The sequence below is a fragment of the Ricinus communis genome, chromosome 4 (assembly GCF_019578655.1).
Source record: "Ricinus communis isolate WT05 ecotype wild-type chromosome 4, ASM1957865v1, whole genome shotgun sequence".
NCBI lineage: Eukaryota > Viridiplantae > Streptophyta > Magnoliopsida > Malpighiales > Euphorbiaceae > Ricinus > Ricinus communis.
In genome coordinates, this window is record NC_063259.1 from 15,297,330 (window position 1) to 15,408,216 (window position 110,887).

The 110,887-nt window shown below is 32.7% G+C and overlaps 5 protein-coding genes and 1 long non-coding RNA gene across 12 annotated transcripts; 3 read left to right on the top strand and 3 right to left on the bottom strand.

Moving 5' to 3' along the window:
* Positions 1-24,073: 24,073 nt before the first annotated feature.
* LOC8289498 (potassium transporter 10) lies at positions 24,074-32,779 on the top strand. Of its 2 annotated transcripts, XM_002523605.4 has the most exons (9): positions 24,074-24,228; positions 24,494-24,698; positions 25,026-25,251; positions 25,888-26,133; positions 29,127-29,177; positions 29,278-29,538; positions 29,692-29,859; positions 31,293-31,547; positions 31,659-32,779. In XM_002523605.4, the coding sequence occupies exons 2-9, from the start codon at positions 24,576-24,578 to the stop codon at positions 32,690-32,692; spliced, it is 2,364 nt and encodes a 787-aa protein (XP_002523651.2). In that variant the 5' UTR covers positions 24,074-24,228; positions 24,494-24,575; the 3' UTR covers positions 32,693-32,779. The 2 variants fall into 2 exon arrangements, with proteins under 2 accessions (XP_002523651.2, XP_025013932.1); XM_025158164.2 differs by lacking the exons at positions 24,074-24,228; positions 24,494-24,698; positions 25,026-25,251 and adding an exon at positions 28,913-28,965 and having other exon boundaries at positions 26,102-26,133.
* A 573-nt stretch (positions 32,780-33,352) lies between these two features.
* On the bottom strand, positions 33,353-38,735 carry LOC8289497. Its single transcript, XM_015722049.3, has 13 exons — positions 38,338-38,735; positions 38,073-38,259; positions 37,886-37,958; positions 37,557-37,704; positions 37,317-37,426; positions 36,871-37,011; positions 36,637-36,778; positions 36,414-36,557; positions 35,678-35,838; positions 35,512-35,586; positions 35,189-35,327; positions 34,400-34,669; positions 33,353-33,787 (listed from the first exon to the last, which is right to left on the bottom strand). The coding sequence occupies exons 1-13, from the start codon at positions 38,614-38,616 to the stop codon at positions 33,635-33,637; spliced, it is 2,022 nt and encodes a 673-aa protein (XP_015577535.2). The 5' UTR covers positions 38,617-38,735; the 3' UTR covers positions 33,353-33,634.
* A 13,053-nt stretch (positions 38,736-51,788) lies between these two features.
* LOC8269587 lies at positions 51,789-56,133 on the top strand. Its single transcript, XM_048373449.1, has 8 exons — positions 51,789-51,962; positions 52,734-53,302; positions 53,427-53,906; positions 54,046-54,195; positions 54,365-54,439; positions 54,608-54,655; positions 54,739-55,181; positions 55,279-56,133. Exons 2-8 carry the CDS (start codon positions 52,753-52,755, stop codon positions 55,882-55,884), a joined length of 2,352 nt encoding a protein of 783 aa, XP_048229406.1. The 5' UTR covers positions 51,789-51,962; positions 52,734-52,752; the 3' UTR covers positions 55,885-56,133.
* Positions 56,134-56,475: 342 nt separating this feature from the next.
* On the bottom strand, positions 56,476-57,941 carry LOC8289495 (membrane steroid-binding protein 2). Its single transcript, XM_002523602.4, has 2 exons — positions 57,447-57,941; positions 56,476-57,104 (listed from the first exon to the last, which is right to left on the bottom strand). Exons 1-2 carry the CDS (start codon positions 57,761-57,763, stop codon positions 56,828-56,830), a joined length of 594 nt encoding a protein of 197 aa, XP_002523648.1. The 5' UTR covers positions 57,764-57,941; the 3' UTR covers positions 56,476-56,827.
* Positions 57,942-74,285: 16,344 nt separating this feature from the next.
* LOC112535550 lies at positions 74,286-77,437 on the top strand. Its single transcript, XR_003079654.2, has 2 exons — positions 74,286-76,145; positions 76,960-77,437. It is a non-coding gene; the product is annotated as an uncharacterized LOC112535550 (long non-coding RNA).
* Positions 77,438-83,856: 6,419 nt separating this feature from the next.
* LOC8289494 (anaphase-promoting complex subunit 6) lies at positions 83,857-106,024 on the bottom strand. Of its 6 annotated transcripts, XM_048372929.1 has the most exons (19): positions 105,268-106,017; positions 104,496-104,846; positions 103,224-103,559; positions 102,951-103,085; positions 102,685-102,758; positions 101,616-101,655; positions 101,291-101,336; positions 100,974-101,053; positions 100,630-100,811; positions 100,415-100,540; positions 98,806-98,880; positions 97,339-97,464; positions 95,928-95,997; positions 89,325-89,407; positions 88,945-89,055; positions 87,805-87,904; positions 84,907-84,942; positions 84,544-84,674; positions 83,857-84,440 (listed from the first exon to the last, which is right to left on the bottom strand). In XM_048372929.1, exons 3-18 carry the CDS (start codon positions 103,467-103,469, stop codon positions 84,570-84,572), a joined length of 1,635 nt encoding a protein of 544 aa, XP_048228886.1. In that variant the 5' UTR covers positions 103,470-103,559; positions 104,496-104,846; positions 105,268-106,017; the 3' UTR covers positions 83,857-84,440; positions 84,544-84,569. The 6 variants fall into 6 exon arrangements, with proteins under 6 accessions (XP_048228886.1, XP_015577547.2, XP_048228884.1 ...); XM_015722061.3 differs by having other exon boundaries at positions 83,857-84,674; XM_048372927.1 differs by having other exon boundaries at positions 83,857-84,674; positions 104,496-104,849.
* Between the last annotated feature and the right edge of the window lie 4,863 nt (positions 106,025-110,887).

The following is a 110,887-nucleotide window of genomic DNA, read 5'->3' on the forward strand; positions in this document are numbered from 1 at the left end:
AATCTCTCACCAACAAAAGTTGTTCTTAACAAAACTCCCTACGAGGCCTGGTCAGGTAAAAAGCCTTCAGTTGAGCATCTTAACATTTTTAGGTGTATTGTTTATGTATTGATTAATGCACATGAAAGACATAAGCTAGAGGAAAAATCAATTAAGTGCATTTTCATTAGTTATTGCTCACAAACTAAGGCTTATAGGGTCTACAATCCAGCAACTGGGAAAGTGATTGTAAGCAGGAACACAGTGTTCAATGAGGAAGACAGTTGGCAATGAGAAGACAAAGGAAAAGCTCCTACATTTCAGATCGAAGATGGTGAAGAAGTATATAGCAAGGAAACGAGAAGCATGACCACGTCAGAATCAAATTCTGCCGTGAGTCCAGATGGTTCGAACTCAGTGGGCAGATCAATTTACACTACCTCAACACACCAGGGCAGCAGCTCGAATTCATTTAATAGTGGTGCATGTTCTTCAGATGGAGATACAGACAATGACGGTGATAGTAAGATACCACCTAGGAAGTTCAGGTCACTTAGAGAGATCTATGAGTCTTGCACACTTACTCTCTACGAATCTGAACCCTCCTCATATGAAGAAGCATCACAGAGGTCTGAGTGGAGACTAGCAATGGAGCAGGAAATGTTAGCAATTGAGAAGAATGAAACCTGGAGTTTGATTGATCTACCAAAGGATAAGAAAGCCATAGGTTTGAAATGGGTATTCAAAACCCAATATAATCCAGATGGAACTCTACTTAAGCATAAGGCAAGGCTAGTGGTGAAAGGCTACTCACAACGGAAAGGGATAGATTTTGAAGAAAGTTTTTCTCATGTGGCAAGGTTTGAAACAATTCGAGTGGTACTATCAATAGTTGCATTTCTGAAGCTTTGTGTTTATCAATTTGATGTCAAGTCTGCTTTTTCTTAACGGAGAACTAAATGAAGAAGTTTATATAGCTCAGCCTGATGGGTTTGTTAATCAAGAGAGTCCAGATAAGGTCTACAAACTTAAGAAAGCCTTATATGGGCTTAAGCAAGCTCCCAGGGCATGGTACATGAAAATAGATACATATCTTCTGCAATTTGGCTTTAAAAGAAGTGAAAATGAGCCAACAATGTACATTAAGAGCTGTGGGGAGTATGATTTTTTATTAGTATGTCTGTATGTTGATGATATGATATATGTGGGGTCTAACAGCTCTTTAATTGCAGAATTTAAAAGCCAAATTATGCAGAAATTTAACATGACAGATCTGGGCCAGCTTCACTACTTCTTGGGAATGGAAGTAAGGCAATGTAAGGAGGGGGTCTTCATAGCTCAAAAGAAGTATGCAATGGATCTTCTGAAGAAATTCAGCCTAAACGGGTGCAAGGCAGTAGAAACACCCATGAATGTGAATGAGAAACTTCAGGAGGTTGATGGGTCCGGAGCTGTTGGTGCGCAAAAATTCAGAAGTTTAGTTGGAGGTTTAATTTATCTCACGCATACAAGGCCAGATATCATGTTTGCAGTGAGTTTGATATCAAGGTTCATGCACAAACCAGCAAAACACCATTATAGAGCAGCTAAAAGAATGTTAAAGTATGTCGCAGGAACTCTAGCAATGGGGATTTGGTTGTTAAACTAAATCTCTGAAACTAGAGGGTTATTGTGACAGTGATTGGGAAGGTTCATCAGTAAATAGGTGTTTAAGCTTTAATGAAACCTTTAGCCCTATGGTTAAGGCCTCTACTGTGAGAGTGATTCTTTCTCTTATTGTGCATTTTGGTTGGCCCATCAAACAAATGGATGTCAATAATACCCTTTTGAATGGAGCCATGCATGAAACTATCTATATGTCTCATCCAGAAGGGTTAGTAGATTCTCGACATCCTTCTTATGTTTTTAAGCTAAGAAAGGCACTTTATGGTCTTAAACAGGCCCCAATAGCCTGGTTGATAGTTTGAAAGCTGCATTGTTAAATTGGGGGTTTCATAATACTAAATCAGACATACTTATTTGTCTACACTTCAGGCTCTCATTTGTTATACCTTTTAGTGTATGTGGATGATATTTTGGTAACTGGAAACAATTCTAAGTTGTTATAGAAATTGGCAACGGATTTGAATGTTGTGTTTTCTTTGAAAGAACTAATTCTTTACGCTATATTTTAGGCATGAAGCCTTTCAAGACTCTTCTGGTTTGTAGCTTTCATAAGCTAAATACATAATTGATTTACTTAAAAAGCTACATTTGGAAGGTGCTAAAGCTTGTTCAACTCCAGTTGCCCCAGGTCAGACCTTGTCATAGTCAAAGGGGGAAATATTGGAAGATTCTTCTATTTACAAAAGTACAATTAGAGCATTGAAATACTTGACTTTAACAAGGCTTGATATTGCCTATATTATTGCAAACTTAGTCAACTTCTTAAAGCTCCTATAAATGTGCATTGGCAGGCTTGCAAAAGAGTTCTTAGGTATCTAAAAGGTATAGTTACTCATGGAATTTGTTTCAAGTTAAGAAAGAGTTTATCTTTCATAGCATTTGCTGATGCAGACTAGTCAAGTTACCCTAATGACAAAAGGTCAACAAGAGCTTATTGTGTTTTTCTAGGCTCTAATCTAGTTTCCTAGAGTTCCAAAAAACAAATAGTAATCTCCAAGTCTAGTACTGAGCCACAATATAGAGCCTTAGCTCATGTTGCAACAGAACTATGTTGGTTGAGGTCTTTAATGGATGAACTTGGAGTAAAGTCGGACTTTGTGCTAGTAATCTATTGTGATAATGTTGGGGCAGGCATCAGTTGCTGCAAATCTTGTTTATTATACCAGGACTAAACACATAGAGATAGAAGTTCACTTCATCAAGGACATGTTGTTAAGAAAACAAGTTGAGATTAGATATATTCCTACTAGTGACCGAGTTGTAGACGTTCTTACTGAAGGAGTTTCAATTGCAAGATTCCTGAGAACGAAGAACAAGCTCAAGGTAGAAGCATCACACTTTCGCTTAAGGGGGAATGTTGAGGAAAGTGGCTCATCTGCTGGTGATAATGAGATTAGGAGTTCAACTAGTACTTAAGTTAAGAAAAGCATAGTTGCAGCAGATCAAGATTATGAGGCCAATTCTGCAGTTAGGTGGTTAGTGTGTAACAGAAAAGTCAACAAGGAGGTTGCTAGTGAAACAAACTCCCACTAAAAATGTATTTAGGAATTATGTTGTAACAGTTTAACAATGTGGATATTGTGCTTAATATAAGCTCTACATATAGAGCAAGTGAAATTATTAAAGATCAATCAACAAATTCATTTACTAAAACTTTCATTCTCTCTCTCTCTCTTTTATTCTCCCTCTTACATAATTTTTTCTTTAATACACACACACCTATATATATATATATATATATATATATATATATATTAGATCATAATAAAAGAATTTTAAAAGAAAAAATAAAGAGCATTTATTTTGTAGCATTGCGCACGGATTATTTATCTAATATAAAATATAAAACTATATATTTAAGCTCTTTATGTTTTATAATTATCTCATAAATTAAATTTTAATTTAATTTGACATATCAATTTCACAGAATTTTAACACAATTAGGCATGTAAACTTCATGGATTGTAATATTTAAAAAAAATAAAAAATAAAAATTTTAATTATGTTCTTTAATAATTAAATAATAAAAAAGCCACCATGAACATCTTTTCTGTGTCCATTTCCAATTCCGATCAACACCACAATACTCAAGTAATGATGACAACACAGTAACCAAAGAGGCCCACCATGAAAGACCAAGTAAAGAAGGAAAGAACAAAAGTAAAAATGCAGCAACAGTACAAGAATTAGCAAAAAAAATGGCACTCCATGAATTAATCAAAATCAACAATTTGCCATTTTTCCAACATATTAACAGATTCGATAATCCTTCAAAACCAACATAATAACCCACAAACACACACTCTTCGTCTCTCCGTAACATACCCATAGTACCAACTCCATCGGTGATAAAAATAGGAGAATCGTTTGGTAGATGCATGTCCTAAAAGCTAATTGGATTAGACATTTATTTTTTGGTTCATACATTATGATATTATTATGTAATGAATATTTTTTATTTTAATGGTAGTTGTCCATCATTCATTTTTATAGTAATATAATTATTGAATGAATCCAATAATATTTATTAAAGATTCCACTCTCAAGAATTGAGAATATGAGCGACAAATAATCTTTAGAATAAATATTATAAAATAGTTCTTGGTCATAGAATTAAATATTAGACATCTTTAATCTGGAAGACCAACATAATGCGTTTAACCCTATGATTAGTATGAGATACTAATATATATAGCATGGTGAGTCTCATGCCATTTAGTATGAGTTATTAAGTTAATCATTATGGGTCACTTGTGAGACGAATGGATTGAACATGACTTGAAGAAATAATGAATCACATGGATGATTTACTTAAGTCACTAATTTATTATTAAGTTATAATGGTGTAACTAATCCTCAGACTTGAGGTGACAGACTCGTCTCATGAATATGTAATTGGAATTTGCTTATACTTTAGGTATCCGTTCATACATAGAATGGGTACTTGCAGATAGTAGCTCTAGTTGCATATGCATGGAGGCAGGTGTTCATCAACAAGGAATCCATTGCTTTGAGTAAACAAGGAGAATATTTTATGCGATTCGATAACATTTTGACTAAGAAATCCATGGCCGAGGTGATTATGATTAATAGAAAAGGAGTTTTCGCATTAATCATATTTAGTCGAGATGTATTCTATGACTCATAGAATCAAGTTAATGGATTTGACTATTCACGATCCTCACTTGGTCGGGATATTATTCAATGGAAGGATTTAGTTACACGGTAATTATAAATAAAGGCTTCATGGATGATTAATATCTTTATTATTAATTGGGTAATTATAATATGTTGCTAGACATTACTTATAATTTATGGGAACAATTGAGGGATAATTATTTAATTGTTCTCTTAGTTGATTAAAGTGTTTTAATTAATATTAAAGAGTTCAATATTAAATTTCTATTGCCAATTAATAATAAACCCATAAAGTCACACACTTTAAGATTAACTAAAGCACGACGATGGACTTGACTTGTACCTCGAGTAGGAAGACTAGTATCTTCCGAAGTTAAAGTCCATAAATGTCTAACTAATGATAATATATAATATATAAGTGTTATATATTGAAGGAGCTTGACACATGTCATCACAAAAGAGTTTGTAATGACATGTATTTGTACAGCAGCTTGACACGTATCATCACAAAAGGGTTTTATAAGGACACATGTCATGAAAGTAGCTTGACACATGTCATCACAAAAGGGTTTATGATGACATGTGTAAAGAAAGAAAGCATCTAGATACATGTCATCACAAAATGATTTTATGATGACATGTTAAGAAAGCAGCTTGACACGTGGTGTCAATATAGCTTGACATGTGTCATCACAAAAGAGTTTTATGATGACATGTGTCAATACTGCTTGACACATATCATCATAAAAGAGTTTATAATGACATGTGTTTGCACAACTGTATCATCATAAGAGAGTTTCTTACTTCTATTATCATAAGAATAATAGAGATAATCGACATACTTACTATCATAACATGGTTATCACAGTAGGAAACTTGAGAATGGAGAAGGAGTTCTTCATCTTCAAGGATTGAATAGCTTTACTTGAGGTTAGTTGTGTGAGATAATCTAGAGGATTTGCAATTGCGAATCTCTATAATTCTCTAACAAAAATATCATCAACAATCAAGAATTGAATTCTGCTCTTCAAAGGTTGTAGTCTTTTTCTTTGTGTTCTTCACGTTCATAAAAGAAAAGTTATTTCATTTTCTCAACTTAAATCCTTGATGACAACTTGTAACCTTAATTTCCATAAGATGTGAAATGTTTAGAGCTTTCGCTGCACCACGACATGTATTTTTTTCAACAGCGGTATTATAGCCAACCTGTTGATAATTGAGGATTTTTAATAATTTAATGAGAATTTGATAGAAAAGTTAATTTGATTGCATGTAGGATTATTTTGGGCTTAAAAATCCATTTGATGTGTTTCTTTGGTATATTTATTTGGTTTGTAAATTTAATTATTTATATTAGGGTTGTAATTAATTATTTTGATACCCTTTGATTTTGCAATCTTATTTCACCTTGGTATGCCAAGGTTTATAAATTGTGAAGTGTTACAAGTGGAGAAATTTGAAGATTCAAGAATCAGAAGGAAACCAGATCATCTAAAATGCAAGAAAATCGGATCGTCATGATTTAATTTAGGCTTTTGGTTTTCTTATAATTTATTATAACCCTAGGTGCCCAAATTTAATTTGTGGCTCTAGAATTAAATTAGAATAGATAGCCCTTAATCATCTGATTTTATTTATCCATTTTAATATGCATGGGATGTATGTTTAAAATGGATGTATGTTGGTGAGACCTAATAAAGACTAAAATCTTCCAATTAATATTAAGTTGATAAATGGTATGATTTGAAAAATCAATATCATGGCTCTGCACTATGTAAAATTCAACGATTTTTATGGTCTTAGTAATTGATCATGGACAAACTGTGAGGGTTATGAAAGATCATGTGACAAATCTGTTGAATTTTATTAAGCATTTGATGTTATAAGTATAATTGCTATTAGTGGCTAATATGTCGACTCACGATGAGGTTTTAATATTGCAATTATATTTATTGGATAATGGGCTTGACTTAACTATGTATAATGGACCAATAATTGACTAAACGTGAGGTTCAAAGTATTAGGAGCCAAAGTTTAAATGATTAGATCATGCATGAGATGCATAATAATATGAGATATTTACATATAAAATTTTAGTAACCCAATAATCGATGAAATATGAGGGATACTAAAATTTGGTAAGAAACCAATCACCTGCTACAAATCCACCAACGAGGATTTCCATTTCTCACTAGGAAGTGTGAGATTCGCCAAGTTAATGGGAGTGATCATTTTGATTTAAAGACCAAAATTAAAATTACATAACAAGTCACTAAAAATCTATTATTCTTTGCAAAGTTAAAAGCCCTCCTCCTCAATCCACTTGCAAGCATACTTGATTCTAACTGGTTGACTAGACCCAATTTTATTAACTGGCTTAGGAATTTAAGAATAGTTCTCAATTCTGAACGCATTGCCTATGTCCTTGATACTAGGGTTCTAGTCCCCTTCCTGCAGGGGCATCGGAAGAGGAACATGCTACACTTGAGAAATGGCGCTTTGATGACATGCAAGCTAGGTGTTATATCCTGGCTTCCATGACTAATGAGCTATAAAGACAGCATGACAAGATAATTAATGTTGCTAGCATCATTCTTTACCTTCAAGAGTTGTATGGTGAATAGAGTAAAACTGCTAGATATCATATATCAAAGCAGTTGTTCGGGTCTAAGATGGCTGAGGGTGCTAATGTGTTAGTACATGTACTTAAGATGATCAATTTGATTGAGCATCTTAAGGTTTTAATTTCTCTATAGATGCAAATCTATAGACTGATTTGATACTACAATCATTGCCTGATTCCTTTTCCATGTCCATTATGAAATTTCATATGAAAAAAATTAAGTAACTGAGCTCCTCAATCGAATAGTGACAGCTCAGGGAACTATGCAGGGTAAAGGTAAGAAAACTGCTCTTATCTTTGCTTTAACTAGTGGGACTAAGTCGAAGAAAAAGGCAAAAGAAAAATCTACGATTAAACCCATTAGTAAGGTCTTCAAGGTTAGAGGCAAAGGAAAAGACAAGGAAGTGTCTAATGACAAAGGCAAGTGTTTCTTTTGTCAAAAGGAAGGACATTGGAAACACAATGCTGATAATCTGAAATCCTTGAAAGTCAAGAAAGGTGAAGGTACTATTCTCTTTTATGTTTCTGAGTCTTGTTTTTCATTTGGTTTATCATCATTTAATTCTTGGGTGTTAGATTCTGGTGCTAGTACTCATGTTTGTAGTTCTATGCAGGATCTGGCAGCAAATAGGATCCTTAAGAAGGATCAGATAGTTCTAAAGATTGGGAATGGAGAAAATGTTATTGCAGTCTCCATAGAAACATCATTTCACTTTCTGCTTTAGTAATTAAGAATTATGAATTCAAGTTTGCAAATGATGTTCGCTAAGTTCATTTTGGAAATGAATGTATTATCTATGGTACTTTAATTAATGGTCTCTATTATTTAAATTTATATGTAAATAAAGTTGAAACACATAATGTAAATATAAATGCCAAAGCAACCAAAGATCTAAATCTGAGATATCTGTGGCATCTTAGATTAGGTCATATTGCAGAAGAAAGAATCACTAAATTGGTTAAAATGGGATTAGTGAATTCCATTGGTTTTGAACCATATCCGATGTGTGAATCTTATCTTTAAGGAAAAATGACGCAATCATCCTTTACGGGACAAGGGGAACGAGCCTCGAATGTTTTAAGACTGATACATAGTGATGTATGTGGACCTTTTAACATTATGGCACGTGGTGGTTACACTTACTTCATTACCTTTACTGATGATTTATCACGGTATGAGTATTTTTATCTTATGAGATACAAGTCTAAATTCTTTGAAAAGTTCAAAGAATTTAAATCTGAAGTAGAGAATCAGACTGGCCTAAGTATTAAAGCCCTTCGATCTGATTGAGGTGGTGAATATTTGAGCAGTGAGTTTGATCAGTTCGTAAAGGAACATGGCATTGTTTCACAACTTACTCCCCCTAGAACACCATAATTGAATGGTGTATCTGAAAGGAAGAACCGCACCTTATTAGACATGGTACGATCGATAATGAGCTTTACTAATTTACCCACTTTCTTATGGGGATATACCTTTCTTACAGCATTATTCCTTTTGAACAGAGTGTCTTCCAAGTCTATTCCTAAAACTTCATATGAGATATGGAATGGCAGGGAACTTAGTCTTAAACACGTTAAGATTTAAGGTTGTCCAGCTTTTGTGAAAAAGCTAAAAGTTGACAAATTGGAAGCCCAATTTGTTAAAGGGAGATTTGTTAGATATCCTAAAGAAACAAAAGGATATTATTTCTATCTTCCTGTTGATATGACCATTGTTATTAGCAGAGATGCTCTCTTTCTTGAAAAATAGTTTATTCAAGATAGTAGGATCAAAAGGAAGATAGAACTTGATGAAGTGTCATTTGAACAATGAATCGGTCAAGAACCAATCAATGAACCAGTGCCTATCAACCATGTCATTACATTACCTCGAAGATCTAGTAGAATTTCTCATCAACCTAAGAGATATGGCATGCTTCATGGGAATGTAAAAGAGTTATTCATTTATAGAGATGCATATCATATAGATGATCCTACTAGTTATTAAGAAGCAATATCATATATTGATTCTAGTAAATGGCATATGAGGCAATAAGATTAAAAATGGATTCCATGTATAAGAATGAAGTCTGGGATCTTGTAGACCCTCTTGAAGGTATTATACCTATAGGGAATAAATGGGTTTATAAGAGAAAGATTGGTTCTGATAGAAAGGTTGAAAACCTTCAAAGCTAGGCTAATGGCGAAAGGGTATCGCCAAAGGCAAGAAATTGACTATGAGGAAACTTTCTCGCCTGTAGCTATGTTTAAATCCATTAGGATTTTATTAGCCATTGTTGCATACTATGATTATGAGATTTCATAGATGGATGTCAAAACAGCCTTCCTTAATGGATACATTGAGAAGGACATCTACATAAGCCAACCTAAGGGTTTTGAATTCAAGGGTACTCATAATCAAGTAGGGCTGAGCACGGATCGGTCCAATTCGGTTATCTATAAATCACCAGTACCATACCAAACTTTGGTTATTTTAAAATTGAAGGTACCAGTACCGTACCAATATAAAAGGATCCAATACCGTATTGTACCAATTTTACGGTTAAATACAGTTCGGTTCGGTGTTATTTTCGGTTTTAAAAAATTTAAAAAACACAACTTTAATCTCATCTTTAATCAAATACATTTAGAGAAAATATGATTACCAATCTAAAAAAAGTAGCATGAAAATCTGAATTAGAATTGCAATCACATTCTTGAACAACCTGTTTTGCAATTCAGTCACCTGCAAATAATAATAATTCATTCAATATTCAAATACAAACCATTAAAATATATATTACTGCTAGCATAAAAATATTTTGCAGATGGCAATCATTAAAATAAATAAATTTACAAACTTTATGTAGCACTAAAATACATGTCCAAAATTAGCAAAAGAATGTTATTACCTCCCCTCAAAATTAGCACTCCATATTTAATCTTGGCATAAGGGACTCACCAATCTCACCAATCTCAGGATCTTGAATAATTTTTACAATAAAAGTAAAAAATTACGTCAATAAAACTTAACAGCATCAACAATAAACAAACATATGTAAGAAGTAAAGAAATACTACATGACTCTATGCTTTCAATATCCTCTATTGATTCTTCTAGTTGGATAGGTTTATTTAAACTTCTAAGCCAATCTTGACAACAAATGAGGACTTCCGCTGTTGTAGGAAGTAAAAAACTTCTATATTGATCTAGAGTTCGTCCTCCAGTACTAAATGCAGATTCAGAGGCTACTATTGAAGCTTGGATAGCCAATACATCGCGTGCAACCTTAGACAAGATATAAAACCTTACTGAATTCACCTTCCACCATGCTAAGATATCGAAATCAATGGTGAATTTTTCTGCAAATTCTTCAAAGTACCTATCTAACTCAGATATCTTAGACAAGTTCTGTTGCCTTCTTCCTCTAAAAAGAACTCATCAATCTCTTCTTCTGTTTACGTATTACTTGGCCCACTATCATATGCAGATTTCTCTGAGCTCCCTACAACCTCACCCATATATTATTGATCCTCAATTATCTTGTATTCATCCACCATCAACTCTAAAGTTGTTTTCACCATTTTTTCTAAATTTTTTGCCTCATCTTCACCATAATAAATGCTATACTTAGCTTTCAAGTACTTTAATTTGCACCTAGCTTTCAAGTACTTTAAATATAGTATTATAGTATGTATACTAGATTACTAGTAGCAGTATACTATGTGACATATTAATATATATAACTTATATTTTTTATAGAGTATAAAGTATATTATAATATTATAGTTATTTTTAATATGTATTATTTTTTTATTTCGATAACAATTGCTTGAATTATATAAATGATAAATATAAAATAATTTTTTTATAGAGTATAAAGTATTTTATAATATTATAGTTGTTTTTAATATGTATTATTTATATAATATAAATAATTATTAATAAATAAATGTAAAAAATTTGGTTCTATGGTTTGGTCCGGATCAGTACAAGATGGATCGGTTATGGTACGGTTTTTACTAAAGAACTAGTACCATACTGTAATAGTAAAAGAATTCGGATCGGTTCAATTCGGTTATAAAAACTTTCGGTTATTTCAGTTCTGGTATTTTTTAGTACGGTTATTCGGGCCGGAATCACAGAGATCCATGCTCAGCCCTATAATCAAGTATGCAAGCTTAAGAGATCCATTTATGGTCTTAAGCAAGCTTTGAGGAGTTGGAGCATCCATTTTGATGATGCAATCAAATTGTTTGGTTTCATAAATAATATGGATGAACCATGTGTGTACTAAAAGGTTAGTAGGAGTGCTATCACTTTTCTTGTACTTTATGTATATGACATATTGTTGTTCGGAAATGATATAGACATGTTGACTTCCATAAAAGTATGGTTGTCAACGATTTTCTCCATGACAGACTTAGGTGAAGCAATCTATATTTTGAGAATTCATATCTATAGAGATAGATCGAAAATGACTATAGGCCTTTCCCAAGGTCTTTACTTAGACAAGGTGTTGAAGAAATTCAACATGCTTGATTCTAAGAGAGGATTGTTACTTTTTAGGTATGGCATTTATCTTTTAAAGGACATGTCTCCAAAGACATCTGGTAAAAGAGAACAGATGGCCAGGATTCCATATGCTTCAGCAATTGGGAATTTAATGTATGTTATGTTGTGTACTAGGCCAGACATTGCCTATGTTGTTAGTGTGACTAGCAGGTTTCAGTCTAACCTAGGCGAGGAGCACTAGGCAGCGGTTAAGAATATCTTTAAGTACTTGCGAAGGACTAAAAATGTATTCTTGACATATGGTGGAGGAGAATTGAATTTATATGGTTATACGGATTCTGATTTTCAATCAGAAATGGATAATAGAAAATCTATCTCGAGGTTTATATTTATATGTAATTGAGGAGCAGTAAGCTAGAAAAGTAGCTTGACACGTGTCATGAAAGTAGCTTGACACATGTCATCATAAAAGGGTTTATGATGACATGTGTAGAGAAAGCATCTGGATACGTGTCATCACAAAATGGCTTTATGATGACATATGTTAAGAAAGAAGCTCGACACGTGTCATCACCAAAAGGGTTTTATGATGACATGTGTTAAGAAAGCAGCTTGACACGTGTCATCACAAAAGAGTTTTACGAGGACATGTGTAAATACTGCTTGACACATGTCATCACAAAAGAGTTTTGTAATGACATATGTTTGTACAATTGTGTTAAGGATCGTGAATCCTTAATACTATATATGAGAGTTTCTTACTCTTATTATCATAAGAAGAATAGAGATAATTGACATACTTACTATCATAACAAGATTATCATAGTAGGAAATTTAAGAGTGGAGAATGAATTCTTCATCTTCAAGGATTGAATAACTTTCCTTGAGATTGGTTGTGTGAGATAATCTTAGAGTATTTGCAATTACGAATTTCTATTTGATTTTCTAACAGAAATATTATCAACAATCAAGAATCGAATTTTGATCTTCAAAAGTTACAGTCTTTTTCTTTGTGTTCTTCACATTCATAAAATAAAAATTATTTCCTTTTCTCAACTTAAATCTTTAATTACAATTTGTAATCTTAATTTTCATGAGATTTGAAATGTTTAGAGCTTTTGATGCGCCGCTGGATGTGTTTTCTCAACATTATTGAGATTTCAAGACCTCTAAATATCAATAATCTTCAAAATGCATTAATTGAAGAGGGAGCACACCAAATTAAGAATAGAGCATAAGGACCGATAAATTGTGTTTTTTTAACATCAGTTCTTAATGTAAAGAGAAGCAAGAATTGAGCGTCTGAGAAGCCATCTAATGTCATCAGCTTCCTCTTGCTATTTACAGTGGCGGTGGTTACAGAGGATAGTAGGTTATAGTGGTGGTGACGTGGGTTACGGTGGAGGTAGTGGTGATAGATTGATGGTACTTTTGATTTATTGATTTTAATTTTTCGATGAAGTTGGTGTGGGTTATAACTGAATTAGCAGCGGTGTAATTTGATAAAGTAGCACTGCTCGCCCGCACCTTGAGCAAATAAGCAAAGATTCCTTTCTTTTTCTTTAAAGCAAGATGAACAAAACGGTGAGTTTTGAGCCAAAAATCTTTTTTTTTTTTAATTAAACATGTTTAAGTTGTTAAATTTTAAATATATTATTATTTTATTTTGTTTGCACTCAGACGATTTGAGCAACAAGTGAGTCACACGCATAAAACATCTGTTAATTAAAGGCTTGAATATACCAAAATAAAAAGATAGAAAATCCAACTAAACTAAAATAAAATTTAGAGATGGGCTTAGTTTAGAGAGCCAAATATTTACTTAGCCTATAAAATAAAGATAATAAAAATGTAGAAAACAATATTAACTTTATATTAAATCTTAATATTTTTCACTTTTTGTGACCTACTGAATATTTTTAGTATCAAAAGTATAAAAGATAGTATTTAATTTAAAATTAGCATTATATTTTGAATCTTGCTATTATTATATTTGGATTAAATATTACTTATCCCATGTAGTTTGGTTTAATATACGACTCAGTTATGTATCTTTTATTATATTAAAATCTCTTTGAATTTTAATAAAACTAACTACTACCTCATTTCGTATTGGTTGAAGAATTAAACTGATAATATAATATTACAATTTGATTTTTGAACTTATTATCAAGTATAGAATTCGTCCAAAATTAATTTTAATATTAGATTAGAGTAAAATTTTATTTTTAGCACAAGTTAATTTTAATGTCTAATTAAAAAAATAAATAATATTTTTTTTGCTTTAATTTTTTTAATATTATTTAATTCAAAAAAATTTAAGTATTTTAAAACTACTTATAATTACAACAATATTAGTAAATTACTATGTAATTTAATTTTAATTATTAATATAAAATAAACATTTCTAGTTAAAAATTTCATTCTATTGTTATTTTTAATATATAGTATAGTTAAGCTATATAAAAAATAAAAATTAAATTAAAAAATCATGTCTTGGTCTAGTGAAATAATCTAGACACTAAGTTAACCAGTCCACTATCAATGAAGGTGATAATTTTATACGTTAAAAATGAACTTTTTATCAATCATTCAAATGAGATTAACATGAATCAAATTTTCATTTTTAATATAATCTAATTTTAGTGTCTAATAAAAATAATAAATTTTAACTATTTATTTTATAAAATTTTAAAAATAAACTACATAGTAATTTAATAATGTTAAATAAAAAATAAGTATTCTTAATACGGTTAAATTTTTTAGGACTAAGTTACGCTAAAAAAAAATAAAAATATAAACAAGAAAAAATATTCAATTTATTATTTTATTTAGACACTAAAACTAATTTGATAATACAAATAATTTTGATCGAGTTTGATACTTGATAATAAGTTTGTGGATCAAATTGTAGTCTAAAATTACCAATTTAATCATTCGACTAACATGGAAGAGGGTAGTTGTTAGTTTTATTAAAACTTAAGAGGGTTTTAATATAATAAAAAAATACAATGATCGACTCATATATCATACCAAACTTCGTAGAGTTAATAGTATTTAACCCTTTATATTTTATTAGCCAAATACATATTAATGCCCCTAAAATTTAGTCATTTAGTTAGTGTAATTCTAGAGGCAACTAAAAGGGGGTGAATTGGTTGAAATCAAAAACCAAAACCAAGCAAGAAGAAGACCAAGCACAAGCTCACAACACAAGGATTTTATAGTAGTGCAACCAACACTTGCCTACATCCACTCCTCAAGAATCCTCTTGAGATTTCCATTATCAAATAGAATTACGACCTAACTCTATTTAAGTTCTTTTCACAATGCTAGGAACAAACCCAAGTATTTTTTCAAGGTTCACTCTCTAACCTAAATAATTTTTAAAGGCTCACACTCTAACCCAATCTAAGATTTTTAATCTTAGTTATAAGAGTAATTAATCTCTTGCCCAAGTGCTCAACCTAACCCTTTTGAGCTTTAAATACACAAATCAATCACTCAACTACCAAAGGTTCAAGTCCTCTCTTGAATCTTCAATACAAGATGAATTAATAATGAAATAGAGGTTGTTGAGATATATTGCAATTGGAGGCTAAAGTAAATACACTTACTAACCCTATAACTATTAAAAATAAAGTTTTTATAGTTCTAGAGGAAATAGAGACGTTACATCCTCATTAAATGCAGATATAGTCATTTCAACAACCTTAAAAAATACAGCTTCACGGGTGGAAATCATCATTCACAATCGTCGCTTCAGTGCCAAATCCACATTCAAAAGATTGAAACTCATCATGGCCGTGAAGAAAAATTCATGGCTGAAAAAGCAGCTTTCATAACTAGAAACTTTTATTCACGGCTGGAAATTTTGATCGTAAATTCTACTAGACTTATGAGGAAGAAATTCTTCACGAATATAAATACTTGTTCATGGCTAGAAAGCTTTCTTTCACGGCTAGGAAGATTTATTCATGGTCGTGAATGGACACCTTCATGGCTAGGAAGGTTGGCCATGAATGCTTTTGACTTTTCTGTCTTGAGCTTTAAACTTTTCATGGCTGGGAAGATTTGTTCATAGCTAGGAAAGTGAGATTCAAGGTCGTGAATAAGAGTTCACGAGTGTGAATCTATCCTGCTCTAAGAAAGTAAAAGATTTTGATTCTTCTTCCTTGCGCATAATCAAGCAATTGTTTATGACTATCAAAATAGGTTTTAATTACTCATAAGGCTCAACATTCTCTCCCTTTTTATGGTGATAAATAACCAATTTAAAAGATAAAAAGAATGGATATTCTCTCCCTTTATAAGATAGATTATGCTAATAATTCATAAAAGTTTAGCAACAATAATAGTCATGAGGCATCTCTTGAAACCACAAACTATATATTGAATTCATATAATAAAAGATCATTAGATACCAACCATAACAATTAAATTGCCTAAACCTCTTCCCCTTTTGGCACCAACAAAAAGAACCACAAGCCAAAGAAAGAGATAAGAAAAACATAAAGACGATAAACAATAACATTGAAATTGTTTCCAATATACATGAAAAGATACATAAATACTCAAGGTTCACAATATTTGAAGCAATTAATCAAGGAAGGTATGAAAAAAGTCACAACAAACTTCTGTCAAGCATTTCAATCCTTTTGTAATGAAAAGAGTTGTGTCAGCTTTTTCTTTTGAAAAACTATTTGATAAAAAAAATGAGCTTAATCTCTCATACAATCTATAGGAGCTCATTTCAAACCATATAAATATTTTTGTAACTTGAAAGTATGTGTAATACTTGTAAATTTCAAATTTTAATTTCATTAATTCTCGAGAGGGGGAGGGTAAACGTTTGTATTTTAAGAGAGGTTCTGACGAGTTTTCGATAGAATTTTTGAGTCAAAATTCTTAGACAGTCAATTCTAGGAGTCTACGCTTAGGGTTATTTATTAAATATTTTAATTTTATTGATTGAATTATTTCCATGAATAGATAATTCATCAATTCAGCCGACTCCACCCGATGCATAGGAGTAGAGTATGGGAATCATCAGAACTGTGAGTCAAAGTCATATAATTACTACAAATGTGTCATTCCTAGTTTTAATGCAACGTTTTGATTGAAAACCATTATAGATTATTTTCATTATTATTATTATTAAATTATTTTCATTATTATCAATATTTTTTTATTACTCATATTTTGTTATTTATTTATTTATTTTTACCATCATGGTTATTATTATTATTTATATTATATTTAAATTTATGTCTGGTATACTCATTGATACTTAATTTTTCATTGAATAGTATTAAGATTAATTTCGACTTATGCTATTAAGATTATTTTAAATATTACTAATATATGATGGTAATGTGACCCGGGATGAGACGGCAGTAAAACATGCCACTTGATAGGTTGCCTCAAGACCGTGTGCGCACCGGTGAAAATAAGAGTTAGATAATGGAAAATATTCGGTAATGTGTCTGGTCGAGCAAAGCTCTCTAGACTTATTAGAGTTTCGATTTGCTAGAGAAAAGGTCACATAGTCGAGTATTGCTCTCTAGGCACCGACTGTATTGGTATTTAGGTGACTAGATTGGACTTAAGGACCTTAGTCGAGCTTTGCTCTCTGGGCATCATTCTTATTGAAACAAGAGAGTCGAAAGACTACTAGATTTGGGGTTAGAGTTCTGCTGAAGTTCTTATCACGTATGTGTTAAAAATTGTATATTTCTAAATTATAATATGACATGTATTTATTATTCTGTGATGTTCTATACTATTTAAATAATAATAATAATAATTATATATATATATATATATATATATATATATATATATTTATCAAATATATGATTTTAACTCACTTCTGAGATTGACGGTCTCAACTTAATTTTTCAAGTGCCAGCTAGGTCTTCCGCAGTTCTTCTCCTTTGGCCCGATTTTCTTATTCTTCGAATTTTAATATAGTAAATTTTATTTGCATGACTAACTATTAAAAGTCTAGATTCTCTGCAGTTGTAAGTCTGAAGCTTATTATTTATTTTGGTATGTTAAATCAACCTATGAGGTAATATCTGATGGTGCAGACGAACCTATTATATGTGTAGTATTTGTGTGGTTGGATGTTAGTAATGAAATATTGACATAATGGATAAAGATTATATTTAATTGATTTGGTGATCTGTCAGGCTGCTACAAGTTTGGTGGCCTTAAGCCTACCTATTCCCTAGTGCTGATCACGGCCCCATAGATCAAGTCGTGACAATATGATTTGGAAATTCATGATTTTCAAATTCAGGAGGTAGCTCAACAAATACTTTCCACTTAATATATCCATTTAGAAAAGTACTTTTAATATCAATTTGAAATAATTTAAACTTCATATGTGATGCATATGCAAGTAAAAAATATAATGGTTTTCAACCTTGTAACAAGGGCAAATGTTATCTTACCTCCACTTTTCATCTTAAGGTGTGAGAAAAGATATGGATTGCATGTCATATGTCTTGAGCAACCACTATTAAAGTACCACTTATTACTCTTTAAACACACTTATAAATTAAAGAACTCGCTTTTTCTTAGGTACCCTAATTGGACACTTATAGTTTGTACATCCATCCATACAATAATAAAAGCAAGTGATATCTTTAAGATAATGATGATGTTGATGCATATGCACATTGTTTGAAGGTCTGGAGTATGAGTGCTTATGATCATGCTTCTTTGGTTATCGTAAGGCTTTAGAGTTTTGAACTCTTTGCCTTTGCATTCTTTGACCACTATTCCTTTTAGGTTGGGTTTTAGGAGGTGGAGCTTGAGCTCCTTTAGGTCTAGAGCTAGTAGCTCCTTCGCTAGATTTGGAGGAAGATGTAAACAAATATGATGGTTTTACAAAAATTATTTTGTTTTTACTAAAAGAACCATGTTCAAATCTCAAACTATACTTGACTAGTGGTAACCTTTGAGCATTTATCAAATCATCAAGCTTTTCTTTCCCTTTTGAAAACTTAGCAAATTGAGAATTTATTTCTAAAAGCTCATTTTTCAAACTCTTATTTTCTTTAGAACACTTCAAGTTTTCAATGGTTAAGTCCTTATTGAGCTTAGTCACTTTCTTATGTTCCACAAGAATTACCTTTTCTTTAGATAAATGTTCTTCTAAGGATGTGGAAAAATCTTCATTAGATTTGGAAAGTGAACTAATCTCAAGTTTCAAATCATTAATAAGTTCTTCAAGTTCTTTTGCCTTGTTTTCAAAAAACTTTCTTTAAAACAATTTGATCATACTTATGTATGGTAATATCACACATCTTAATAAGTTCATTATAAGTAAGGGGATTAAAGTCAATTACCTCATTATTTATAAGTTTCTCTATTGCCATGAAGCAAAGATTAGTTACTACATTCTCACTTGTGCCATCTTCATCTTCGGATTCGCTAGAGTCATTCCAAGTAGCTTTAAGTGACTTCTTTTTTTTTATTTTTTAGAATACTTCTTAAATTTAGGATAATCTGCTTTGATGTAACTCAATTTGTTGCATCCAAAGCATTTGATAGGATCTATCTTATTGTCATCATGCTTCTTGAATGATTAGTCGAACTTCTTTTTTATTAGAATATTCATTGGCTTCTTGGATATAAGAATAAGATCTTCATCATAGTCATCACTATGATCACTCTCACCATCACTAGTGATGACTTCCTTGGCTTTGATAGCAATAGAATTTTTCTTTTCCTTTTTTTAGTTCTTTAACATATTCCTTTTGATCATTTGACATGATCATCTTATGAGTGAGGAGTTTTCCCATAAGAAGATCGGTAGAAAGAGTAGAGAGGTTGTTTGCTTCCTTAATTGAGTTGACCTTTGACTTCCACTCCTTTCTAAGAAGAACTCTCAAAATCTTGTTATTGATTTCTTCAAGTTGATATATCTTACCAAGCTACTTCAAGGTATTGATGATGCTCATGAGACAGCTATACATTTTGGATGCTTTCTCATTTAGCTTAATTTGGAACATCTCATATTCATATATTAAAATTTGGGTCTTCTTGATCTTGACTTGAGTTGTTCCTTTATGTTTGTTAGCTAAAGATTCCCAAATCTCCTTTGCAAAAGCATAATGCTCAACTCCACCATAATCTTCTCTAGATAGAGCACAATAAAAGATATCCATAGCCTTTCTATCCTTTGAGTAAAGTTGCCTTTCTTCTACAGACAATTCTTTCTTTGTCTTGAGCATTTCATTATTGTTTTCTTTCTTTGTTATAAGTGTTATTCATTCTTTAACAATATCCCATATGTCAATTCCATCACTCTCAAGGAATATCTCCATGTGATTCTTATAATACGAGTAGTCAGTTCCATCAAAGAAGGGAGGCTTATTGAATGCTTAACCCATTCCATTATAGTTTGATGTGGTTACTATGGACCCTTTACTTCAAGATAATTAAATCTTTGATTGAAGAAGACCAATGCTTTGATACCAAATGTAATTCTAGAGGTAACCGAGAGGGGGTGACTTAGTTGAAATCAAAAATTAAAAGAACAAAACCAAGCAAGAAGAAGATCAAGCACAAGCTCAAAACACAAGAACTTTCCAGTGGTTCGACCAACACTTATCAACATCCACTCCTCAAAAATCCTCTTGAGATTTTCATTATCAAATAGAATTATAATCTAATTCTATTTGAGTTCTTTTTCACAAGGCTAAGAATAAATCCAAGTGTTTTCCTAAAGCTCACACTCTAACCTAAGTATTTTTCAAAAGCTCACACTCTAACCTAATCTAAGATTTTCAATCTTAGTTAAAAGAGCAATTAATCCCTCATTAAAGTGCTCAACCTAACATTCTTCCCTTGCACATAAACACTCAATTGAAATTGTTAGACAAACTCAATTGTTTGTGATCATCAAAATAGGTTTTAATAACCCTTAAAATTCAACAGTCAGTTTAACACTTTAACTTTCACTATAATTTAATAAACACTTAAACTTGTTATTTTGTGATATTTTAACACTTTTTAACACATGTTTTCATTTGATATATTCATGCGTATTGGACAAAAATATTTAAATATTAATAAAAAGATAAAGTTTAATTGTATGTTAGATTAAATTAAAAATTTAAGATATTTAAATATTAAAAGAAATAAAATTTAGTAAATTAAAAATTAAAATATTAAATTGGTTAATTGATACAAATTCATAAACATAAATATACATTTTAACTATTTAATGCAATTGAAATATGCTTAAGACAATACGATAAAAATAGAACAAACTGCAAATGTTAGGTGGAATATATGTTTATGTTTCCTAATCATATTAAAACAACTGTTACGTTTTTTTCAATAAATTTTCAAACAATCACTTTTTGTGTATTAATTTTCATTAAGGCTTTATTTATCAAGAAGAATAAAAAAAAAAACAAGAAATTCAGTATCCTTTTGAAATAAATCTAAAATTTAGGTACCGCTTAAGCTTTATTTATAAAATGACATACTGTTGAGGTGATATTTTAACAATATAATTGAATTATTTTTCTTCGATCACTATCTGGATATAATTAGAGAAGATGACTGTCTTTGAAATTAAAAATAGAAATTTATTAAATAAAAGAAATAAATTAAAAATCCTGATAGTCTTTTTAAAGTAATTATAAAATTAATAAATAATTATTAGCAATATTAGGGAAGATGTATTCAGTAATATTTCAAAGTGGTTGAAGCATTTGATGTGGTGAAACAAGAATAGTAGGTAGTGGGGCTTTTTGCATCCATTATTGGATTGGACTAGCAAGTAAGGATTTCATGTAGAAACACTGATTAATAAGTATTTTTGTAGTTGTTGTGATAAAAAAAGAATTATGTAGGAAAAATATCCAAAGGAAAGTTTGACCCAAATTTTGCCTAAAATATAATACACTTAATTTTAATTATTCTATTTTTATTTATTATAATTTAGTTTAATAAAATACGTTGATATTAAAAAATAACTAATAAAAAGAGAGTAATTAAAAAAAAAATAATATGTTAAGTTTTTATTGGCATTCAAGTCTAAATTTGAAAAAAATTAAATTATTTTTCATATAAATTTAGAAGTGTTGTACTTTAAGGTCCATCAACAAACTCGATCTATTAAATATTTCCGCATAATTAAATTGAATAAAATTCTAATTAAAGTTTGAAAAATTCAAACTCGACTAAATCTGGTCGAGTCCGAATTTTGAACAAAGTATGTCAACACCCTTCAAGATTACTACCATCGTCACCAAATCTTGGACATATTTTTTAATGAATACATCAAAATCTTTCCCTCTACAAATTCACCCTCCACTTGCCACCCTCCTACTGCTAATCAACAACATCAGTAACAAAAAGTTTGAACCATAATAAAAATAAAAGAACAACATAGAATTTATAAATTAATCTTAGAAAAAAGAGTAAAGGTTCAATCTTGAAGATGCTCAAAAGGTTTAGTTTATAAAAACCATCAAACGACTGAGATTTCACCGACTAACACATATACATCTCCAACAATCAAATAATTTTTTTATCCCTTATCAAGGCAATTTTTTTTTTCTTTGATCTCCATTTCAAGAAATTTTCTTTTCAAAACAACTAATATTGATACTTTTAGAAATAACATCCCAAATAATGACTAGTATCATTTAATAACCAGGTGAAAATAGTAATAATAATAATAACAATCTATAAAGACCGTTATCAAATAAGGCAATTTAGTGTCTAAAAATGTGAATCAAGAAGATCTTTTTAGATTTATTTCTTTTGTTTGATTATTTTTCTTTTGTGAAAAGTATTCTTTTTTAGAACTTTTATGAAAAGCATGTTAGTACAATGCATATATAGAATCGGCTAACGAGAGTTATCATGTGACCAACTGTGGGTCTCTGACCTACCAAACGTCACATGCAAATTCAAAATGAAGGATAATATATATATAAGTGAAGATAAAGTTCAGGGACCATAATAATATATATGGAAAATTCGAGGGAAGTGAGGCAAATACCTACATTTCATATAGATTTGCCCATACCTAACATTTCAAAGAAATTTGTTGAGAGGTAGAAAATAAATCTCAAATCTGTCTTCTTTTATATTAATTTCCAAAAATAATCGTTGGAGAAAACAACTCACCGTACCAAGCGCGGTAGCCTCACCCCCTTGAGACTACCAATAGTTTTGGTTGTTGAATCTCGTGCAAGTTAGGTTGTGGTTGTATTGCAGCATAAATATTATATTATTAATTAAATTAATAAAATATGAAAAAATTCTCAAAAAAAATTGGTGAAGGAAGCCAAATCCAAAGAGCTTACTAATTTTATTTTTGGAAAAAAAAAGGGATTAAATTTGTACGTTTATTGCAATAAGAATGGTTCTGGAAAATAGCTAGATAATATAAAAAAAATAATTATATATGTAGAAAATATTTCATCTCATATAAATTATAAAATTCACACTATTATTCACAATTAAATTTGGTCAAAGGCCTAAACTGATCTTGATCTACTTAAAATATTAATTTATCATTTATTTAAAAATCGAACTGCCAAAAATCTTATCATAAATAAATTTTATTCATAATTAAGAGAAACAATTTTTAATAATTTACAAATTTAATTCATTACTGTTTCATTTGACTTTGGTTTGGCTCTAATCTAAATTTATTGCACCATCTAATTTATTTATTTTAACATTTTTTATAATAATTATATGTTATATGAAGTTTAAAATCATAATTTAATTTAGTTAGTTTTTTTCTATATGGAAGATTTAATTTTGTATAAGAAATTAAAATTAAAATTGATAGAATAAAATTTAAAATTTTATGTATAATCAATTTTTCATTTAAGCGGATCAAATTTAAATGTAAATATAAATTCATGAACTCAAAAATTTCAATAATTAGATATTGTTATCTTAATCTAAAGTTGAACCGGTACGAACTGCTGGTTCAGTTCAATAAAGAGTTGAACTTTAACCGGTCCATAATGACCAAAATCAGTTTTAGGTTTGACCCATCCGATTCTGGTCCGGTTCATAGTTCAAACCGGGACTTCGGCTTGTGACAAATAGTCCACTGTGGGACCCACACTCTGAGTCTCACAGTGGTCCACAATTCATGAAGGTGCAGCTCCAAAAAATAATAAATTCTATGTTAGGTAGAACTTCCCTTATATGTACTTTATTCTGTATACTCTATAGTAAGGATCATTGCTTACTGCTTGTGTGTGTTACAAGAGCGGTGTTTTGCTGTTAACCTCTCAACTTCTCCACACTCCACTTCAAAAATTGACTGGGTTAGTGTTCCATCTGTGCTATTTTTGCTTCATTGTTACTCTATCTCTACTGGGTTATACTGGGTTCTTGTTGAAATTTTAGATCATTATTTTATAAATATTGCTTTGAAGTTTCAAACTTTGGTTTTTGAGCGGCTCATGGGTATTTCGTTTGGGTTTTATTTGTTCAAGCTAGCTGAAAATTTTTTTGGTGCCTCATTTGGGTTTTATATAATTTCTTCTTCAAGTTGGAACTGGTTTTGATTTGAGCTTCTTTGTTGTTTAGTTTGCTTAGGAATTAAGATCGCATGAGTTAAGAAGATAAAGGCAATGAGGGTAAAGATCATTTGGATTTTTTGAGTTGCAAAATGGGTACAAGAGAAAATAGTATTGAATCTGATTACAAAAGTAGAATCTGGATTTTGGATCAGAAGCTGGATCAGTCCATAGGCACAGAAGCTGAGAGGCTCAGGAGTAAGCATGAGGAAAAGGTAAAAGGCATTTTTTTCTTTGCAATGGCATGTTATCTTTACTAATATGAACTCTTCTAATGGCCATTCATGAATCCAACTCAGCATTCCAGTTGCTAAGTTTTGAATTTTTAAGTTCAGGAAACTTGATCGATTGGCTCACTTTTAGATATATATAGAATATCAGAAATAACTCTGTGGAAAGGATTTATCATTGTTATTGAATTAAGATTTGCATTGCCGTTGATAGCTCTGGCAGATTACATAGTTAATATTATTTCAAGGTACCAATACAATTGATGTCTTACATTTGCTCTCTTTGCCAATTTTCGATTTTGTTACTTCCAGAAGTTCTCCACTTCAATGCTTTTAGGCCTTGCATTCCAAAGCCTCGGAGTGGTCTATGGAGATCTCGGCACATCTCCTTTGTATGTCTTTTACAACACTTTTCCTAATGGAATTGAAGATCCAGAAGATGTAATTGGAGCTTTGTCATTGATTATTTATTCCCTAACTCTTATTCCGCTCCTGAAGTATGTCTTCATTGTCTGTAGAGCAAATGACAATGGTCAAGGTAAAGTGATTTCGACATAATTCCTTTCATGTGCATCTATTTATATGACGGAATTAGTTCAGAATTACACATTTTCCATGCTCAAGCCAATACTTGTGGAACTAAGAAATTTAGCATTAAGGTTTTCCCATTTTCAATTTTTTTTTCCAAAACTACCTTAACCTTTGATGTCCACATCTCTTGGTTATGAACTTTCCTCTTGTCCATTTTATGGTTCAGATTAATTAAGGTTTTCCTTTTGGCTTAGCAGAACAACTTCTCCAAATTTTCTTGATCTTTCCTCCTTTACTAAATGTTGCTTTCCTTTTCGATAATTGGATTGAAGTCCCAACATTTTTTTCTTCCTTTTTGCATGTTAAATTGTTCCACTAATTTTTTATCATAATCCTCTATTCTCTTTATAAACTTTGAGCCTCACAGAATATATTTGCATGTTAAATCTTTTGTTTTATAATAAAACAAAATATAGAAAGATTGTTTGTGCTTTCTTAGCTTTCTATTTTCTTTAGTGATGTCTAGTGTCCTTTGTGCACTTCTTGCTTATGCATGCTACTATAAGGTAGTATCTACCACTTCAACATGTGGAGAAATAGGGCATGTGTAAGCTTTTTCAGATGTATCTACTTTGTGGTGTAGGTGGAACATTTGCTCTATATTCGTTACTTTGCCGGCATGCTAAAGTAAAGACTATACCTAACCAAGATCATACAGATGAGGAGCTAACAACTTATAGTCGTTCTACGATACACGAGCAATCGGTTGCTGCAAAGACCAAGAGATGGTTAGAGGGACATACATTTAGGAAGAATGGACTTCTTGTTCTTGTTCTTGTCGGTTCCTCCATGGTTATTGGGGATGGAATACTCACTCCAGCTATATCAGGTATATTTCCTTTTCATGTTTAGTACTTAGATCCATTATCTTCTACTGGTATACATATAAGTTTTTCCCCAACGTGCTTCGCATGATGACTTGTTCATATATAACACGAATGATAGAAATATAATAAATTAATAATTAAAAATTAGTCTAGTTAATAAAACTATTATGGAGAATTAAAGTACTGACAAAAAATTTGTTTTTCTTTGTTACTATACTTTCCAAGATAGGACAATTGTTGTATTATGCAATGAATTCTTTTTCTCATGTTCTATTACTACTATACTTGGCGTATCAGGACAACTATTGTATTATGAAACATTTTTTTTCTTTTTTTCTTTTTCCTATATTGAGATACACTTTTATCAATCAAAAGATGAAAATGCTAACACATAGCAATAGTAAACAAAATCACTTTTTTCCCCTCCAAGCATGGCATTAATTGTAGTTATTGACTAAAATTTGGCGCAGTATGTTTCTTTGTTTTTAATTTTTTCCATAAGATATGTGCACTGTATTAAGATGGAAAAATATACAGCTGAGGGTGGTCTTTACGCCAAGAGTCTGCCATTGGTATAAATGAACCATTTATTATAAGATAAATCCTCATAAAAAAGCCTAAAGTTTCTACCAAGCAGCTCCGACAATCCACGCGCAGGAGAGCCAAAATTAAGCAATCTAGAGCATTAATAGAGGGCCAATCAACATAGAAATTTGCCTACATGTAGTCTATGCAATTACAACGTATTTTACTTTTTGATCTCTCACCCAACAGAACAAAGCAAGAAAAGAAAACGGAAGATAATTTCAGCCAGTTGACTTAAAGCAATTGAAAGGCAAATGATATTACATAATGGAAAATCTTAAATACACTACCTTCATTTGTTGAGCAAGTTGAGTTCACTATAAACCAATGACTTGGATGCAAGTCTTCACCGATAAATTGTATATCATAATCAGAATTAATTTTATATAATTTTTCCTTATCCTAAAAAATAATATATTTTTAAATAATTTAAAGTTTGGTGATTTATTATAAATCTATCTTTAAATAGTAAATGACTATTTTCTAATGGAATAATGATTTGTTATCCTAAAAGATAGCATATTAATTCTTTATCCAAACTTTATCCAAAACATAGTACATGCATTATGTTTTTAATATTAATTGATATAAATTAATATATTAATTAATAAATTAGCAAAATAACTTCATCTTATAAGGATATTTAGTAATAATCTAACACGGGCTTCTTAATAAAATTGCCAGTTTCCCCCTCCCCCACCCCTGCCTCCCTGTTCGTACTTTATATGTTTTTTACGCGTATATGTGTTAAAAGAACAAACCAATATGACCATGAGAGTTATGACTGAGAAAAAAAAAAAAAAGCGCGACATACTAATGGTCCATAGATTAGAGATAATAGCTTTTTGTGCCCCTTATATTAATAATGCAAGATGGTTTCAAATTTGATTTATTCCTTTATAAGTCTAGTAATAACAATGTACTAAGTTCCTTTATAAGCCTAGTAATAACAATGTACTAAATGAACTTTATTGTGTATGGAGATAGATAACTATATTCTTTTAAATAGTCTACATGGGCATAGAAAAATAGTGCAGAGAACAATATTGTGCAGAGAGTATGTGTACCATTGTCATCTTGTACATATCTTTAACATTTTGAAGCAGAATATGTAGGGGAAAGAAAATATATGTTTGGTAAATGCCTAAAAGAACATCAGGCATGAAGTATTGGAAAGTTACAAGGAAGCTTCTAAACTTAAGATCTTTATGTTATTTAGCAGTTATATTTCCATAGAGTTGTACAAGGCAAACAAACATGCAGGTAGAAATGCATTTGAACATAGGAACATAAGTGGAGTTGAAGTGCTTCAAATTTATTAACCCAATAAATGATCGAGGTTTGCATATGTACGTAGAATAGTATTTTGAACTGCTTGAATTTCTGTTACTTGTGTGTGGATACAGAACCAGTTCTACTATGTTTCAGTAATAATGGTATAGCATTAGGGGTCATATGTACGAGATATGTTAGTGAATCATAGAGATTTGAAGCTTTCATTTTATTTCCCTCAAATATTAGTGGGTACCTCAAGTGGCATCTCTAGCCCACATATAGATGCCATCATAACAATCATAAAGCAGAGGATAATATTATCAAATGAGTTCATATGTGATGCCAGCATTTGGCACCCTTTCCTTTGGGACAATATTGTACTATGGTGATTCAAGAAGCTTGTTTTATTGTTATCGCAATTGTTGTTAAGAGTGCTGGATTAAGTGGTCATGCTATAAGCTGGCTTATCTAGGGAGATCTTGACAATTCCTGTATTTATGGATGTTGTTGAAGAATCCAGCTGGTACCTCAACACTAATACCGTAACCTAAAGGGTTCTTTTACTTATTGATGATACCTTGAAGCATTGTATGGAAATGAGACCAGGAGTTCTAGTAATTAATAGTTGTATATGGAAAGCTATTAGGCTTTAATATAAGCAAGTCATGAGAACAATTTGACAGCCAAGATGGAAAGTATTTTACCCCAATTAATAGCATTGCCATCTGGGCAAGCCTAAACCTTTTTATTAGATGGCACAATATAACCCAAGATTCAGCATTGCAAAGACCTGGACCTAGTATTTCTTTTCCCGTTGAACCTCTCAGTCCCAGTTTGGTAAACGAGTGGAACACCCCTGCATGAAATCACCAGTTGTTTAACCTTCAATTGAGGACTTTAATTCATCCATTTTTGTTTCAGATGGAGAAACTCCTTGCACAGGAGAGTAAGAAGAAAGAGTAATGCAACAGAAGGTTGAGACTATTACTCTCGAGTTTAGAAATGTTTGAATTTCTGTTGTCTCTTAATGGTTAAAGAACTAAGGGTACACATAGAATATACTGTTCTAGTTTTGTTAGTCTTCACTTCAATATGCCTGAATCACCATCATTCTTTATTTATTTTCTCTCGGCAGTACTCTCGGCAGTTCAAGGAATCAAGTTAGACCAACCCAAAATGACCAGTGGTACCTTCTTATTCCAGAAAATGAAAATTTCTATTATTCCCATCAAATTCAGTGTTTCTTTTTAAATGTATTAAATAGCTATATTGTTCCCATGAAACAGATGTTGTCGTGCTCGTTGCTGTTGTGATATTAGTAGGCTTGTTTTGCATGCAACACCACGGTATAGATAGGGTGGGTTGGCTGTTTGCACCAGTTGTGCTCCTATGGTTTCTCTTGATTGGAGGTATTGGTATATTCAACATTTGGAAATATGATAAAGGCGTTCTAAAGGCTTTCTCACCAGTATATATATATCGTTATTTCAAAAGGGGAGGAAGAGATAACTGGCTTTCCCTTGGAGGCATTATGCTTAGTATAACAGGTAAACTTCGTATTTAGTTCATTCAATTACCTTTTTCTTTCATTCTAACGGGTCTTTAATTTATAAAATTGTAGGTAGTGATCTCTAGAAAAAGAAAATTATGGAAAATAAACCAGGAAACAGGTTCTAATGATAAGTTGTGAATGATTACAGGAACTGAGGCCCTTTTTGCTGACCTCTCCCATTTCCCAGTTTCAGCAATACAGATTGCATTCACAGCAATTGTTTTCCCATGCCTTATTTTTGCCTATTCTGGACAAGCTGCGTACCTTATGAAAAACTCAAATCATGTAGTTGATGCATTTTATCGTTCTATTCCAGGTTTGCTCTAGTCGACTTCTATATATTTACTGGTGCTTAGATCATTAGTTGTTGTGATGGGGTACCAAATAAATCAGACAAAAAACTACACAAATGGGAAGAAACTATTACCATCGCCGATATACACATCGAAAATCTGAAAGGTATTGCTTGAAGGTTATGGAAGCCAAACAGTGGCTCTCTAAAAAGAGCAGTGGCAGCACTAACCCTATCCCAACACCCTACTCATGAGTCCTGCCATTCACCTCTCCCTCAAAATGCTTCTTCGCCCCAGCTGAGTTTGTTGTCAGTTTTCCATATGACAGAAATTTTATTTTCCTTGACCTTGGTTTCTTGTGGAAATGAAAAGGATTTGTGATTAATTTTTATTTCAGGCTCTTAAATTGTACAATTTATCTAAATTGAACTAGTAGTCCACTAGTCAAGTGCCTCCTTTTTAATGCGGGACTCAAGGGCTCGGATTCTTGCATCCTCCCCCTTGGCTAAAAGACCCTAAAATGTTTTTAGATAAAACAAAGAATAAAACCCAAAAAGAAGAATAATGAAATGAAATTATCCATTTTAGATATAGCATAGTTTCTGGTACTCAATATGTGGATACTTGGAGTGTAATAATTGTTTAATCCTTTATTTTCTCTTTATCCATCAAGAAGACTAGAATGTCTGTTGTTTTGTTACCTTTACTTGTTGACGTTATGGAGTACTTGAACTTATACCTTGTATGACTGAAATTTCATGATTATATATTGAAGTTTCCCTTGCTATTAAATTTCTGAATCTATCATTATGAAAGCCCATTCAGAAATCACGCAAAAATAGACAGTATGCAACTGGAGAAACACTATTGCGATGTCTTTAAACCTATATTTATCTGCTAAAGCCTCCTATCAATGTGCCTTCGCTATTGGATTAAGAGGCTAGTACATTATATAAAACCATATAACCTTTTAAGCTTTTGTATTGGAATTCTACAAATACAATGCTTGCATTGGATAAGTCAGAACTTTAACCTTACCTCTGCATGGTAAATCATGTCACTAGAAATAGTGAGTGAAGGCAAGAGAAACCAGGGTGTGACATATTATTGGAAATTTTTAATGGATTGTCTATTTTTGTGGTATATATATGAAACTGGTATTTTTGCTATATATATGAAACTGGCTTTAAGGAGCCATTTCTGTAGTAATATTATTTTATTTTGGGGATATATGTGGTACAGATGATAAACGTTTCGCATATTTACTCTTTCTTGGTAAAGTTCATGAACTTTTGGGGCCATATTAGAAAAAAAACTTAATCGACAGTATTATCCTTCTTCCATGTCATTATAGAAGTGTGCGTTATATGGAAAGTTTATAATTTTTTTCATAAACTGCTATCTGTCTTTGTAGCTGGCAGTTAACCTTCGAATGCTGATGTTATTTATTCTGCAGATGGCATATATTGGCCAGTGTTTATTGTTGCAACTGCTGCTGCTGTTGTTGCAAGTCAAGCCACTATATCTGCAACTTTTTCATTAGTTAAGCAGGCTCTTGCACTCGACTGTTTTCCAAGAGTTAAAATTGTACATACGTCGAAAAAGTTCCTGAGACAAATATATATTCCAGACATAAATTGGATCCTTATGATCCTTTGTGTTGCAGTGACAGCTGGCTTTAAAAATCAAAGTCAAATTGGAAATGCATCTGGTAAGTTTATCCTTTGTAATGTTGTGAGTTGAACAATCTCATTTCCTCCATTAACCATTTGTTCTGAAATAAAAATTTTAGAAAATAGCATTAATATTTATGTTACAACAGGTACTGCAGTTGTGATAGTTATGCTGGTCACCACATTGCTTATGATTCTAATCATGCTATTAGTATGGCGGTGCCATTGGATTCTTGTCCTGATTTTCACTGGTTTGTCACTGGTAGTGGAGGGCACCTATTTTTCTTCTGTGCTTTGCAAGGTTAATCAAGGTGGTTGGGTTCCTCTAGTGATTGCTGCAGCATTTTTTATCATCATGTATGCATGGCACTATGGTACTTTGAAGCGCTATGAGTTCGAGATGCATAGCAAGGTTTCAATGGCATGGATTGTTGGGCTCGGCCCCAGTTTAGGACTAGTTCGGGTCCCTGGAATTGGACTTGTGTACACTGAGCTAGCTAGAGGGGTGCCCCACATCTTCTCCCACTTCATCACCAACTTACCTGCCATCCATTCCGTAGTTGTTTTTGTCTGTGTAAAATACCTGCCTGTCTACACGGTCCCAGAAGAAGAGAGATTCCTTATAAGGCGGATAGGACCGAAGAATTTCCGCATGTTCCGTTGTGTATCAAGATATGGCTATAAAGACCTCCATAAAAAAGATGAAGATTTTGAGAAGAGGCTATTCGACAGCCTTTTTATGTTTGTCCGGTTAGAGTCCATGATGGATGGCTGTTCAGACTCGGATGAATATAGTGCTGATGACCAGCAAACAAAGCAGTCAACAGCAGGGAACTGTAATGGCAACCGCTGTTCATCCAATACAAATGGAACACTTTCATCCGAAGACTCAATCGTGCTCCTTAATTCTCCAACACATGTGAACACCATGACGTTGCCCAATCAAGCAAGCAGCCATTCTGAGATTGATGAGTTGGAATTTTTAAGTACCTGTAGAGATGCTGGGGTAGTCCACATACTGGGGAATACAGTGGTGACAACACGCCGGGATTCAAAGTTCTATAAGAAGATAGCCATAGATTATATATATGCTTTTCTTAGGAAGATCTGCAGGGGAAACAGCGCAGTGTTCAATATTCCGCACGAAAATCTCTTAAACGTTGGACAAATAATTAGAGTATGATAGTCTAGTTGTGTAGCAAAGAGAATCGATCATGTTTACTGTATTTTATCAGAATAATCTGTGGGAATATAGATATCTTGGCAACCATTTATGAGTGCAGCAGAGTTACAAAAAGAGATGAGATCAGGCAACTTCCAGGTAAAAAGACTATTTTACGTCCTGTATCCTTGTGGCTTGTGTACTTAGCTTATATTCATTGGAATTTGGAAAACTAGAAGATATTAGACATAGGCTCTACAGGTATCCAAAAGGCCAAACTTAATGTCTTGATAAAAACAGAAAGAATAACATTACTTTAAATATATTAAAATCTTTTCAACTTTAGGCCAAATGATTAGAGAAATAAATCAGGATTCTTATTTATGGAATTAATGATTTCCACCTAAATTATTATTTAAGAATTTTAAAATTTAATTTTATTATCATTTGGAATGACTTGAGAATTTTTTAAGTGCTGACTCATAGGAGCTTGTCTATCTTTTTCTTCATTCTTAAATAAAATCCCCCTAATATTAGCTATAACCCTGAAATCTCCTATTTTGCTTAAAATAATTAAAGAAATGTAATTACAAAAGTTTTAAAAAAAAAAAGGTATTTACAATAGTACTAGAGATTTCATATTTACAGCCAAGATGTTCATGCCAACAATAATGGAATAAACATGACAATCATTAAAATTTTAAATGTATAATAAAAAGCATATCAGATCCAACGGTTGAATAATATAAAGATATAAAATTTAAAAGGATGAATAAATGTTGTAACTCAGCCCTGCATTTACTAGCAAACTCAATTTCGTATCAGATTGACCTTCACAAAGAAGAATTTGCGACCCCAACATTATTGAGACTAGCATCATCTCCTCTTTTCAGTGCTGAAGTATCATCACCTTGTTGTTGATTCTGAGGAATTTCCTTTTATCTTAATCTTATTTGCACAATGCTATTCATACCTTAGAGCACGAGTTATTTCCCAAGAAACGGTATCAGTCTCCAGGGCTAGACCTCGACTGCCATAGTCCTCTCTCTTGCTATTTACTAATGCAACAATGAAGCTCTCATTCTCTAGTGAAGAAGGGTACATAAACTGTTCATCCTGCAATATAGGCAAGAACATAGAAATATCAATGAGTTGAACCTCTCTAAGTGGGAGAACTAATATCAGTCCACAGGCTTGTTATGCAGTCGCCATAATTGGAAATTTTGTAGGTTTACCGGAAAAGGAAAAGACAGAGTTAGGAACTACAGAAGCTAGACCCCTGGAAGAAAAGAGCACTCGATTGCTAATTCGCCTCGAAATATGAAAACTAGTGATGAAAAATCCAACAATATTCTTTCAGTATGGAACCTTTGAATGGTCATGAAGTCAAACCAGAAATGAGGGTGCAAATCTTTCACCATTACACTGAATATCTGTTATCTGGAATTCATGTCTAGATGCGAACTTGTGTGCTTATGCATGCATGTTAAAATAAATTTCTAATTTTGTGATGAGAAGCTATTTCCCAACGCAAAACATTACTCAACTAAGCCATCACTAACTAAATGAGGCACATGCTTAAACAATTTAGGGCATACAGACACTGCCAAATTGAATTTCCTATAGATATTAATTCTAAACAAATCATTGCACTCTCTGTAGCTAGCACGTCAGAATTTCATCAAACTACTTTTGGTCTAGTATGATGTCATGAAGCTCAATAATTACCTCAGGGAGCTCATAGAATTCATCAGGAGATATTTGCAGCAACTCAGATGCAGTGTGGCCTGTGCACCATGCAAAAATCTTTGCACTCTCATCCGCAAGAGTGATCTTCAAGTGGAAAGTGCGTACAACTTCATCATTACAATTGCAATTACAGAAACTGCACTCAACGAATCCACCAGGTGTCTGGTTAACAGCATGACCACAAAGAGAATGTGCAAATCTTGTACTGACATGGCATTGATCAACTTGATCGAGCCGAACTCGACAAATCTGCACAGATTTTCATTGAAATCGAGGAGAAAAGCAGTAGATATCAGAATATAATTTTAAAGATAAATGTCAGCAACACGTGAAGATAGAAAGTTCATAAACTAAAATGAAGGATAAGTAAAATGGAAATCAAAAGTTAACTAATTATCCTAATGGCAACATAAATTTGCTCATAGCTCATGTCATTCTGAGCAACAAATACACCCTAATAAAAATTATAGCTTCTTTTTTCTTGCCTTTTCCTAGATAAGAACGAGGCATTGCTAATTGCAAACAAGCAATGAAACAGAAAACCAGGTATAGCATACACTGGGTAAGCAATTCCTTCTGCCTACAATGATATCTTATATAACCCAATGTCCTATTAAACACAATCATGCTCAAGTATAAACATCCAGTAAATTTAATTATTAATCAAAAAGCGTATGTAAATGACAACAGAAAGCATATAGTTATGGTGTTAAGAGGATGAAATAAACACAAGAAAATTAAAAGCCAGAATTTGTAAAAAGAACATACATATGTGCAACTAGCATCACAGGATAGATCAGAGAGGCAAAATAATTGTTGAAGACAAGATGAGTTTAACAATGCTGGCAAGCAACTAAGGTTCACGAACATAGCTCCAGCTTCATTTTCAAACCATGATACTTCAAGACTGCCAAGCAAAATAAACAAGCATGAGGGATATATCCTAACAGAATATAAACCTAGCGGCCAAACTAGGCTGAAATCGCAGATCCATGAATAAGTGCAAAATGTTAGGATCAGAACTATTGCTAACTGACCAACCATAATATACTGGCAAGAAGATGAGTAACCGAATAGTTCAATATGCTCACCCGTTATGTTTTGTCTTATAGCATGACAAACCAGATACATAGACTTTGTGACCGAGGCCCAATCTCCCCAGAGACCTGAGAAAAAGAAGAAAAAGAAAAGTATAAATACATAACTTATGAAAGGATTAAATAAGGCAGTTCCACCATGATACTCAATAGTTCTTACCAAGATTTAGCAAAGTGTAGCTTTGCCCAAATTGCCCCTGTCGCATCCTCAATCTTTAAAGAGAAAACAATTTCTGGGGTATTTCTTTCACAGAAAATGTCTGTAACAATACCATAAAGGCTGATGCTAGTCATCTTCTCGCGAAGATCAATTACAAATGACTGCAAAACTTCAAACAAGTGAGAGAAGTTACTAATGATCAATGGAATCTAAAATTAGCCAAAGCTGGGATGTGCAAATTGAAAGCTATATCTAAGGTACATTCCAAAGAGTTACAAACTCGAGGTTCAGAAAATTTAGTAAAAGAACAAGTGAAGGTTGACATGGCAAGATACTTGGACACGATTTCCACACCCCCTCTGTTTGCTATTAAAAAGATCCTGATGGTAATTAAGAAATCTGAACTAACTGGCATAGTGCTATCACTAGCAAAATTACAAAGTAACCACATTCAACACTGTTATTCTGATGCATCCATAGTATTACTTCGGATGTTGGCATAAGTAGTAGATATGCCTAGCTGTCAGAGGTCAAACTTGGCTTTGCAAATTCCACAGATTTTCCCACTAGTTTCTACTGCCATGACCATGATTGAGCTCAAGTATCCTTTTCTGATGTTCGTATATTGGGGTAAATAGTCAAAGCCACCATGTTCAAAGGGCTCTTCTTGAGAAATAAGGGGAGAAAGGTAAATTAAATGGAAACTAATCGAATGAGGAATGTTACATATACTCACTCGAAATGGATAATTGGTAAAGTCAATAGACCCCTGAGAATTACAGGGCAAAGACACTTGTGAAACTTTAGATCCCTGACTAGGATCTGATGCACTCATCAGCTTTGATCCTTGATATCGGTTTTGTGTCAAGGGTACATACACCTGTGAAACAAAGTAAAGCAGATGTAAGATCCATACCTTTAAAGACAACAAATTGGTTACATTACCATTGGACACATACTTGTTCTTCATGATGAACGAAAGGCACCAAAAACAGTTGTGTTGCGCTACCATATTCAAGACAAAATTCACTTGTCGTTTCAATGCCACTCTCTTTCGAACTGGCAATATACGGTCTATCAAGTGCAAGCATGCTTCCAATACTGCATGAAAATAGTAGCATGCACATGCCTCATAGGCATCAATATATAGAAAGATAGTATCAAAAAATATACTATCTGGTCCAAAAATTCACCTGAAAAGATTGGCCAGGAGAACCTGCTCACCCCATAAGAGAAATTTGAGCTGGACACCATCATTGTCAGCGAGAGTGATTTGTTTCCTCTGTACATTACCAAACACTCCTTTGACTTCCATTGATTCAATAGATTCAATCCTACAAATACAGTTGAACTAATGTAAATATTTTCACAAATAAAATCTACTCTCTTTCAATTGAGGATCTAAACATTCCTGTTCAAATAGAAAATGTGCTGTAGATAAGCTGTCATCTGCAAATAGATTTGATTGTTATCTTCTCCTCTCATGTAAACAAATAAAAAGAAGGTTGTCGCATTCAGGTAGTTCAGTTTGTGAAATACTCACGAATTACAGGCAGCTATATTGTGTAGGCCAGAAAACGACCTATTTCACAGCCGCTCAGCGAGAGGCTTAGAGTTGCAAGGCAAGACATAAAATTACCTTGCATATAATGAATAAGAAACCCCATTGTTAGCCTCATGAGAAGAGATGGAAGAGAAAGAATCTGAACAAAACTGAGCTGCTATCAGCATGGCATCATCATCCTGATCCTGCAAGAGAAAAAGAACATCACTTTTCGACATCTACTACATATCAAGCATATGCCGAAACTTTGATTCTTGTCTGGAATGCTCCTTTTCTTCAAAAGGAGAAACAGATAAAGGAAAATCGACCAATTACATCATCTAACAATAGCACAAGATATTCTGTAGGCAGAAGTCGGGGACACCCGGATCCTTCCCTGGCAGTTCTGAGATAGCATCCAGTGAGGAACACTTCCCTCCCCTTCTTCAAGATTCCACTATGAGGATCCATCAAATCATAGTATCTATCCACACACAAAAAATGGTGAACCCATAAATTTTGGTTAAAGGACATTGAGAAGACAAGAAAGATGTGATTAGTCAGTGAATCTGTCAAACATTCAATCAACAGCACCAATAAAGGCTATAAAGTTAATGGTTATTTAGTATTTGAAGGAAGCATCAAGAAGAGAGAAATTGACAAACCTTCTGTGGAGATAAAGGTCAATGGTGTTTGAGCTCCAAAAGTCACCCAAAGTAAGCATATAGATATTTGTACCTAAAAAAAAAAAGAAACATACAATTACATGTTAGCAACAACCCCAAAAACAAAAAGAACCCATCAATTGTAATGGAAGTTGAATTTTGATTATTATCAAAGGTAGGTACAAACCAGGGAGCAGAAAAGCATCAAGAACAACAGCTTCCAAGATGCTATTTAGAGAAAGAAAATTCTTCTCATAAATGGAGTCAATTGTAACAGTATTAGGGAGCTTAATTCTCCTATGATGCTTCTTCTTCATAATAATTTCTGGCCTTCTTTTCTTTGCTGCCCCTGTCCTGTTATGTTCATTCCAAGCCTAACACAAACATTCATAAATAACTGTAACAAAACCAATTACAGTAAAAATCAAATGACTAAATAAGTAAAAATTTACCTGAGAGAGATCTGAGAGAAGTATAGCAGGTGTGACTCCACTTGAATAAGCGATACATGTCTTTAGGATCCGAGACGCGATCCAGCTCCACCCAGGTCCACCATTTCCAATATTTTCTTCTCCTTCTTCTTCTTCTTCAACGGGCGACAACACGGATCTCGCGTAATCCACGAATGCAATAAATGGGTCTTCTTCTTGTTGTTGTTGTTGTTGTTGTTGATGATGATGCTCTAATTCCATGGTAGCTGGCAACTGGTTCTTCGTTGGGAGGGAAATCATACAGCTTCTGCAGCATTTTGCCGCCTATTTGTGATCGGTAAAAGAATATTTCGAAAGAAAACATGGATGGGCCTCTCTCCCAAGCCCACTTCAGGGAGATTTCCCTCCTCCGCTTTCTTTTCGTCTATTACACAAATTTTTTAATTTTTTATCGTTTCAATTATTTTTCGATTTTCTCATCCAAAACAATCAAAATAAAAACAAAAATCAACTAAAATTATAATTTAAAAAAATTAAAAACTTATAATTTTGATATTTTGACATAACAAAAATAAAATTAAAAAAGAAAGTACCTTAAATTTGATAAAAAAAAAAAACATAGATGTTTCTATTATTTTTTAAAAAAATATCACTGACTTTAACATATGCTTGCAAAAATCTCTCTTTTATAAGAATTTGCTCATTCTTTTTCTTCCCTAAATTTCAACTTTTTCTTCTTAAAGAACTTGTTTTGCAGCCTTTATATCATTTTTACAGACTTTTCTGTATTACTTATCTTCAACCTTTAACTCAATTTTCCATTATTCTACATTTTATTTTATTTTTTTAAAACGGACATAAATTTTTAAAATATTACCTCAAAAAATCATAACTGGCATAAATAATGAATTCACCAGAGTTTTTTTTTATTTTAAAAATAAATAAGTAGATAAATAAATATTATCATTTTACTATTATTGTGTTTTATATTTATTTTATAGCAGTCATTGGGTATTCATTATATTAATAACAACTTTTGGAAATAAATCTCTTTTTTTAAATATGTTCGCTATATTTTACTTGATGAAGACTTTTCCTATATATTATCTAATAATTTTAATAATGAATTTGTTAAAAATCTAACTAAGTTCTCACTAATTTTTATTTTTTTCTCATAAAATTATTTTTCAATAAAGAAAAAACTCATTTCTAATATTTTGATCTTCTTCAATAAATATATAATACTTCAAAGAAAAAAATTAAAAATAATTTTGTATATATCTATAAACCAACTAAATATCATCCAAATATTAACCATACATCAATTAGATCATTTAGTTAATTAAATAAACCTAAAATAAAAAATAGAAAACAACAAAAAATAACAAAATAAACCCTTTCCTCACATTATTCACTTGTTTTATTGTCTTCCTTGTCAGTTATTTATCTTGAACATATTTGTTTGCTAGTTTTATGGAAAACCAACTCCCACATTATTCAGATTCAGTCTATTATTTTACTATATTTTTTCTTTAATCATTTTCTGCGTCAACAAACAATTTAAAATCAATATTATTTTTTTTAAAAAAACAACTAATTTCTAATATATTCGATCTTTTCAACAGGTAAATAATAGTTCTAGAAAAAATTGAAGAAAATTCTTTACATACTTAAAAATCAACTAAACATCAATCATACTCATCTTAAAATCTATCAAATATCAATCAAACATGAAGAAAATTATTCAATTATATAAAAGAAAACTAAAATAAATAAAAAATAAATAGACATTAACGAAAAATTAAAATAACAATAAAATAGACTTTAAAAGAGCATTCTTTATAGAAAGCGAAGCAAATTTTAAAAGAATTTCAAAAAAAATTCTTTTACTTAAAAAAAAAAAAGAAAAAGAGAAAGGAAAGAGAATAAAAAATTCACGCCCAAAGAAAAAAGACTTCAACATATAAGTATATATATTAAAAAATAAAAAATTATAAAAAAGTGTCGTATAGTTTGGCCCTTTTACACTCAAGGGACTATTGTTGTTTTCGTGATAAAAAAATACCATATGATTTAGCTTTCTTATATTTTTAATATTTACAAACTGATATCTTTAAATTTCTATAATATAATACTCATTTTCAATAACAAGATTACTTATTAAGTAATTTAGTATATAACTAATTACATTGAATTCATGTTAAATAAAATTAATATTATTTTTTAATTTTATTAGAAATAAAATAAAATATTTTTATAAATATCCTGATAGTTAATTTGATAATAAATCATCTATAAAATAATTTTATTATTAAAAATTTGATATAATATATTAATATTAAAGCATAAAAATTTAAAGATATTAATTTATAAATAGTAAAAATGTAATAAATTAAATCACAGGGTATTTTTTTATCACAAAAAAACTGCAATTTTCTGAATATAAATGTGCCTAATCACAAAATATGCTTTTGTGTATTTTTCTAAAAACAATTCAAAACATTAGAGATTTCAAATTAAAAAAAAAAAATTAAAACCCGTCATAAAAGAGAGGATGTTACAATAATATATTACTATAAATATATATTTTGGTCTTATCACACTTTAATCTTGTCACTGAATTTAAAATATTAATTATTACTAAGGAAAAGAAAGGTATTTTATGTTCCCGCAGTTCACATGCCAATTTATGCACTTTCATGCTTCCCGTCGTGAACGAAAAGAAAATAGAGGTGAATTAGATAATTATATAGCGTGGGTTGATGGGCTAAAGAGAGAGTGAGGTTAAAAATTATAAGAGAAGGTTGACTTACAATTTCTATTTTTTAATAAAGCAAAAAAAAAAAATGTAGTATAAAAAAGTAAGAGAGAAAATAAAAAATATTAAAAATATGAGATTAAAAATTATATTTTTACTAAAAAGTAGAAATGGGGCATAATTTCCTTTTCCTTTTTTTCTCTCTTTTTTCTTCTTTATTGTTTTTCCATTGCCAAATTTTTACTTAATTATTTTTTATTTGAATATTTGTTTTTTTTTAATATGTAAAATTAAAAAAGGTTGCATGTATCTCCATTTAAAATATATTGACTAGAATTTCAATTTGTGTTTTTATTAATTAGGATAGCCTATGCGAGTTTCATTTAATATTAAAAGAAAACATAAAAATAAGAAAAGAAATTATATCATAAATTAGATTTATCATGTTAATGTGTGACATAATTAATGTAGATTAAACACTTAAAAATAAATTAAAATAATAAACATTAAAAAAATAAAAATAAAAACTATTCAGTAGCAAAAAGAAAAGGCTACTATCTTACATTTTAGTAAAAAAATCCACATGTTTATTTGACATTATGAAAAGCAGCTTATATGTAATGCCTTAGGTCTTAGGTAGAGATATAAAATGAGGTTTTTCATAAGGTTCATGGAAATTTTCTTAATAAATTAGATTCTCGGATCTAACAAATTGATACCAAAATCTAAAAATACTGATAACTTGGTTGGCTGGGACAAGCTATCAATAAAAATCTTCAAATACTAACTTTAATCTCCAGAGTATCTATAAGGAAAAGGTTAAAAAGCATCGGATGGGGTTGTCCGGCCACTCATTCCAATGATAAATTCAGTAATTTGTGTAAGGGTGACTAAAGTGTATACGTGTGCAAGATTGCATGTACCTGTAAGTTTTGTAGTGCCCCCCATTTCTTATATAAACGTTGAAAGTCTTCTAGTCTATTTAGAAGAGAACTCTACATTTGTAGATTGTCCTAATCGTATTAGGATTTGTACTCTTGTTCATCTTTAGAGTTCTAGATTAGGTCAGACTCTATGACTGGAGTCCTTTTAAGACACATTCTCTTAGAGTCCCAGTCTTAGTGGATATCAATCTCTGGTCAACCTCACCTTTCTATAGTGGGACAGGCTGGCTTATGATACTCAGTTATCATTAGTCCCCCTCTCTTTGTCTGAGAGTATTTATACTCGGTATTCCTCATTCTCTTGTGTTTGGTAATTCCTACACAGTGGCAAGTTCTTGTGCTTTTAAAGTATTTTACCTATGTATTACTCAATCAAAAGGTAAGCTCGGCTATACAGTTTTGAAATTCAAACATTCGTGACATCTGACAATACCCTCGGACGCTTCATTTGTCGCGCCTTTAATGATAATCATTTTTATTTTGCTTTTGACCAAGGATGGTTATATCCCTGGTTTCTGGAATGTTCCTTCATGATCCCAAGGGGTATTTTCATCATCTAAAATCACTATAAATTTGGCGTTTTCCCTTTATGAAATACCTTCTACCATTTTTGAGTTTCTTTCTGTCTCTTTTTTATTTTCTTCCTCAGACATCCCTTTGAACAAGTTTTCTGCCTTGCAAGTCTCAGTTGTCACTAGTAAGTTTATTTAATCCCTTCTGATTTTTCTTCTTTCTTCTTTAGACGATTTTTGTGCATTTTTATTGCCATGGATCCATCCCCCTTTTTTTCTCTCTGCCCATAATCTATGTATGTTGATAAAGATGAGGATATGCCTGACCACTGACCTACCTCTCAAGAAGAGGTAGAGGGTCCTGAATCTTCCTCTGAGGATGGTGAAATTATCACAATCTTTACTCTTCCAAAATAGATCTAACCCGACTTGAATATATCCAAGGTCGGTACAACGTCTCGACCTTTTTTACTTTGAATGAGGTCCTAAAATGTTTTCTAAAAAATAGCATTCCTAAGGCTAGTCATATAGTTTTAAAAGAATAGCACCTTAAGGCCGGTTTGAGGCTTCCTTTAGATCCTTTCATTAAGTCGGTTATTCTTGATATGAACGTATCTGAAGCCTATCTACACCCAAACTATGTCCGCCTTCTTGTTGCCTTTAAACAACTCTGTAAAATTCTAATATAGTCCTGACTTCTTATTTCTTCTTCAGTTTTTATCTGGTTGCTCGGGCTTCCGAGTATTCTTTCATATATTTGAGGGCCTGAGCTGGATCCAAGTTTTTAAATGGTCTTGTTTCCTTATTCCATAACTGGCGTGACCTTGGTCACCCACAAAACAAATTTTACCAACTTATCGAGGAGATGGCCTGTGCCTCCTCTTAAAAAACTAATTAAGCTTACCTTGCAGTCACACCTTATTAATAGGAAAACTTTAATGAATATTTGGAAGAAAGGGACTGCATTACCTATTACTCCCCTAATCAAGCAATACCTTTCTAAGCTCAACTTCACTGAACCATGATCCGAGCTAGGTGTCAACACTTCAGGTATACCTACTCGGTATTTCTTATTCAGTATTTTTACTTTGTCTTTGTTGTGTTATAAGCTTCTGATTTTATTTTCTTATGACTTGCTTTTTTGTAGTGATCAGTTTGAAGAAATCGAAGAAGATCAAGTTGAACAAAAGCAGGAGACATGTCGGCTCCTCTTCTACTCCTTCAACTCCTGCTCCGACTTTTATTTCCTATGATATACCCGAGGCCAACATAGCTTTTGCTAATCTGATTATGGACCCTACTTTTGCGGATTAGCCCCTAGTGCTGCGCTCTCCTTCCCTTGCTCAAAATCTAAGGAAGCGTCAACGAGGATGATTGTGTGGAAGTCGATACTCCTGCACCAGGCCGTTGTCCTGATCCTCGACCTTATTTGACAAAGAAGTATAGAGCAAGCACAACGGTTCAAACCCCTTCCTTGGCGGAGGAGCTCACCAATCTCCTATCTTTTAAGGTTGATGTTCGAGAACTTGACAATATGCATCCTCCGAAATTCATGCTTAGTAGATGTCCCTTATCCTTCAAGTAACATAATTTTTCACCGATCTTTTCTTCTCTTCTTTTTTTCGGGTGGGAATACTGATTCTTTTGGCGTAGGCTGAGGAAATGCTCGAAAATATTATGAGAGGTAGTTGAGCGAGCAAGCTTCTCATGATTAGGTGAGAGTTGAGAATGCTGAACATATCCTCTAAAAGAAAGCTGAAGAGTTTGCTGCTAAGGAGCGCAAATGGGAAGACGAGATTCAGGCAGGCAATGCTCAAGCAGAAAACGCCACTACCCAGCTTAGCTCCATCGCAACTGAGAAGAAGAATGTCGATCTTTGCATTGCCGAGCTTCGGCTAGAGTGTGCCACAATCACTTCAAGACTTGCTGATCAGACCTTGGTTAGCGAGAAATTGAAGACTAAGAAAGACGGCTCCTATTCTGAGATATCGTTTCTTCTGTCTAGCTGTGAAGAGGCTGTTAAGGAGGCTGTGAAGTCTAAGTTCCCATATGCTGACCTGACCTTCCCAGAGGAGTTGGACATTGAAGAGATTGGAAACAAAGCGGGGGAGAGGGCTGCTGAAGGAGCTGAGGATGGAGACCATGATGGATCTGAGGTTGCCAATGTAGTTCCTCCATCGGGAGATGATCTTATTGTAGAGAATGACTTCAACAAAGCTCAAGACATTGTAAATGAGTCCTGAGCTTCATAACTATGTAACCATTTTATCCTTTAATGGAATTTTACTTTTTTGTCCTGATTTATTTTTCTCACTTGCTCTGACTTTTAATATTTTGCTAAGTACAATAGCTCGGTAATGTAATAGACCTTCGTACATACATAATAAAAAATTTTAAAAATGGGATAAACCTTCATACCTGAATCTGGATATTTTTCTAAGTATGAAAATTCGGTTGTGTCTTCATTAATAGTTATGAGACGAACTTCTTGAAATGGGCTCGATACGCCTAAGTCAGTGTCTTTAAGTTAATGTACTTGATTTATGCTAAGTGCTCTTGAGAGGAGCTTGGTGTGCCTAAAGTGATATCTTTAAGATAGTGCACTGTTTTATACTAAGTGCTCTGAGATAAGCTTGGTGCGCCTAAAGTGGCGTCTTTAGGATAGTGCACTGATTATGTGCTAAAAAATATTGTACTTTATTAATGAGCAAAAATATATATGAAATCAAGACAGGAAATGATATTGCTAAAAACTTAAAATATGCCTTGTGCTATCCTCTGATGTTTATTAATAATACTTCTTGAGTATTTGTACATTCCACGACTAAGGAAGCTCTCTACCTACCATGTCAGCTATTTTGTATGCATCTTCTTTAAGAACTTTATGACCTTATAGGGGCCTTCCGAATTAGGTTTTAGTTTGCCAACACCTGCTCCTCCTTTGCTAATGTCAACTCTTCTCATTACTAGTTTGCTTAGGCAGAATGACCTATGTTGGACTTTTTAATCATGATACTTAGTCATTCTGTGCTTATAAGCTTCATTTCGCATGTTGGCTTCTACTCTTTGCTTTTCCAGCAAATCTAGGCATAATCTCATATATTATTCATTCTTCTTTTCATTATAATACTACACTCTTAAGATCGGCACTCCCATCTCTACTAGTATCACAGCCTCTGCTCCATAGGCTAAATTAAAAGGCGTTTCACCAATTGCCATTCTAGGTATTGTTCTGTATAACCACAGAATATTGTAAAGCTTGTCAACCTACCTACCTTTTCTTTCATCTAATCTTTTTTCAACCTTAGATAATTGTTCAATTTATGACCTCGGTTAGTCCATTGTTCTGGGGATTGGCCATCGAGGTAAACCTGAGGTTGATCTTCATGCGAGTACAGAACCCTTTGAATTATTTATTATCAAATTGTTTTCCATTGTTGGTCACCACCGTATGGGGGATGCTATATTTGCACATGATCTCTCTCTAGAAGAAATTTGTTGTCCTTTTTTCTGTGATGGTGGCTACAGCTTCAGCTTCTACCCACTTTGTGAAGTGGTCGATTGCTACAAGTAGATATTTCTTTTTGTCCCACTGTAGGAAGGAAAGGTCTGAGGATATCCATGCCCCATGATGTAAAGGGCCAAGGACTAGTGATTGGACAATGCAGTGCAGCAGGTAGGTGAGACAAATTTTGATGCTCTTAGCACTTCTTGCAAACTTGTACGAGTTTCTTTGCGTCTTTTTACATGGTCGGCCAAAAATACCCTTAGAGAATAGCTTTTCTAGCTATGGTGCTAGCTGCCTCATGAGCACTACAGATCCCTTCATGAATTTCTCTAAGGACATAATCTGCTTTTTCTTTTGTGATGCATCTAGACTAAGGATGAGATATAGAATTTCTATATAGTATGCCCTCTTGAAAAGAGTACATAGCCGAGGTCTTCACTATCTTTATTGCAACATTCTTATCCTTTGGTAGCTTTCCTTCTTCAAGGTATTATATAATCTCCATCATCCATTAATCATATTCCTCAATAACCATTACTTCCTCCTTCGTAATGCTAAGTTCCTCAAGTATATAGAACGGGACATTACTGCTAGCCTCTCCTTGCGAGGCGAGCTTAGCTAGGAAGTCTACTTCCTTATTTTCATCTTGGGGGACTTGGATGATACTCCATTGACCGTTATTCTCTTCAATTCTCTTGAGTATAGCTTTTCTTGCTTACATACTTGGCTAGATTGAGGTCTTTTACTTCAAAGATCCCCATTACTTGATTTACTATTAGCTATGAGTCGTTGATGATGCTCTGTTCGAACTGTTAGGGCCATTTTTAAACCAGTAAGCAATGCTTCATATTTGACAATATTGTTAAAAGCTTTGAACTTTATCTGTACCGAGCTTTTGAGTTGGATATCATTCAGACCTTTAAGGAGTATCCCTGCTCCTGCCCTATCGATATTAAAGGCTCCATCGACATGTAATGTCCACTTCACAAGGGCTTCATCCACACTTTTCATACTTTCGGGCATGCTTATCTAAGCCACGAAATTGGCTAAAACCCGTGCTTTCATAGCCTGCCTGGGCTCATACCGAACATTAAAAGCCCCCACTTGGACTGAGCAATAGACTAGTCGTCCAGAAGTCTTTGGCCTCTATAATGCCTTTCTTAGTGGTTGATTCGTTCTGACTACTACTGTATGTGCTTGAAAGTATTGTCTAAGCTTAATGATAGTTATGATGATCACTAGAGCAAGCTTCTCAATCATAGGGTATCTAGTCTCTGCCCCTTTCAAAACCTTACTCGTGTAATATATCGGCTTTTGCTCGCCATTGTCTTCTCTGACAAAGACAAAGGCTATCATTTCTTTTGTTGCTGCTAGATATAAATACAGAGTCTCCCCCTTCAGCGATCTATTGAGTAGGGGTAGCGAGCTTAAGAACTTTTTCATTTCTTCAAAAGCCTTCTAGCATTCTTCTGTCCATTCAAAATTCTTAACATTCTTTAAGGTTTTGAACGGCAAACATCTTCGTGTTAAACAAGAGATGAATCGACCAAGAGCGATTATCCTGCCATTTAACTTCTGCACCTCTTTGATATTGCTTGGTAGCCTCATTTCTATGGTCGCCTTTATTTTCTCGGAATTAGCTTCTATACCCCTTTTCGAGATCATAAATCCTAAGAATTTTCCAACTTTGATACCAAAAGCACATTTCTCAGATTTGATTTAAGCTTGTAACTCTCTAGGATGTTGAATGCTCCTTTTAAATCTCTGGCATGATCCTCGGACCTGACTTGATAATCATGTCTTTTATATACACCTCCATAATTTTACCAATCTGGTCTTTGAACATATTATTTACCAGCCTTTGATATATCACTCCAGCGTTCTTTAAACCAAAAGGCATAACCGTGTAGCAAAAGATATTGATATCTATTACAAAAGAAGTCTTCTCCTCATCCGACTTGAATATTTTAATCTGATGATACATTTGAGCAGCGTCAATGAAACTGTAAACCTCACAGCTGCTGGTGGAGTCCACCAACTAATTAATATTGGGCAGAAGATAGCTATCTTTTGGACAAGCCTTGTTTAGATCTATGAAGTCTACACATATTCACCCTCTTCCATTTGGCTTCTTTACTAATACCATATTTGCTACCCAGTCTTTACCACATTTGGATACATTACTGGCCTGATGAATCTCGCCTTTATCAGTTTATTAACTTCCTCCGCTATGGCGATATGCCTTTTAGGAGCAAAACTTCTCTTCTTCTGCTTGACAAGTTATTCAGCTGATGGGAGATGATGCTAAGATCTACACCAACTATCTCGGAGGGTGAGCCGGTGAACATATATTTTTTCTCTATAAGCACTTGCTCTATACCCCGAGTTACTTATTGTGGACCGACTTCTCTGGCTCCCCACCCAAGCTCAATTTTCTTAATTCTCCCAATGGCTCTGCCTTTGCTAGAGCTTCATCGGTTAGATGTAATGAAGCTTCTACAGGGAGTGCTTAACATGATCCCTTTAAGTTAGTAAGGTAACATTCTCTTGTCATCTTCTGATTGCTAAGCACGGTTATAACCCCTTTAGAAGTTGGTATTTTTAGCTTTAAATAATGAATGCTTATGGCTACTTTAGTTTCCATCAGCATAGATCATCCAAAAACTATATTGTACGTGAATGGAATGTCGCTTATCATGAATGAAGTTCGCAACTTTTTAGTTAGCCCTTTTATCCTGTCCGCTTTTCCAATTTCCTGCCTGAGCTCCACAATCAACTCTGCAATTCCTAAAGGTTGCACTAGTTGGCTACCTAGACCTAGAAATGGTGTTGTAAAAGGTTTCAGATTCATTACTCTTCCACCAATGGCCTTATAACACTCTAGATTCATGATGTTGACTACACTTTCGTGATCAATAAATAGCCTCCTTATTCAGTAGTTCTCAATGAATCCTGAGATGACCAAGGCGTCTTGGTGAGGCATCTCAATCCCTTCTCCATCTTTTTCTAAGAAAACTATATGCGGGAGCTTCTCATGCTCGCCTCTTTCTTTTAGAGCTTTTAGTAACGAATATAGCTCTATCAAAGATCACATTCACATCTCCTCTTTCCTCGTCTCTTTTTTCTATGGACCTCTCCAAGTGTAATTTCCACTAAAAATTTACTCCGGTGTGAAGTCGTTGAAAAAATTTCTCCTCCAAGGCTGGGAGGTTGGGATGACAGGTCCAACGAACCTAAAGATGATTGACTGATCTGCGAAGGAAGTTGAGGTCCAGCCGAGAAATTGCTGGCTACATCTGCAGTTCCTGATGGACAAATATCTCCACTCTGACCTTGATCGATTGCTATTTAACTTGGTTAGGTAGGAAAACAAAGCTTTTGTATGAAATTTTCCACAGCCGGCGCCAATTGATAACTTTGTTGGCTAGGACGAGTTATCAACATGGATCTTCTAGAGTACCTACAAGGAAATGTTAGAAAGCGTCGGACAGGGTTGTCCGACCACTCACTCCGATGATAAAGTCAGTAATTTGTGTAAAGATGGCTAAAGTGTACAAGTGTGTAAAATTGCATGTACTTATAAATATGGTGCCTCCATTTCTTATATAGACGTTGAAGGTCTTCTAGTCTATTTAGGAGAAAACTTCACATTTTTATATTGTCCTAATTATATTAGAATTTGTACTCTTATTCACCTTCAGAGTTCTATATTGGGTCGGACTCTATGACTAGAATCCTCTTAAGATACATTTTCTTGGAATCTCAATCATAGTGGATATCAATTTTTGGTCAACCTCGTCTTTCTAGGATGAGACAGGCTGGCTTATGATACTCGATTATTAAGTACAATTTTCGATTAGCTTACAACACAGATAATTCATGCTAATAGTTAAAAAGTTTTAAAAAAAATAAGAATGAAGGCTAAAATAAAGATTTATATTGGAGCATTGTTTAGAAAATATATATATATAATGTAAATATTATAATTGGGCTATTAAATTTGTAATTCTTTTTGGATGCAGGCCCTTATATTTGAAACAGTGCAATTAAGTTGTTTAACTATTTTATTGGTCTCATGAAATAAACATTAGATACTAAAAATTGGATGTTGGGCCTCCTAAATAAACATTAGGGGTATATATTTGGGTTCTACGAAAATGCATAAAAGGCTAACTCAGTTAGTTATACTCTTAAAAAGTTAATAAAAATACCTTCAAAATATAAAATTCTAATTATTGTACCAACCAACAAATACACGCGTGACTCAGCACAAATAGGCTGCATGTACTTTTTCTTTTCGTATGGGACTCATTACAAATAGGCTGCATCAAGTCTCACTAGTTGTCACATTCAATAAAAATTTATATTTAATCCTCTTTAGACATGTTTCTCCATCAAAATCCATTAAAAAAGATAAAATATAATGAAAGAAAAGCTTGCTCTAATGTATAGAGTGCATTCTCTTCAAAAGTTTTAATTATACAAAAAATAATATTAGATAAAAACTAAATAAATTTAAATTCTAGATTTCATCTCATCCAACCATTCAATCTAGTTTTAGAAAAATCTATTTTATTTACAAAGAGTTATAGTAATTTTTTACTAGTTAATTTAGAAATTATATAATTAATATCAAACTTTAACTTTTCAAATGACAGGTCAAATATCCATCTAAATTATATTAAATTATGTTTTGTTAGAATATATAGAATTTATTTATGATATATATTATTATTCATTAATTGTTTCATAGCATTTAACACAAAAAGTAAAATAGAAAAAAACTATCTTAATAAGAGTGACAAAAAAAAGCGAAAAAAGCTAAAATACTGATTCAAAAATATAAAAAAAGTAAACAAAAATATAAATTAGTCAAACCAACAATTTTAATTTCAATTATATATACATTAAATTTCAGTATGTAACTAAAAAAATATATAATTTATACTATATATAGCTAAAAATTATAAAACAACTTTCAAAATATACAGTAAACAATATATATATATTAAGTATATAACAAGTTTATTTCAGGTATATAATTATCCTGATTCTTACTAAATTTTATTTATTTAAATTTTAAATCATCTTATATATATATATATATATATATATATATATGGATATAATATCTATTTTTATTTTTTCATCAGAATGGACATTAAAAAGAAAACATAAGGTATATAAATTTTTTGATATAACATGCATTTTCATGTTGAAAGATAACAACTTTCCAAACCTCATTGTTAAGAATACATAATATACTATGAATATAGAATTTACATTAAGTTTATTTTGATTATACAAAAAGTATCGTTGAAGTATATTTTGAGTATACAAAGTGTATTATTATAGTTTATTATGAACATATTCAACTTAATGCTTATATCTAAAAAAAATCTTTGAATGATAAAAAGATTAACATTTGCACATTTAAATTGAAATAATAAAGTTTCTAAATATATATAAATCATTCTTAACAAGGTGAAAACCGTCCTCATCATACTACCACCTTAGATGCTTAAAAAAAAATTTAAAAAAATGTTGGATATCTTGTTAAATTAAAGGTTAAGTAAAAACTCATTTTCTTAGAATTCAATATTTTATGTAATAGTTTACTGAATTTATGCATTTATATGTGGTTTTGCTTTTAATATTTTAATCTTAAAAAAGAAATAAAAATATCTAATATTTCTTTTTAACATTTTTTATTTTTTAAATATGTCTCTCATGGGACACAATTGAATACCTCTATTTTGGACTGGAATTTTTGATACCTCTATTTTCACGGGTGTAATTCTATAATTTCTTGCATCTTTCCATTTTATTGCAATATCCCATGGAAAATTGTTACAGAAAATTTACAGAAATGATTGCCTGAATGGGTTGAAAGGCAGGGAGCGCCTGGAAAATGCTGATGAAAGGTACAGAAATTAAATATTTGCATTTTTTTCTTTCTTTTTTATCATTCTTTCTCAAATTCTGAAATACATTAATTTCCTTTCAATTTATTTGGTTCTTTCCTGTTTGTTTGTTTGTTTGTTTTTTTCAAAAGAAATCCATTAGTTTCTTGGTAACTTTATTTGAATCATTCATTGGGCAAGAAAATGTTACTTAGAAGGTCACCATTTGTAGACCTTAATAGGAAAATTGCCAATTTCTATATTATTCTTTTATCTAATATATATACATTAATAATGGCTCTGAACAAATCAAAATTTATGTAATAAGTACATGAAAATGAAAATAAAAATTTAAGTATCACTTTAAAATCCTAATGCGATTAATGATATTAATGATGCATTGAAACTTATTATCAATAGTTTTTTGATAGTAGAAGGAAATAGCGGTGTAGGAAAATAAAACAAGAAAATATCATATGATGATACCATATTCCAAATTGATTAAGAATCGATAAGACTTGAATTTTATAAAATCCAATATCATTTTTTTTCTCTTTAAGACCTTTTTTTTTTCTCTTATAAAAGATATAGAATTGAGGCCATAAGCCGACGAAACAAATAATATTTCGAAGGCAGGTCATAACTCAGTCTATGAGTTCGCCTATCATATCATATATTCTCTAAGTAATGCAATTTAATGAAGAGAAAAGACAAAGTGACTTCGCAGATTATTAGAGATTTCTCATTCTAAACTCATGACTAATTTTCACGTGATATATGACTTGTTCTTAGGATTCAAATTAAGAAAAGGATGGTTTCAAGAAAATCCAATTCATTTCAATTCAGAAAGAATCCCTCCATCAAGTCATGCTTTCCAGAAACAAGATCTGTTGAAGGATCTGAGAATAAGTGTGATAACAAATTTCCACAGCATTTCAGGGCACATACTTGTGATGTTAATGGCAGGTTCAATGCAGCAGCTATATCTATGAAAGATATTTCTTTAGATGACTCTAACATTAACCCTTTTTCTACAATCAATGTTGAATCTTCTTCTTCTTCTTCTTCAGTTGTATTATACAACAATGTTTTATTCAACAGTTTACCACCTAAACTGCAGCATCCAATTATCCCACTTTCCGAAATTCAAAACCTCAATCTTCAGTCGGTTTTCGCTGGCCGAAACCTCTCTAGTCTGCCTGGATGGAAAGGTACAGTTAATGTTGAAAAGCTTCCAAATCAACAGTCTCAGTCATTCAGTCCTTTGCTAAGGCAAGTCTCAAATGCTACTGCAGATCAACCTTCGCGACCACCAACTGGTTTTATGACCCCTACACTAGCACAAGTTGCAGAAAATCCAGGTACAGTGCTGTTGGAGTAAATTTACCAATTGCTACTGATTTTATTAATATGATCTTTCAAAGGAAGAAAAGAGTAAAAGTTTTCACTGCATAATATATACTGATAATGATTTACTCATGGCAGGGGAGATAAAATGCAGTAACCAGACTAGGCATATTGTTTTGTATGTAGCTGCGCTCAAAGGTGATTGGAAAACTGCAAAAACATATCTGCGATGGAATCCACACGCAGTTCGTGCAACAATTACAAGGGGTTCAGAAACTGTTCTTCACATTGCAGCTGGGGCAAGGCATACACTGTTTGTGAAGAAACTAGTGAAAAGAATGACACCAGATGACTTGGCTCTACAAAACAAGGTTGGTAACACAGCCTTGTGCTTTGCTGCTGTTTCTGGAATTACAGAAATAGCAAAAGTGTTGGTGAATAAGAACAAAACTTTGCCACTAGTAAGAGGTAGCCAAGGAGCTACACCTCTCTATATGGCTGTTCTTTTGGGAAGACGGGATATGGTATGGTATCTTTATTCTGTAACAGATGATAAAGATCTTTCTGGAGAGGATCGTATTGGCCTTCTTATTGCTGCTATCACTTCCAATCTATTTGGTACAATTTTTTCTGTCTATCTCCAGTTCCTTCTGTTTGGCATTAAGAGTCGATTTCCATCTTCAAAAATGCACTGAAACTAGTTTTTCACAGCAAATGAAGGATATCAAAGTTAAAGATTTGTGTTTTTGTTGAGCAGATGTAGCATTGGAATTAATTCGAAACCATCCTGAACTAGCAATAGCTCGAGATGGGAATGACGAGACAGCTCTACATGTATTGTCCAGAAAACCAAGTGCATTTTATAGCGGAACTCAACTAAGACTTGGGCAGAGATGTATATATTCATGTTAGTTGCTCCCTTGCATCTCCTTCTCTTTCAATTTCATTCACTTGAATTACTACTTCATATCGATGCTGCATGTGTGTGTCTGATTATTTTTGCTTGTATTTAATGATTCATGTATTAGGTTGGAAATTATTGTGATGTTTAGTTAATAGGTTATGTATTTCTGAAGGTCTCCAGGTGGAACTACAATGTGATTCAACTCCTCTAATGAACAATGATCACTTTCCCCATTGGATAGTTCAAGGTTTGCTTTCTCTCGAAAACACTAATTTGTTTGACATTGAGGTTAAAAATCTCTTTAGAAGGCAATTTGAAACTACATTGTAACTGTTTTGAAGTTTTTATAATTTGTTAATATTGTTGGCTTTATTAATAATACTTATTATTTTTCCAAATTGCTTTCTTCTTGCAGCTTTATCTTCAGTGAAATTTCTACTCTGGAAAAGCCTTGCCTATCTTTGTAAGTTTCAGCTATGATCTTCTTTACATCTTGCAAGGTTTGATCAGCTTATGTTGATCATATAATTTGGTTACTTATTGCAGTACCAGAAATTAACTTGATTTACAATATCAAGTTGAGGCATATTCAAGCCCTTGAGCTAGTAAGGCAGCTTTGGCAACAGACTTTAAGCCTAGATGATGCAGATGTTAAGAAATTAATCCGAATGCCTAGACGATTACTATTTACAGCTGCAGAATTCGGAATTGTGGAATTTATCACTATACTTATCCGCTCGCATCCTGATCTTATATGGAAGGTTGATGAGCAGAGTAGAAGTATATTTCATACAGCAGTTGTACACAGACAGGAAAAGGTCTTTAATCTCATAAATGAGCTAGGGGCACTAAAAGATTTCATAGCTATTTATAAAGATGAGAGCAACAATAACATGTTGCACTTGGCTGGAAAGCTACCTCATCCAAGTCGACTCAATACTGACTCTGGTGCAGCTTTGCAATTGCGACGAGAATTGCTATGGTTCAAGGTTTGATATGCCTTTCCTACAGCTCTTAAGGTTTTGTTCGATTTTGTTTCCCACTATTCCCTAACTTATATAGGTAATTTATGAGTATTGGCTGCAGGAAGTGGAGAAAATCGTCCAGCCCCTATATACTGAAATGAAAAACTTTGACGGGCAAACTCCAGAGTGTCTATTTTCAATCGAACATAAAAAACTGAAGCGAGAAGGAGAGAAATGGATGAAAGAAACTGCTTCTTCATGCATGCTTGTTGCAACACTTATTGCCACTGTGATGTTTGCTGCTGCCTTCACTGTACCGGGAGGAACCAACGAGAATTCAGGAAGGCCTATTTTTCTTCACACAAGGTCATTTATGGCTTTCGTCATATCAGATGCACTTGCTTTATTCTCCTCAGCCACATCGATTCTGATATTTCTTTCCATTTTGACTTCACGCTACGCGGAAGAAGATTTCCTTCATTCTTTACCAAACAAGCTAATCATGGGACTTGCAACCCTTTTCATCTCTATAACTACTATGATGGTAGCTTTCACGGCAACACTGTTTCTTGTTCTTCGCCATGGATTGGAATGGACTACTCTTCCAATTATTATTGTTGCTTGCATTCCAGTCTCATTGTTTGCTTCCCTACAATTCCCTCTAGTTGTTGACATAGTCAGTCATACATATACTTGCTTTCGTTTGAAAAATCATTTGCTGAGCTAACTAACAGTAAAATGTTCATCTGAGAAGCTTAGCTAAATGATGGTAGAATTTTTATCCAAGCAGCAACAGAAACAGGATTGAATCTAAACATCCAGTTCAATGGTAATCAAGACTACATTGGATGAGGAACCAAGTTCTAATCTCCTGGCATAATCCTAGAATGAATTAGTTAATACCCATTTGTAAAAAAAATTTGTACATAGTTCATATATATTTTTAAGCAGATAATATGCAGCAATTTTGTAGATCCCCAGATAATGTTATTTAGAGTTTCATGTGAATGCAAATTTCATCTTCTTGCTCAATAAGAAGATTAAATGAATGGAGATCAGAGATCAGATTTCAAATTAGAGCTTTATTCTCCATCCATGTCTCAAAATTTAATATAAATTTATGGATCAATTGAACAGAATTAGTGGGGGTAAAAAAACAAAACAGTTGGTGCCCAGATTATTCACACAAGTCACTGTAACTGTAAAATAAGCAAAGAATTCTTAGATTGATAAGATAGCCAAGGTTTTCACACCACTTATCCAAGGCCTAACTAATAACCCAGCAGAAGTTTCAAAAGCCACGGCACTTGTACTAATCTGACTCCAATAGTCTCTCGATTATTCATTGAGATTGCTGCTGTTACAATAGATTAGCACCTTATGGATTCATGTCAAAGAAAATGTTACCTATCTATTCTAAACAAGAGCAAATTTGCTTCATATTCTTCAAATTATTCATGGAGAAAAGCAGAAGCGTATTCCCGTATTCTATAGCCTTACAAGAGATAATATCAACCTCAACAAATAGAAGAGCCTTATCTTAAAACAAAAGACTGTCACTAACCATTGTATCTTAAAATATGCATACAAGAACTAGATTCGATTATAATACATGTATACGTACTGCATTTGTTTCCACTGGAGAAAGGTATGCTTAGAAATGTCTGCTTTTATTCTTCTCCATTTGTTTCATGTTTCTGGTTTTCTTCAACTTTTTCTCCAGCATCTGTTTCCTCAGTCCTCGTATGTTCAGAAACAAGCTGCCCAACCTTGACATACTTCTCCATGAATTTATATTCCCAATCCTGTAAAACTTCAAGCTCAGATTCACTCAGACCCTCAAGATTCCCTGTTAGGTCTTTAGGGTCAAAAGACAGAAGAGCTAAAGCCCTGCTTGCATCCCTTCCAGCAAACTTCGCGTACGGTCCACCGGGACCATAAAACATCCTGCGCGCATACATCCACATTCTTACATGCCATTGGCAAATACTTAACGTATCTAGAGTACATGTTCTTGCCTATACACGAATCCTATAGATGTCACATTATATGTCATGTATCGATCATTCAAAGTTCAAGTCGTAAAACACCATACTATTGTTGTTCGTTCAGGTGTATACACTTAGAGTAACTCACTCTCCCAAATTTATTAGCTACCCAATCTCATATTAATTTACTAAAATTGCATTCTTTTTTGTTCTTTTTCATCAGACCAACAACACAAAGTATAACTGATTTTGTTTGTACAAGAATTAAAGAAAAACAACAAGAACAAGAAGAAACAAATACCTGGAGGAAGAGACATCATAGATCTGACCTTTAATAGCCATTAAAAGTGGCTTACTAGGATCAGAACCATCATAAGCTCTTAATTCTTGCTCTGTAACATAATCTCCTAACTGAACTGGTTCTAAGATTCTAGGTGTTGTTTGATCATTAATATGATTGTTGCTTAGCTTATGATTATGTAACTCTTCTGGGTCTACAAACATGCTGCACACCATTTTGTAAACCACCACCATTAGAGCTGCTATTGTGAAGAAGGCTGCTGGTGATAGGCCCGTATACCCCTCTATGCTATCCATCACTATTGAGTAAGTTGCCATTGATTTCTGTATAATTATAATTCAAGTTTCTTTCAGGAAATTAAAAAGAAAATAGAGAGTTTGTGTTCATAAGGCTACTCTGCTCTGCTATGAGAAAACTATGATTTGGGAAGGACATGGAAAGCTAAGCCCATCGTACCTACCACGACTTACCTAATACCAACCACTTGAGACAGCGCTAGGGGCACACCATTTATCTATAAAGTTAGGAAAAAGGTGCATTTTTACCCCTAATGTTTATAGCTAAGGGCACATTTGATTGTAAACTATTTTTAAGGACAAATAAACTATTAAAGTTTTCAAAATCTATAATTCAGACCCTTCATTTAATAGAAAAACTAATTCTTTAATTTTATTTACTTTTATTTTACACAGCTAGTTAAAATGCTAAAATCAGATGTAATAATCTCTGAACTCCAGACTTCTTGAAACATTATCAGACTACATCAATCACGGAAATGACTTAAACATAGTGTTTCATTCAAACTCATTTGAAAGCTTGTTAGATCAATAGATCATGTTTGACTTTGGAGCAGAGAAGTTTCATGGTTCTGCAGGAAGTGTTCTGAAAAATCTCTGCTAAGTTGGGTTTGAAGGATTGCATTCACTGCTACTATCAACTGCATTTGGAGGGCAAGGAATATTAGTATCTTCCAACAAGAAAGAATTGAAAGTAATATCATTTACCAGCATCTTAGAGAAGTTGTATTGCGAAAAATTATAATCTAACTTTGGAATGACAATTAAAAAGAACTATTTCACTTTATTTTGCATGTCTAAACAATACATAGTTGGATCATTAGAATATACTTAGAGGATGAAGGATCCATGAAGGCGTTAAAGGAAATTTATGATACACGCATTGTCAGCATTCAATTTTTTGATCAATATGGTCTGAAATTAGAAAGTTTATAGCCTATTTATTGAAAAAAATTAAAATGTGATCTATTTAACTCTTTGACACAAGTTGAAGAGGCAAATTGACTCTTATCAATTAAAATATGGCTACTTAATTTTCTTTAGCCAAATTTAGCAAAATGGTTCAAATCTGTTGACAAAAGAGATTGAGCGATGGGTTTTCGAACTTTCTCTTCTTCCTGGAACTTTTTTTTACTTTCTTCTCGCTTTTTTTAAATTTAGTGATGAATTTTAAACTTTTTCAATTCTCACACTTTTTAATTTTTTTGCTTATTTTATTTTAATTTATACAAAAAAAATAATTAACTTTATCCAAAGCTAATTTTAACCTATTATAAATGACTTCTCTCTCCTTTTTTTCATTTCTTTTCTCTATCATATTTTGTTCTACCCCTCCTTACTTTTATCAACTTTTCCTTTTTTATTTTTTTTCTTTCTTTTATTGTTACTCATTAATTCTTTTCTATTTTTTTTGTTTCTATTTTCTTTTGTTTTTCTATATCTTTTTTTTTCTTCCTCATGTATCTTTTTTAGTCTTTTTCTTTTTCTTTTATTTTTTATTCTTTTTATTTTACCATTTTTCTCTTTATTGTTTTTCTCTATTTTTTTATTAATAACTCTTAATGTATTTCCTTTTCTTTTTTTCTTTCTTCCTTTTTCATATTATTATTATTGTTATTATTAAAAATTAATTAGAAGTTAATAAAAAATTGATTGATAATTAATTTAAATTAAAATTGATAATAATAATAATAATAATAATAATTATTATTATTATTATTATTATTATTATTATAAAATCAAGAGATTAATCACTAATTAATTTTATTAAGATTAATTAGTGATTAATTCTATGACATATAGAATTAGGATAAAATTAGCAAGAGTATTTTAGTCAGTTTAAAAATTCTTTTTTTCTTTTATGCTTTTATAATTACTAGTTTTTTAACTCACGTGCATTGCATGTGAATATTAACTATTTGACTCGTTACCACTATATAGATATATATAAGAATTGATAGCGTGTCCTTCTGTTGTATCAATTATCATTTCAATTATCAACTTCTCCCATAATGATATATATACTACCTAGTATTATCATAATATCGGCCAATTTCATTCTTTTAACTAATTCGGATAGAATTTGCAAATTGATAAAACCCGGCGGGTAAATTTTCTATCTCTAAGGAAAACTACTCTAATCTCCTATCAGAAAATCCATATATATATATATATATATATATATATATAGCATTATAAACATTTATAGTGCTAAGATAATGATAAAATCCTTTTATTATAGTAAATTTATCTACAAAAAAAATCAATTTATAACTTATAAAATTTATACCAAATATTTTTATAGCTAGAAATAAATAAATTTAATGTATTTTTAAGAAAACTAAAGATTCACATATATTATAAAAATATATTAGTTTTAATGAAGTAATATGATAGTATTGAGAATTAATATTCATATAAGAATAATATAATAGGACTTTCTATTTGAGTTTTTCTTTCATCAAGCATTTTCTTTTTTATTAAAGCTTTAATCTAGCACTAATGTATATTAAACCTTGACTTATCATTTTTTTTAATTTTTTTGTCATGTTTTTTATTTGATATATTTTTTTATAAAATTAGTTATCTCCATCGTTAAAAATTCATATATTATTGACCACAATATAAAGTTATAACATAATATATTAATTATCAATTAAATTAATTTTAGATAATGATATTACATAAGTATTAATCTATTTTAATTTTTTTTTTCAGTTTTATCCTAATTTATTTTTATTTTACATTTTCACTAAACATTTAAAGAAATTTTAATTTTTCTACAAAGAATGTTAATATGTAAAGTTGGTGATTTATTTCAAATTTCTCATGTCAGTTATAAACATGTATGCGATTAATCAGTTAATAAATTCAAATTTTAGTACTAATAAAAAATTTAATAATTAATGAATTATTCTAACAAATAAAATATCAAATTATTTATTTATTATTATTAAATCCAACTTCTTTTTAGTTTTGATAATCAAATTTTTATCAATTAACAATAATTACAATTAAAAATAGCTATTTAAGTCAAGAGAGTCATTCCAAATAGACTCAAAAAAGAATTTTCAACTTCTTAATTGTAAGTGAAAAATTCTAAATTGATTATATTAAAGCCTATAAATTATATGTATAACGACTCAATAAGTTAATATATTAACAAAATGTATTCAAATTGTAAAAAAAATTTCATTTTTTATAAAAAAAAAAAAATTAAATTTTCTATCAACAATCTTATAGTCTTCTATTTTTACCATCGTATATTAATTCTTCAACAACATTATAATATATGTAACCAAATAATTTATTGATGGAAGATATACAAAACATCTTGTGCATTAACTAGTAATTAATTTTTAGTTTAAAATCTATAGAGCCCAAGATTCAAAAGTATCCACATATTGCTTTTAGTTACTTAATTTGTCAAGTAATTGAATTTAGTTTTTTAAAAAATAATTAATACCAATACAAATCATTAAAAAGAATGTGTCATACATTTTCACTTCCCAAAGTGGCGACCATGCGTGGCCTTATGCAACTAAATAGAATGTAAAGTTTTGTTGGTGATGCTAGCCACTTTCACATTGCGATTCAAAACTTAGTTTTTTTTTTTTTTTTTTTCATGTTGAAATTGTATTTCTTTATTTATAATCTTTTAGGATCCTAGTTGTATATAAATTTTATACCTATATTATTACCATGTATTTTCTTTTTTATTAATTAATATAACTTTTCTTTATCTTTTTATTTATAATTTTTTAGTGTCCTAATTGTATACGAATTTCATTCTTATATTACTATTATATTTTTTCATTAACTATATTAAATTAGTAAAAAAAATTAAATTAATTAATCTTAATAATATTAATTATAATGCCCTTTTAATAATTTTGTCTTTCACCATCTTCATGTATTACAGATATAGATATTTGGACATCTAATAATTATAAACTTTTGTTTTTCAAAAAGAAAAAAAAAAAGGGATCTTTGCTTCACTTCCTTTTATCTTCTCTAGACAGTAATTTTGCCTATCTTTCTAGCAACAAAAGCAACTGATATCAAATACATAATGTTAATTTTTGAAGGATAAGATAATAGTTCTTAACTGAAATACTTCGCCATCTGAATTTCTTTCTGCTTGTATCTACACTTCTCATAAAATGATTTGTTCTCAATACTGCAATCTAGAATAACCTTATAGCATCCCATTGATCGAGCATGGTTTGTCAGGAAGGCGATAATTTTCTTTCTCAGCTGTTTCCCTCGAGCAGTGGAATCAACCACAACATCTTCAATGTGCTTGTTAGGTATGGCTCATATACCAGTTTAAGGGACAGATGCTGGAGCGGAGCAGAGTGAGCGAGTGGAGTTCATTCTGTTGAGTCATAAGATGATAATACAAAACTATGGCACACGCGTCTTGGTCATCTTAGTGAACGTGGAATGACTAAATTGCATAAAAGAAATTTGCTGCGTGGTGTTAAAAGCTGCAAGCTTGATTTTTATAAGTTTTGTGTTCTTGGAAAACATACTAGAGTTAATTTCACGACTGGAAAGCACAAAACTGAAGGGATTCTTGATTATGTGCATTCTGATGTGTGAGGCCCTACTAGGGAATTGTCATTGGGTGGATCTCTATATTATGTTACTTTTACTGACAATTTTTCTTGGAAAGTTTGGGTGTATTTCTTGATACAGAAATCTGAAGTTTTGGTCAAATTCAAGCTTTGGAAAGCTGAGGTGGAGAACCAAACTGGTAGAAAAATCAAGTATTTGAGGTCTGATAATGGCATTGAGTACACAGATTCACAGTTTCATAAATTTTGTGAGGAGTATGGGATTCAGAGGCATTTATTAGTGCGCAAGACACCACAGCAGAATGGTGTTGCAGAAAGGACGAACAGGTCCTTAACTGAAAGGGCAAGATGCTTGAGACTGAATGCAGGGCTTCATAAAAACTTATGGGCAGAGGCTGTGAGTTTGGCGTGCTACCTTATCAACAAATCACCACGGGCATCATTAGGTGGCAAGGTTGCAGAAGAAGTATGGACGCCTAGTTCTTAGTCAAATGAATAGCACTTTGACTATCACAATGCAACTGAAATCCACCTTGTTGAACACCCAGTTCCTTTACTAGCCCAATAAGCCATAAAGCTTCTTTAACAACTTTAGCTACTTCCATGTACTCATCTTCAGTTGTAGATAATGCCACAATGGACTAAACTGTTGATTTCCAACATATAAGCCCTCCACCAAGAGTAAAAACATACCTAGTTGTAGACTTTCTATCATATAAATCACCAGCATAGTCTGAATAAACATACCCTACAACTAAAGGATCATCTTGTTACTACCGAAAACAATTCCATGCCCTATAGTACCTTTCAGATACCTAAAAATCTACTTGACTGCTTCCCAATGTCGCCTACCTGGTTTAGACATGTATTTACAAACTTGACTATGACATGAGCCAAGTCGGGATGAGTACATACCATTGCATACATTAAGCGACCAAGCGTATGGAACCTTTGCCATGTCTTCAATTTCCCTATCATCTTAGGACAACATTCGAAGAAAGCTTAAAATGATTTGCTAATGGAGTGCTCATTGGCTTTGCTTTGCTTATCCCAAACCTGTCTAACACTTTCTCAACTTAGCCTTGCTGAGATAACCACAGTTTCCTTGAGCCTCTATATCTATAAATCTCCATTCCAAGAATTTTCTTTGCAGCACCTAAGTCTTTCATATCAAATTCCTGGCTCAATAAAGCTTTCAGACCAAGGACATCATGCATATTCTTTGCAGCAATCAACATATCATCAACATACAGTAACAGAAAAATAAAAAAAACCATCATCAAAGCTCTTAACATAAACACAACAATCATAATCACATGCTTTGTAGCCAATCTGAATCATGTAGGGTGGTGCTTGTACCATTGTCTTGGAGGTATTTCAACCTATACAACGATTTATGTAACTGTAAACCATTTGCTCATGTCCGGTTGAGTGAACCCTTGGTATGGCATGTAAATCATTCCTCTAGATCACCATGCTAAAAGTAGTTTTAACATTCATACGCTCCAAATGCAAATCCCAACTAGCTACTAATTCAAGTCGCACGATTGAGTATGCTTAGCTCTGAGAGAAAAATTTCATCATAATCTATCCCCTTCTGTTGTGAAAAACCCTTTGCTACCAATCGAGCCTTGAAATTTTTTCCTTCTTTTTTTGATACTGCTGATTTCTATTTGTACACCCACTTGCACCCAATAGCCTTCTTTCCCTCAAGAAGCTGAACTGGCTTCCATGTATGATTTTTCTGCAAAGACTCCTTCTCCTCAACCATTGCACCCATCCATTTCTCTTTCTTCTGGCTAGTGATAGCTCCTTGGAAGGTAGCTGGATCATGACTACTAATGAGAAGTGCAAAAGTGACCATGTCTGTAAAACCTAATCTGCTTGGAGGCTTTACATTGGTGCGTCTCTCTCTATATCTAGCTAGATTATAATTTAGCAGATCAGTTGTATTAGAACCACCAGATGTTGGATTTGAACTTTCAACTCTCCCAGCTGCTATTGGATGTTGTTCTAAATCCATCTGCAATGTATCTGAATGGAACTATTTTCTGGCACCTTGTCTTAGTGTTGCTGCAACATGAACTGTTCATCAAAGACTGCATCTCTACTGATCACCACTTTCTTTGCATTCGAATCTCAAAACTTGTATCCTTTGACACCTCTCTTGTAGCCTAGAAAGATGCATTTCTTGGACTTTGGGTCAAGTTTTGATCTTTCATTACCAGGTACATGCAGATAAGCAGGACAACCAAAAATCCGTAAGTGAAAGATAGAGAGAGACGCACCAGATGTTGGATTTTTGCTTATCTTTTGAGATCCGAATGCAAAGAAAGTGGTGATCAGTAGAGATACAGTCTTTGATGAACAGTTCATGTTGCAGCAACACTAAGACAAGGTGCCAGAAAATAGTTCCATTCAGATACATTGCAGATGGATTTAGAACAACATCCAATAGCAGCTGGGAGAGTTGAAAGTTCAAATCCAACATCTGGTGGTTCTAATACAACTGATCTGCTAAATTATAATCTAGCCAGAGATAGAGAGAGAAGCACCAATGTAAAGCCTCCAAGCAGATTGGGTTTTACAGACATGGTCACTTTTGCACTTCTCATTAGTAGTCATGATCCAGCTACCTTCCAAGGAGCTATCACTAGCCAGAAGAAAGAGAAATGGATGGGTGCAATGGTTGAGGAGAAGGAGTCTTTGCAGAAAAATCATACATGGAAGCCAGTTCGGCTTCTTGAGGGAAAGAAGGCTATTGGGTGCAAGTGGGTGTACAAATAGAAATCAGCAGTATCAAAAAAAGAAGGGAAAAAGTTCAAGGCTCGATTGGTAGCAAAGGGTTTTTCACAGCAGAAGGGGATAGATTATGATGAAATTTTTTCTCCTGTAGCTAGGCATACTTCAATCAGGTAATACTTGAATTAGTAGCTAGTTGGGATTTGCATTTGGAGCAGATGAATGTTAAAACTACTTTTTAGCATGGTGATCTAGAGGAACAGATTTACATGCGGCAGCCAGAAGGGTTCACTCAACATGGACATGAGCAAATGGTTTACAAGTTACATAAATCGTTGTATAGGTTGAAACAGTCTCCAAGACAATGGTACAAGCAGCTCGACTCCTACATGATTCAGATTGGCTACAGGCGATGTGAGTATGATTGTTGTGTTTATGTTAAGAGCTTTGATGATGGTCTTTTTTATTTTTCTGTTACTGTATGTTGATGATATGTTGATTGCTGCAAAGAATATGCATGATGTCCTTGGTCTGAAAGCTTTATTGAGCCAGGAATTTGATATGAAAGACTTAGGTGCTGCAAAGAAAATTCTTGGAATGGAGATTTATAGATATAGAGGCTCAAGAAAACTGTGGTTATCTCAGCAAGGCTATGTTGAGAAAGTGTTAGACAGGTTTGGGATAAGCAAAGCAAAGCCAATGAGCACTCCATTAGCAAATCATTTTAAGCTTTCTTCAGAACAGTGTCCTAAGACAGATAGGGAAATTGAAGACATGGCAAAGGTTCCATACGCTAGTGCAGTTGGCTGCTTAATGTATGTAATGGTATGTACTCATCCTGACTTGGCTCATGCTGTTAGTCAAGTTTGTAAATACATGTCTAAACCAGGTAGGCGACATTGGGAAGCAGTCAAGTGGATTTTTAGGTATCTGAAAGGTACTATAGGGCATGGAATTGTTTTCGGTAGTAACAAGATGATCCTTTAGTTGTAGGGTATGTTTATTCAGACTATGTTGGTGATTTATATGATAGAAGGTCTACAACTGGGTATGTTTTTACTCTTGGTGGAGGGCCTATATGTTGGAAATCAACAGTTTAGTCCATTGTGGCATTATCTACAACTGAAGCTGAGTACATGGCAGTAGCTAAAGTTGTTAAAGAAGCTTTATGGCTTATTGGGCTAGTAAAGGAACTGGGTGTTCAGCAAGGTGGATTTCAGTTGCATTGTGATAGTCAAAGTGCTATTCATTTGGCTAAGAACTAGGCGTACCATGCTAGAACTAAGCATATTGACGTAAGGTATTACAAGATTAAAGAGTTGATTGCATCTGGTGAGATACTATTGCAGAAGGTTCATACTAGTGAAAATGCAGTTGATATGTTGACTAAGCCGGTTACTACCAATAAGTTCATGCGTTGCTTGGACTTGTTGAATGTTTATAATTGCTAGATAAGCATGGTAGCTCAACCCACTTTGGTGTGTGAGAAACTTAGAGGCTTGATATTCATCAAGGTGGAGATTTGTGAGGTATGGCTCATATACTAGTTTAATGGACAGATACTGGAGCGGAGCGGAGTGAGCGAGTGGAGCGCAGCGCAACGAGGCTCCCGAGGGTTTTAACTAATAATAATAATAGTCACAACTGCTCATCGCTCCCGAGAATGTAGGCACATTGCCGTACCTCGTTAAATCCTTGTGTTCTTAATTTTTTTGCTTGTTTGTTCATATTCCTGTGATTTTTAGCGTTATTTTTCTCAATATTGGCCAACTTTTCCACAATTCCTTATGAACTTCTTTTCAGTAAACACACTCCCAGTTGCAATAAGCTTCCCAGATTGGTCATCTTCAATTACACAAATAAGATGATCATCACCGTAAGAGCTAATCTCTTAAAACCGCTCTTTGAATTCCTTGTCTAATACTGAATCACAAGCAGTTAATTATTGCAGTAACTCTAAAAAACCTTTACTTTTTTCGGATATCTCCAACCTCCGGACTTGAAGCTTCTGCTCACCACTCAATGAGTTACTGTCATGTATCTTTTCTCGGTAAGGCTTTAGTTCTCTGCACAAAGAAACAATAATGTAGGTTTTGTTGATACTGAAGCATTGATGAAAACTAATAATCTAATAAACTATGCTACTTATGAATGCCAAAGGCTTCAATTCTCTTTTTAATATGGGTAAGGCAATAACTCTTCCAAAAAATGGCTCCCAACTTTCATCGTACTGGGCTTTCTAAAAAGCTACTCCTATCAAAATCTTAAAAGGTGTTGAGTTAGAATCTCATTCTAACTAAGGAGGGTTCCTAAGGATCCAGCTACAGGAAAACAAGAAATGGACCCTTTCTGCCCACTCTTTAGTCTTAATAATGCTAGTTTTAATTATCAATGAAGTGCATCGCTTAATCAAAAAGTGTGCTTTTAAAAAAAATAAGCGTTGTAAAGTCAGAAATGAGAAATAATATCAGTTTAATCATGTAAAGACAACACCACTGAAACACATCTTCCTAGATTCTACAAGGTTTTAAGAGTTTGAATTTCCCATTTGCTATTGGTGGTCCACAATATTAAAGATACTAGCTTTCACCAAAAAGATCATAAACCATTTACCATCTCAGTTCAAATGAAGGGTTAAAGAAATATTTGCTAAGCTTACTTCTCTAAACAAGAATATGAAAGGTTAATAGTCATAACCTACTTATTTTCGAACAAAAACATTTTAAAACATGCTAACTATTCCAAAATAAGATATTTTATTTCTCTATAAATGTAATGCAAAACCAGTTCAAACAGCAACCTTCTAATTAAAACTCCAAAAATAATAATATTATTCACACAAGCCCTACATATTAATCTTTTAATGGGTCCCCACTTGGCACAATTGTCAATGACTCAAGCTCTCATTTCAAATCAAACTTTATTTGCATGGATATCGTAGAATTTCTAAAACTTGGCAGAAAAATATGAATTCTACAATCCAAATTCCTTAAATGATCAAAACACTGCAAAATACGGGTTAACATAAATGAGATCCAACTCCTAACTCATATATGAAACTAGCAAAACTTGTGATTAGTGATATCCATATAAACTAATTCCTCTTTCCCAAATAAAAGGGCAGAAAGATTGAATTATGTAGCAAGTTGGTACCGCTTTCTAAATGTTTAATGAAATGACTGAGAGAGTGTACCCTAGATTATCAAAATGTTAATAGGCAAATCCAAAAGCCCAATTCTATCCAACTGAATAATTTGATAATCAATCAAATCAAAATGGGAAATGCAAAATCCAAAAGATACAAGATAAATAAAAGAATTACTAAAAGAGAAATTATTAGAGAAGTTACCTTAAGAAATAAACTCCAAAACTTTATTGGAGACTGATTGAAGGAGAGATGATTAATCTATTTTAACTTAAAAGAAAGAATCACTAGCATACAACTTAGTCGTTATTGAAAATAATGTGCGAGAGTATTTTATTTCAGGTACTGCGTCATATTACAAACGATATGTATTAGTGGTATGCCCGTAGTGTGCTGCCTATTTGTTAAAAAGAACAAACCTCTATCAATTTCAGTCCTAAAGAATAACGTAGAAACCAACCATGATTAACACCTATACCAAATCCAAAAGGAAAAATGGCCATTTTTTCTCTTAATGTTCTGGGCGAGGAACAAATTTATTCTCCAACTATTTGTTTGAGTGGCCCATTGGTATTAAAAATTCAAATTTTATCACATCGTGACCATTATGTCCAAATCTTCTAATTTTGGCAAATTTGTCTAAAAATGCAATCCGCCTAGTCAATTGGCCAAAATGGGATTAATTATTAATTTTAGTTTAACCCTTGGTTAGATGGAAAAACTATTATAGATAAATTCTCTCAGATTAATGTTTCTAATTCTGATTGAGAAAGGCAATTCCAGTAAAACTTACAAACTATAGACTGCATTAGATTAAAAATTTAAGGGTCTATTTTTATAAAGGCATTTCTAGGTATATTAAGGGTTTATTTTTATCCTTCCCAAGTCGATTATTAAGAGTATTGATGCAAAATGCAAAATTACTTATGGTTAGAGCAAACTCAAAGGAAATGCAGATATGTTGCTTGAAAATCTATTTGTTTTCCTAAGCAAGAAGGGGGATTATTATTATTATTATTATTATTATTATTATTATTATTATTATTGTTATTATTATTATTATTATTATTATTATTATTGTTATTGTTATTATTCTAATTATTATTATTATTATTATTATTATTATTATTATTATTATTATTATTATTATTATTGCTATTATTGTTGTTGTTATTATTGTTATTGTTATTTTTATTATTGTTATTATTACTATTATTATTGTTATTATTATTATTATTGTTATGATTACTATTATTGTTATTATTTTTATTATTATTATTATTATTATTATTATTATTATTATTATTATTATTAATATTAATTTTATGGTATGCCTAGTAAAGATGCATTAACATTTATTAAGGAATTTTATGCCATAGTTCATACATTCCCATTATCTGGACTAAATGAAAACCAATTAAAGATGAGATGTTTTCCTTACTCATTAAAAGAGAAAGTAAAGGCTTGCTTGATGACCTTGCCTCCTAATTCATTGGGAACTTGGGATGAAGTTTATCAAAAATTTATGAGTAGACTTTACTCACATCAAAAGACCAAAGAATTAAGGGGTGAAATTTCCAACTTTTATTAAAATGAAGCATGAGACGCTTCAAATCACTTTTACTACAATGCCCACACTATAGATACACACTTCTTGTGATCAACCATTCATTTTATGATGGTCCAACACAACAATATCAATGTGTGGTTGACAATGCAACTGGGGATGTTATGTTAGAAAAAACTGCTGATGAGGTTTATGATATATTTGAGATGTTTTGAATAAATTCATAACGAAAGAGTATGAGAATAAAAAGAGTAGGAGTGAATGAAGTTATATCTAATAATGAGATGGCTATGCAAATAGTTGAATTAACTAAACAAGTTAGGATACTTGCTGCAACTAAGAATGTACAAGGCAATGAGGTATGTGGTATATGTGGTGTGCTAATGTTTGCTCATCTTATAAGAATTATGTAGAAAATGATTATAAATTGGTTAATTTGATGGTATTTTAAGGCCACCTAGAAATAACCTATACTCCAACACTTACAATCTAGGATGGAGAAACCATCCAAATTTCTCTTAAAGAAATAATGATTAAAATCCATCATAAATACTGAGGAACTAAAATCAACTCTAATATCAAAATCAAGAGCCTCAATGCCCAAGGAATCAAAACCCTCCATTCTTTAATCAAGGACAAGCCCCTCAAAGAGAATCAAGTTTTTAGGAAACACTCCAATCTTTTATGACAGCTACCCATAATAGAATGGAGAGGAATGAAAAGAAAACTGATTCCATAGAAGCTTCAATGAACGATTAGAAACTCAAATTGGGCAGATTGCTGAAGCTGTACTAAAAATAAAAAAGAAAAATTACTAAGCCGACTTGAGCAAGCTAAAGCAGTCATTATTCTTAAGGATGGTGAGTTATTTGATAATAATGTTGAAAATTTAATGGAGAAAGATTCTTCTTACGCAGGTACATCAAAAGAAGATGGACTGATTAATGTGGAAATAATTGAAGGAGGTTTACAGAAAGAATGAAGAGTAGAGCCCAATCTTGGGCAGAAAAAGAAAGACAATGAGGCATTTTCAGGACCTGAGTTTTATAAGGTAGTTGAGCCTTATATACCTTCTATTCTATTCCTGAATAGATTGAAAGAAAGCAAACAAGATAAGTAAATTTCTGAAATTTTTGATATATTTTCTAAAGTTAACATTAATTTGTCTTTGTTGGATGTTATTAGGAATATGCCAGCTTATGCTAAATTATTCAAGGAACTTAATTCTAACAAGAGGATATATGGGAATAATGAAAAAATTATGGTATCTAAAATAGCAAAAATAGTTCTCCAACAATAATTACCACCTAAGACAGAAGACCCTGGGAGTTTTACAATCGATATTACAATGAGATATAAGAAAGTTGCTAAAGCTATATTAGATTTGGGAGCAAACATCAACTTAATGCTGTATTAAATATATGCACAACTTGACTTAGGACAATTGAAGCCAACTACCATGTCTCTACAACTGGCTGATAGGTTGATTAAGTATCCAAGAGGCATAGTGGAAGATTTGTTGATTCAGGTAGGAAAACTGATAATCCTTGTTGACTTTGTAGTTCTTGACATGGAAAATACATCAAGAAGGGATAATGAGCAAACAATACTCCTTGGTAGACCTTTCATGGCAACTACTAAGACAATTATTAACGCGCATAATGGGAAGCTGACTTTGACAGTCTTGTGAGAGACTATAGAATTTAAAGTGTTTGATACTCTAATTCTATCTCCTAGCACTTCAATTAATGAAAGTTCATTGATTCTCTAACTATATCTTTTAGCACATCAATTGATGAATATTCATATATTGATTCTATGGATTATTTTATTTATGAAACATATTTACAGGATAAGGATTATAAGTTAGAAGTTGCATTAACATTGGAAAAATTTGAAGAAAATTTAGATGAAGAAGTCTTAGACTTATATGATAAGTTAGATGAAGCTATTTTAGTGTCACTTAATGAAAGCGCTATTGAACCTTTAGATTCCCCCATTGAAATAGAATTAGAAATTATTAATGAACTATCTAAAGTTGAGCTTAAGAAATTGCCTAACACATTCAAATATGTCTTCTTGGGAGAAGGGAATACATACCCAGTAATTGTAGCTTCTGATCTTTCTTCTTTAGAGGAAAAGGCAACTATTAGAGAATTAAGAAGGCTTAAAAAGCTATTGGGTAGGAAATTTCTGATATTAAGGGTATAAATATAATAATGTGTATGCACATAATTATTTTAAAGAAAAATTTCAAAGCTGTTAGAGATACTGAAAGAAGACTTAATCCTAATATGAAAGAGGTGATAAAAAAGAAAGTCCAAAATTTATGGGATGAGGGTATTATATACCCTATACCTGATAATAATTGGGTAAGCCCTGTTCATGTAGTGCCTAAAAAATTGGGTATAACAGTTGTTAAGAATGAAAAGGAGGAGTTAGTTCCCACAAGAATAACTACAGGGTGGAGAATGTGTATTGATTATAGGAAATTAAACACTACAACAAAGAATGATAATTTTCATCTTCCTTTTATTGATCAAATAGTATAGCGCTTAGCAGGACAAGAATTTTACTATTTTTTTGATGGACTTTCAGGATATTATCAAATACTCATTACACCTTAAGATCAAGAAAAGACAAAAGAATGATCTTTGAAACTTTTGCGTTTTGGAGGATGCCTTTTGGACTTTGTAATGCTCCTACAACATTCCAAAGATGTATGCTTTCTATTTTTTCCTAACATGATAGAAGACTGCATCGAAGTATTTATAGATAATTTTTCAATTTTTGGCTCCTCATTTAATGCATGTCTAAGTAATCTGACTCGTGTTCTTGAGAGATGCATTGAATGTAACTTAACTTTGAGTTAGAAAAAGAGTCATTTCATGGTTAAATATGGTATTGTGCTAGGACATGTGGTTTCTAGTAAAGGTATTAAAGTCGACAAGGCAAAAATCGATTTAATTGCCACATTGCTCCCTGCTACTTCAATAAAAGGCATTAGAAATTTTCTTGACCGTGCAGGATTTTATAGGCGTTTTAATAAAGACTTTTCTAAAATTGCTCGTCCTTTAACTAAATTTATGGCTAAAGATGTTAACTTTATCTTTGATGATGCATGCGTTTCTGCTTTTAACACTTTGAAAGAAAGATTAACTAGTTCACCTGTTATTATGGCACTTGATTGGTCTCTTCTCTTTGAGATGATGTGTGATGCATCTGATTATGCTATATGAGTAATTCTAGGCTAAAGAGTTGATAAAGCTTTACATGTAATATATTATGCTAGCAAAACTCTTGATGATGCCCAAATGAGCTATTTAACAACTGAAAAAGAATTTCTAGTTGTTGTTTTTTCATTAGACAAATGGTGGGATCTAAAGCTATTGTGCATTCAGATCATGCAGCTTTGAGATATCTTTTAACTAAGCCTAATGCTAAACTACGGCTTATTAGGTAGGTGCTCTTATTGCAAGAATTTGATATAGGGATAAAAGATAAAAAAAAGAAAGTGAAAATATAGTTGTTGATCACCTTTCGAGGTTGATTTTTTGATTTTGATAAATTTGGTCCTAAAAAGGTAATTAATAAGACTTTCTTTGATGAACAATTATTTGTGGTGAATCATGAGCCATGATATGCTGACATTGTAAACTATTTGGCATGTGGTATTATGAGAGTTAACTTAACATGACAAGAAAAGAAAAGATTTTTATCTGTGTGTAGGCATTATTATTGGGATGAACCGTATTTGTTTAAACATTATTCTGATTAAATGATTAGAAGATGTGTTGCTGAAGATGGGCAACAAAGCATTATGGCCTTTTGCCATGGAATTCATTATGGAAGTCATTTTGGTGGTAAGAAAACAACCTACAAGGTTCTACAATCAGGTTTCTTCTAGCCTTTGTTATTTAAGGATGCTCATGTTTTTTGTGCTAAATGTGATAGATGCCAAAGAAGTGAGAATATTAGTAAATGAACTAAAATACTTCAAACTTTTAATCTTGTGGTTGAACTGTTTGATATGTAGGCCATTGATTTTATGGGGACCATTTTCACCTTCTCATAGTTATGAATATATACTTGTTGTTGTTGATTATGTATCTAAATGGGTAGAAGCAATAGCTACTCGAAATAATGATGCTAATATTATATGCAAATTCATAAAGGATAATATTTTTAGCAAGTTTGGAACGCTTAGAGCAATCATTAGTGATGGAGGAATACATTTTTTGTAACAAGGCATTTAGCACCTTACTTAAGAAATATGAAGAAACTCACAGAGTTGCAACTCCTTATCACCCACAAACGTCAAGATAGGTGGAAGTTAGCAATAGGCAAATTAAGTCAATATTTGAGAAATCAGTGAGCCTATCTAGAAAAGATTGGGCTACACTTGAACAATGGCCCTTTGGGCATATTGCACAGCTATAGAACACCACTTGGAATGAGTCCTTATAGATCAGTGTATAGTAAAGCTTGCCATTTACCGGTCGAATTAGAACATAAAGCATAATGGGCTATTAAGGAGCTTAATATGGACTTAACCTAAGCGGGTGAAGAGCGCCTATTGCACTAAAGGAGCTAGAAGAAATGCATAGTGAGATGAGAATGTCAAACTATACAAAGAAAGGACCAAGAGGTAACATGGTAAGAATTTACTTCGTAAATCTTTTGTCCCTAAAATGAAAGTTTTATTATTTAACTTATGTTTTAAATTTTTTCAAAAAAACTTAGATCAATATGGAACGCCCATTTGAAGTAATAACGATTTTTTCTCATGGTGCGATGGAATTATATAATATAAAGACTCAAGAATGATTCAAAGTTAATGGTCATCATTTAAAGCCATACTATGAAGGAATGGCCTATGGACATGAAGTGGAGTGCATTGAGACACCACTAATTTGAAACAATTTCATCAATGTCTAGCCATAGACAATAAATTTACCACCTATATATTATATCTTTTATATTTTATCATTTAAGTTTTAATTTTAAGTATTTTTTTTTATTTTTTTTAGGAACTGGAAAAAGATTCAAGCATTCTAGCACCTCCATGATCATCGAGTATAAAAGAGAAACTTTATATGGTAACGCTTAATTTACTAGTCAATATTGTGCTTCAAATATTTATGAGATTATATGTATTACATGAAGGTAATTTTATTTTAATCATTGAGCATATAAATGTAGAAAAGTATGTAGAACTAGGATTTATATCCTTGCAGGATTAGGACAAGTAATTAAGAATTAAATAAGAATTTTATTTTCTAATGACTAGACATAACCAAATCCTAGACAAAATTGGATTAAATAAAACACTATATATAGACCATTCTTGCCCTTCATTAAGAGCTACTCTAAACAATCCCATTTCTTCTCAAGAGCTTTTAATAATCATGCAGGCAAGGAAGCGTCAAGAATGAGGAAAACTCTCTACCACATTTATCACCATTAAATCACTTTACACCCAACTCCAAGCCACTCAGCTCAAGACTTGCCTCTAGAAAATCTAAAAAAAATATAAGAAGAGCACCTACACCATTTCATTCACCATCAATCCCATCTAGTTCAAAACTAACTTCAAGTAAAGATGAAAGAGCTAAAAGGCCCACACCTACACCATTCTCTCCTTCCATATTTTTCAAAAATTGGCTACCAAGAAAAAGGCTTAAGATGGAGTACGACCTTAGGCCCGAAGAAATCACTATCTTTTATGCTTATCATAGAGTTTATCCAAGACCAATGGAGAGGCCACTCACTCTTGAAAAATAATAAAAATTAAAAATTCTGAAAAGAAATATCAAAAAAAATTCTTTGTAATACCGAAAAAATAGTAAATAAATAAATAAATAATATTATTTAGACAAAAAAAAACATTCTCCTTCCCTTTTTCTTCCCTTTTCCTTTCCCCTACTTTACTTTTCTTCCTTCTTCCTCCCTTTTCTCCCCTGTCACCGACAGCCCTTCTCTTTCCTCCGCCTGCACCGAACAAGTTGTCGCCACCGCCGACGTTCTTCCTTCCCCTCCCCGCCATCACACTGCTTCCTCTTCTCCTTTCCCCCGCTGCAGACGTCGACCAAAGGAAAAAAGTCTCTCCCGCTGCCGAACTAGCTCCTGTCCTCCACCAATCGCTCGTTCGACTCCGGAATCAAGCTCCTCACCGTTGAAAACCCCAAGCCAAGCTTTCCCCGTCGTTTTCCATTGTTGACAGCCTCAGTGGAGCCTCACCGGAGCAACGCATTTCCGGCCACGATCCGGTGCCTTCCGGCAAGTTTCCGGCAAAGCTCTTATATTTTCGGACTCTCCGCAACTCAAGCTTCGCGTGGACGCTTCCATATTCGAATTCCGACACTGTTGGTAGTACCGACTTTCGGACCCTTATATTTTCTAGATGCACAAAAGTTTAGATTTTCGGTTCGATATAATTTTATTTAGACCTTAAAATATATTTTATAATTTTAAAAAATATTGTTGCTATTAATTATCAATTTTTGGATAATCTAATTTAATTAGATTTAGTTATTTGTGACTTAAATATAAATGCTACAATTAATGGGTATAATTAATTATTGTATTATTTTGTGATCTGTGGTGTGTTGTAGAATATTTGAAGTATTTCTAGCAGATTCTAGATCCGTTATACAGGGGTAAACGTCCATATTTTATATGAGGTTTTGCCGAATTTCGGTAGAATTTTTGAGTCTGAATTTTCTTAAGCAGGCTTATCTAAGAGTTTAGGCCTAGAAAAAATTAAAAATGTCTTATTAATTAATTATTTTTGTGAATAGATAATCCATCCATCCAGCCAGGACTGTGAGTGAAAGTCATATAATCAATTGTACCTTTGTCATGTCTAAATTAAATGTGATGCTAATTGATTAATAAATATTATAATTATTATTATCGTTATTATGAGTAATTTCATTTGATCGATAATTATCACAAATATTATTAGTATTATTATTAGTAAATTCAATTTTATTATTATCAATATCATATTTAATGTTATTTTAATATTATTGTTATTATTACACATAATTTGCTTGTTTGCTTCACTCGAGACTACTAAATTCTAATTCTCAATATGTTATTGAATAAATTGTTTGCCTATATTTATATTATTTATAATTATTATATATGTTATGATTTTGACATTTGGATGAGGCGACAGTAGAACATGCCATCTGATGGGTTGCATCAGGACCGTGTGCACACCGGTATTAATCAGAGACAGGTAGTAAAGGTTACTTTTGGATTTTGCCCTCGTTGAGTATAACTCTCTAGACTGTGGAAGTTTGACTACTAGAAGGAGGCTCCTGGTCGAGTGTTGCTCTCTCGGCGCTGGCTTATTTGGGAATCAAGTGTCCAGATTGATTTAAGGACCCTGGTTGAGCTTCGCTCTCTCGGCGCCAGACCTATTGGAGTAAGAGAGCCAGAAGGCTACTAGTATTGCGGGTTAGGGTTCTGCTGAGGCACTCGTACCATAAGTATTTCAATTGTATTTTCTTTCTGAATTATGGCATTGACATGTATTTTAGTATAATATGACATGATATCTTGATTTAATAATTGTTATATTGGAAAGACTAAAATTGTTTTAGGATTATATGATTTTAATTCACTCTCGAGGCTGACAGTTTTAATTTTAATTTTTCCAATGACAGTTAGTTTCTCTGTTGTCCTGCACTGACAGCCCGACCTCCTTCTCTATCGGGCCAATTATAATTAATTTACACTTTTATATTTTTATATTATGTTTGATCTAGTTTGTAGTAAATTGTGGAATGTTGTTAATCTCCAGTTAGAGACTTGTGTATGACATGTCAGATTGGTTTAATATTGTGTTCTTAAATGCACATTTGAAATGTCGATTAGTAAAGCTTACTACGGGTCTTGGTGGCCTTAAGCCTACTCATTCTCTAATGCCAGTCACGGGCCCACAGATTGGATCGTGACATACTTATTTAATGAAATCTCTTCACAAGGAGAAGATTTAGAGGATCATAGTAAGGGTGAGCATGAAAGTGAGTGTGACACAACTACCTACTCTAAAAGAGAAAGAGGACGTCTAAAAAGGTATGAGTATGGCGTACACGAACCAGAAAAGTCTAAAAGAGGTCGAGGACGCCCAAAAAAGATGGCACGCCATTAACAACAAAAGAGGAAGAGAATGCCCAAGGAAATACAATTAGTTTAAGACTTAGACATTCCTTATGTTTGCTTGTCTTTAGTTAGAAATTTAGTTTTGTTAAGTCATATTAGTTAGCTTTAGATTTTTTACGTTTTCTTTAGTTAAATTTTTATTTTGTTCATTTGTTAATAAAATTTAAGAATTTAGTTCCAGATTTGCTTAAATTCTTCGTTTTTATTTAATTAAGTATATTTTAAATATGAAATGTTACTAACCACTAAGTTATATGTTTGTGACTAATTAATAACCCCTAAGACATGTTTTCAAGCAAATAAAACTACCTTGTAAAAATCAATTTTCGAACAAGCCACGTTAGGACAGCGAAATTTTTCACATGGGCCCACAGTAGAGGCACGACAGGAAGTCACGAGCCCCTAGCAGTTAGTCAGCTACAGCCAGCACAGAAGCATTTGCAAGTGGCAGAAGTATTCACGAGCGTGGCAGACGCGAAAGCAAGGAGGGATAGCGTCCTTCGCGAGGTCAAGAAGCAGCCGTAAGGCACGGGCCACTCAAGGCGAGCAACGCAAGGAGCGAAGACTTCAGCGAGGATAGAAGATGTGAGCCAAGACAAACCAACAATCCCAGCCGCTAGTCGTAGACGACACGTAATAGAAGCAAACCGCGAGGCACGGATAAGGCCGCGAGGTGCACAACAGCGGCACCAACACGAACGTTGCGAGCTCGCGGAAGAGCTGCCAGGCGCAAGAGGCGCTGCCAATTCCAAATCTTGCAATTATTTTAATTTCTTGAAAAATAAACAAGAAATTAATTTGGATTACTTGCCGTCGAACATTTATTTTGGACCTCAAATTTTATTAATTTTACACCAAAAATAACAACTTAAAGGTCATATTAATTATAATTCAAATACACTACTCCCAAACCCTAATCCTCACATATAAATATATTCTTTTCTCTCTCACATCACCCTATTTACATCATCTTTCATTTCCTCTCTCTTCATTTTTCTTTCTTTCTCTACAAAAGAAACCTTAACTTTTATTCCAAAACTTCAAGATCTATACCTTCTAATCTTTACTGTACCTATTCCAAAGGTTAACAATGGCTCTAAAGAAAAGAACAAGAAAAGAAAAAGGGAAGGAAATAGTCTCAAGCTGTCATGAAAAGGAACCAAGCTTAATGGCAACTTATGGAGCTCCTTTTGATATCTACTCCCATGAAGAGGGCAATCGATTCCTTAGCCTTGTTCAAGAGAGCAAGTCTCATGTAAGTTTTTAGATACTTCCTCTCTAGTTAAGTTGAATATTTTTGAGAGAATGATGATCTTTTTGGATAGACTAGGATTGAAGGATTTTACCTTCAAAACACTACCATCATATAATGAATTAATTTTAGAGTTTCTCACAACTCTATATTATGATCCTTTCAATGATAAGGAGATTAAGGTAAGGTTATTTGGATATAATTATACTATTACTTATGATACCATTATCCAAGCTTTTGGGTTAAAGAAAGACGGTATTTGTGAGCAACATTATAAGTTTGATATAGGAGAATTTTGAAAAAAACTCATAGGTCAGGACAAATATAATGTTAATAACATGTCAAATAATATCTTCAGTTATCATTGTTATTTTCTTATATCAAAATTTATGTGTGGAGTCATATTTAATAGGAAAGAGACAAAATTAGGTGATGAAGCAAGAGCTCAATATTCTATGGTATTTAAATATCCATAAATCTATTTTTTCAGCATATTTTATTATGCAAAGTTTATTAAAGACACTGGCTAAACCTAAGAGTTTTATTGGATTAGGACATATTGTTACGGGTTTGACTATGTATATTTGTAGTTTTGATCTGAAATCTTCTCCATATGATGCATTACCCTCCACAGGCAATTTAGATATTAATGTATTGAATAGAGCTAATTTAATTAATTATCATGGTGGTTCTGTTACTTTTAAGCACGGATCAAGTGGAGGTAGTAGTAGTGTGGCTCGAGATGAACCATCGAAAAATGATAGAGAGGATAATTCAGATAATAAGGAAAGTAGAGGGCACAAATGGGGTAGTCAAGGTTGGTAACAAGTTTTAAATCAACTACACACCATGAACACCAACCTTAACCAATGGCTCGATGCCTTTGATTCTCGTTTGGCTCATGTGGATAGGAGTCAACACCGACAAGCATATAAGCTCGATTGCTACTTCGAATCGGTCGATTTTGATGCGATTTTGATGCTCCATCACCATCATCATCCCTGCCTCATCATTGATTTTAGTTTTTTTGTAATAGGTTTTTATTTTTGGCTTGTTTTTAGGACTTAGCTATCTAGTTATCGTAGGTCATTTCTTTTTATTTTTAGCTAGCTTAGGATTTTCATATTTTATAGCCAATTATGATTTCTTTTATGCATCTAATTTTGTAATAATAACTTTATGATTCTGTTTTATTTACAGTATTTTATTTTAGCTAATAAGTTGCTTATCAAGGATGGTTCTCTAATTGTCTCTTCCAAACCTAAGGAGAACATATAGCTTCAAAACAGAGAGTTAGAATGATGCATGAGATGCATTGTATGTATGATGCACGTGAGATGCACAAAGATTAGCAATCACATCAAATACAAAGAATATACAAGGTATAGTACAACTATCCTTCCGACCTTATTTCTCCCATACGTTTCGAAGTGAGTCTCTATTTTTTAGGATTTTAGATTTGGGCTTATTATCAACATGGGTAATAGTTCCGGCATACATGCCAATAGCTCTCAAAATAATTTAGAAAATGTGATATTTTTCAATACAAGAGTAAAGCCTACATATCTTTGAGCTGAAAGCCTGACATCATATGTCTTGAGCCAACGCTCTACAAGATGTGGGCTTAAACATTTATAAGGAAAAGTATCTCAAATAGTAAGCAATTGGATACCTAGGGAAATTTCTACTATCATTACCATGGGCTGAGTCTTGGGCAAGGATAAAGGCTCCCACAAGTAAAAGATGTCCTTCTTTTGCTCATCCCCCCATTCAATAGTCCATACAACAAAGAAAATTTAATTATTACTTGTGAGTGATGGTTAGCCAGTATCATAATTTCAAGATTTGAATGGAGCCAAAAGAACTACTAATCGATGTTATCGAGGCTATAAGGACCAAAGTGCACAATGTGTGAAAATGGTGTAATGATGCAAGAATAGACTATTAAATGATAAAATTGAAAATAAGGATATGTTGGAATTAGCTTCTCTTATCCCTAATGTAGTCGTCACTATGGGCAGCGGCTTCAGGCACACACCAAGTGTCTCTAGCGACTACAACACTACAAGGCTTGTTAATCTAATTAGGAACATGATAACTAGTCATAGAGAGTAGTATAGAAAAAAGGGAGTACCACCTTCTCCGAAATATTTTTACTAATTGAGTGACATACTAGATTACATAAGGAAGTTTCACCACATATAGAGATAGGTCTAGAAGCCAACTTCCTTATTTGTGTATTCTTTCAATTTTATTAGTTAATAGTACATTCCTTATAAATGCAGCATAATAATTTTTATACACCAAGCATTACAGCATATGAGGTCCATCTAAGTCTAGCCCAATTCTCTATTTATATGGTTAGCCTAAATTAACTATTCAATTATGTACAAAGAAGTTCATCTAGTCTAGTCTAATTACCAATTATACTTAGTTACCAAGTATTTATCCTAGTTGGGCTACATTTTACATGCTAAGGCCCAATATAGGTTTTTTTTATTTAAATGGGTTAATTCATTGATTAAACATGGCACACCTAAGTTTAAATAGGTTTTATGAGTTAGGCTCAGTTTACCATCTTTTTAAACCTAATAGGCTAGAAGTTATATGCCAAAGTACAATTACGAACTCTAAATTTAAATGGTCATCTTTCAATTTTCAATCACATATGGAGCTTTTTACTTAATTATGTCAAATAAAAAAATTAATTTTCTATATAGGTTAGTTAAGATAATATTTCCTTACATATGCTTTTTTTGTACCACGCATTGCAGTGCGAAAATACAGTGGTTCAAGAACGCTAATAACAATATTGATGTTATGACGACTGTCTTTTTGGCTGATATGGGTAAAAGTATCCACCACATGTATTTTTCTTTTTTACCTTTTTCTTTTTATTTTCTTATGTTTAACAAAGTCGGTTTTAGTATATGTGATTAACTTTAATTAAGATTTAATAGAATTCTTAGTTACATTTAGAATCTTAAATTTATGTGAGTTTTAAAATTTTTTAGAGAAATATCAATAATTTTGGCACATGAACATAATATTTTATGTCTCATGATCAATTTTATATAGTTAAAAAAATGATTGTCAAATATACTAACATTCTTTATTGACTCTAATATTTGTTTCATATTTTTATATTTTTATACCTCATGGCTTCTTTCTTGTAACACTTTTATTCCTTTTTAATCATAAAATAATAATGCTATAAGTTGATTGATGTATTTATATTTTTATTATATGTATTTATTTTATTATAAATCAAATTATATGCATATAAATTTTTAAAATACACAGTTCTAATTTTTCAAATAGAAAAATTATAATTAAAGTAATAATATTCAAAAGTAATAACTGATTTTTATTAAAAATTCTCTCACAACCATTTTAATATCTAAAAATACATATGGTCTACACTTAGAGTGTCGACCATATGTTTGGCTCATCACAATAAGCATATGAGCCATACATATGGTAGATACTGGAGGGTCAATAATGTAAGGTTCGACCATGTGCCATATTTAACATCGTCGCTTGAACTGTCTGAGCCATTGACTTTCTTACCTCCCTCATGTAGCACAAAATAGCATATTGAAGGAAATATCTCTTTCACTAGTCTATATAGAGAATTTTTTTTTATTCAGCACATTTAAGTAAAATAAAGCCATCACATATGCAGGCATTTAATCATAAAATCATGGAAAGAATAAAGTAAAATAAAGAAACGATAAAAACTAAATTATTACAATCCTTTTATAACTAATTAACTTAAAAATAATTAAAAAATGCTAAAATAGCAAAAATTCTTAAAATTACTGAAAATGAGCGACTAATCAAACGAACAGCCGGTTGGTTGCATTATAAAGCTGATCGATTATCCAAAAAGCCAATCAGCTCTAAGATTTCTACCTAGGCCAATTTGACAGTTTTATGCCTCTAACATCTATTTATCCAACACGTAGTTAAAACACATACATAACATCAAATAATACATAAATAGATCTATTTTTAAGACAAAGAAGATTGAATTGATGAAAAAGAAAACTTACAGTAAATATATATGGCAATTTTCTAAAAGTATAAAAATTAAACTAATCATATGAAATTAACAAAACTTAAGTCTAGTCATATAAACACGTGTGAATTATTATAAAAAAAAATCTAATATGTTGATCTATTCATTTATAGCATAGAATTATCAATATTCTAAACCCAATAACCATAAGTTATTAGATTCAAAATCCAAGAAACATGCATGGGGTAAAAACACATAAATTCATGCTATAACATAATTATAAGCATATATGATATTTAAAAAAAAACTATCATAGAAAGACAAACACATTATTCCTAACATGTTCTTAATAACAAAGATAATAAGAAAATATAAAAAAAAAATGAAGAAAGAGGAGAAAAATAATAATACCAGCGCTTTGAAACTCTCATATCATTACCGTAACTTAATTATTAGTTTTTATAAATATATATAAATTTTATTCAATATGTAGTTTTTAATATAATATTAATTTTTATAAATTTATTTTATCATAATTAAAAAAATTAAAAAAGCAAAAACAAAAGCCCCACAAGTAAAATTTAAAGATTAAAGAAGAAAAAGTGCCGCCTGTATAATCTCTTAATACAAACTAAAAGATTAAAGATTTTTGAATTTGTATTACTGAGAAGTTTCAACTCCTAAAGTATTGTGATAAAAACACCAAACCGGAAAAGATAAGACACAACATTTAAGTTTATAGTAAAAGATCTACACGTGAGACATGTTAACATATCACCTTTTTTTTAGTTAAACGGTACCGTTAGACCCCTAAGACCATGTATTGCCGCCACCACCACCCTATTTTACTTGACTTGCCCCAAACCTAATTTTACTTCCCAGTCCCATTTGAGCATCTTCCAAATGTCTCTAACTAGAGAAATATTCTGTAAGCAGCCATCCCCCTGCAGAAGACTCGAGTTATCAGGCTCAAGCGCAGCCTTCCTTGCCCCTTTGTCAAACCAAGCCAATCTCAAGTTATAGACTACACAACAAAGCTCCACCATCATAACAGTGCAAACACCCAGGTTAGCCGTGAAGCCACCAAGCCAATCACCATCGTGGTTCCTGAATTCATTGCAAACGTTATCACTGCCGCTAAAGTTGAGGCTTACAGCTTGCATAATTCCGTCAGGGATAGACCCATGCAAATGATAAAATTTGAGAATTTCTTCTTCTAATAATAATACATAAAACAACTATCAATTAGATAAGACTTATTGAGGAATCATAGCAAAATAAATTCATATACATTACAACATGAAATGAATGAATAATACAGCATCATCACAATTAAGCTCCCTTTTCAGTGAAATTCAATTTTTGGGTCTATGCCACAGCGACCTTCATCTACAAGGGCCAAACTCAACATTTCAGTGCAAAATTGATCGTCTGGTTTAAGCCATAAAGCCTGATTGAGAAAAAAAAAAAATCAGATAAGGGAATTAAAATTAAGTGAATAATGCATCAAAATCCTAGCTTTCTTTTCACCGTAGAACATCATCAAATGCAAATAAAGTGAACCCCTTTTATTCAGCTACGCAGAGATTGCAGGAATGTGCCCTATGTCATGGCAAGGACCCACGATGCACAAATTCATGCATTTAATGGAACAGAAGCAAAGCATATTCGGTACTACAAACCTTATGATAATGTGTAATTGCAGCAGTAAAATTATCCTGCACAATGATGAAAAAGATAAAATAAGAGACTTAAATTTGATAGCCAACTACATTTGAATATACAAGGCCCTGTAAGTGGTGGAAAATTTTACTGTAGAGTAAGAAGGAAATATTTATAGTTTAAGATACACTTAAATTTGATAGCCAATATTTATAGAATCCATGATTTAAAATTGACCAAGTGTTTTCTATATGAACAACTAATAGTTGGTTTCTAGCATCTAAAGGACTTACTGACAAGATCTTTAATTGTATCTTTTTATATTATCTTAATAGAATAATGATATAAATGGTTACTAAAGTTGAAAATAGTTTCTTTTTTGTCACAACTTTAATTAATCATTCTATTTTCATAATGTCTCAATTTAGTCATCTTCACAGAGATTGACAAGCTGAAAAATTAGTCCATGGAGAAAGAGTAATTAAGAGAAAGACATGTAATATGTCAATCCCTCATTGGAATGGTGACTAAATTATAATTAAAACTAAAGTTGAATAATGAAACAAATCAGAATTGTGACCAAATCCAAACCAAACGCAAAGTTTAAGGACCATTTGTATCATTATCCCTCTTAACTTCTACTTATTTACTTTTTGTGTCTTAAGCCATGAATTGTGATTCAGACAAGTCAAAGGGGATCTCTTACTAACTTTCCTATTACCAAAAATCCCCTGAAACCTCCTTTTTTTTTTATGTTTAGACAACCCTTCATTTTTACAATAAAAGATTGTAACTTCCTATACATGGATTCTCTTTATCAGGGGGAAGGGGAAGTGGAAGCTCAAATCCGAGCCGCCACCTGAGCTCCATAGAGCTCTTCCACTATGCTTATAAATTGCTGCATAGCAAAGAATGCTAGTCATTATTGGGCTGTGAATATTTCCTTTGAAGACACCAGCAGTTTACTTTTTAGCACCATCAATTTCATTTCTAATATTTCCCAATATAACAAGTTAAGAATAATTATTAGTTCGCATCAGTACTTTATAACATGTACCTGCCTTGCACTTGTTAAAAAAAAAATAATAATATCCAATGCAGGAAAGGTCTTTCTGTGATCAAATTTTCTCGGCTTTTTGCCTTAGGGATTGCTCATAGTAAATTAAAAGTTGCTCCTGCTAACTCATGCATTTGCATAACGCCGTTTTCACGGTTTAGGCCCAGGATCAAGATAATTGGTTGAACTCTGAAAGCAAAATATAATATAATAAAGAAAGAACTCAAAAGACAAATCAGCAATACCCCTCTAATCAAAGCCACAAGACAATGAACCTCTATGCTCATTAGCAGCATTAGTAACATTATAATAATTAGAAGAAAGTGATTTACTTCTATCATGGTACACGTCCTCCCTAAAAGGAAACCCTTTTATACAATCAAGTAAGAGCACCTTTGAAATTGACTTGACTATATACAGGAATTTATAAATAAGATTAAAGATTTTCAAAATAGCCTTGATCTGATAAAATGGATTTATAATGTACCAAGTATCAAAACTTAATTTTCATCTAAATCCTGGTAGGAGTCATGTAAATATATCTCTACTAATGCATTGAAACTATCATAATAAGCATATAATAACTCAACATAGATATTGTATCTCAACCGGTGAAAGCTGTCTATAAAGATGTTTAGCTGAACCATGCTATGAGAAAAATTTTCACAAGATGTATGATAAAAAGGAAGATTAAGGGTCATCTTTCTCCTCAAGACCTTTTTGAAAATATGAGAAAAGGATAAAATGTGCTTTTGGCACAAAAAGAGACCCACAACTTTGCGTTTTAGGATCATCTAAAACTACACTTTAATGTGTTTGTATTACACCCGCAAGTGAAAATCAACTGAAGTTAATATTTTAATGAGTATTGTCAAAAACTCCCTCTTAAAAATAGTTTGGACATACATAATTAAAAATATTAACTTTTAATTTACAGTATATAAAAATATTTAAAAAAAAAAAAACAAAAATTCCATGAACCTAGATCAAGTTATTGAAGTTTCAAAATCTCATGTTGCTCAATTTGTATATGATGACCCATACAACAGAGTAATAGTTATGGTGGAGTTCAATGATGATCCTCTTAACCTACATTATAGATGATGATGACTGAAAGTAAGTAAGGGATTGAGGGCTCTAAAATAGGCATATTAGAAATTCTAAGGCCTTTTCCACCAAATAATCTATAGTCGGGAATATTTGTTCATGTACCTGTGAATCCGATGATCTCTTAGAAATACCAGGAGAAACAGTATAAAAATGAGAATGTTCTAATTTTATTTTATAATTTCTGATATCTAGCCTCCATATGGGAAAAGACAATAAGAGATCCTTTTCATACCCCATTTCTCATTCTCATTCCTTTTATTTGGGGTTGCCAAGTGCTCACACCAACACTGAATGAAATAAATGAAGACTTGATTTATGTTCTAATCCCTGATACCATATCCTAAAGATTCTTTAGATTGGAGGGACCTTTTCTTCTTCTGTAAAAGTTTATAATAGTTCGTTTCTGTATATGTAAAGGAATAAAAGACTGGCAATTAATTTCCGACATGTTTTATAGAGGTCAATTTACTACGGCCGTTCTTCCCATAATTCTTCCATATCTCAAATAAAGTAGACCATTAGAGGTCTCATTGTGAGAAGCACTACTTATGAATTCATTATCCTGAGAAGCACTACTTATGATAGAAATTTTCTGTCACCACCCTCAACATCAAGATTAATTCTAAGATTGCTATCACATATACTCCTATTAGTTTATTTATTAAAATTAATTAAGGCTTGAAACAGGTAATGGATAATAGACATGTTAAGCAATAAAAAGAATACAAGTAATTCATAACTTTCAAGATACCTGCAAGTGATAAGTGTATGCAAGGCCTGCATAAGTACTTAAGCTTCTAGTTGAAAATGCAAGTGCTCGCTCATAGCACGAAATTGCTTCATGGTACATCCTGACACATTGCAAGTTCATATAATTAGTTGGAAAATATACAAGTTCATCATTCACGTTCTGCAAATAAGTATCAAAAGAATCTATCCCCAGGATGAGGGAGACTAAGGGCATCTACAGTTAAAATGATAGCACCTTTATTCAACTAAGAAATCTAATTCACAGATAAGAGGATAAAAGAATAAAAACGTGAATGGAAGAATGATAATAACATAAATCTCTAAATTAATAGTATATTTCAACAGACAAACAGCAATACGTTGTGATGTTGTATTAGAGGAAATTTTACACTTTGTTCTATCTGGAAAGGTACTTTGTTGCCTAAAATCCAAAACTTCACAAAGGCAAAGCTGAAGATGAAAAGATTAAGAAACATGCAAAGCTAGTTTATGTTGCTCCTTTTTTATTGTGTCAACAAATAAAATAGAATGTTTTAGGTCTAGCATAATGCAGATTGCCGTAGAATGTTGTGAAGTATCTACACAACTTCCAAATCCCAACCGTTATTATGTCAGACCTAGAGCAAATCTAATTCATCTTCATTCTACACCTACATGTGTCCATATGGTAATGCGATTGCACCACCCTGTAAAATCACTTTCAAAGTTGAACATGAATTTCAAACTGTTTGTTAAAAATCTTTAAACGGAGTTTTGATAGACTTGAACTCTTCATACTGGAACATGTTCTTTTATGCTACCTCCCAAAACAATTTTATTCAATGCAAACACATAAATTCACTATAATCCCAAGTGGAAGTAAATTAAATATATTTAAGAAAAAAAAGGAAAATTGTGTTTACTTCATAATCAGGTTGCTTTTGGCGTGAACAAGGATATCATCCTAAAAAAGAATGATTGTTTGAAAACATAAGAAATAGAAAAGCTATTTTCCCACTTGAGTTTGAAGACAGTCTTTTGGCCCTTTAGTTGGAGAAAGATAAAGAAACAAAGCAACCGTGTTATACATCCTGACTCTTGAAAAATCTAGAAGGCAAGAAACAACTAAGAATAGAGAGCCAATTATAACAGTATAACATACTTCAACTTTCTGTATGCATGAGCAAGATTCAGCATAGTTGGTTCCCACAATGAACTTAAAGATGGAACGTGTGCCAGCGTCTTGTCAAACCATAGCACAGCCTTATTATACCTGGAAATGTTTCACAAGAAAAAATTATGCTAACTAGAAAGACCTTTAAATATTCATGGCCTTAGCTAAAGAAAAAAATTATAAGCATGTATCTGCAATTGAAGTTGGAAAGCATTAAATAAATAACAAATTATTCATACATGCATTATGTCATTGTAAACAAATAACAGAGGAATTTCCAGGTCTCCAGGAAATGATAAATGGTGATAGTGGTGGTGCTGCTGGTGAGTGCAACTATATCATAATCACATAAGCAGAACAATCCTTACTCTTTCATGTTATAAGCAACAACACCCAATTCATTATACACCAAAGGATCTGAAGGACAAATGGTCTTGGCCTGCATGAAAAACTGGAAGGAAAAAAGAAACTCGGAACTTTTAAACAAATACAAAAACTGGTGAAGAACACAGAACATAGCCATAATTATCTATCCCTAAAAATGGACAGAAACAAAACAAAAAACTAATACTTTACAATCCAAATAAAGAAGAATAAAGCTTAGCATTGTTTCTTGTATACTTAGCAACAAAGCTGTCAATGGATATACAAGGCCGATATACAATATCAGTGCAACAAAACAGCAATCGTTATTTTTCTACACAGCCTAGGAACTAAGTCACATCAGCTTCAAGTGCACAAGTACATTAAAAGATCCAGGACTTTTCTGTTGAAATGGTACATTCATATTCATTTTATTTAAAATAATCTTACAAGTTAGAACACAAAGTACAACATGAAGTACAATGATCATTCTAAAGTAGGTTTTGATATTCTGTTATTCCAGGTGCTATGCTTACCTTCAATATTTAGAATGCTTGTTTTTCTGTTGACTTAGCATATATAGCTGTATACCTATTTAGGAATTATAGTTGTAATATTTCTCTATTTGTTTCTTGTAATTATTCCTATATAGTTGACTTACCTTTCCTGTAACTATTCCTATATAGTTGACTACCTTAAATAGGTCTAGGTATCTTGTATAAATACCTTGAGATATATGGAATAAACATAAGAGTGTTTTTCAGTCAATTGTTATTTTGGTATCAGAGCAAAAGAAAAATTTTTCCGCTGCCTTCTTTTGTTCAAACCCTAGCCGTCATCTAACTGCAGTCTTTTTTCCGCTGCCTTCTTTTGTTCAAACCCTAGCCGTCATCTAGCTGCAATGTCTACTAAAACTAACAACAAAGAGATTCCTGATAGTAAGAAACTCTCGACGGTGACCATTCATGAGACCTCTTCTCCAATCCATATTAAATTGGATGGTTCTAATTATCGTGTTTAGTCAAAGATTTTAGAGATGCATATTGCTGGCAGGAAGAAGAAGGGTTATATTACTGGAAGAAAGGTTGCACCTACAGAAGATGATACGGGCTATGATGAATGGGAAGCTGAAGATGCCCTTGCCAAGTCTTGGCTTATTAATTCCATGACTGATAATCTGATGTCGCACTTTGTTCAGTGTGGGACATCTAAAGAAGTTTGGGATGCGGCTAAGAGGAGCTATCTTGATGTTTCTGACTCTTCCCAAGTATATGAACTGATGAAGAGGTCATTTCAATTGCGTCAGGGTGGTCGACCTCTCCCAGAATATCTCAATGAGTTAAATTCAATTTTCATGGAGCTTGATTATCGTAGGCCCAATGACATGACATGTGCTGCTGATATTGAAAAACAAAGGAAGCGTATTGCAGAGGATCGCATCTATATGTTTCTTGCAGGTCTTGATCACAATTTGGATCAAGTTAGCAGTCGTGTTTTGTCTACCTCCCCTTTACCAAGCTTGGAAGAAGTCTACTCTTTAGTTCATCGTGAAGTGCAAAGACAAGTCACCATAGGAACAGAAAATCATTCTGAGGCTTCAGCTCTAATGATCCAAAAGAGCACCTCTCAGGTGACTCCTTCTATTCCTGTGAATTCTACTGCTTCCAATTCTCGCTTCTGCACTCATTGCAATAGTACCAGGCATACAGTAGATGTTTGTTGGAAGAAGCATGGCTATCCGGAGTGGTATAAACTTAAACAAGCTGAGAAGAAAAATAAGAAATATACTCAGATTGTTGTTCCTGACACTTCTCCACCTTCTGCTTCTCATGTCTCTCAAGTGTCTCCTCAACAAGGTAATTCTAGTCTGACATATGTTTCTACTGCTTCTAACACTTGGGTTATTGATTCAGGGGCTATTGACCATATGACTAGTAATTCTTTTATACTTTCCTCTCTAATGTCTTCAACTGTTAAGTCTGTACAGGTTGCTAATGGGACTTCTATGTCAATTACAGGAGTTGAGAATGTCTCAATTTCTCCTACATTATCAATGTCATCTGTCTTACTTGCCCCTGATCTTTCTAATAATCTTTTTTCCATTAGTAAGATTACCAAAAGTCTTAATTGTTCTGCAATATTTGATTCTACTCATTGTGTCTTTCAGGACAAACGTACGAAGATGACGATTGGCATTGGTAAGGAAGGAGGAGGTCTTTATTACTTAGAGGGGCCTACGGAATTTAAATCTGAACCTAGCCATGGTTTTCAGGTAGAAAGAGAGTCGTTTGATAGAGAGAAGATTCTTTTATGGCATTGTCGTTTGGGGCATCCATCTTTTCCTTATTTAGAGCGTTTATTTCCTAAATTGTTTCACAATGTTGCTATCTCTAGTCTAAGATGTGAACAATGCATTTATGCTAAAAACCATCGTGTTCCTTTCAAAACCAGTTTCAATAAGAGTTATATTCCTTTTTCATGTGTTTATACTGATGTGTGGGGTCCTTTTTCTACTCCATCTGCCTCAAGCCATAAATACTTTGTGTCTTTTATTGATGACTGCACTAGAGTGAGCTGGGTATATTTGATGAAATCTAAAAATGATGTTATACAAGTGATTCCTCAATTTTACAAAATGATTGTCACACAGTTTCATACTCAGGTCCAAGTTTTTCATTCTGATAATGGTCGTGAGTTTGTAAATCAGTCACTTACCAATTTCTTCCTAGAACATGGCATCCTACACCAAACTTGTGCCTACACACCACAACAAAATGGTGTAGCAGAGCGTAAGAATCGTCATATCCTTGAGGTTGGTCGGGCTTTAAGCTTTACTATGCATGTTCCTAAACGTTTTTGGGCTGAGACTATCATGACTGCTGTCTTTCTTATTAATCGAATGCCTGCTCGTATCATTAATTTTCAAACCCCTTTAAGGATGTTATCACAATTTCACTCTATTCCTTCCGCTCTAAATATTTGTCCTAAGGTTTTTGGTTGTGTATGTTATGTTCATGTACACTCTATATATAGGGATAAGCTTGATCCACGTGCTCTTAAATGTGTTTTTCTTGGTTACTCTAATTCTCAAAAAGGCTATAAATGTTTTCATCCTCCTACAGGTAAATATTATGTTTCCATGGATGTTCAGTTTTGTGAACAAGTATCTTATTTTTTTGGGGATGTATCTATGATTCCTCTTCAGGGGGAGATAAGTAGTAAGGAAGTTCGGTTATGGTTAGAAGAGAAGTTGTGGATGTCAAGTAAGGGGGAGAATTCAGCTATTATGGAGAATAATGAATCTTTAGATAATACTTGTTCTGTTGAGTTTGAGTCTGAATTTAAGGAGAAAAAGGATGAAAGACCAGCTAGGTTATACCAAACGGTTATACAAGAAGAAAGCAGAATGCCACTGTTATGCCTTCTCCTGACTCTATTGCCCCTCTTGATGATACTACCATGCCATCGGATGACTCTTCTACTATTAATCCTGAGGTATGTGTTCCCTCTCCTACAACTTCAACTTTAGAGAAAGATTCTAGTCCTGTAACATTAGAAAATGCTATTTTGAATCCACAAGTTATGGATCACGATCATGATAGGAGATATCCCCCTCGTGAACATAGAGAACCTGATAGGTTAGGTTTTTCCAAGTCATCTTTTAATGTCACTTATCCTATTTCTGATTTTATCTCTTATCATCGTCTGTCTAAGGCTCATCTAGCTTTTGCTCTTCAGTTGTCTTCTGTGTCTATTCCTAGTCATTTTCAGGAAGCCCTTGGAGATCCTACGTGGAAGGTTGCTATGGAAGAGGAAATGAAGGCTCTCCAAAAAAATTCTACTTGGGAGATGGTTGAGTTGCCACAGGAAAAGAAGGCGATGGGATGCAAGTGGGTGTTTGTTGAAATCTGGTCGGATGGGACAGTTGAAAGGTACAAGGCTAGACTAGTGGCCAAAGGTTACACTCAAACCTATGGGATTGACTATCAAGAGACTTTTGCTCTTGTGGCTAAGATGAACACCGTTCGAGTCATTCTATCTCTTGCAGCCAATCTAGACTGGCCTTTACGCCAGTTTGATGTAAAAAATGCTTTTCTCCATGGTGATTTGATAGAGGAGGTGTACATGGATCCTCCTCCAGGATTTACACTAGGAGGAGGTAAGGTGTGCAAGCTGAAAAAAGCATTGTATGGGTTGAAACAATCGCCAAGGGCATGGTTTGGCAAGTTGAGCTACTCAATGAAGGAGTATGGTTTTAAGCAAGCTTTGGCAGATCATACTCTGTTTTATAAGAGGGAGCATGATGATATAACCTTGCTTATTGTTTATGTTGATGACATGATTGTTACAGGTAGTAATGCTAGTGAGATAGAGAAACTTCAAAGCTACTTGGCCAAGGAGTTTGAGATGAAGGACTTGGGGGTTCTAAAATACTTCTTAGGTGTTGAAGTATCTCGGTCCAAGCAAGGACTTTTTCTTTCCCAACGGAAGTATATTTTAGATCTCTTAGCTGAAACTGGTAATTCTGCCTATGAACCTGTAAATACTCCTATTGAGGTGAATCATGGTCTATCTATCTATCCTGATCAGATTCCGACTAATAAGGAGAGATATCAGAGACTAGTGGGAAAGTTGATTTATCTAACTCACACTAGGCCTAATTTATCATATGCAGTTAGTGTTGTCGGTCAGTTTATGCACAATCCAAGTGATCGACACATGAATGCAGTGAATCGTATTTTGTCTTATCTGAAGTCCTCTCCAGGTAAAGGTATTATGTTCTCCAAACATAGGCACTTGGATATTATGGGTTATACAGACTCTGACTTTGCTGGCTCTAAATTGGATAGAAAGTCTACTTCAGGCTATGTGTCATTCGTTGGAGGTAATCTGGTGACTTGGAGGAGTAAGAAACAGAATGTAGTGTCACTGTCTAGTGCGTGTTGAATCGGGCTCTTCATCATGCAACCACAGAGCTTGCTTGGTTAAAAATTCTCTTAAAAGAACTCGGGTTTGGTCCAAAGAAACCTATGGTACTTTATTGTGATAACACTGCAGCTATTGAGATAGCTAACAATCCGGTTCAACATGATCGAACTAAGCACATTGAAGTTGACAGGAATTATATCAAGGATAACCTAAATTCTGGTATGATAGAGGTTCCTTACATTAAGAGTGCAGATCAGCTGGCCGACATGATGACTCACGCTGTTACTAGTGGCTCATTTTATGCATCATTATCCAAGTTGGGCATGTGTGATATCTATGCACCAACTTGAGGGGGAGACTTAGCATATATAGCTGTATACCTATTTAGGAATTATAGTTGTAATATTTATCTATTTATTTCCTGTAATTATTCCTATATAGTTGACTTACCTTTCCTGTAATTATTCCTATATAGTTGACTACCTTAAATAGGTCTAGGTATCTTGTATAAATGCCTTGAGATATATGGAATAAACATAAGAATGTTTTTCAGTCAATTGTTATTTGTTGCCATATTAAAAAAATTTCTGCAGATTTATACAAAAAGCGTTTAGTTCTTCTGAAACTTCTAATCTGAAGTTAATAGCATAGCAACCCGTGTATAGCAGAGCAGAATTAGCTGTCCTTTTGCCAGAGTAATTTACCACATAAGCTGTCTCTATTGTCTATTCAAATCTAGGAGAGTAGTCAGATTTCCTATGAAATAAATTTACTCACTTCAGTAACTGCGTTAAGGTTAATAACTGTGGTAATGAAAGAAACCTTCTGAATCTTCCACTTTTAATAGCAGATTTCTCCACTATCTCATTACAAGTTAAAAATTCCAGAGTATTCACATCTTCCCTCACCAAATATGGCATCATCTAATATATCAAAAGCTGATTATAGATCCCTGCAGCAACCAATCCTGAAGAAACTAAATTGGAGGAGGTCAAACTGGTGGGATGAATCCTGCAGTATAATATAGCAAAACATTGCTCTTCATCTTTTCCTGACCTCATAATTGTAAACCTCCCTTAATCTTCAAATTGTACACAGACATCATCCCTCTTAACTCTCGTTCAATCTAATTTTTGGAAGATAAGCAATTTAAGAAAATGCTAATTACATATATATCTTACAGCTGCAGATTCAAAAGCTTTACTTAGACGGGGCCCCAATAGAATGATGTAGGCATTAATCTGAGGATTATCTGCTACCCTGCACCAAAATTTTGTACCAAATTTTTCTGGCATTCACCTCTACTCTAGACATCAAAATTAGCTCTATTAAATGAAAGGACGTCTTGATACTTAATGCATACGCCAAAAGTTATATAATTTTAATACACATATATACATGCTATCCCTTAAATATATTAAGTGATTCTTATTTTGAAGTTCAACAACAACAAATAATCAGTTCACGATATCAGTTGAGCGCGATTTCCTAATTGACAATGCCATATCAATGTGGCATTTCTACCATAATGCTAATGCTAAACAAAGAAGTCGACAAAAATTCATGTGAAACGCAAAAGAATTGTTATCAAAATTAAAAATTTAACCAATAGGTTCACACTTCTCCAAAATAAAAATCAAAACTCGAAATCTGTCAGTGGTAAGAAGAGAACAAATTACCTGCTCAGCAAGCTTAAAGCTGTGGGTTCGCATGTACTCCATCCCAATGTACATCGTTGGTAAATGGCACCTGGAATAACAGAATATCAAGATTTAACCTGTGAAAATAGAATTTATAAATAACAAGACTTCCAAGTCCACAACCATAGAACCAATATAACAAAACGGGGTTATCACTATTTGCAAACCTAAGAAGAATAAATAGTGTAAACTACTTTGTCGGTCAAAGAATTTCGATCTTTTTTCTTCTCTAGAACTACCTTTCTTATTTAGAGTTTATAGGACATTTCTGGCGTGCTTTTGTTTCCCCTTGCATGGGGAGGCAGGTTTTATTTTTCTGTTCTGCATAATTAGAGATCTCAAATGTAAGTTGACCCCCAACTAAACAATACCTAATAAAGACCCAACAAAGAAAACGATTATGCCCAAAGATACTACCTATTACGCAAAAAAGGCCTTCCTCTATCCACTTTCTCCCCACTTACTCCGACAAAAGTAACATGTCTGCTACCTTCAGATAAGTAAATAATAACAGAAAATGTTACTTTCTTTTTGATATATAACAGAAAAGGATACTGATTGAACTTTTAATGAACTTTAGGATTTTGAATGCAGAACGTTCTCCTTTTGTCAAGCCCACTACAACTAGTCAGACTCATATCCAGAAATAACCAACCCAACAGAATAAGGTCTAAGACTTACAATAGAAAGGGTGTTCCAGTGCTCAAGAATTCCTACATTGAGGGCCTGCCAAACAGTTAAATTATAGAACCTACACTTGCATAGCATGGAGTCGGGTGCAGTGATTTTAACTCAAGATCTCTAAGCCACAGTAGAAGGACCTTACTTTGCATCACCTCACCCTCATAGGACTTTGATACAAAAACTAAACAGAAAGCCAAAAATTTGACAGCTTTGAGTAATAAGAAGTAAAGTGTCTTGCAAGTAGAAAATAGTACTAAAATCCAGTAATCTTATTTGAAACTTAGTCCTTCCCACTTGTTGCTTTCTAGGTGAGCATGTTGAACTCCATTAGTAAAATAGGTCATTTTAACCAAGGGTTAACATCATGAAAGGGAGTTCGTGCACACAGAAACACAGCATAATGCCATCCAATCAATAGGAATAACATGCTACAAACAAGCATATTTAACATTCTTTCAGAAAGAAGGGGAGAGAAAGTGAGGGAAGGGGATTGAGGGATGGAGGGAGAAGCTAGAAAGAGACAACATAAAAAATGGGAAAGAAGGAATGCTAGAAACAAACTCAGAGCAAAGCAATACTAGAGAATCAAATAATTTCTATGTAGGCAAATGCCTTGTCAGTTTTCATTGCATTTCTCAGTATACCAATATATATCAAATAGTTTTAGAACTCATGGAAGGTTTTTGAAAGTAATAGCATTAATTACCCAGGAAATAAACGAGCAGCAGTGCGGTATGCCGACATTGCTTGATCACCCTCTTCTTGAGCAGCATAAGCATTCCCATAGCCTATCCAAGCAGGTGCAAAGGTTCTATCTAAACTTGTAGCCTTGCTGCAGCACAGAACAGACAAAATTAAATCAGATCAACTTCATGGAATAACAAATATTACATGAAAAGCACATAGATAAAACATGCGATTGTAAAATTTGACAAAGTATCACTAACAACAAAACAGTTACCCTGATTCAGCCCAAAACTGCTAAAGCCCAATCAAGTTATTGTGGAGCCATACAATTATATCTTTTCTTTTCTTATTATTCTTTATAATTTCTGAAACATATGAGGTTGATTTGTTATGAAGAGGAAAGAATCAAGTCATTAAGAACAAGAGAAATGCCTAATAGTCAGTAGGGGTGCCAACATAAAATGGAAAACCAATTTGAAGCCAGAAACCCAATCTAAAGTATTGATTAACCAAATCAATCGGTCCAATTATTGTTTACATATTACAAAACCGATGATTAACCAAAGCAAACCAAAGTGCATGCATATTCATAAATAAGAAATGACTATTCTTATACTATCTCAATAATACTCGCAAATTTGAATCTTAAACATTTCAATTTGCTATACAAATAAATTCATAAAATAACAACATAATTGAAATGAATATGCCCGTAAGTTATATCTTAAATGTTTTTATACTAGTGGGAAATAATTGATGTCATGCTAAAACATTACCATTATCAAAGGCTTTGCCAGTTAAATCCAGTTTAAATTAACTCAACTCAACTATACCTTCCCAAGCTACTTCAGGGTGGCTATATGGATTCTTTTTCTCCATTTTGCACGATTTTGGAGTACATCTTAGAAATTATGTAAAATTACTAAACCCATTTAATATCGAAAAAGATAATTTATTTTGGCTTATGAAAAAGAATAAAATAACAACTAAACTAAGAAAAGAAGTAATACCTACTAAATTCTAGTGTTTAACTAATATTCAACTCAACCTAGCTTTCATATAAACTCCAAAATTAGCCTAAATATTTAATCTGCAAGCAGTCCTATGCCATTCAAGAAAATCCTCACAATTCCAACTTAAACAAAAATGTAAGAAATAATGTCTCATGATGCCAAAAGAAGAAGAGTGGTGTGATTCAAAAGCATTTATAAAAAGCAAAATTAGTCCAACATAGAAAATCATGGGGTCTTTCTTGTGTTTGGCACAATTGCCACACCATAAAATGTCCTAGTAAACTCTAAGAACAAAAGTATAGTAGGAAACTTTGAGTCCTAAGTTATCCATCTTCTATCAAAATAAGGCACTGGAAAAAGAAATAACAAAAATTATAACCTCCAACTAAAAAGGTACAAAAGAAACTGAAATTACAGATACCTCATATTTTTCCATAACAGAGGTGAGTTTGCTATGTTTCTATGATGTTTACCTGAAGTAGCGCCGTGCTTGGTCGTACTTCTTGATACAACAGTAGTAACAACCAACAGCAAACCATGAAAGAGCCCTAGAAGAAAAGAATTCAAATGCGAAAATGATTTTGCGCACAATATAACAAGTGCTTGAGTACAAAACTAAATAATCAATGATCTTCAAGCAGGATATCATAACAAGATCCAGAGGAACACAATCTCCTTTGTCCCTCTATGCGTGTGTGCGTGCATGTGTGTGTGTTCTTGATTTCAAAAACAAAATTCTAACTGAGACAAGTATCCATTAGATATCAATCAAGTGCCATCTTTAGGCAGAACATGAAAACTGGCAAAATAAATTTCCCTTTACTTTTCTTTATTGATTTATTGATTTTAACAAACACCATCTTTGCAAAACTAGTTTAAATCTCGTGTCCTCTCATAATCCAACTCTTTGGAGAGTGGTGCACTAGCCAAAAATCCACATACAATGTTCATTGGAGGAAACACATACAATTTAGAAGGTCATATCATAATATGTCTATAGCTATATCATTCATCAATTTGAGTTAATGGTTTATGACTTATATCCTCCAAGCACAATTACATAAACATATTTATGTGAAGATTGTCACTTTATTATATTTTCATTGAACCATTCATTATTATCAAGGTGATAAACAAATAATTCTTGACACAAGCTATGCTTGATGGATATATTTAGAAAGCAAAACATACACATAAAAATGTCAAAGAAAACTCATTTTTAAGGGTACCTATAACTTAGGAGGATTAAAAATATGTTTCAATAGAGAAAAAAAAAAACATAACTGTTGAACTTTGAGGTTTGAAACTCCAAAATTCTAATGATAGCAAACACTTGGTAGTTTATCCTAGTTAATAATATGTCAAACGTTTAAGCATAGAAATAAGTAATTTTTCAAGTATTCAAACCATGCACAAGCATCAAAAATAAGAAAGTCTAGAGGCAGTTTTCCTAGACAGGGAAAAATGCATAGCATGCATCCAGAATGCATGGTTGTGCACTTTGAAGCACAAAAAACAAGAACTTCAAAAAGTAGCATGGTTAGAGCATGGCCATGCATCCCGAACATATATTCTCACAATCACTAGAGCCAAATAAAAATTAAAATTTTCAAGCAAGATAAGGACGAAATGGCATGGCCTAATGCATGGCCGTGCAAATAAGATGCATGCCGTGCACTTCAAATGCACGTTGTTGGTGCACTTTAAAAACGCATTGAATGATCTTTCTCCAAGTGGCAATACTAGCTAGTTTAGCATTTAATGAAGCTCCAATGGTCATCTAACATCTTTTTCACTATATTCATAAGCCTTGGGCATCATTTATTAGGTTAGAACAACCAAATTAAAGCTTGATTATTGCAAATTTGTTTCTCAAACTCAAGAATTCTCTTCATTATAAGATTTATTCTTTGAAAAACTTGGCTTGTTGGGAATTTATTATACTTTTCTCTGAACTCTTAAGATTCATTCTCTTCCTATTTACCTTTTTCTCTCACCTTGCTAAACAAGCAATCACGAGAAAGAAAACAAAAGAAAATGACAGAAAGCAAGTCAAGAAAAGAAAAAGGAGAAAAAACTCACTTTTGAGGATAATCCTTCACCAAATTACATGCCATAAGATAAAGCTCATTTGAATTCCCAAGCTCCATAGCAGCAGCTAAATGCACCAATGTACATTTCAAATGGAAAGGGTCCTTCTCGAGTAGTCTTTTGAAACAGAACATAAAATTTAAATAAGTTGTGACATCTAAAGTACAAATACTACACTTATGCTTAAAAACCACTCGTAAACTTACATAGACGTTAGTTCAAAGCATTTGTTATATTCGCCACATTGATGGTAGTATTCAGCTTTACAGGCAAGCAGATCAGTATCTTTCTTTAAAGTATGCATGAAACTCGCGCTGGAAGGGTTGCCATTCTCGCTTTCTTTTTCAAGCTCTTTAAATTTGGCTTCTATAATACTTTCTTTATCATACTGGACAACCATCACATCCATAGGGCAGAGAATTAAAAATTAGTACACAAAAGCACATAAAATAACTGAGTCAAACATATATCATAACGTCAGTACATTCGGAAAAAAAAAATTCTGTGTTTGCAATTTGATCCTTACATAATTGAAGTTCTGTGCACTTACCTTTTTAACCAAGCAGGAATAGAACAAAGAGAGCCACTCATCTTCAGGACCAAATTGCAATGTTGAAAGCAGACTTGTTTCTGTAATTCAGTAGAAAATCTAATAAATTAGAGCACTGGATCATTTGAACCAAACCATATAATTTTTAGGGCAATGTATAGTGAAATTCATATGCATTCAGTTAACAAGTCAAGTGCCAAACCAGAGCTTACAGAATTTGTCTTTGAATAAAAGAATTAAATGTGTATATATATGTATATAAACCTAGAAAGTACCAAACGAAGCAAATCAAAAATCTTAGTTGGAGAACTTTTTACCTTCTTCACATGTAAGCATGTGATTTTCAACAAGGCATTCCAAAGCCTGGCAAGAGATAAACATAAAAAAAATTGTCATCCTTCCAAATTAAAAAAACAATGCCTCCTACCTCTGATGAGACGGAATACTTTGTCAGAAAATAAAAAAGAAAGATTCAGACTGATTTAATCATAAAAAACTCTTTGCCAAGTAATATGGATATCTAAGTTTTGTGAGGAAAGCCAAGCCCCGTGCTTGTATAGCCACAAATGCTATGAAGCAAAAGGAGTCTGGTGCAAAAACTTTTTAGACTCCAAATGCGAATTATGATAATAAATAACATACCTCATAACCTAAAGGATCAGCCTTGATAGCAGCTTTGTACCTTTAATAACCACAACAGAAGAGACTAATTAAGTTCTCATACAAGACCATATTATTTTCCCTGTTGGTTACGAACTTGAGGATTGATCAAAAAGACTGCTGTAATTGCAGAAAGAAAGCAAACAGAGTATACAAGTGACAGAAAAAAGATGTATTCTATCTACTCAAAACGTGGAGTGAAACAATATTAGAAGGTAGAGAAAAACAAACCATGGAACTCCAATATTGAAAATTGAACCTTTCAGTTATTGGTTTCTAAATCTTAGACAGCAATTGCCTAATCTTAACAAAGTTTGTTGAAATAGCCATGTATTTAGTCAGTGCTGTTCCTGTTCTCAGAATTGGATGAGCTTCCTGAAAGCTTACGAATAACTATTCCTTCCAATTTTATAACTATTTTTTAATAAATCAATACAAGCAGCCAAATAGACTCAAGCCACTTGAATTAGTAAAATTTAATGCACTTGGACTTCTAAAAAAGAATAAAACCCCTTTAACTAGTGAGGACTTTGTTACAACTTACAACTCAATTCAAAATCATAAGTAAACCTAATTAAGAGACTCGAGAAATTACAACTAACCACATTCCAGCAAAGGTGATAAAAGTCTTATAATACCCTTAAGTTTGTAACGTTAAATGACTCCTGGAGTATGATTTACTGGAATATACATACAATTTACTGTAAGGACTAAGATGTTCAATGATATCTCAAATACGCCCTATTTAAAATTTACAGAGAATCTAAACTCTCAAGTCTTTGAACTGCTCTCTAAGACTTCATGTTACCGACCAGAAAAATAGACGAGGCTTTAGCCACTTTCTTTTGTGTGACAAATTATAACCTTGCTTTAGTTCTGAAAATCCATAATAAACCTCATAAGGATATATAGTAACAAGTGAAATGACAAGTATGCTTTTTTTTCCTACAAGAAAAGATGCGTAAAGCATTCCATGATTATGCAAAAGGGAGAAAAATTAAGGAAAAGAAAGAAAAAGACTTTGATAAATAAGATGGTTAAGGAAACAAACCACTGACGAGCTTGGGAACGATTTTCTAGAGCTTCATAAGCCCGACCTCTTAAAAAGCATATTGCTGAAGATATCTGTCAAAATTTAAACTATAAACCATTTAACATAACCTGTAGAATAATTGCATCCTTTAATCTACATATGCTCATGTATGCTTTTTACATGCTAACAACAGGTTGAACAATGAAATATGAAATGTTTCACTGAACCATTAACACAGCCTCAATGGTGCTAAAAGAAATTAAAAAAATAAATAAAAGACTCACGTTGATCTCACGATCTTCTCCATCTTTATCCAAGTACATGACATTGCACTCTTTAGTGTCAAATACATTTCCATGTTCATCAACCTTAGCATCACCAAGCATTAGTAGACACTGATCCCATTCCTTCAGTTCCTCCTAATAGTAAATTAAAAAAGGAAACGTATACGCATATGCAAACTAATTAAAATTAAGAACAAAAAGATATCAAAATTATAAAACCTTATACCCCGCATTTAATTTTCTTTTAAAAAAAAGTGACTGAGGAGAGAGTACAAGGCATTTGGCAGCGAGGTAGCGAAAGCGCAGGTCGCGGAGAACGATCTTGGAAGCGTTAAGGAGGTGAAAGGCACGGCGATAATGACGACCGAGAAAGAGGGCTTGAGCCTGCATGTAAATGTCAGCAGGATCGTTGGTGAAAGTGGCTACTTTGTCTGCGAAGAAGATGGCTGATGAGTATAAGTGCTTGCTCACACAATCACGCACTACTCCTCGAAGCTTTTCTATCTGCTCTTCTCTCATCTTTTGGATTTTGGAAGTTAAGGGAGGCTTAGGTAGCAATTGCTCTCTGAACTTTGGGCAATGTACAATCACCCAAAATTAACCTTTTGGCTATTGCCCAAAAGATTTCCAAAAAATGGCCGATTGAAATAATCAGAACAGAAAATCATTAAAAATGCACAAAAAGTAGACATGTACAGGTAAAGGAATATGCCCAGCACACTAAAATCTGAGATTAAAACTGGCAAGGAAACAGCATTCTAAAGTTAGAAGTCCCACTAAAAAACCACTGAAGGCCAACTCCAATTAGATATAATTACAGCATGTTCCCATTTACAAGTTAAATTATTAGATCCAAATGACTAGAACTAGCCACTTGATTGGTTGGACTTTTACTATTATAAATTGTTTATATTTCTTATTCCTTAGTGATGTGGGATCTCTAACACTCTCCCTCAAATACAACTGGAATTTTGCAGCGGTAACACTGAATCAAGTCGCTGGGACTGGACATCCAGACGGAAAGTCGAAAAATTAAACAGCGGAGCAGACCTCCTCTAGTACCATTTTATTATTTAAATTGATTTGATTTAAGAAATGGGCTCTGATAATCGGGCACTATAAGGCTGAATTTTACAATTGTGGAACAGAAGAAATGCAGCAGCAAAAATAAAATCTGTAACAGTATAAAACATATCAAGTTTTAGGCCCAAAACACACACCAAATGCCTTAATTACAAAGTATAAACTACACAACAACAACAATGACATCTACATTTCAAAATCTGTAACCCTAATTATCAACAATCAACTGTCCGACAACTTTGATTTACTAGTCACTTAAACTATAACCTCAATTCAATCACTAACAACCAAACGAATCATAATTTCATGAATCAAAATCAAACAGCTAAAAACAATAGGTTGTAAATTCACAAGGCAAAGAAAATAAAATCTAAACCCCAACTTTCAAAACTAAATCACTTTTGTTTCCCATTTTGTTCTTTGGGTTAAAACGAAAATGAAAAATTAAAAGAGAGAACTTACCAGAAAACGTCTTGATTTGTCGTTTGGCTTTGCTTCTCTTGATTTTGCTGTTTAGTGTTGAAAAAAAAAAATCCTATGACTTCGTTTCTCAGGAAATCCGTGCGGCGGAAGATCCTGAATTTGAGACTTTCTACACAAAATATTCTCTTAAACGAAGGTATTCGGGCTTGGATGGCGGCTCACGATCAGCCTCATGAAAACCTTATATTCCCTGAGGAGAGACGAACACACAATTCCAATGGCAGCAGGAGAAAGAGAGACTTTCAAACCCGATACATCCACTGAAAGATCCGATGTGCTGAACCACTGAACGGAAACGTGAGACTATTCCTCATTCGACTTCCACACATTCTGCTAGAGAAGAAATAAAAAAATGATAAATCCTATAGGTTGACGCCACAAATTCCACCCAAAAAACCCGATTTTGATTGTGCCTCAACTATATCAACTCGTGATTCTGTTCTTGTTTTGTTAGATCAAATTTTATACAGAAAAAATAGAAGAGCAATCTGAATTTGACCTCTTGAATGAAATTAAGGGAAAAAAGCCTGAGACCTAAAGAGAATGTCACTAAGTGTAATAATATGTTTCAGTTTCTGAAAGCAGATGGCATACACTCTTGAATGAGCCTTTTGGCAGTCTTTTCTTTACCAGTAAGACCAGGAAAAGAAAGCCTTCTAATATAGAAAAAAAAAAAAAAGGATTGTGCTTTCAAAAGCTAAAAAAGAGAAAACGCAAACTACCGTTGTTCATAAACTGGAAGAGTAGTTACCGAGTTTCCAGGGGAGTAAATAATCAAAGATATTTCAAAAAAGAAGTTCCCCGCATTCTTGTTTTCTTGGAGAACTCGAAGGCTTACTGAGGCAATGCAATGAACAACTCGAAAGCTATCTTGATCTGACATCAAAAAAGGAAGACAGTGTGGTTCGCAGCTAAAGGCATCAACCAACCAAAAAAACCCAGCGGTTGAGTACCGAGAAAAGGCTATCTGGATCCGGCATGAGGCCGCGCGTCGAATCGCTGAAAGGCTTGGTGATTTGGTAATCTGAAGATAGAAAACCACAATGATTCCAAACTTCACTTCAATGGTCTCGTATCCATGCTGCCCCGACTCTAAACTCAATGTTTGTTAACTAAGCGGGACATTCCAAAACTCTTTCTTATCAAACCCCTTTCTCGTTCCCTTGTACAGCCCTTACCAGGCTGTTTTCCGTGGATTAAAGAAAAGAGGAGGTCAAAAAGCACGTGAGGGGTAGACAGAAACAACGCTCGTAGCGAGTCCTGTTTAGTCCCCTTTCTAATTGATATAAAGCTTTCGACCCAGTGAAACGCCGAGGAATAGAGAAAGAGAGAGACATGGAGAGTGTGGGTCGAGTTGAGTGAGGTTTTAGACACCAGGGTTTCTGAATGCGCGGGATGTTTTTGTTCTCCAACTCTTTTACAAAATACTGGAAATAAAAAAGAAAAAAGGAAATGATATTTACAGAAAAAATAAAAATAAATATACATTATGTACAAAGTTAGTAACAGGATTAATATGGCGGACTAAAAAATTTAGAAAATTAATAGATTTTATTGAACTATAATATATAGTTAGTAAAATAATTAAGTTGTGGTACGCAAAGATCTTTTGACTTTATATATTTTTAAATTTTGAAAACTGCTTTTAGAAAGAAAAACAGATAAAATTAATATTTTTTTACTTAAATATGTTTAAAAACAATAATTTTTTCTTACTATTTATTTTTTTTATAATTTTATATTTATATCATTAATTATTTAAAGATATTAAATTAAAATATTATATAAATTTAATATTTTCAAGTATCGAAAAACGCTAATGATACCTTTAATATTCAGACTATAAAGAAATTATAATTGAAGTATTAATAAAATTTTCTTAAATTAATTTACATAAAATGTAAATTTAACATAGAATATAATATTATTAAAATCCAACTATCGGTAATGTATCTGAAATTTTTTATTTATTTAATTTTTATTTGAAAAAAACTAATAGATTCAACTAAAAATTAATAAATAACAAACTATTTAAATTTGTAATAACTTGTAAAAGCTATAACAATATCTATGTGAAAGATCCATATATATGTAAATTTATAGAAGATTCTTAAAATTGTATAAAGTGAAAATGCTTTAAATTAAATCATCGGCTCAAAATTAAATAATGGTTTCTTAATTTCTAGACAAGTTTGGGACCTACTCACAGTCACAGCAAACCATTTTTTGTGGGCTACTTGGATTCACAAAACTAGGTTATCTAAACTTAGTTTCTGGGGTCACTGAACCTGGGGATGTAAGTTGGAGTTGGAGGAGCCTGTTGATGTTGTGTAGTGATTTTCAAGCAGTTTAAACAGACAGAAACCAAAAGTCCAAAACTCTTTAAACAAGCATTTTATCAAACAGGAAAACGACAGTTTCATCAACTGAAAAAGACTTAACATTTTTTTCCTAGAAAGAAAGAGAACATCGAAGTGTATTGACTGAAAAAGGAAAAAGAATCCAAATTTAGACCGAGGGCACAGCACAACTCAAACAATTCAGCTTCTTGAACCCAAAATTCATTTGAATGTATCAGTAATCATACCACCCTAAAAAAAACATCAAAACATAGAAATAAATGGTGATCTAAACCTTCTATAAAAAAGATGATTACACGCCAAGATCAATATTTATAAGGTTTGCTAAAAGTTATTTGCGGAATTATCACCTTTATTTATAAAGAAATAAGATCAATAGCTATAATGAGATAAACTTAACTAATTCTAGAAACTAATAAGTTAATAGAATTAAATTAAGGTAGAAGTGAAATCAAAACCTAAACAATAAGCTTTAATCTCAAGAATATTCAAAGAAACTCTTTAAACAAAAACAAAGTTTTTATTCAATTAAAGGATTGCTTTTACCAAATTAAATAGCTCTATTTATAGAGTTTAAAATAAAATAATCTTAATCCTAAAATGACTAGGATATGCGGCCAAGATTCCTAAATCAACAAGGAAACAAATAACTCCTTAAAAAGAGTGAATAAGATATGGTCAAGATTCCTAAATAAACAAGGAAACAAATAACTCCTAAATAGATGTCATCAGGACTCTTTGCTGGATTAGGATCTTTAGTGGAATTAGGATTCTTTATTGAAGTAGGATTCTTTGTGCTACATGGGTTCTCATCATCAGGACTCATTGCTGGATTAGGATCTTTAGTGGAATTAAGATTCTTTGTTGAAGTAGGATTTCTTGTGCTACATGGGTTCTCATCATTCCTCCTTTCTTTGAAAAGATTCATCATCGAATCTTGCTCGAATATTGTGAAAGAAGCAAACATATAATCTCAAAGAACAATACTAACTCATTATCAATCTGCAGATCTTTCACAAAAGTTGTTAGAGGAACTTTAGAACAAATAATATTTTCAATGCCAATAAAATCAACATGTTCAATTGGCTCAATGGCATGAAGTAAAACATTTTTATCCTTCACCAGCTCAACTTTTGCTTCATCTTCAATAATGATCTCTTCATCTTGGATTTCGCTCAAAAGTTGCAAATTATTCATTCATTATGCTTTTTTTTATCTTCATTGACTGAGCAATTTACTTTTTCTATATCATCAATATTAGTTTCCAAAGATGGCTTAGATTCAGCTTTATCTTCAAGATGCTCTAATCCCTTTAAATCTTCAAAACTATTTTTAAGGCTACTCCTTAAAGATTTTATATCCTTTGAAAGTTCATCAATGAAATCTTGACGTTATTGTCTTTCTATCTTCTTTGGCTTAGGTTTAGGATTATAAAAATTTTGCAAACACTTTTCATAATAATCATCATTCTTTCGTCCCCACAATCTATCATAAGATTGATAAAGAAGATCTCGACGTCCTCTAGCAAACTCCTCCTGATAAAACATATCTTACACACAATCGCACGTGTTTAACACTCAAAGTAAAGACATTTACTCTCGTGTTTCACTCAATTAGGCTTTTATCCTCTAATGAGCTCACCATTTGCCTTGTACCACTCAACCTCTACTCTTTGGCACTTATAGAGACTAAAATAATCAAATACCTAACAACCAAAGTTGTAACAACTCAATAACCAGCAAATCAGATTTAGAACATACAAGAACACAAACTAGATAAACGAAACTAGACTTAATAACCAAGATTAACTCTAAACACAATAAAACATACAAGATTAAGATGAATTAATGACGAACTAATTTTGATAAACAAATAAACAAAAATGATAGATTTGATTTACGTAGAATAAAGAATGTATTTAACACTTAAAAAATAAAAGGAACGAATGAATTGGACTCTAAGAATAGCAAAGAAGACTAATTGAATAAAAGAAACTACTCTAGACAAGAAAATGAATCACAAAGAAGAAGAAACTAATGGATTGATATATATTTTTTTAACAAAACAAGAACAAAACACATAGAGCTTAATTTGATTGAAACGTCTCGAAGACTTTAACCAAACAAATTGACGAAGAGAATAAGATGAAGAGAAATGTGAAAACAAAAGAGTAGGTGAGTAGAAGAACAATGAAGATAACAAATAAGATACGTAACCAAACCTTGTAAGCTAGCTCTGATACCAAATGATGTAAACCTTTTATAGAAGAGAAGATTACACGCCAATATCAATACTTATAAGGTTTGCCAAAAGTTATTTGTGGAACTATCACCCTTATTTATAAAGAAATAAGATCAATATCTATAATGAGATAAATTTAATTAATCCTAGAAACTAACAAGTTAATAGAATTAAATTAAGGTAAAAGTGAAATCAAAATCTAAACAATAAGTTTTAATCTCAAGAACACTCAAAGAAACTTTTTAAGCAAAAACAAGATTTTTATTCAATCAAAGGATTGCTTTTGCCGAATTAAATAGCTCTATTTATAGAGTTTAAAATAAAATAATCCTAATCCTAGAATAATTAGGATATGCGGTCAAGATTCCTAAATAAACAAGGAAACAAATAACTCCTTAAAAAGAGGGAATAAGATATGGTCAAGATTCCTAAATAAACAAGGAAACAAATAACTCCTAAATAGATGTCATCAGGACTCCTTGCTGGATTAAGATCTTTACTGGAATTAGGATTCTTTGTTGAAGTAGGATTCCTTATGCTACATGGATTCTCATCAAAGGGTTAAGAAAATCTTTCATGCAGCGTCGTTAGCCAACTGATCTCAAGAAAAATGAATCTGTTAATAAAATCAAAGAAACCTGTTGCCAAACTCAATGGAAAAAGAAAAGAGAGATTGATGTAAAAACAAATTAAAAAAAAAAAAAAACATTATTACTTACAATCGGTTCAAAATTGAATGTGGGCCGGTTCAATTCGCCTGGCTACTGGATCTGGCCTAGTGTCCTGCCGCATGCCTTCAGCCCAGTTTGTTTTTTAAATAAAGTTAAAATAAGGTTTTTATGAAATTCTTAATCCTAATTTCTCTAATTTTTTTTTCTAAAATACCGCATTAAAACAAGCATAATACTCCCAATGGGCTGGTGAAATTATCTAATTGTTTATTCATGCATCATATAGTATATGTAATTATTATTTTGATCTTAAATAATAATATAAAATAAATTTATAAAATACTTTAATAGAATTCTAAATTTTTTATATACATATCTATAGGATGAGAAGAATCTTATTCCAGTTACTTAGAGTCCAGTGGTATGGGACAAATAACCTACTTATTCTTGCTTATGTATACAGGTGACTCATCGTTTTCTTTTCTTTTTTTAATTACATCTTTTTAAATTTAAAAATAATAAAATAAATTGAACAATTCAAATTTAAAATAATAAAATTATATTTAGATCCTAATTAAATGAATTAAATAAATAAAAGTTATTATTTTTCAATATTAAAAATCTACAATTTTAACTTTAAGCTAGTTTTATTTTTATTTATTTAAATTAAATGTAACTAAGTTATAAAATAGTTTAAATTTATCCCATAGATTAATGGAAAATTTATTTTTCCCCGGTCTTGCCAACAAAGTAAAAGATGTGGTTTATAAGTTATAGTTTAGGTAAGTTGAAGTGGCTAAATGGTTTCTATAGAATAATAGAAACCGACCATGCCAAGTTCAGGGCCACAAATATATTAAGCCTAAAGCTAAAGTAGTGAAATGTGGAAGCTGAATCTATTGAACACTTGTATTTCAGGTGTTGCTTTACTGCTGGTATTTTCTTTTAGCTTTGTAGGTACCTCAGGGAACCAAGTTGCTTGTTTTCTTGCTAGTGTTTAGGATAGTGTTTCGCTCTTTGTCTAATATTATTGTGTCCTGGGAAAATGTATCATTCCTGAACTTCAGAAAAGAATCATTGACAGTTTGACATTGGCATT

Bases quoted from the DNA above. Each gene is read 5' to 3' on its own strand.
- LOC8289495 (XM_002523602.4), bottom strand. From the start codon at position 57,763: ATGGCAACTTACTCAATAGTGATGGATAGCATAGAGGGGTATACGGGC. The intron at 57,105-57,446 runs GTATTTGTTTCT...GTATGCGCGCAG, and splicing joins TATGATGTCTCTTCCTCCAG to GATGTTTTATGGTCCCGGTG.
- LOC8289498 (XM_002523605.4), top strand. From the start codon at position 24,576: ATGGGTACAAGAGAAAATAGTATTGAATCTGATTACAAAAGTAGAATC. The intron at 26,134-29,126 runs GTATATTTCCTT...TTCTCTCGGCAG, and splicing joins ACTCACTCCAGCTATATCAG to TACTCTCGGCAGTTCAAGGA. The intron at 31,548-31,658 runs GTAAGTTTATCC...ATGTTACAACAG, and splicing joins TCAAATTGGAAATGCATCTG to GTACTGCAGTTGTGATAGTT.
- LOC8289494 (XM_048372929.1), bottom strand. From the start codon at position 103,469: ATGAGAGAAGAGCAGATAGAAAAGCTTCGAGGAGTAGTGCGTGATTGT. The intron at 103,086-103,223 runs GTACTCTCTCCT...ATTTACTATTAG, and splicing joins ACCTCGCTGCCAAATGCCTT to GAGGAACTGAAGGAATGGGA. The intron at 101,337-101,615 runs GTATGTTATTTA...ATCTCTTGCCAG, and splicing joins CTGATCCTTTAGGTTATGAG to GCTTTGGAATGCCTTGTTGA.
- LOC8289497 (XM_015722049.3), bottom strand. From the start codon at position 38,616: ATGATTTCCCTCCCAACGAAGAACCAGTTGCCAGCTACCATGGAATTA. The intron at 37,959-38,072 runs GTTTGTACCTAC...TTTTTTTTTTAG, and splicing joins TGATGCTTTTCTGCTCCCTG to GTACAAATATCTATATGCTT. The intron at 35,839-36,413 runs GTGAGTATATGT...GAAGTTTTGCAG, and splicing joins TTACCAATTATCCATTTCGA to TCATTTGTAATTGATCTTCG.
- LOC8269587 (XM_048373449.1), top strand. From the start codon at position 52,753: ATGGTTTCAAGAAAATCCAATTCATTTCAATTCAGAAAGAATCCCTCC. The intron at 54,440-54,607 runs GTTTGCTTTCTC...TTCTTCTTGCAG, and splicing joins TCCCCATTGGATAGTTCAAG to CTTTATCTTCAGTGAAATTT. The intron at 55,182-55,278 runs GTTTGATATGCC...TATTGGCTGCAG, and splicing joins GAGAATTGCTATGGTTCAAG to GAAGTGGAGAAAATCGTCCA.